Source organism: Chrysemys picta, chromosome 10, assembly GCF_011386835.1.
Source record: "Chrysemys picta bellii isolate R12L10 chromosome 10, ASM1138683v2, whole genome shotgun sequence".
Taxonomy (NCBI): Eukaryota; Metazoa; Chordata; order Testudines; family Emydidae; genus Chrysemys; species Chrysemys picta.
The window spans coordinates 51,486,230-51,628,454 of record NC_088800.1 but is presented as its reverse complement, the minus strand read 5'-3'; the positions used below and the strand labels follow the sequence as shown (position 1 = coordinate 51,628,454).

The window sequence follows — 142,225 nt, the reverse complement described above, 5'->3', positions numbered from 1 at the left end:
CGCACCAAGTCGCCCGGGTCCTGGACCACGAGGAGCATGTCGTCGGCATACGCCGACAGGACCAGCCGCAGCTCCGGCTCCCGCAGCACCAACCCTGTCAACCTCCTACGGAGGAGACAGAGGAAGGGCTCGATCGCCAGAGCATACAGCTGGCCCGAGAGGGGGCACCCTTGACGTACTCCTCGCCCGAAGCTGACCGGTTTGGTCAGGGTCCAGTTGAGCCTGACCAAACACTCTGCGGAGGCGTACAGCACCTGGAGAAAACCCACAAACTGGGGCCCGAAGCCAAACGCTCGCAGAGTGCCCAGGAGATACCCGTGGTCCACCCTGTCGAACGCCTTCTCCTGATCCAGGGACAGGAGGGCGAATGACAGACCATCCCTACACCCGAGTTCCAAGAGGTCCCGGACCAGATACAAGTTGTCGAAGATGGTGCGGCCCGGGACGGTGTAGGTCTGGTCTGGGTGGATCACGTCCGCCAGCACGGACCCTAGCCGCAGCGAGACGGCCTTCGCTACGATTTTATAGTCCGTGCTGAGGAGCGAGATGGGACGCCAATTCCGTAAATCGCGGCGGTCCCCCTTCTTCGGCAATAAGGTGAGCATGGCTCGCCTACACGAAAGAGGGAGGACCCCGCCCTGCAAGGACTCGGCCCAGACGGTGACAAGGTCCGGGCCGAGGACGTCCCAAAACACGCAGTAGAACTCCACGGTCAGCCCGTCCATGCCCAGAGATTTATTAGTGGGCATGCGGCGGAGGGCTTCCGAGAACTCGGCCAGAGTGAGAGGCAGCTCCAGCCGGTCTCGGTCACCCGCGCTGACCGTCGGGAGTTCATCCCAGAGCATTCTGCAAGCGTTAGGATCGGTTGGATCCGGGGAGAAAAGACCTGCGTAGAAGGCCCTGGCTCTCCCACACATTTCCGCCGGATCCGTGAGGGGGGTGCCGTCCTCTGCTAGAAGGCAGGCGACGTGCTTTTTAGCCCCCCTCTTTTTCTCCAGGGCGTAGAAGAAGCGGGAACCGAAGGAGGCGGATGTGGGATCGAACAAAGGCAACTCGGGCCCGATGGTCCTCGAGGGTCCGCAGCTCTTCCCGCTTCTCCCGGCACGCTCCGCAGAGGGATGGATCACCGGGGCTGGCGGCCAGACGCCTCTCCAGCTCTAAGACCTCCCGTTCCAACTGCCCTATCGCCGCATCCCTCCGTCGGCGGGCGCCCCGGGTGTAGTCACAGCAGAAGAGCCGGGCGCGCACCTTCCCCAGGTCCCACCACCGTCGCGCCGAGGGAAAGGCACGCCGCTGCCATCACCAGGCTAGCCAGAACTCCCGGAAGGATGCCACGAAGCCCACATCCTCCAACAAGCTATTATTAAAGTGCCAATAGGCCGGCCCCGGCCTCTCCGCGCAGAGAGAGGCTGTCACGGTGGCTAGATGGTGATCTGAAAAAGGGGCCAGCCGGACGCTGGAGGAGTGGGCCCGGGAAAGATGGCATATAGATGCGGTCCAACCGGGAGTGGTACGACCGATGGACCTCCACCCGGACAAAAGTGAATGTCGAAACATCATCCGGGTGGTGGTCGCGCCAGACGTCCACCAGGGAGTGATGTTCGATGATCTCCCGGAGGACGTCCGCGGCGGCCTGGTGCTGCTCGGTCCCTGAGCGGTCCCATTCCTCAAGGGTGGCGTTAAAGTCCCCGCCCAGGACCAGGCACTCGCGAGGATCCAAGGTGCCGAGGAAGGCGGACGCCTGCTGATAAAAACACAACCTCTCCGGGCCCAATGTCGGGGCATAAACGTTGACGAGATTAACTACAAGCCCCTCCATGCGGACCCGGAGGTGCAGCAGGCGGCCCGGCACAGCCTCGGTGACCCCCAGCACCTCGGGCCGTAGGTCGGGGGAGAACAGGGTCGCCACTCCAGCCGTACGAACTGTGAGATGGCTAAAATAGACCCTGTCCCCCCACTCCAGCCGCCAGCTAGCTTCAGTGGCCGGATCCGTATGGGTCTCCTGCAGGAAAATCACAGAGTACCCCCGCTCCCGAAGGAAGGAGAGCACCTGGCTCCTGCGGAGACCCATCCTACAGCCCCAGGTGTTTAATGTTGCGAAGATGATCGGTGCCATAAGGAGGGCTGGGGGGGATCCTCGCTAGCAGAGACACCCACGGCCTCCGTCGGGCCGCGCAACAATCCGTGACCTACCCCATAAGCGATTAAGGAGTCACGGAAGAGGTGGACCCGTTGGTAGGCCGCGGCGGCCTGCCTTCCGGTCCTCTTACCCTCCCCCCTGAGGGCCCTCGCGGCCCGGAGGATCTGATGGAAATCCCCCCATCGCTGGAGTGCAATCTGTACCTTGTTGCGGGAGCCACGGACGTCCTCAAGGAATTCCCGTAACTCCTCTCTCAGTGTATGGGGGGGTGGGGTTATCGATCTATGGCTATCCCCCAGCGGGGCCCCTGTCTCAGCCCCGGGGCCCACCGAGACGGGCAAGCAGGGGGCAGACCCTCGATGTGGCGTCCGATGGGCTGGCGCCACGTGGCCCATCTCAGACCCTGGCTCAATGGAGGGCGGTGGAGGGAAAACAGCAGCCCCTGGTGGGTCGGGACAGGGAAAAACAAAGGCCGCTCCTTGGGGATCATCCTCTGGGATATGGAAGGAGACAACCCCAGGGGCGGCAATAGCATCATGGGAAGTGGAGGGGACAGGGCCGGGGTCGGTGTCAGGGGTAGGGATGGAATCAGGAATAGGGACAGGGGAAGGGGTGATAGTGGGATCGGGGGTCCCAGCAGCCAGGCCACTGGGTGTGGGGGGTAACACCCCACAAATGGGCTCAGGGATTGGCGGGGAGGGAGATGGGTCCTCGGCGATGCCAGACTCATGCTCTAAGGCAGATGGTAAGGCCACGGCATCCGTAGATGGAGAATCAACGATGGGGCCCCCACCCGGAAAGGAGGTCGGCTGTCCCTCAGCCATGAGGGAGTCCCCTGGCGACTCGGGTCCCGGTTGCGTGGCACTGGCCATCGCCTCAAGAGGTTCGGCGGCCACTAGTGGGGTGCCATCTGCAGCTGGGATGGTGGAAGAGTCCAGGGGCTCCTCGGAGGCGGGAGTGGAAGCAGTGGGTAAGGGGACAGAATACGGGGAAAGGGGGGCTGAGGCAAGGTCGCTCAGATCGAGGCCCGCTGGCAGAGGGTCGTCCTCCCCCTGGGTAACCGGGGTCAGACCCAGGGCCTCGATCTCCTCATAAATGGAAGGGAGATCACCTTCCACCCCCCCCGGGCTCTCCCCTCCTGCACCCGAAGCGACGCTCGCCTTGGTGCGTGCAGGGGCTTCAGATTGTAATGGGGCGAGAGGGACTCCATCAGGGGTTTCCATAGGAAGGGACACCGGAGGAGGAGTAGTGATTTCCTCCGATGCTGCCACGTCTTCCCTAGCCGGCAATGGTGGACAAAACCCACCCGGGGGCAAAGCGGAAGGCTCAGCATCGGTGCCCCCCTTCCTGGTCTTCCGGGGGGCTACCGCATCAGATGGAAGGAGCGGAGCTCGAGCCTTCCGCTTGCCCCGCTTCCCCTGTACTAAGGACCAGCCCTCCATGGCATCATCCGGGGGCTGGCTAACAGGAGTTGGGTCAGGGAGCAAGAGCGAAGGCTTAGGGACTCAGGGAGGCAATGGTGGGGCAGCATGTAGGAGGGAGGATTCTCTCTGGGGCATGCCCTCTTCTATGCCCGGCGATATCCCTACCTCACCCTCCTCCATAGGCCCCGCCAGATCGCAGGTGGCAGAGGCGGGGCCCACTCGCTCGTCTAGGCGCACTGGGGGAGATACCCCTTGGGCCCGAGCGGGAGTGTTGGTGGGCCGGAAAGGAGGAGGGGCGGCTTTGGGCGCCGGGCAGCTAGGGGCGCCGGCGATGACGGGGCCGGCGCCCTGCCGGGGCTCGGGGATCCCGGATGTCCCTCCGTGCCGGGCCAAAGGGCAGTCCCTCTGGACGTGTCCCATCGCCCGGCAGAGGTAGCACCGGGCCTCCCCCGTTGAATAATGTACCCGGTAGCGGGCCCCCTGGTAGGGGACCAAGAAGGACCCCTCGAGCGCCTCACCATCACATGCCGCCGGCGGCAGTTGTAACTGTACCTGCCGGCGGAACGAGAGGACGTGACGGAGGGCGGGGTCTTTGCAGCCCAATGGGAGAGGGCTGACCACAGAGATCGGCCTCCCCAGGGTAGAGAGGGCGGGTAACAGGGCGGCATTTGGAAGGAAGGGAGGGACAGAAGTCAGGACCAGTCGGGCACCCAGGTCTTCTAGCAGCTCCAGGGGGACATACACGCCCCCCACCGCCAGGCCCTTCTCCACTGCCTCCTGGGCGGCGGCCTCCGATGCTAGGAAGAAGACAACCTTTCCGTACATCTTGGAGGCCGCCACAATGGCTGTGGGCCCCACCACCCTCGCCAACGCCCGCACATAGGTCTCCACGTGGGGCGAGGTGGGTACCAGGAGGCAACGGACACCATGCTTCCTGGTCAAGGTGGGGAAGGGGCCCCGGCCGCTATAGATGGTAGCAGAGGCGGTGGATGGGGGAAGATGACGTAGCGGCAGGCGGGGGGGCTGCCGCCACCTGGGCGTATGCCCTGGGAGCTGGGGGTGGGACACCCATAGAGCTGGTGGAGGGAACAGCAGGGAGGGACGCCGCGGCTTGTTGCGGGGCCGTGGCAGTGGGGGCACCCCCTGCCATGGAGGGTCTGGCTTTTTTAGCGGGGCCTTTACCCTTCTTCGTGCCCTGGGCCTTCCTGCTGGCTGGGGGGACTCCCCCAGAGTCAGAGGGGGCGAGGGATGTGGCAGCAGCGGAGGTCACCTCGTTACCCACCGCTGCCGGCGCTCCAGCAGGGGTGGTAGTAGGTGGCTCGGCAGCGGCGGTTGAGGTAGAGGCTAGGGGGGATGATGGTGGGGCGGGTGGAGGAGGGGCAGCAGAGTCTGCCCGAGGGGTCTCACTCTCCTCGTCCCCTGCCATAATGAGGATGGGGGGAGAGCAAACACTGGATGGGGGGTAGGGAAAGGGGAAGCAGGTCGACCACTCCTCCCCGCTAGGCTGTAGGCAGGGGAGGAGGGTGCCAAAAAAGGGGGGGGTGGATGGGGGAGGCTATCAATGGCTAGGGGTTAGTCACTGACTCGGAAGGTTTCCGGCTCCTCTTGTTGCACCAAGGAAGGGAGGAAACAACAGCATTGGGCAGGGGGTGCAGTGAGATAGAATTAAACTAAAACGGGGAGTGGCACAAGCGCATAGGAGGGGACATGGGTGCACGAGGGGAGGGGCTAATCAGGGCAAGGGGACCGCAGGGGGAAGGGAGTAACCAGGCAGGAAATGGGGCAAAGGAACCACGGGGCTAGCTTCGGAGGCTGGGGCGGGTCAAACAAAGGCTGCAGAGGGAAAGGGCGGGGCAGGCAAACAAACTGGAGCTAGCGAGGGGCTGGGGCAAGGGGGAGGGGCAAAAGGCAGCATGGGGCAAATGGGTAGGCAGCAGGGGCAAAGCTGGGGGCTTGTTGCAGGGGGGAGGGGGTCAGTCAAAAGGGGGGGGTACGTGCACCCACGTGCGCTTGCAACAAAAAGAAAGTCCTTGGAAGCTGGCTGCTGTATCAGGCCCAATGGTGGCAACAGGGCGTAGCAAGCCTAGGTGAGCAGCTGAAATCCCAGAGGCAGGAGCTTGAGGTAGATGGTAAGTAGCCAGTGGGGGTGGTGGAGGGGGCAACAACGATGGTGGTGGTGGGGGTCGGGGGGGGACACAGACAGACCAGGGGGCAGGCTCCACGCCACACCCCGTGTCCCACAAACACAGTCTAGACCCCCACCACAAGAGCACAGTTCAAAAGTTACTCAGTCCGTGAGAACCCCCTCCACGGTGGTCTGTTCTTACGCGCTCCCCTACTGGCAAATGGTCCTCTTCTCCTTCTCTTCCTCCTCAGGGCTCCAGCAGCTCCCAGCAGCAAACACAGCAGCTTTAGGCAGCAGTCTGGTGGCCAGCAGGAAGGATTCTTCTCTTCTTCTCAGGTGGTGGTCGATGGTGGTGGTGTCCTCAGCAGCAGAAGCAATGGCTGGCTCCCTCCCCTGGGGAGTGGGCCAGCAGCCCCCCCCCGCAAGGGGCTGTGACTGAGCAGCAACAACCAAGGGGGGGGGGGTCTAGCAGCCAGCCAGCCAGCCAGCAAGCAGGTAGCAGAGATGCAGGGGGTGGGAGGGTTAGTCCATCCAGGGGAGTAGCTGGAGCAGCAGCAACAGACAGCAGTTGTAGGGAAAACCCAGGGCCTAGAAGCAGGAGGAGCAGCTCTCTACCTCCCTCCCTCCAGGCCAGTGAGGTACAGGAGTCTGTTCGAAGGCAAAGACACTGGTCACTGGCTGAACAGTTGTCTGTTTTCTGAGTGACCAGAGCAGGGGCTGCACTAGAGTAATCAGGAACCTGCTAGAACCAGTTAAGGCAGACAGGCTAATTAGGACACCTGGAGCCAATTAAGAAGAAGCTGCTAGAATCAATTAAGGCAGGCTAATCAGGGCACCTGGGTTTTAAAAAGAGCTCACTTCAGTTTGTGGTGTGAGTGTGAGGAGCTGGGAGCAAGAGGTGCAATGAGCTGAGATTGAAAGTGTACTGCTGGAGGACTGAGGAGCACAAGTGTTATCAGATACCAGGAGGAAGGTCCTGTGGTGAGAATAAGGAAGATGTTTGGAGGAGGCCATGGGGAAGTAGCCCAGGGAGTTGTAGCTGTTATGCAGCTGATACAGGAGGCACTATAGACAGCTGCAGTCCACAGGGCCCTGGGCTGGAAGCTGGAGTAGAGGGCGGGCACGGGTTCCCCCCAAACCTCCCAATTGACCTGGACTATGGGTTCTTCCAGAGGGGGAGGTCTCTGGGCTGTTCCCCAACCCACATGGTGAATCTCTGAGGCAAGAAAATCTGCCAATAGGCGCAGGACCCACCAAGATAGAGGAGGAACTTTGTCACAATACAAAATGGGAAATGACTGCCTACGAAGGAGTACTGTGGAAAGGGAACTGGGGATCATAGTGGATCACAAGCTAAATATGAGTCATCAGTGTAACATTGTTGCAAAAAAAGCTAACATCATTCTGGGATGTATTAGCACGAGTGTTGTAAGCAAGATATGAGAAGTAATTCTTCTGCTCTACTCCGCGCTGATTAGGCCTAAACTGGAGTATTGTGCCCAGTTCTGGGCACCATATTTCAGGAAAGATGTGGACAAATTGGAGAAAGTCCAGAAAAAAGCAACAGAAATTTCTAAAGGTCTAGAAAACATGACCTATGAGGAAAGATTGAAAAAACTGGGTTTGGTTAGTCTGGAAAAGAGAAGACTGAGAGGGGACATAACAGTTTTCAAGTACATAAAAGGTTGTTACAAGGAAGAGGGAGAAAAATTGTTCTTATTAAAGCTCTGAGGATAGGACAAGAAGTATGGGCTTAAATTGCAGCAAGGGAGGTTTAGGCTGGACATTACAATTAAAATATTGCTTGAGCATGCAGGGGTGTAATCAGGAAGGCCAAAACACAACTGGAGTTGCAGCTAGCAAGGGATGTGAAGGGTAACAAGAAGGGTTTCTACATGTATGTTAGCAACAAGAAAAAGGTCAGGGAAAGTGTGGGACCCTTAGTGAATGGGGGAGGCAACCTAGTGACAGATGATGTGGAAAAAGCTGAAGTACTCAATGCTTTTTTTGCCTCGGTCTTCAGAGACAAGATCAGCTCCCACACTGTTGTCCTGGGCAACACAGTATAGGGAGGAGGTGAGCAGCCCTCAGTGGTGAAAGAACAGGTTAAGAACTATTTAGAAAAGCTGGATAAGCACAAGTCCATGGGTCCACATTTAATGCATCCGGGGGTGCTGAGGGAATTGGCTGATGTGATTGCAGAACCATTGGCCATTATCTTTGAAAACTTGTGGTGATCGGGGGAGGTCCCAGACCATCGGAAAAAGGCAAATATAGTGCCCATCTTTACAAAAGGGAAGAAGGAGAACCCGGGGAACTACAGTCCCTGGAAAAATCACGGAGCAGGTCCTCAAGGAAACAATTTTGAAGCACTTGGAGGGGAGGAAGGTGATCAGGAACAATCAACATGGATTCACCAAGGGCAAGTCATGCCTGACCAACCTGATTGCCTTCTCTGATGAGCTAACTGGCTCTGTGGATATGGGGAAAGCAGTGGATGTGATATATCTTGACTTTAGCAAAGCTTTTGATACGGTCTCCCACAGTATTCTTGCCAGCAAGTTAAAAAAATATGGATTATAAGGTGGATAGAAAGCTGGCTAGATTGTCGGGCTCAACGGGTAGTGATCAACGGCTCGATATCTAGTTGGCAGCTGGTATCAAGCGCAGTGCCCCAGGGGTCAGTCCTGGGGCCGGTTTTGTTCAACATCTTTATTAATGATCTGGATGATTGGATGGATTGCACCCTCAGCAAGTTCGCAGATGACACTAAGCTGGGGGGGAGAGGTAGATACGCTGGAGGATAGGGATAGGATCCAGAGTGACCTAGACAAATTGGAGGATTGGGCCAAAAGAAATCTGATGAGGTTCAACAAGGACAAGTGCAGAGTCCTGCATTTAGGACGGAAGAATCCCATGCACCGCTACAGGCTAGGGACCGACTAGCTAAGCAGCAGTTCTGCAGAAAAGGACCTGGGGATTACAGTGGACGAGAAGCTGGATATGAGTCAGCAGTGTGCCCTTGTTGCCAAGAAGGCTAACGGCATATTGGGCTGCATTAGTAGGAGCATTGCCAGCAGATTGAGGGAAGTGATTATTACCCTCTATTCAGCACTGGTGAGGCCACATTTGCAGTACTGTGTCCAGTTTTGGGCCCCCCACTACAGAAAGAATGTGGACAAATTGGAGAGAGTCCAGTGGAGGGCAACAAAAATGATCAGGGGGCTGGGGCATATGACTTATGAGGAGAGGCTGAGGGAACTGGGGTTATTTAGTCTGCAGAAGAGAAGAGTGAAGGGGGATTTGATAGCAGCCTTCAACTACCTGAAGTGGGGTTCCAATGGGGAAGGAGCTCGGCTGTTCTCAGTGGTGGCAGATGACAGAACAAGTTGCAATGGGGGAGGTCTAGGTTGGATATTAGGAAACACTATTTCACTAGAAGGGTGGTGAAGCACTAGAATGGGTTACCTACGGAGGTGGTGGAATCTCCATCCTTCGCAGTTTTTAAGGCCTGGCTTGACAAAGCCCTGGCTGGGATGATTTAGTTGGTGTTGGTACTGCTTTGAGCAGGGGGTTGGACTAGATGATCTCCTGAGATCTCTTCCAACCCTAATCTTCTATGATTAGGAAAAACTTCCTAACTGTCTGAGTGGTTAAGCATTGGAATAAATTGCCTAGGGAGGTTGTGGAATCTCCATCATTGGAGATTTTTCAGAGCAGGTTGGACAAACACCTGTCAGGGATGGTCTAGACAATACTTAGTTCTGCCATGAGTGCAGGGGACTGGACTCGAGGTCCCTTCCAGTCCTATGATTCTAAGTGAGGTGAAACTAGGGGGTACTCAAGACAAATCGGACTCCTGAAATGGGTACAGTAGTGTGGAAAGGTTGAGAGTCACTGAGCTAAGCTAATAATTTAAACTGCTGTTACGCCGGTGGGCACTTTTTCTGGCATGAGTGACTTTTTCCAGTTTAGCTCATGTTGCCTTGGAAGGGGTTTAAACTAAACTGAAAGCCACTCATATTCCAGAATCAGAGCATCCTCTTGGGAGTTGATACCAGGGTGGATAAAAATCAATGATTGAAATTTTTTTTTTCTTAAATCTGAGTTTTTTACTTTAAATTGGATTTTTTTGATAAAATGCTTTTTGAGGAAAAAACCTATCAAGATAGTTTTAATTAAGATACATTATAGCTCAAAGATATCTCATCATGGAATAGGAATTATAAATTCTAATTCTATAGTATGAGACAATATATTCATGTAATGTTTAAGAAAAGTTTGTAAATGAGTTCCAATAGTTCATGGATTAGGGACCCAATCTTATGGGGCTACAGGCAGTGGTGAGCTGGAGCCGGTTCCGACCGGTTTGCAGGAACTGGTTGTTAAATTTAGAAGCACTTTTAGAACCGGTTGTCCCGGAACAACCGGTTCTAAAAGGGCTTTATTTAACAAAGGCTTGGGCAGCTGTCCACCTTGCCCCCGGCCCCAGCTCACATCCCCCTCCTCCCTTGAAGATGTCAGCAGTGCCGCTGACTTGAAGGTATACATTGTCCCCAACTGTGAAATAGTTGTGGGTGAGGACAAAGTCAAAGTTCAGTCACAAGGTTTGTGCTACATTGATGACATCTTCATCATCTGGACCCATGGAAAAGAATCCCTTGAGGAATTCCATCCTGATTTCAACAATTTCCATCCCACCATCAACTTCAGCCTGGACCAGTCCACACAAGAGATCCACTTCCTGGACACTACAGTGCTAATAAGCGATGGTCACATAAACACCACACAATACCGGAAACCTACTGACTGCTATACTTACCTACATGCCTCCAGACTACACCACACGATCCATTGTCTACAGCCAAGCTCTAAGATACAACCACATTTGCTCCAATCCCTCAGACAGAGACAAACACCTACAAGCTCTCTATCAAGCATTCTTACAACTACAATACCCACCTGCTGAAGTGAAGAAACAGATTGACGGAGCCAGAAGAGTACCCAGAAGTCACCTACTACAGGACAAGCCCAACAAAGAAAGTAACAGAACGCCAGTAGCCGTCACCTTCAGCCCCCAACTAAAACCTGTCCAGCACATCATCAAGGATCTACAACCTATCCTGAAGGACGATCCCTCACTCTCACAGATCTTAGGAAACAGGCCAGTCCTCGCTTACAGACAGCCCCCCAACCTGAAGTAAATACTCACCAGCAAACACACACCATACAACCAAAACACTAATCCAGGAACCTATCCTTGCAACAAAGCCCGTTGCCAACTCTGTCCACATATCTATTCATGGGACACCATCATAGGACCTAATCACATCAGCCACACTATCAGAGGCTCATTCACCTGCACATCTACCAATGTGATATATGCCATCATGTGCCAGCACTGCCCCTCTGCCATGTACATTGGCCAAACCGGACAGTCTCTACATAAAAGAATAAATGGACACACATCAGACATCAAGAATTATAACATTAAAAAACCAGTCGAAGAACACTTCAACCTCTCTGGTCACTAGATTACAGACCTCAAAGTTTCAATACTCCAACAAAAAACTTCAAAAACAGACTCCAACGAGAAACTGCAGAACTGGAATTAATTTGCAAATGGTGTCCATTAAATTAGGCTTGAATAAAGCCTAAGAGTGGATGGGTCATTACACAAAGTAAAAACTATTTCCCCATGCTAATTTTTCCCTCTACTGTTACTCACACCTTCTTGTCAACTGTTGGAAATGGGACATCCTGATTATCACTACAAAAGTTTTTTTTTCCTCCTGCTGATAATAGCCCACCTTACTAACTATAAGAGTAATTAGTTATGGCAACACCCATTTTTTCATGTCCTCTGTGTAAATATATCTTCCTACTGTATTTTCCACTGCATACATCCGATGAAGTGGGTTTTATCTCATGAAAGCTTATGCTCAAATACATTTTAGTCTCTAAGGTGCCACAAGTACTCCTCGTTCTTTTTGCTGATACAGACTAACACAGCTACCACTCTGAAATAGACAGTTTTTCACGGTGAGCCTTCCAGCCCCAGTGAGGATGTGAGTGGTGAGGAGATGCCTGATCTTCCAGTTAGTCAGAATGCAGGTGACTTGGCAGCTACTGCAGCATCTATATCTCCATCTCAAATGGATTTAACCATGCACATTCCTGAATAAAATGTAGATCAGAGAAGAGTGTGGTGGAGGTGCAAGAAACTGCTGCTGCTGAGTTTAGTTCTTTAAATCTAGATGATCCAGGACTGTGGACTCACTTGAGCAGTAGCCTGAGGGACTTCCTTGTACTGCATGGGCCACAGCAAATGAAAAACTTCATGTTCCTCAAATACAATGAAAATAGAAGTTTCCATCCAACACATTACTGGCATGAAATCCCCAATGGTGACAAAGTGGAGAAGCCATGGCTTATGTACTCAAAAACCCAGAATGCTGCATACTGTTTTTGTTGCAAACTCTTCCAGTCTAATGTTCCAGCCACATTGAGTTCTACAGGAACAAAGGACTGGAAAAATCTGGCTAGAAATCTGGCATGCACTGAGAAGGCAGCAAATCACCAGAGAGCATTCCATAGGTGGAAAGAGCTTGAGATGAGACTAAGGTTAAAGGCCACCATAGATGATTAGCATCAAGAGAAGATTGCATCAGAGTCTCTTTACTGGCAAAATGTTCTGAGAAGGCTCATTGCCATTGTGAGAATGCTTGCTACCCAAAACCTAGGACTGCATGGCACTTCAGATCAACTGTGTATGCCAAACAATGGAAACTTCCTTAAAATTGGAAGTTGGCTGATGGCTGAGTTTGATGCTGTACTCCAGGAGCATCTAAGAAGAGTCACCACCCAAGAAATGTACACACACCACTATCTTGGAAAAACAATTCAAAATGAGATCATACAGTTACTGGCAACAAAAGTCAGAGAAGATTGTGGCAGATCTGAAGTCAGCAAGATATTACTCTCTTGCATAATGACAGGTTTCAGAGTAGCAGCCGTGTTAGTCTGTATCCGCAAAAAGAACAGGAGTACTTGTGGCACCTTAGAGACTAACAAATTTATTAGAGCATAAGCTTTCATGGGCTACAGCCCACTTCTTCAGATGCATATAGAATGGAACATATATTGAGGAGATATATATATACACACACACACAGCACGAACAACTCTGAGAGTTGGTAAGACAACTCCCACCTGTTCATGCTCTCTGTATGTGTGTATATTTATCTCCTCAATATATGTTCCATTCTAAATGCATCCGAAGAAGTGGGCTGTAGCCCATGAAAGCTTATGCTCTAATAAATTTGTTAGTCTCTAAGGGTATGTCTACACTACGAGAGTAGTTCGATTTTACTTAAATCGAATATGTGGAATTGATATTACGAAGTCGAACGTGTGTATCCACACTAAGGACAGTAATTCGACTGTGTGAGTCCACACTAATGGGGCAAGCGTCGACATTGGAAGCGATGCACTGTGGGCAGCTATCCCACGGTTCCCTGGGTCCAGCCCCCAATGCCTGCTGGGGGAAAAAATGTGTCGAGGGTGGTTTTGGGTAACTGTCGTCATCCAACCGTCACTCCCGCCCTCCCTCCCTGAAAGCGCCGGCGGGCAATCAGTTCGCGCACTCTTCTGGTGAGTGACAGCGTGGACGCCACAGCACTGCGAGCATGTTGCCCGCTGCGACCATCGCTGCAGTTATGGCCATTGTCAACACCTCGCACCTTATCATCCACCTTTTCCAGAGACAGATGTTGAGAAATCAGGCGAGGAGGCTACGGCAGCGTGGTGAGGACATGAAGTCTGAGAGTGGCACAGACCTCTCACAAAGCACGGGACCCCGCGCCATGGACATCATGGTGGCAATGGGTCATGTTGATGCTGTGGAATGGCGATTCTGGGCACGGGAAACAAGCACGGACTGGTGGAACCGCATAGTGCTGCAGGTCTGGGATGAATCACAGTGGCTGCGAAACTTTCGCATGCGGAAGGGAACTTTCATGGAACTTTGTGAGTTGCTGTCCCCTGCCCTGAAGCGCAAGGACACCCGGATGCGAGCAGCCCTGACTGTCCAGAAGCGAGTGGCCATAGCCCTCTGGAAGCTTGCAACGCCAGTCAGCTACCGGTCAGTCGCGAACCACTTTGGTGTTGGCAAATCTACCGTGGGGGTTGTTGTGATGCAAGTAGCCAACGCAATCGTTGAGGTACTGCTGTCAAAGGTAGTGACCCTGGGAAACGTGGAGGTCATCATAGATGGCTTCGCCGCGATGGGATTCCCAAACTGCGGTGGGGCTATAGATGGAACTCACATCCCTATCCTGGGACCGGACCACCAGGCCAGCCAGTACATTAACCGAAAGGGCTACTTTTCAATGGTGCTGCAAGCACTGGTGGACCATAGGGGACGTTTTACAAACATCAACGTCGGATGGCCGGGCAAGGTTCATGACGCTCGTGTTTTCAGGAACTCTGGTCTGTTTAGACGGCTGCAGGAAAGTATTTACTTCCTGGACCACAAAATAACTGTTGGGGATGTGAAGATGCCTACAGTGATCCTCGGGGACCCAGCCTACCCGCTAATGCCCTGGCTCATGAAGCCCTATACAGGCGCCCTGGACAGTGAAAAAACTCTTCAACTACCGTCTGAGCAAGTGCAGAATGGTGGAGTGTGCTTTTGGACGTCTCAAGGGGAGATGGAGAAGCTTACTGACTCGCTCTGATCTCAGCGAAACCAATATCCCCATTGTTGTTGCAGCTTGCTGTGTGCTCCACAATCTCTGTGAGAGCAAGGGGGAGACGTATATGGCGGGGTGGGAGGTTGAGGTGAATAGCCTGGCTGCTGATTACGCCCAGCCAGACAGCCGTGCGATTAGAAGAGCCCAGCGGGACGCGCTGTGCATCCGGGAGGCTTTGAAAGCTAGGGTCCTGAGTGAGCAGGGTAACCTGTGACTATTACATTTGTTTACAGATAAGCTGAACCTGCCCCCGTTTCTTTACCCAGTGAATGTTCACTATCCTCTCCAGTTTCATACCCCGTTCACCCCCTTCCCCCCTTCCAACAACACGTTTAAAAATAAAATCACTGGAAATTTGTTAATGAACACCGTTTTCTTTATTACTGTTTTCGCGGTAAAGTGTTGAAACTGGGACACAGACTGTGGTTGGGAGCGGGTGTAGTGTAGTGATGCAAAGGACGCTTCTAAACTCGAGGAATGACAGGCTCCTGCTTCTAGAGTGGTCCGCACTGGTGGACTGGTTGTTTCAACGGAGCCTGCCACCCCTCCTGTTCGGGACTCTGTGTGTGGGGGCTATGTGACTTTCTGGCAGGGGGAGGACGGTTACAGATCCCCTGCTGCGTGGCTCTATGATCCAGGATAAGGACCGCTGCATAAGATCTCTAACCGCCCTCCCCCGCCACAAAGTCACATAGCCCACTCCCCCCCCCCCCCCCGAAAATGAAAAACAGCTCCCAGACTGACCAAGGTGCCTAGTGACTGCAGTGTGTGTGTGTGACCTGCTGCTGAACCTGCCCCCATGTCTGTACCCTAGTAAAGGTGACTGTCCTGTCCAATTACCAACTCCCTTCCCCCCCCTTCAAACAGACTGTCCTCTAAAAAAACATGATGGAAACAATAATTAACAAACGTATTTTTTATTAGCAACTACACAGTTAGGGGATGAAACTGGGATGGGGGCTTGGGTGAGGCGGGAAGGAAAGGACTTATCAAATTTTGGGGAATGACAGCCTTCTGGTACTTGAGCAGTCTTCAGGGGTGGAGTGACAGTTTTCATGGACTCTGCCGCCCCTCCTTCTTGGTACTTTGGGTGAGGGGGCTATGGGACTTTGTGGCGGGGGAGGGTGGTTACAGATAGACTGCAGCGGGGCTCTGTCCTCCTGCTCCGGTCCTGCAGAACATCCACAAGGCGCCGGAGCGTGTCCATTTGCTCCCTCATTAGTCCAAGCAGCTTTTGAGTCGCCTGCTGGTCTTCCTGCCACCACCTCTCCTCCCGTTCGCTGTGTGCTCGCTGGTATTGCGACATGTTCTCCCTCCACTGGGTCTGCTGGGTTGCCTCGGCTCGGGACCAGCCCATAAGTTCTGAGAACATGTCGTCCCATGTCCTTTTCTTTCTACGCCTAACCTGTGCCAGCCTCTGGGAGTGTGATGCCGGGGTAGGTCGGGAGACAGTCACAGCTGTGGGATGGGGAAAAAGGGAGTGAATTCCTCAGAAAGATAAATTTTTTGGTGAACAAAGAACATAGTCTTTCTCTATGAACAAGACCATGCACAGCACCTATCACATGCGCACTCAGGACAAGGTCTAATTTTCGGCCTTCGCATTCAGTGCCTGGGGTCTTGCAGTGCAGATCAGACAAGCGTGGCCGGACAGCGGAATTTGGGTAGCAGGCTGACATGGTAAGCTGTAGACTTGTGGCAGCTTAAAACTGTAATAATAGCACTGCCCTACTTTCACGTTCAAAGCAATGCTCCTAGCGTTGGCCAGTTCCTGCTGCCAGCAATCCAACAAGCATGAACTCTGACCCTGTCCCACCCCCTCGCGGCTGTCCCCAGGAAAGATCCCTGTATACTGCCCCTCTCCCGCCTCCACCGCATGGCTGTAAACCGCCGGTTACAGTTCTGTAAAGGAACAGGCAAGCAGTCCCAATACTAACATTCCCCTAATTCAAAGCAGGTCACCATGAGCGACATCACTCTGATGCGGATTTCAGAGAGCGACAGAGAACGCATGCTTCGTGAAAGCCTGCAAAGACCAGGGCCTCTGCAAGGCAATGATCCCGGAGTGCTTTCTGCTAGCCTGGCGCGGGAACGTTTCCTACTACGGAGGACACAACAAGGCCGCTCTCCCAAGGAACCTCATGCAAAGGCTTTCCAATTACCTCCAGGAGAGCTTCATGGAGATGTCCCATGAGGATTTCAGCTCTATCCCCGGACATATAGACCGAATTTTACTGTAGCTGCACTGGCAAGGACTAATCAGTAGAGCGCCTAGGGCAAACCAATCATGATAAACCGAACATTGTTAGATTTTTTTTTTGGCAGTAGTTGCACTACCAAAGACTAAAACTTTAAGCGCCTAGGGCAAAGTAATCATGAAAAACCCACTGTTAATATTAATGTTCTGTTCAAAATAAATCTTTACATGTTTATAACACTTACTGACTGATCCTTCCCCTGATTTTGGGTCCGGATTAACGGTTGGGAGGGGATCTCGGTGAGGGTGATGAAGAGATCCTGGCTGTCTGGGAAATCAGCGTTGTAAGCGCTGTCGACTGCCTCATCCTCCTCACCTCCTTCCTCATCTTCCCCGTCCACTAACATCGCCGAGGAAGCAGGCGTCGACAATATCCCATCCTCTGAGTCCACGGTCAATGGTGGGGTAGTGGTGGCGGCCGCACCTAGGATGGAATACAGTGCCTCGTAGAAACAGCATGTCTGGGTCTGGGATCCGGAGTGTCCGTTTGCCTCTTTGGTCTTCTGGTACCCTTGTCTCAGCTCCTTGATTTTTCACGCGGCACTGCATTGCATCCCAGCTGTATCCTCTCTCTGTCATGGCTTTTGAGATCTTCTCGTAGATCTTTGCATTCCGTCTTTTCGATCGCAGCTCCGAAAGCACGGACTCATCGCCCCACACAGCAATCAGATCCAAGACTTCCTGATCAGTCCATGCTGGGGCCCTCTTTCTATTCTGAGATTGCATGGCCATCTCTGCTGGAGAGCTCTGCATCATTGCCAGTGCTGCTGAGCTCGCCACGATGTCCAAACAGGAAATGAGATTCAAACTGCCCAGACAGGAAAAGGAATTCAAATTTTCCCGGGGCTTTTCCTGTGTGGCTGGTCAGAGCATCCGAGCTCGGACTGCTGTCCAGAGCGTCAACACAGTGGTGCACTGTGGGATAGCTCCCGGAGCTATTAGCCTCGATTTCCATCCACACCTACCCTAATTCGACATGGCCATGTCGAATTTGACGCTACTCCCCTCGTTGGGGAGGAGTACAGAAGTCGAATTTAAGAGACTTCTATGTCTAACTAAATAGCTTTGTTGTGTGGACGGGTGCAGAGTTAATTCGATTTAACGCTGCTAAATTCGACATAACCTCCTAGTGTAGACCAGGCCCAAGGTGCCACAAGTACTCCTGTTCTTTTTGAAGATATTACTCTGTTATTCTGGACTGCACACCTGACGTCAGCCATACGGAACAAATGACTTTAATGGTGCATTTTGTAACAACAATAGAACCTAGTGAAAATGTCCCTACAATGGTGACTGTCAGAGCATTTTCTAGAATTTATTGACATTGATGATACTACAGGAGCTGGTATGACAAATGTGCTTCTTAAAAAGCTGGAAGATACAGGAATTGCGATAGCTGACAGGGCTACGATAATGGTGCCAACATGAAAGGAAAGAACAGAGGAGTGTAGACACGGATCCGAGAGTTAAACCCTGGAGCTTTTTTTGTCCCATGCAGTTCTCATTCATTGAACTTGGTGGTCAGTGATGCAGCATCAGCTACTAGTGAGGCTGCTGAATTTTTTAATGTAATTCAAAGCATCTATGTATTTTTCTCCACATCAACTCATCAATGGCAAATTTTGAAGCAACATCTGGGAACATCCTCTCTGACACTGAAACCACTGAGTGCCACACGATGGGAAAGTCGAGTGGAGGCGATAAAGCCTATCAAACACCAAATTGGGAAGATAGATGATGCCATAGTTGCCATTATGGAGGATAATGCTATGACAGGAACTGTTCGTGGGAGAACAGTGGCAGAGGGAAATGGAATCACCAGAAACACACATAACTTCAAATCTCTGTGTGGCTTAGTGTTGTGGCATGATATACTGTTTGAAATAAATGTTGTAAGCAAGAGACTCCAAGGGGTTGACCTTGATATATCTGTAGCAATGGAACAACTGGACAAAGCAAAGTTATATCTGCAGTCTTACCAGTCAGATGAAGGATTTCAAAACGTTCTGAAGAGTGCACAGAAGTTGGCAGAGGAACTTCACACTGAAGCTATTTTCCCACCCATTCAAGTATACAAGAGTCACCGAAGAAGAAGACATTTTGATTACAAGGCACGGGATAATTGCATAAGAGACCTCAAATAACATTTCAGAGTTGAATTCTTTAACGAGGTGCTAGATTCTGCAATACAGTCAGTTGAAAGTTTCATGCAGCTCAAGGAACACAGCAGTATATTGGGATGTTGTATGATATTCCAAAACTCCTCACTATACCCGAAGAAGACCTACACCAGCCATGCAGGGCACTAGAGACAGTGTTGAAACATGATGACATGCGCAATATTGATGTGAGTGATTGATTTAGGTGATGAACTGAAAGCCCTTTCAAGATACATTTCAGCAGGATCAACTCCAAAGGGTGTTCTGGAATATATGTGCACAAATAAGATGACCACACTCTTTCCAAATGCTTTTGTTGCTCTGCACATACTTCTAACACTTCCTGTAACAGTTGCCAGTGGAGAACTCAGTTTCTCCAAACTGAAGTTAATAAAAACACATCCACGCTCCACACGGACACAGGAGAGGCTGGTCGGCCTTGCAACCATCTTAATAGATCATGAGCTGGCCCAGACTGTGGACCTTCAGGAAACAGTTCAAATCTTTGCAACCAAGAAGGCATGGAAAGTACCACGTTGATTATTCAAACTGATAAAAATGCCAGTGTTTACTATGCAGACAAGAAAAGTTACATTTGCTGTTCAGGCATTTGAAAGTTGTGTTACTTAAAATTTTTGAACAAGGCATTTAAAGTTGGTTGTTTTCCTTTATTGGAGTAGGTAGCAGAGCAGTACCATGAGAGGAGTAGAACAGGAAGAAGGCAGAATTAAGACCTTTCAAAGTTTTGGCCCAAGTGAGGAGGCATGGGGGTGTCATTTGAGCTCCTCACCTCAGGTGCCAAAATGTTGTGGACCGGCCCTGAGAGAGAGATGGAACCCAAGTCTGCTCTGGGGTCAACTGGTGAATGCATTTGAAAGACAGACATGCAATCTTGCTAGGAAATTGTGCCACAGCTCAGCAGGAAATTGCTGGTGCCCCTCGTTCCCAGTTAAAAGCGGGGAATAGCTTCTGAGCACTGTGCTGTTTAATGGACAAGAAGCTCATGGAGACACATCTTATACTCACAAACCACTCTGAGCTGCATGGAGGACACCTAGGAGAGAGGGCACACATCAAAATATGCCAGGCATGCTAGGAATTTCATAGGCTCCAAAGCCCAGGTGCTGAGGATCAAGTGAAGGGAATATTATTTATGCAGCCTTTGGCCTGTCGATGGAAGAATAACATTTTCTGGGGAATGGTGAAAGGGTGAATATAGAAAGCTCCTTTAAAGGCCTAACCCTGAGTGGTACTGAGCACCTTCAGCTCCCATTAATATCAACAGGACCTGAAGATACTACGGCTCAGATCCTCAAAGTATTTAAGCACATAACTCCTATTAGTTTCAATGGGAGTAATTTGGAGGATCTAGGCCTTGGAGGATCTAGGCCTCAGTACCTTGCAGAATCAGACAGACCTGCAGGCTGTGTGCTCATTACACAAATGCAAGAAACCTGGGAAACAAGCAGGGAGAACTGGAAGTCCTGGCACAGTCAGGGAACTATGATGTGATTGGAATAACAGAGACTTGGTGGGATAACTCACATGACTGGAGTACTGTCATGGATGGCTATAAACTGTTCAGGAAGGCCAGGCAGGGCAGAAAAGGTGGGGGAGTTGCATTGTATGTAAGAGAGGAGTATGACTGCTCAGAGCTCCGGTATGAAACTGCAGAAAAACCTGAGTCTCTGGATAAAGTTGAGAAGTGTGAGCAACAAGGGTGATGTCGTGGTTGGAGTCTGCTATAGACCACCAGATCAGGGGGATGAGGTGGACGAGGCTTTCTTCTGGCAACTAGCAGAAGTTGCTAGATCGCAGGCCCTGGTTCTCATGGGAGACTTTAATCACCCTGATATCTGCTGGGAGAGCAATACAGCGGTGCACAGACAATCCAGGAAGTTTTTGGAAAGTGTAGGGGACAATTTCTGGTGCAAGTGCTGGAGGAACCAACTAGGGGCAGAGCTTTTCTTGACCTGCTGCTCACAAACAGGGAAGAATTAGTAGGGGAAGCAAAAGTGGATGGGAACCTGGGAGGCAGTGACCATGAGATGGTCGAGTTCAGGATCCTGACACAAGGAAGAAAGGAGAGTAGCAGAATACGGACCCTGGACTTCAGAAAAGCAGACTTTGACTTCCTCAGGGAACAGATGGGCAGGATCCCCTGGGAGAATAACATGAAGGGCAAAGGGGTCCAGGAGAGCTGGCTGAATTTTAAAGAATCCTTATTGCGGTTGCAGGAACAAACCATCCCGATGTGTAGAAAGAATAGTAAATATGGCAGGCAACCAGCTTGGCTAAACAGTGAAATCCTTGCTGACCTTAAACGCAAAAAAGAAGCTTACAAGAAGTGGAAGATTGGACAAATGACCAGGGAGGAGTATAAAAATATTGCTCAGGCATGCAGGAGTGAAATCAGGAAGGCCAAATCACACTTGGAGTTGCAGTTAGCAAGAGATGTTAAGAGTAACAAGAAGGGTTTCTTCAGGTATGTTAGCAACAAGAAGAAAATCAAGGAAAGTGTGGGCCCCTTACTGAATGAGGGAGGCAACCTAGTGACCGAGGATGTGGAAAAAGCTAATGTAATCAATGATTTTTTTGCCTCGGTCTTCATGAACAAGGTCAGCTCCCAGATTACTGCACTGGGCAGTACAGTATGGGGAGAAGGCGACCAGCCCTCTGTGGAGAAAGAAGTGGTTCGGGACTATTTAGAAAAACTGGACGTGCACAAGTCCATGGGGCCGGATGCGCTGCATCCGAGGGTGCTAAAGGAGTTGGTGGGTGAGATTGCAGAGCCATTAGCCATTATTTTTGAAAACTCATGGCGATCGGGGGAGGTCCCAGATGACTGGAAAAAGGCTAATGTAGTGCCCATCTTTAAAAAAGGGAAGAAGGAGGATCCGGGGAACTACGGGCCAGTCAGTCTCACCTCAGTCCCTGGAAAAATCATGGAGCAGGTCCTCAAGGAATCAATTATGAAACATTTAGAGGAGAGGAAAGTGATTAGGAACAGTCAGCATGGATTCACGAAGGGGAAGTCGTGCCTGACTAACTTAATTGCCTTCTATGATGAGATAACTGGCTCTGTGGATGAGGGGAAAGCAGTGGATGTGTTATTCCTTGACTTTAGCAAAGCTTTTGATACGGTCTCCCACAGTATTCTTGCTGCCAAGTTAAAGAAGTATGGGCTGGATGAGTGGACTATAAGGTGGATAGAAAGCTAGCTAGATCGTCGGGCTCAACGGGTAGTGATCAATGGCTCCATGCCTAGTTGGCAGCCAGTTTCAAGCGGAGTGCCCCAAGGGTCGGTCCTGGGGCCGGTTTTGTTTAATATCTTTATTAATGATCTGGAGGATGGTGTGGACTGCACTCTCAGCAAGTTTGCAGATGACACTAAACTAGGAGGCGTGGTAGATACACTAGAGGGTAGGGATCGGATACAGAGGGACCTAGACAAATTAGAGGATTGGGCCAAATAAAACCTGATGAGGTTCAACAAGGACAAGTGCAGAGTCCTGCACTTAGGACGGAAGAATCCCATGCACTGCTACAGACTAGGGACCAAATGGCTAGGTAGCAGTTCTGCAGAAAAGGACCTAGGGGTCACAGTGGATGAGAAGCTGGATATGAGTCAACAGTGTGCTCTTGTTGCCAAGAAGGCTAACGGCATTTTGGGCTGTATAAGTAGGGGCATTGCCAGCAGATCGAGGAACGTGATCGTTCCCCTTTATTCGACATTGGTGAGGCCTCATCTGGAATACTGTGTCCAGTTTTGGGCCCCACACTACAAGAAGGATGTGGAAAAATTGGAAAGAGTCCAACGGAGGGCAACAAAAATGATTAGGGGGCTGGAGCACATGATTTATGAGGAGAGGCTGAGGGAACTGGGGTTATTTAGTCTCCAGAAGAGAAGAATGAGGGGGGATTTGATAGCAGCCTTCAACTACCTGAAGGGGGGTTCCAAAGAGGATGGAGCTCGGCTGTTCTCAGTGGTGGCAGATGACAGAACAAGGAGCAATGGTCTCAAGTTGCAGTGGGGGAGGTCCAGGTTGGATATTAGGAAAAACTATTTCACTAGGAGGGTGGTGAAACACTGGAATGCGTTACCTAGGGAGGTGGTGGAGTCTCCTTCCTTGGAGGTTTTTAAGGCCTGGCTTGACAAAGCCCTGGCTGCGATGATTTAGTTAGGAATTGGTCCTGCTTTGAGCAGGGGGTTGGACTAGATGATCTCCTGAGGTCCCTTCCAACCCTGATATTCTATGATTAACATCAATAGAGCAAGTATTCTTCCATCTACAGTCCATAGGATTTAAAGTATTGACTAAGCTATAAAAGGTTTGCTTTTCTTACACTACGGATGTATTGTTACGCTGAAAGGTCCTAATAAGTGCCACCTTTTGGCCTTCACAACAGTCACAGAGTGGGAATTATTCATAATATTTTGTGGGAATAGTGTGTGTGCCTCAGTTTCCCTTATGTGGTTTATGGTTAATGAGGTAGGGGAAAGGTTGTTTCCTCTTTGCAGAGATCAAGGTGTGACTGACTCCTGGCTGTCTGGGGCCTGGCCCCAGGCCACAAAGAGTCCCAGAAGACAATAGCCTGGACATTGGGTACCTAGCAACTAACAACCTGGATGACTTACCCTTCCTTAGCAAACCAGCCAGGTTTGACCAACTGGAGAACTAAGGGCTATGGAGGGGCCTTGGAGTGGTTACCAGAGGGCTGCCAGAAGCTCTCTACTTCTGGACTGGGACTCAAGGGGGGTCAGAAGGAGCTCTGGGCTCTGAACTGACCCAGATGGACTTTGCTGTAACTTTTTCTGTTCTTTGTGCTAACTTAAGGATTTCTATACTGTGTTCCAGACATCTAATAAATCCTTCAGTTTTTATAATGCTGACTGAGAGTTTGGATTAAGTGTGGAGGTGCATTGCTCCCTTTGGGGGTGTAAGACGTCCCCCAGTGTCCAAGCCAAGTGGACTTGCCGAGGAGAGTTCACAGTGTGAAGCAGGGGTGCTGAAGGCTCCGAGGGTCAGTGCCAGGAAACAGTGAAGCCAAGGGGCTTATCCAGTGTGAGAGTGTGACCCTCCGGGGGCTGACACACTGAAGAAGTCCTCCCAGGGACTGTTCCAGAACTGTTTGAGAGCACTGGCGTGGTGGAGCCATGACAACAACATCCCGTGACAAGGAGTTCCATGTGACTGTGCATTGTGTGAAGAAATACTTCCTGTTTGTTTCTATACCTGCTGCCTTTTAATTTCATTGGATGACCCCTAGTTCTTGTGTTTTACATGAAGGAGTAAATAACACTTCCTTATACACTTTCTCCACATCAGTCATGATTTTATAGACCTCTATCATATCCCCCCCTAGTCATCTCTTTTCCAAGCTGAAAAGTTCCAGTCTTTTTAATCTCTCCTCACATAGAAGCTGTTTCATACCCTTAACCGTTTTGTTGCTCTTCTCTGTACCTTTTCCAATTAATGTATTTTTTTTTTGAGATGGGATGACTAGAACTGCACATAGTATTCAAGGTGTGGGAGTACTATGGGTTTATATAGTGGCACTATGATATTTTCTGTCTCATTATCTATCCCTTTCCTAATTGTTCCTAACATTCTGGTCTCTTTTTTTGACTGCCACTGCATATTGAGTGGATGTTTTCAGAAAACTATCCACAGTGACTCCAAGATCTTTCTTGAGTGGCAATAGCTAATTTAAACCCCATCATTTTGTATGTTGAGTTAGGATTATGTTTTCCAATGTACATTACTTTGCATTTATCAACATTGAATTTCATCTGGCATTTTGTTGCCCAGTCACCCACTTTTGAGATTCCCTTTGTAACTCTTCGCAGTCTGCTTTGGACTTAACTATCTTGAGTAATTTTATACCATCTGCAAATTTTGCCACCTCACTGTTTAACCCTTTTTCAAGACATTATGAATATGTTAAACATATTGACATAGGGCATACCACTATTTACCTCTCTCCAGTCTGAAAACTGGCCATTTATTCCTACCCTTTTGTCTTTTAACCAGCTACTGATCTGTGAGAGGACCTTCCCTCTTATCCCATGACAGCTTACTTTGCTTAAGAGCCCTTGGTGAGGGGTCTTGTCAAAGGCTGTCTGAATGTCCAAGTACACTATATCCACTGGATCACCCTGGTCCACATGCTTGTTGACCCCCTCAAAGAATTCTAGTAAATTGGTGAGGCATGATTTCTCTTTACAAAAGCCATGTTGACTCTTCCCCCAACAAATTGTGTTCATCTCTGTCTGATAATTCTGTTCTTTACTAAGGAGGAGGAGTGGGGAAGATGATCCTTATAGGAAGCTGCGTGAGCAGAGAGCTTATTAGAGCCGCAGACTTGGGGATCAGAGCAAAGGAACAGCCTGCTGTTGTCTGTTCCTACTGTGTTCAGGGAAACAGGACTTTGGGGACAGTTCTTATAAACAGGATTACACCAAAGAATAGACCTGACTTATATCATCCATTTCTCCTCCTAATGGGAACAGCCCTGCAAGGCCTCAAACATTGGCTAACTGAAGGGGCAACAATATTAGCTAACTTAACATGGTCTGAAGTTTTCCCTTCGGAACTACAATGCGCCAGATTCTGCTCAGTTATACATTGATGTAAATCAGAGTAACTCCATTGTTTTAGATTTACACTAGTGAAAATGAAAGCGGAGTCAGGCACCTCCCAAAGAATGACATTGAAGTCAATGGAGAGACTCCCACTGACTTCAGTGGAGTTTGGATCATTTACTGTGGGGCAGGGAAAGGGATTGGGTATGACTGAGTCCCCTCTTATTGGGATCTCCTTACACTGAGATTTCATAGTAAGGTACATAACTAGGAGCTTCACTGATATAGCTATCCAATGTGGAGATCCACCCATCAAACTCCCAAAGTCCAGTCCCTGACACCCAGCATGCACCAAGCTCCATGTAAAACCTAGGAAGGCTTAGAAGGGTCAGAGAGGGAACTTTTCTTTGGTTGTTCCAGAGTCCTGGTCAGGAGGAGGAATCTGGCATTACAAGTATAACACCTGATTTCATAAGCAAAGATACTTTAAAGAGGCTAGAGCATGTCAGTTAATAGGAAATAACCTTACTCATTAAAGTCAGGTAGCTCCTCCCCTCTGACCCATTTCCCTTCCTGATTAGCATCTGAAATGGAGAGACGATCAAATGGAGGAGTTAGGTTATACTCTCATCACAGGAGATTGGGGTGGTGGGATGGGAGTATTTCTAAGTAGGTTTTACATCCGGGCTCCTCGTACCGATTTCCCTGCTTTCATACTAACACGCCCCCTCTCTCCCCCCAATGCTGCAGTGCATCACTGGGAGTTGCTTTGTTAGGAGAGGATGGTACTGCGAGGTCAGGCAGACCCCTTTCATTATGACAATCATTTTAATAAGCTTCCATCCACTTTTTTCTTAAGAACACACATGCGAACACACACATACACCATACCAGCTATTCTACACTGCTCTTCCCTCCTCCTCCTAACCTCCTGCAACACCCACTGCTGCCTCTCCTTCTGAAAGAGGAATAGAGGAAACAAGAACTGTGACATTACCTGGGATTGAGGGATTAGCACAAAGCCACTTAGCTGTGTCACTTTCCAGGGAACAAGGGATTCAGAGATACACAAACTCAGTGAGGATCAGCACAGGGCATTGCTCTTTGAGTGTCACCACCCAGGAACTAGGTGATCAGAGATATACAGACCCAGCTGGGGATTTGCAAGGGACAGCCCCACTCCCCTTGGAGTGTCATCACCTAAGATCAGATTGAACAAAGCCAGCTGGGAATCTGCAAGGCACATTCTAAGGGCAAGTCTTCACTACTCACCGGATCGGCGGGTATAGATTGATCTATTGGGGATCGATTTATCGCGTCTCATCTAGACGCAGATAAATTGATCCCTGAATGCACTCTCCATCGACTCCGGAACTCCAGCTCGCAAGAGGCGGAAGCAGAGTTGACTGGGAAGCAGCAGCGGTCAACTTGCCGCGTCCTCACGGCCAGGTAAGTCGACCTAAGATATGCCAACTTCAGCTATGCTATTCGCGTAGTTGAAGTTGCGTATCTTAGGTCGACCCCCACCTCCCAGTGTAGACCAGGGCTAAGTTTTGTACTATCTTCTATCAACTAATGCAGGTGCACCGCTGTAGCACTTAGTGAAGATGCTCCTGTCGCCGTAGGTACTCCACTTCCCCGAGAGGCAGTAGCTATGTCAATGGGAGAAGCCCCAGGGGTTAAGTCAGTATAACTACATTGCACAGAGGTGTGGATTTATGTAGTTATACCGACATAAGTTGGTAGTGCCACCCAAGCCTTGGGCCTGGTCTATACTACAGAGTTAGGTCAATGCAAGGCAGCGCACATCAGCCTTTGTAAGTGTCTACACAAAAATTTCACTCCCGCTGCTGTAACTGCCTTGCTACACTGACTTAATAACTCCACCTCCACGAGAGTCAACGTTGCTGTAGTTAGGTTGATGCACTGTCAGTGTAGACACTGCGTTGCTTACATCGAGGCTGTTACTGGCTTTCAGAAGATGTCCCACAATACCACACACTGACAGTACAATCTGTACAAGTGTTCCTGGTGAGGATGTGCACTGCTGACTCAAGGAGCAAAGTGTAGACACACACAAGCTATGTAATTACTGCAGCAGCTGTATGCTAACATAAGTTAGGTCGACTTAATTTTGTAGTATAGATGTGCCCTTAGTTAGATAGGAGCATTATCTCCCAGGACACAAGATACAGAGTCAGCAGAGATCTGCAAAGGACATTTCTGTTTCCTTAGAACATGGGCGCAAGCAAAAAGTGGTAAGGAGTAACTATCTCTTTGGATTCACCTTAAGGAGGATGGGTCTCCAACTTCCATCTCTGCTCTGGAACCACCTCTGGAAACTATTTTAAAGACAGGGCTTCTATCTCACAACAACTTCTCTACTAATTACTAGACAAATGCTGGTATTACTTGCTTCTAGTTTAAAAGAGGGAAAATGGCATTTGTGTGTGCCTTAAAATGGGAAAGAAGTTCTCCTGTGGGAGATGTGTGATTGCAAGAGTGTCATACTCACAAGTGACTGCCAGCTGAATTGCTGAGTCCTAGGAGAAAGCAGCACACATGAGAATATGCCACCTGTGCTTTAAGTATCACAGACATGACTTCTGGCTCTGAGGTGCAAGTGAAGGAGGGAATATTTGTCATGCAGCTTTTGGCTTGTGGATGGAGGAATTAGGTTTTTTTAAGGTAGGGATGCAGGAGAGACTCTAGATTACTCATATCTCTGTACAGTCTGCTCTCACATGCACTGTCTCCTGCAAGGTTGCATATCTTCCGACCTTCCTGCTCTCAGCAGGATTGTCCTGCATGAGGAAACCTCTCGCCTACTCTTTTTATTTCCCATATGGCCGATCCTTCAGCACCTGTCCCCATGCACTTGCTGTTCTCTCTCCCTCAGTCTATAGCAGAGCACTAACCACAGGGATGGGCTAGGTAATGTGACAGATCAGTTCCACCTTCAGCTTCTATGATTCCATGACTACAGAATGAAATTTATTTGACTTTTGTAAGTTTCACTCTGCAGCTGTGTGCGGCATAGCCTGCAGCCCTTGACAAGAGGCAAAGGATGCAGACCCCAGAGGAGGGCTCTCCAGGGCACCCATTATGAACCTGCTCCAGGAGCAGATGATGGTTAGCAGAGCACTCGCTATGTGTGTGAAAGTGATACTATCTCTGACCACTATGAGGGCAGTGAACAGGGTAAGCAGCTTCTCTCCTTAGTGGGAGGGAGTGAGGTCTGCTCCTCTCTCATATTGGGAAGCTTCTGGGGCTGGGGCACTCCAAGGACCTGGGAAACCCCTAATACTGCCCCGCAGTGCCCACACTGCATGTGAGCCCAGCTACTGGGGTGGACGTTTCCAGCCCAGAATTAAACATGCTAACAAGTCAGCTACACAACAGTGCAACATTTAAAGGAATCACGAATATAAGGGGTGAACTAATATAGTTCAGTCACTCCTGGCTGCAGGCAAAGGGGCTTGCTTTGCACCGCTCTGAACTCTGACCTCTGCCTTAGTGGAGTGGAGCCTGCTGTCCAGTGAATGCTTGCTGCGAGTGTGGAAAAGGGATTGGGTGATCCCATTTGAGTTTATCCTAAGGAGAGAAGCGCCTTGCTGAGCAAGAAATTTACATTACCTCCTCGATGAAGGGGGCAGTTTCTCCAACTTCTCTTCTCCGTAGCATCTGAAATGGAGAGCAGATACAATGGTTAAGAGCAGGCATTACTATGCAGTGTCATCACAAGAGACAATTGCACTGGGGTTGGGAGGCGTTTTTGGAAGCGCTCCATTCCTCATTTCTTTTCAGCATTCCCTGCTTACATCCTAGTTCTCTACTCTTCTGAGCTTGTGGGGACAGCCTGGATTTTGCATCTCCAGTGACTGGGTGGGATTGAGCACTGGGCACTGATTTTAAATGCCTTTAACTATAATGATCATTGCAGTAAATATTAATTTGCTTTATTTGTATACCAGCTATTCTGCGCAGGTTCTCTCTCCTCCTGCTCTCCTCTTGAAGTTCCCATTGCAGCTTGTCAGCCTCACGCTGCCTCGGTGTCTAAGAAACAAACACAAATTCATCCAAATATAAGAAAATATAACTGTGAAATCAACCATGATCACATAGATCATCTTGCTTCCCCCAGGTGATCGGAGAGGTACAGTCCCAGCAGAACTTCCATAAGAACTCCCACTTGATCCCAGAGCAGCAGCGGTTAACATCTCTCTGGTGACTCTAATCCTGTTTCACTAGGGAATCTCACCTTGCATCAGGGGATCTCCTGGAAAATTTACTGAAAGTATTTGTGGGAAGGGACTAAAGGGGCCTGACCTGTGACTTCCAGATCCACTACCATTTCTAGAAGCTGGCACTTCTTATAACAAAGACCTGGGGAAATACCAGGAGTTGAGGGGCAGAAATCCCTGCAATTGCACTGCAATGGCCCCCCCTTGTGGAAAATCATCCCATCGGGGTGGAGAAGCAGGGTTTCCAGCAGTTCAGCCTCCAAAGCCCAGGGTCCATTAAGATCTCAGCAGTTCCTGGAGCATCTGCAGAATGCCAGGGTCCCCAGCAGCTCTCCCTGACCAGCCACCAGGGCTTCCCCATATGCGGCTCCCCCTGAGAACCTCTTTAAAGCAGGATTTCCCCAGCATTGGGCTATATAAGAAGTCATGGAGCCTCAGGTCATATTAACCTTCTGCTAGGTTTTCCATGAGGCTTGGGGGTGGGGAGGGTGTGATGTTACACCCCATATTCTTCATAGAAATATTATGATATGAATATGGCATAACTAATATGTGTTTTATGCAAGATGGGTCTTGTGAGATATCATTGCAAAGGTTATTATTTTCTGAATATGAATATCCTATTTGTAGGCATGTATCATTTCTGTATCTGAAGTTAGGAATATTGACAATGTATCAATTACAAAAGCGTTTGCACCTGGGAAATGCCCACCAGACAGAATGCAATCAGTTTGGATGGGCCATTAGGGAGAACAATAGGACTTTGAAGATGCTAATCTCGCACCTTCCTGAGAAGCTTCCTGGGATGCTATAAACAACCTTTGACTCATGGGTGCTTTGACACTGCAGGGTCATGTGATTAAGTCACCTGGTACTGGATTCCATGATAGAATACCAGTATTTTTCCACGCGGGGTGGGTGGGGGAGGGAACCACACTGGGAAACAAAGGGCTGGAAAAGGTGTCTGGCCTGTGAAAAAAATGCCTAAAACAACATTTAGGGTGAGAAATTACTACTTGTAACCACAGGTTTCAGAGTAGCAGCCATGTTAGTCTGTACCCGCAAAAAGAACAGGGGTACTTGTGGCACCTTAGAGACTAACACATTTATTAGAGCATAAGCTTTCGTGGCCCACTTCTTCGGATGCATATAGAATGGAAGAGATATATATACACACATACAGAGAGCATGAACAGGTGGGAGTTGTCTTACCAACTCTGAGAGGCGAATTAAGTAAGAGAAAAAAACTTTTGAAGTGATAATCAAGATAGCCCAGTACAGACAGTTTGATAAGAAGTGTGAGAATACTTACAAGGGGAGATTCAATGTTTGTAATGGCTCAGCCATTCCCAATCCTTATTCAAGCCTAAGTTGATTGTATCTAGTTTGCATATCAATTCCAGCTCAGCAGTCTCTCGTTGGAGTCTGTTTTTGAAGCTTTTCTGTTGTAAACTAGCCACCCGCAGGTCTGTCATTGAATGACCAGACAGGTTAAAGTGTTTTCTCATTGGTTTTTGAGTATTATGATTCCTGATGTCAGATTTGTGTCCATTAATTCTTTTGCATAGAGACTGTCCGGTTTGGCCAATGTACATGGCAGAGGGGCATTGCTGGCACATGATGGCATATATCACATTGGTAGATGTGCAGGTGAACGAGCCCCAGATGGTATGGCTGATGTGATTAGGTCCTATGATGATGTCACTTGAATAGATATGTGGACAGAGTTGGCATCGGGCTTTGTTGCAAGGATAGGTTCCTGGGTCAGTGATGTGTGGTTGCTGGTGAGTATGTGTTTCAGGTTGGGGGGTTGTCTGTAAGCGAGGACAGGTCTGTCTCCCAAGATCTGTGAGAGTGAGGGATCATCTTTCAGGATAGGTTGTAGATCTTTGATGATGCGCTGGAGAGGTTTTAGTTGGGGGCTGAAGGTGACAGCTAGTGGTGTTCTGTTATTTTCTTTGTTGGGCCTGTCTTGTAGGAGGTTACTTCTGGGTACTCGTCTGGCTCTGTAAATCTGTTTTTTCACTTCAGCAGGTGGGTATTGTAGTTTTAAGAATGCTTGATAGAGAACTTGTAGGTGCTTGTCTCTGTCTGAGGGATTGGAGCAAATGCGGTTGTATCTTAGAGCTTGGCTGTAGACAATGGATTGTCTGGTGTGTTCGGGATGGAAGCTGGAGGCATGTAGGTAAGTATAGCGGTCAGTAGGTTTCCAGTATAGGGTGGTATTTATGTGACCATCGCTTATTAGCACAGTAGTGTCCAGGAAATGGACCGCTTGTGTGGATTGATGTAGGCTGAGGTTGATGGTGGGATGGAAATTATTGAAATCATGGTGGAATTCCTCAAAGGCTTCTTTTCCATGGGCCCAGATGATGAAGATGTCATCAATGTAGCGCAAGTAGAGTAGGACTGTTAGGGGACGAGAGCTAAGGAAGCGTTGTTCTAAGTCAGCCATAAAAATGTTGGCATACTGTGGGGCCATGCGGGTACCCATAGCAGTGCCGCTGACTTGAAGGTATTTATTGTCCCCAAAAGTGAAATAGTTGTGGGTGAGGACAAAGTCACAAAGTTCAGCCACCAGGTTAGCTGTGACATTATTGGGGATACTGTTCCTGATAGCTTGTAGTCAATCTTTGTGTGGAATATTGGTGTTGTGGAAGCAGAGAAAAGAACTGACAATTAGGGAACTGCAATGCATGACAGTTCGTTAGCAAGAGTCAGGCTTCGTTAGCAAGAGTCAAGCTAACTGTAACCCTGATAACCCTGATAACGTGAGATTTATAGAAGCGAGGAATGTGTAAGGCGGGTGAGAAAGAACTGTGTAATAAGTCATTATGACCTGGTATGTATAGATAAGGTGTAGGAGACCTTGTGTAGATAAGGTATAGAAAATATTGTATGTTGGCAGGAGTCAAAACAATTTAGAAATGAGATATCAAGGAGACAAAATGCAGCTGTCCCTCATTATTTCTGTGAATGAAAGGTATAAATGCTTGCTGTAATTAGTTACCAGAGAGAGATCTGCTTAGCTCTCTCCTCTGCACAATTGTGAGAGTTAATAAAGCATCTGACTTGCTGTACCTAAACAAAAGAGTGAGAACTCAGTTTTTCTCTGACAATTTGGGGGCTCGTCCGGGATGGCAACGCCCACTGAGGCACCGGCAGCTGCTACGGATCGTTCCCCTTCGAACCCAATGGCGCCACAATAGAGGTAAGAGACCTTTTGAAATCTCTATTGGGGTGTCGGAGGAGAACTGTCCGTGGGGCCGTCTGCCCCTGTTGGGCTCACGCCATCCGAACTTATTGACTGTGCAGCAAGGTCAGATGCAGAGCGGCGTAGTAGGGGAATTGTTTGCCGCCCCCTGTATGCATATGCTAGGTGCATAGGTTTGCACCTGTGTTGAGGGGTTGTTACCGCCTCAGGAGGGGTTTTTACCACCTCAAGTGATGCATCGAGGTACTTGGGAATAGTACCTGGAGGTACTTGGGAGTAGTACCTGGTATAAGGCCTTGGTGTGTGTGTGTGTGTGTGTGTGTGTGTGTGTGAATTGAGTGTTACCGGAAGACGCCCAGAGTACTCTGAGAAGTCTTTTGGCTCGTGACCAGAACTACTCTAACGCAAGCCCGGTAACTAGAGGATCTTTTAGAGGATCCGACCCACGGTAGGTTGACTCGGCCTGGCATCGTCCGGCGAGGAGGCTACCTGGGTCTAGGAGTGTGTGAACCCATCTTCCCTCCCCTTTTCCTCTCTGTGTGAGCCACTGACAGTCTGATCATCTCACTGGATGCAACAGAGTAAGCGGCGCCATCTCTCTGAGATTAGCCGACGCTCTTTGCTGAAGGGAGGTGTAGGAGGTCATGGCTATCCTCGTTAGTCTCTCCTGTGTGAATACCCTGTAGGGAGAATCCTTAGTTTATAAGCCGCTAGCGCGGACAGGGCATCCTTCCCCCTTTGAGTGTGTGATTGGAAAATGGGTGGGGGACAGTCTAAGCAATCCCTTTCACCCCCTAAGGGTACCCCAGCTTATTTCATGTATGTACATTATGGTCCGAAAACCTGCAGGTATTTAGATAGTTGGAATCTTTACACGCGTGCAAATCCATCTAAACAATGCCCACTAGAAGGTACCTTCGATTTAGATAAACTTAAATACCTCAAAGAAACCCTGGCTTCACCAAAAGCCTCTGATACACAGTGGGAGCAATTTGTATGTTGGTGGGAGGAAGCAACAAAGAGACTCCACGAGTCTCGAGTGCGGAGTCTAAAGGACTCCCAGGAAAAATTAAAAGCCCAAGTACAACATTTACAGCTTAAATGTAAGGCATCCAGCTGTCTTCCCCCTAGAGTGATTCCTTCTGCTCCTCTGTATCCTCTTCCCCCTCGAGCAATTCCTTCTGCTCCCCTTTATCCTCAATTAGTTAGGTCTGAGAGTGAGGAGGAAACTGCTGAGGACATTTTAGATTTCTTCAGTAACATTCAGCAGCAGCAGCCCGAGCTGCCTCCTCCCCCTGCACAGTCTGGGTCTGCTAACGAATCTCACCCGGCAGTGCCAGCTTCACCACCGCATGTATCAGCTGCACACATTGTTCTCTCTTCCCCTGGGAAAGAAGCCTCCTCTTCACCACAAAGAGGTGATTCTGATCTTCCCAGTAGCTCTCCCGAGTCTGATTCTTCTGAGGAGGGTACCCGTTATCTTACTAGAAGTGTGGCACATGCACTCCAGGTTCCTTTAAGAGAACTGCCTGGGACTGGAGGACAGTTGGTTACAGTGCATGCCCCGTGGTCACCAGGAGATTTGAGAAACTTGGTGAAGGAATTTCCTAATGTCAGGGAGGAACCAGAAAAATTTAGAGACGAACTCCGGACAGTGGTTCAGTGTTATAATCCATCTTGGGCAGACATTAATCAACTCTTGCGAATGATTATGCCAGCCGAAGTTCGACAACGGCTTACCAGACAGGCAGCTTGGCCAGGTGCCGACCCTGGAATTGACCGTGATTTGAGAGAGGCTAGGGACCGTCTCTTAAATTCTATTACGGAAGTCTGCCCTAAGAAGACAGATTGGACAAAGATCACCTACTGTAAACAGAATAAAGGAGAGTCCCCTGCTGATTATCTAGATAGACTGACTAAGGTTTTTGAACAACATTCGGGAATTGCTCAGCCAGCTGAAAATGCCAGAGAAGCCGTAGGGGCTGCTTTCGTTCAGGGACTCTTACCAAAGATTCAGCAGCAGTTAAGAACTATCTGCATTGGCTGGCAAATTAAACCCCTTTCTGAATTGGTGACAGTCGCCAATCATTGTGCAGCTTGCATAGAGCAGAAGAAAGAGACTACTGAAACAAAACTGTTGACCCTGCAGTTAGAAACTTATCAAAACCAGGGCCGTGGGGGAATGAGAGGAGGATGAGGACGAGGTCGTGGGCGAGGAAGAGGGAAGGGTCCCTCGTATCCTGCCCAGCCCAGGTACACTGCATGCTACATTTGTGGCCAAGAGGGACACTGGAAAGATGCATGCCCAGCCCGATTATCTCAGAACCCTCCACCTCCTTTTCCAAATCCTGAAGCAACTACTTTTACCCCACCAACTACCTCTTACTAGGACAGCCTGAGGGAACGTAACTGCATCATGAATCCTTTAATTCCCATTAATCAAGAAGGTCCCTATGTAAACTGTGAAAAGAGTGAGAACTCAGTTTTTCTCCGACAGTGTAGAGGGCTTCTACATCCATAGTGGCCAGGATGGTGTTTTCTGGAAGATCACCGATGGATTGTAGTTTCCTCAGGAAGTCAGTGGTGTCTCGAAGATAGCTGGGAGTGTTGGTAGCGTGGGGCCTGAGGAGAGAGTCCACATAACCAGACAATCCTGAAGTTAGGGTGCCAGTGCCTGAGATGATGGGGTGTCCAGGATTTCCAGGTTTATGGATCTTGGGTAGCAAATAGAATACCCCTGGTCAGGGTTCTAGGCATGTGTCTGTACAGATTTGTTCCTGTGCTTTGTCAGGGAGTTTTTTTAGCAGATGGTGTAGTTTCTTTAGGTAGTCCTCAGTGGGATCAGAGGATAATGGCCTGTAGAATGTGGTGTTAGAGAGCTGTCTAGCAGCCTCTTGGTCATATTCCAATTTATTCATGATGACGACAGCACCTCCTTTGTCAGCCTTTTTGATTATGATCTCAGAGTTGTTCCTGAGGCTGTAGATGGAGTTGTGTTCAGCATGGCTGAGGTTATGGGGTAAGTGATGTTGCTTTTCCACAATTTCAGCCTTTGCACGTTGACGGAAGCAGTAACCAGTTTCTTTAGTGCATTAAGCTTAGTTTGTGTGTTTGTTTTATTTGTTCAGTAATCTGCTTTGATCTGTTTGCTAGCCCTTATAAACACTTAAAATCTATCTTTTGTAGTTAATGAACTTGTTTTTGTGTTCTCTAAAACCAGTTGGTGGAATTCATAACTGGGGGGCAAAAAGCTGTGCAGATCTTCCTCCACATTGAGGAAGGAGGCAAATTTCAATGAGCTTACACTGTACAGTTCTCTGTGCAGTGCAAAATGATACAATTTTGGGTTTACACTCCAGAGGAGGTATGCACTTGAGTGCTGGGCAATTCCCTAGCTGAGTCTTCCCAGGCAGAGCTGATCTCAGTGTCTGTGTCTCTCTGCAGCTGGGTGTGGCCCTACCTGGGTGTGTGCTGGAGGAGGCTTGAGGGCCTGGCTCAGCAGGGCAGTATAAGGGAGCCCGGACTGGTGGAACAGGTGGGCTCAGTGGTATCCCACTACATCAGGTGGCATCCCAGAGTGGGGGGCAACCCATCACAGAAGGAAATTATGGGCAGCCCCACAATGCAGCCCCGAACCTGTCCTCCATAACTGCATAGCCCCAGCCTCCCAGAGGGGCTGTGTGAAGCCTGGGGCAGGGAGAGTGGTGCTGATCACATGGGTAATAGTCCAGTATCAGACAGTCTGTTCGAGACCGTGGTGCAGATAAAGGCAAGATAAAATCTTGCTTATATTGGGTTACAGAGCTCTGCACCCACAGTAATTCCGATCATCTTACTCTGAGACCCCACACAACTCATTTCACACAGGCCACCAAAGCAGCTATGAGATGGTAACGATGTCCAGTCACTACCAGCCTGGGCTGGATTTGAATTGGCAACCCAGTGATAAAAGGCTCCCGAGCCCATTGCTAATTCCATGATGCTTCCAACCGCTGCACCAGTTAGTACCTTAAAAGGAAAGAAATACTCTTCAAGACCAAAGAGTTGTGTAAGGGCACAAATTCATTTATTGCAGTTAACATTCTAGCAGCATTAGGAGTTCTTTGGAGACCTGCACTTTCAGATCTTAGCCAGCATCTGAAACTGACAAGTGAGTGTTTGTACACTTGGAGGATTGCTGCCATTCTGCAAGGGCAGATGAGACTGAGGGAGTCGTAACTGTTTGCCAGAAGCTGGGAAAGGGCCACAGGGAATGGATCACTTGATGATTACCTGCTCTGTTCATTACCTCTGGGGCATCTGGCATTGGCCACTGTCAAAACAGAAGACAGGATACTGGGCTAGATGGATCTTTGGTCTGACCCCGTATGGCCGTTCTTATGTTCTCTTATGACACTGAAGAGATCCCTGGAGGGCACAGATGAGTCCAATATAACTGATCTTTCCATCTGCACTGCCTCTGATTGTGTCTAACGGGCTGGGCCCCAAAACATGATCCCTTCTAAATGACTAAGGCCCAGTGCTGCACCCATTGAGGTCAGTGACAAATTCCCCTTTATTTCAATGGGAGCTGGCCCCAGGCCTAAACAAATACTCAGCCAAGTAAGTTCCCCAAGACTTGTTCTGAGATGGTAAAGCAAACCACCTCTTAAAGAGGTCTCTCCCCAGAAAACGCCCATCACAGGCACACTCACTTGGCTAACCTCAGCAGCAGAGAGACAACCTCCCTCAGTTTTCACTTTACCTGCCCGTGCAAAGGAATATTCTCTCTCAGCGGCAAATTGAAACCTTTTAAATCATATACAGTGCCACAGTCCTCAGATCCCTCAGGATGAAACAGTTCCTCCCCAAAGTGAAACAAGGTTACAACACATCAGCTTGTCAATCCCATTCCAAGGTCGCGATTCCCAAGTCACCCACTCAAGAGTCATGCACCCCTCAGTCATCATTTCTTTAGCCCCTGTTCCAGGGCCCCCCTCTCCAGGCCCATCCACCTGAGAGATCCTGAGTCTTCTCCTGCTGCCCTAAGTCAACTCTCTCCACACCTTCTCACCCTACCTCTGCTCAGGGGAACCTCCCTCCAGAAACAACCCCTGGCTTCTGGGCCGAGCTTACACTGATCAGGAAGAACCAGCAGTTCTTCCCCTCATTCCCCAGGGGCCACTGCACAAGCCTATCTGCAATTCAGCAGGGTTCCCCAGCTCTAGCCAGTCCTCCCTGCAGCCTTCCTCAGCACACAGCAACGACAGCTCACAGTCACTACCTCCTTCAGCTCTTTCCCTCAGGTAACTCTCTGCTGCTCCCTCTGCCTCTCCCGTTCTCAGGGAGCTCTCCTCTGCCCCATTCTGCCTCTCACACCTTTAGGTCTCCCTCTTTATACAGCCCAACAGCCTTCTCTTAAGCGCTAGTGGGTGGAAAGATGACCAGTCACATGTGCACTGGACCCCACTCCCTCTTAAAGGGGCCAGTCACCCTGCGACAGAGCTGTAACAGGAAAGATTAGAAGGGAAAATGGTTTTACTCACCTGCCACACCTGTCTCCTGTGCATCCTGAACAAACACAGGGCCCTGATAAGCACCACAGGAAGAATTCACAAAAAATAGCCTCTTAGTTTTATTTTATCAATTTGAAAAATGTGATGTAAGCTGACAGTTGCTGGGTTGACACCCTGCAGAGGAAACCCTCTGTTTAGCCACAGAACAAGGACAGCTGCACTGTGCAAGTTTCCTCAATGCTGCCCCACCAACGGGCTTCAATCCTGACTGGAAAGATCCCCTCCAAGAGGGGTCACTTCAGAGTCCTGCACTTAGGATGGAAGAATCCCATGCACTGCTACAAGCTGGGGACCGACTGGCTAAGCAGCAGTTCTGCAGAAAAGGACCTGGGGATTACAGTGGATGAGAAGCTGGATACGAGTCAGCAGTGTGCCCTTGTTGCCAAGAAGGCTAACGGCATATTGGGCTGCATTAGTAGGAGCACTGCCAGCAGATTGAGGGAAGTGATTATTCCCCTTTATTCAGCACTTGTGAGGTCACATCTGGAGTATTGCGTCCAGTTTTGGGCCCCCCACTACAGAAAGGATATGGACAAATTGGAGACAATCCAGCGGAGAGCAACGAAAATGATCAGGGGGCTGGGGCACATGACTTACGAGGAAAGGCTGAGAGAACTGGGCTTGTTTAGTCTGCAGAAGAGAAGAGTGAGGGGGGATTTGATAGCAGCCTTCAACTACCTGAAGGTGGGTTCCAAAGAGGATGGAGCTGGGCTGTTCTCAGTGGTGGCAGATGACAGAACAAGGAGCAATGGTCTCAAGTTGCAGTGGGAGAGGTCTAGGTTGGATATTAGGAAACACTATTTCACTAGGAGGGTGGTGAAGCACTGGAATGGGTTACCTAGGTAGGCGGTGGAATCTCCATCCTTAAAGGTTTTAAAGGCCCGGCTTGACAAAGCCCTGGCTGGGATGATTTAGTTGGGGTTGGTCCTGCTTTGAGCAGGGGGGTGGACTAGATGACCTCCTGAGGTTTCTTCCAACCCTAATCTTCTATGATTCTATGATTCAGTCTCCATGGCCCAGTCAGGCCTTGGCCTCACTGTTGAGCTGGCCAACAAGGGGGCTGTTTATTGCTCACCATGACAATGGGAAGAGCTATGCAGAGAGGGACATTTTTGAGTCTCAGGGTTGTGGCAGGCAGGTTGAGGACTTTACCTGGGGGGGTTGAACACTCTCGCAGCGATCTCCTTTGCTTTTTTCCCCATTAAAAGAGGAGACGTGAAACTTGTGTAATAGTAGTAATGTGCATGATTAGTTTTTGGCACCAGTGTCCGAAGGGCAAAAAAAGAGAAATTGCTATGAAACAGGGCAAGTCATCCTAGTTAGTCCAATAGCAGGCACCTCACAGAAACCAAGCATCACCCTTCAACACACTGCAGGCAATTGGTGGCAAAATGGGATGCTATGGTTGTTACTATGCTGCAGTCATGGACACCAAGAACTTCACGGTGACAGCTGGGAGAGAATCCAGGTTTTTCTGCTCTGAAAGCACTGGCCTCTCCCACATGGGCTAAAGCAGTCTGGGGTTAGCAATGGGTGCCGCTGGCTTTGCTGCAAGTGAGACAAGGCCAAACCAGGATCAGGACCAGGTCAGCTGCACTTTTTGGAGTGCAGACAAGCTTTGTGATGCAGTCAGTATCTGGTGGACCTGGTTACAGGTGATGCATCCCATTGATCAATGTGTTTCCATCTCCTGTAAACACCTGTGAGTCTGGATTTCTGTCCAGGAGCTGGGGTGGGGTGAGGCTCTGACAGATACCGTTCTGTTTCACTGAGGGTCATGTCTGTGGTGCATTTCCTTCCTTTATACAGCTGTCTCAGCTCCTTTGCAAAGTGAGAAGCAGCACACATAGACCCTGTGGGCAGGAGCCCAGGACCAACAGCATCCAATGAAGGGCAGCAGGGCCTAGATGTCCCATCCACCCTTGCGACATAGCCAAGAGAAATAGAGGTGTTTCCCAAAGCCAAAATCAGGTCCGAATCCTAGGCCTGGCAAACCCAAAGTTGGAGAGCAATGAAGATGATGGCCCTGATCTAGCAAGGTTCTTAAGCACATGACTATTGCCGTCAATGTTCAAGTTAGGCACATGCTTAACACACACATATTCTGGAGTGAGGAAATGCCTCTATTTCTGGCGGACATGTCCCAGGAAGGGGGGGCGGGCACCAGGACCCTGCTTCTCTTAATTTGGGGATTGTTGAGCCTGGGCTCCTACCCACAGAATTCTTGGGTTTGACTTTCAAGGGGTAAATGATTTTCCATCTGGGTTTTCAAATAGCCCTCTGGGATCAGTGCCACATTTTTCTCCTTCCAGCTACCACTGCGGATGAGGCTTGTGCTTCTCTTCCCAGCATGTACACCTGACAGCTGTTCCTGCTGGTCCCCCTCACTTACCCACTTGTAATGGGGCTAGTAGTGAAAGTTCGGACAATAAGTTGAAGGTTAAAATCTCGCTCAGGTACCACAATCATGAATGGAGTATATGTGCTTAGGTAAACAGATGTTCATTATTATTTAGTCAGGACCTTCTGCACGTGTCCCCTTCAATGCCACATCCAACAGCTTCATTAACCTGAAACCTGGTGCTCATTTGACCTTGTCCTTGAATCTCTGGCTGAATGTTCTTTAGTCTTCTTACCCTTTGTGACCCCATTCCCTCTGTCACACATGCTGGGAACCCCACACCCTGGTGACTCCTCCCCTTTTTATGGTATTGTGTAAAGACCAAGTGATGCTTTGGCCAACAGCGACTGTGATCGTACCCTGAACAGGCCCATGACCTTGCTGATTCCCCCCCCTCCAGCCCACATGAGTCACCTGTGGTGGTTTTGCTGCACAGGCTTGTTGGGGTTACTATGCCTGCCTGAGCCAGAGTTCTTCCATGTTTAAACTCTGTCCTTCCATGTTTAACTCTGATCGACCTTAACAACCAAGGACAGGAATTGGAATGTGTAAATAGCTAGTTAGCAATTACGACCTTGCTCATTTCAGGTACCAAACAATAATGATGAGGTTTGCATGTTTCTAGCTGGGGAAGGGGTAATAAACTAAGGGTAAACAGGACCAAATAACTGTTTAGAGAGAAGTTACTAACAAGCTAGATTTATAGCCCTAGAATGATTTAGTTGCTTAAATGTATGAACATGCCTTCGGTAGAGAGGGGAGGGGGAGTAGAGGAGGGGTGGTAGAGAGGGGGAGAGAGGGAGGGCTTAGTTGTAAAATGTATAAAGAAGAGAGAAACTGTTTTTGCTGGTGTGCTCGATTTGAGACTTGCCTGTCTCCTTGCACCACTTTGAGATCTCAAATAAACTTTGATTGTTTCTCCACCCCGGTATGTTTATTGGCGCGAAGCACTCCGGGCAACGAACCTCACTGTTGCTGTCCTCGGGCCCCTGTGCCGGCAACAGTCTTGGCGTCCCTGGGTGGGCACGAGGCTGAAATTTAGCCTTGCCCGGATCCCTCCTGCGGCTGACGGATTACGACGACGACCGACGCCCAGAGCTCACCGGTGACTTCATCGGGGGCCTCGGCGGAGACGTGATTTGGTCGACCCCGGAGGGCACAACGGTGCAACGCACTTGATTAGTGGAGAAACAGCTGTGGGCGACGGTGCAGAACCGGACCCTTGGATAAGGTAGGAACAGTCCAGTGGGGACTTTACCTGTTTTGACCTGGGGACGCCCAGTGTCTCCCTAGAGTATGAGGCAGGGACAGAGTACTGCAGGCAGGGCAAGGTGTACGCCCTTAGAATGCATTCTGGTGAACTGGAAAGTGTTTGGATCGGATCCGTTGATTAAAAGTAAATTAAAAAGATTCTGTACAGTAGACTGGCCTCAATATCAGCTAGAGGACCAGGAAAGGTGGCCACCGGAGGGATCACTTAATTATAATACGATCCTTCAATTGCTTTTGTTTTGTCAGCGTACGGGTAAATGGAATGAACATATGTATGTACAGTTGTTTATGTTGTTAAGAGATAGATCAGATCTTTTGCAAAAGTGTAATTTGACTCCGACAGGTTCGGTAGTAACTATTGTTAGTCCTCAGAACCCTCCCCCGGTTGTGATGGCAGAGTCGGTGTCCCCTTCGGCTCCAATACCCCCACTAAAGATAGGGTGCCTCAGGTCCCAGAGATTGCCCCCTCAGTGGGATTCTATCCATTGATTACTGAGACTCGGATAGCCTGTACTGGAACAGAAAATCGCCCAGCCACTACAATGCAGGTTTATACCCAGGTGCCTTTTAACCCAGTGGACCTAGCAGCTTTTAAGGCACAGGCAGGGGAATTCTCTACGAATCCAAGCAAGTTTATCTCGGTCTTTGAAGGTGTCTGGCTAGCCATAAGCCTGACTGGGATGACTGTAATGTCCTTATGCGGACCCTGCTGTCTGAGGTGGAGCGTAATCAGTTGTGTCTAAGGCACGAGAGGAGGCACAGCTTAGACATGAGGCAAACGCAGCAAACGTTCCTGTTGCTGCAGTTCAGGTCCCTACAGCAGACCCCCGGTGGAATCCCAGCGTGCCGGCGGATCTGACCTGTCTCACTGTATACAAGGAGCTCCTATTACATGGTCTCCGACACTCAGCTGTCCGACATAACAATTGGGCTAAGCCGTATGAGCTAGTACAGGAACCAAAAGAGAGTCCGGTTGCTTTTCTGCAGCGTATTCGGGATACTATCAGGCAACTACTAATGCAAACCCCGATGATCAGGCTACTGAGGCAATTATGAAGGGTATCTTTACCAGCCGTGCCGCCCCTGATATTAAAAGGAAACTGCAGAAAAAGGAGGATTTGATGGGCATGACAATGGCACAGATTTTGGAAACTGCAAACAGGGCTTACAGCCTTAGGGAGGGAGAAAAGGAAAAGAGGCAAGTGAAAATGATGGTTGCAGCAGTACAGGCTGGTGGCAGGGGAAGATTTCAGGAAGGTGGAAGGGGCCGGGGAATGAGAGGACGTGGACGTGGGCACCTTGGCTCACAGGAAAGGCGTCTGGGTCGCAACCAGTGTGCTATATGCCGAAAGGAGGGACATTGGAAAAATGAGTGCCCCGAAAGGGAAGGTACCCCTATGATGGCAGCGGAGGATCAAGAATAGTGGTGTCAGGGGAGACGGACTATCCTGCCCCCGGAACCCCGAGTAAAAATGCGGGTGGGAGATTCAGACATAGACTTTTTAATAGACTCTGGAGCTGCACGAACTGCTGTAAACCAACCCCTTCAGCTGCCTGTGGCAGATTCTCTCACTGTAGTGGGAGCCACAGGGAAAGGAACTAAGTGCCCAGTATATGCCCCAGCGGAATGTGCTTTGGGAAACAAAACTCTATCTCACAAACTGGTTTACCTCCCTGATTGTCTAACGCCACTATTAGGACGGGATCTGCTTTGTCGCTTAGGTGCCACCCTGCATTTCACTCAAGATGAAATAAGCCTCACCTTACCTCCAGAGAATGCCTGGATAATGACACTTGCAATTGAGCCCTCAGCCATGCAAGCCCCAGAGTGGAGTCAGTGGGAGAAGCGGGTTTTTCCTCTGGTATGGGCATCAGGGATCCCAGGAAAGGCAGCCCATCATACTCCTATTACTGTTCAGCTCTTGCCAGGAAAAGGTCCAGTGCGAATCAAGCAGTATCCGATCAAAAGGGAAGCCAGAGAGGGATTGCAGGAAACTATAGACCAGTTCCTAAAGTGCAGGGTACTTCGAGAATGCCAGTCAGCTTGGAACACTCCTATCTTGCCTGTACAAAAGCCCAATGGCACATACCGGCTGGTCCAGGACCTGAGAGCAGTTAATGAGTGGGTTAAGACTCTACACCCCCTTGTTCCAAATCTGTATACACTGTTGGCCTCTATAGGGGGGCAGTACACCCATTTTTCAGTCCTGGATTTAAAGGATGCTTTCTTCACGATTCCGGTTGACCTCCAGTCTCAGGAGATTTTCTCCTTCGAGTGGGAGGACAGAAGGAGGGTTAGGAAGCAGTTTTGCTGGACAATGCTGGCTCAGGGATTTAAAAATTCCCCCACCCTTTTCAGCCAGGCCCTGGCTAGAGACTTGGAGGAGTGGGACAACAAGGACGAAGTCCTCCTCCTGCAATATGTGGATGACTTGTTAATTGCTGCAGTGGGTCTAACCTCTTGCCTTAAAGCCACTGTGAGCCTCCTGAACTTCGTTGGACTTCGAGGTTATTGAGTAGCATTGAGTAAGGCTCAGATTGCTCCCCCAGTGGATGGAATCTGACAACGGAACACACTTCACATCCCAAGTTGTTCAGAAGATATCGGATGCTCTACAGATCCCCTGGAAGCTTCACACGCCATGGCGACCGCAGGCCAGTGGGGTAGTGGAGCGTACAAATCAGACACTTAAGCCGCACCTCTCAAAGGTTTGCCAAGAGGCTTTCCTTAAGTGGCCTGATGCTTTGCCCCTTGTTCTGCTCTGCATTCGCGCTCTCCCTAAGGGCAGGTTAGGGCTCAGTCCCTTCGAGATTATGTTTGGAAGGGCATGGCCTATGAATGGTACACCGGTTCTGGCAGGGGAGTGGGAAATGGGGTGTGGCTTCTTATCTCAGTACATGTGCTCTCTGTCTGCTGTTCTCTCCACAGGTATACCAAAGATTTGCAGCCTCTCCCGCTGGATGCCCTGATCCACTCCTTGCAGCCAGGTGATTCCGTACTCGTCCGGACCTGGAAGGACGAGCCTCTCCAAGAGAAGTGGAAGGGACCCTACACCATCCTGCTGGTCTCCCATACAGCAGCAAAGGTTGAGGGACACAAAAACTGGATTCATCACTCTCGTCTGAAAGCAGTGCCTGCTCCTGAACGGTGGACCGTCCAGCCTGCAGAGAAGACTGCCAGCGATGATTTGAGACTTAAGCTGTTATTCAGACGACAATAGTGTCTGCTGGGAATGTCCTGTGATCTCTTTGGACAGTCACAGCGCACTCCCTGCGAGACCTCTGAGTGTTGGTTGTGTTTGTTTTCACAGGACCGGCCTAACCTGGTGGCCTGGTCCCTTTTGTTTTTAATCTGCTTACTTTTGGTAATTGTTATTTTATGGGTATTTGGGGAATTGTGATTGTTAGGCCCTAGGATCACCTGCCCAATATGAGTTCAGATCCAGGGTCTGCCACAGTGGTGCTCTTTGCCATAGGGACACTCCTCTTGTTAACTCCCGTTTCCCCCCAGGCACATGCGGGATGGAAAGGAATCCCTACTAACTTAGAGACAAACACATATGAGTCCCTGGAGGTTTGCTTTGCCCAAGAGTTTAACCTCTCCAACTGCTGGGTATGCTCCCAAATCCCACACCATGCTGCAGGGCTACCCTGGAGGGTGGTTCCCCAGAATTGGTCAGATATCTGTTGGGGATGGTTCAGTAGGGGGAAAAATGCCTCAGGTACCCCCTTGTCACAGAACTGTACCATTGAGTCCCAGTATGCATTAAGGGACGACCCCTGGAAGCCGCAGGCCAACTCAACATATATCCCTTCCCCTATTAGGTTACGGCCAGTAGCCCCTGGGTTGGTGTGCTATCGACAGTTTAAGTCCAGCAATCACACCTGGTTTGCTGGGAATAGCACCTGTCAGTATTATTTATCCCCTGACAGTGATGTTTCCATCCCTGTCTATGTTCACGGCAAATCCGACTCTACTGCCCGGTTCGGATCGTTTAATGACAGACAAGTAAATAGGTGGAGTAGCGGTTATAATGGCTTGGTAGGGAATGGCCACTCCTTTTATATTTGAGGTACCTCTGCCTATAAGTGGCTACCGCATCAGTGGTATGGAAGCTGCTATCTAGGATATCTTGCCCCTCCCCTTCGTGTCCTCCCTAAACTGCCCCCTGGCCACGCCAGGCAGCGTAGATCTTTGTATGCCACCCCAGAGCCCATTACAGAAGGAGACAGATTGGGTATGATCTTTCTCCCATCCTATGGGGTAGGACGACAGGCTCAATTTTATCGTAGGCTCTCTGTGTTTCTCACCAAGTATGCCAATGAGACCTTGGCCATAGAGAAAAGCCTTAACTCAGAGCTTTACCAGCTCCGGTTGCTGTCCCTGCAAAATAGACAGGCCTTAGATTATGTTTTAGCCTCCCAGGGCGGGGTGTGTGTCCTTATTGGGAGTGAATGTTGTACTTATGTCCCAGAAAGCTCACAGGACATTAATAAGCACGTCTTGTCAGCCGAACAGGCTTTTGAGCAGTGGAAGGCTCAGGAAAGAGAACCCACAGTTTTTGATTCCCTTTGGAGTTGGTTGCCTAACCTGGGAGGACTGGGAAATAGCCTTGTGCATCTCCTCCTTACAGGTGTGGTACTGTGCCTGGTCACCCTCCTCCTGATTGCTTGTTTTAAATTGCTCCTCTGTAAGCTTTGTGCCCCCGTTCCCCAGAAATCCCAGCATACTCTCTCATTGAGAACCCCAGCTCCATGGCACTCAATCGTATCTTGTCTATAGAATATGAGAAAACTCAGCCAAAAGCTTGTTGAGTATTCTCAAAGGAGGGAACTGTTGGGGTTACTATGCCTGCCTGAGCCAGAGTTCTTCCATGTTTAAACTCTGTCCTTCCATGTTTAACTCTGATCGACCTTAACAACCAAGGACAGGAATTGGAATGTGTAAATAGCTAGTTAGCAATTACGACCTTGCTCATTTCAGGTACCAAACAATAATGATGAGGTTTGCATGTTTCTAGCTGGGGAAGGGGTAATAAACTAAGGGTAAACAGGACCAAATAACTGTTTAGAGAGAAGTTACTAACAAGCTAGATTTATAGCCCTAGAATGATTTAGTTGCTTAAATGTATGAACATGCCTTCGGTAGAGAGGGGAGGGGGAGTAGAGGAGGGGTGGTAGAGAGGGGGAGAGGGGGGGGCTTAGTTGTAAAATGTATAAAGAAGAGAGAAACTGTTTTTGCTGGTGTGCTCGATTTGAGACTTGCCTGTCTCCTTGCACCACTTTGAGATCTCAAATAAACTTTGATTGTTTCTCCACCCCGGTATGTTTATTGGCGCGAAGCACTCCGGGCAACGAACCTCACTGTTGCTGTCCTCGGGCCCCTGTGCCGGCAACAGGCTCATGGTGCATGGAGCGCTCTGGCTAGGATCAGGTCATTCCAGGAATCACTTCTGGGGTCTGAGTGTGTGATACCCACAGAAGGGTTACTTTGGAAAAGCCAGTTCTGAGTCGTTGCTAGGCAACCATTTCCTGCCCTGATCAGTGACAGTTTTTATCAACTGGCATGGATGAAAGCTGAGATCTGATTGGCAGAGACTGAGCTACCGTGTGATTATTTTACAAGGAAAGCACATGGGCATTATAAAGCCGCTTCACCCACTAGATCCCTACGCCGCAGCCCAACTGGCTGCTAGTGTGTGGTTTTAAATATTCATGTTAAGAACATCCCAGTGATTCACCAAGCAGAGCAAAGCGTCTGTTTCAGACATTCCGGTAATGGAGGGAGGGGTATTACCGATCACAGAAACAAGCCCAGATCCCAGGCTGTGTTGCGGACTCTTTACATTGCCAGAAACCAGCCAGATTTTCTCCCAGGGAAATAGCCCTGGTGTAAGAGCCTTTGGGACTAAAAGGTGGGCCAATGCTACCTGCCAACATGCCACCTCTCTGAGCACATCCCGGCACTGGAGGTCATGTGGCAAGGAAGGAGTGAAATGTGGCCAGTTTGCTCTGCAGGCTGCTGTTTAAGGCTGTTGGATGGTCCCAAAAGGCCTATTGTAGCCGGAGAGTGAGTGATGAGAATCTAGCTGTGGTAGTGCTGAACGGCATGTGGGTAAAGATCAGGCAGGAAAGAGCCACTCCGCAGCGGTGTCTGTTATTGCATAAAACTCATCCAAGAGTCATTTTAGAAAACTGATAGTGCAGCCCAGCCATGTGGTTCTGAAAAGAGACCCCCAGCTCCTGGAGAAAATACCAGTCAAAGCCAGGACCAGGTAGGAAATCTAACACTGTTGATATCAAGAGGCAAAGAGGACAAATTGAGAAGCTCAGTTTAGGCTCATCAAGGATTAACTGGGCCACTGACTCAGTAGAGCAGGAGTAGTCAATTATTTTTTGTCAAGGTCCAAATTTCTTGTTCAAGGTATAGTCAAGATCCAGAGATGGTAAGTAAATAAAAAGACTTCAGGGTCCATTCAAAAGCATCTGGGAGTCCAGATTTGGCCAGCAGTCCACCTATTAACTACCCCTGCATGTTGAGGAACTCAAATATGCCACTGTTCAAATCAGGGTGGAGTTTGGTTAAAGGGATTGATTAAAACCATGTGGCCGATTCTTCACTGCCCTGCATCTTGTGGACTCATTTCTACCTGTCAAATTATTAATTGTAATTAATTAATGTTAATATATTTATTTGTATTATCATAGTACCTCTGAGTCCTAATAATGGACCAGGACCCCATTATGCTAAGGGCTGTACAAACACAAAACAAAAAGCTGGTCCCTGCTCCAATGAGTTTACAATCTAAGGCATAAGACAAGAGACAACAGCTGGATACAGACTGGCCCATTGTTCCTTGTGACTTGGGTCGGTCTATCTTAGTCACTATGATCAGATGTGAATAGCAACAGGGAGTCCTGTGGCACCTTTAAGACTAACAGATGTGTTGGAGCATAAGCTTTCGTGGGTGGGTGAATACCCACTTCGTCAGATGCATGTCAGACACATGATCAGATGTGGTCTCTGCACAACAGCAGCCTGTTGTCAAGTTTTGTGCAGGTGTCAGGGTAAAGGAGAGTTCTAAGGAGGGTTTTGATGGAGGATAATGAGTTAGTTTTGCAGACGTTTAGGGAAGCTTTTCCCAAGTGTGAGGCGCAGTCTGGGAAAAAGTACAAAGGTGTTTGTCTGCAAATTTAACAAGTAGCAGATGAGATTAACCAGAGATAAGGTGCAGAGGGAGAAGAAAAAGGGACCAACTGAGCCCTGTGGAACCCACATAGAAAGCTGGAGAGGGGATGAGACAGAGCCTCCAAAGGACATGCTGAAGGAACAAGGAGAGGACAAAGCCATGAAAGACACAGGAGGACAAAATTTCAAGAAGGAAAGCATGGACATCTGTGTTGAAGGCAGCTGGCATATCAAGGAGGATGAGGATGGAGTGCTGGTTCTGAGCTTCCACTAGGAAGAGGTGTCAGTGGAGCACTGGGGGCAGAGCCAGATTGGAGAGGATCTAGAACAGAACTGGAGGAAAAGGACTCCAGACAGTGGTTATAAACAGTGCATTCAATGAGCTTAGAGATGAAAGGGAGAAGGGGCAGTAGTTAGAGAGGCAAGTGGAGTTAGGGTTGCCAATTAAGGTTGACTGTATTCCTGGAGGTTTCATCACATGACATAATCTTTCATTAAAGATTAATCTTTAATTCCTGGAGACTCCAGGACAGTCCTGGAAGGTTGGCAACCCTAAGTGGAGTCAAGGATTTTGTTTGGTTATTTTTAAGATGGGCACGACTTAAGTAAGCATGCTTGTATTGTGAGAAGAGAGAGCCAGAAGAGAGTGAGAGGTTAAGGAGAAAAGTAGAAGGGATGAGAGTGGGTATGGGAGATCAGGAGATGAGATGGGATGAGGTCATTGAGACAAGAGGAGGGTCTAGTGCAGGAAAGCAGATGAGAAACTTCTGTCTATGACAAGGGAGAAGGAGGAGGGAGTTGAAGGAGGGGAAAGGGAAGGCAAGCTGATGAGTGGTAGGGGAAGGTCACGTAAATGTATCAAGTGTTCTGGGAAGAAATTAATGAGCTCCTGTGTAGAGAGCAGTGCAGGCAGGAGGAGGGGAGGGGAGGGATTGTGTGAGCCAAAGTGGAAGTAAGATGGTCCCACTGATGTAAGTGGACACTTCTAATTTGGTAGCACTTTACACAGGTGTAAGTGACAACACAAGATGCATGACAGCGGAGAGTCAGGGTGAAGCAAGCCAGTAACTTATGCAGAGAGAGATTGTCTGAATAAGCAACTCAAAGAACCATTACATGAACAGGTGTCTTCCCTTAGTTCACAATGAGTGACCCTCACCTACTGTGCATATACCTAAAATGGAGAATGGAGCATGAATTTGTGTATAAGGTGGCAATTAATCTTTGCTTAGACATAGATCAATGCTCCAAGTCTAAAACACAGGATTTATTTTCAATAAACAGGCAGGAAGGTCACCAAATTAGCACTGAGACAAAGTTAACCAGCAGGCAGTACTAGAGAGTAAATCTTTGTCACTAACAGATTATCCTATGGTGTTGCTTGTTCACCTGCAATTTTTCTATGTACCATGGATTAGATATTTTATGGACTAAAATGGGTTCTAAGTTATATGGAGGCCAGTGCTTCCATGAATACAGTGAGCATGAATCTGCTCTCAGTTTCAGAGGAGTTACACTGATGTAAATCAGAGAAGAATAAGGCCCCGTGTATTTGCAGAATACCAGTACTGACGAATAGTCTAGTTGTCTTAAACAGCACTTATCTCTTGATCTGTTGTCTCTTGTTATATGCTAAGATTGTAAGATACCTGGGGCAGAGCTTGTCTTCATTACATATGCACCCACCACCCTGAATAATGGTGGCCTGTCTCTTACTGGGGTCTCTAGACATTACTACAACACAAGCTATTATTATTTCTTGGAGTCTAAAAGGACACAAAAAGAAATTGAACAACGTGCAATGTAAGACCTGGACAATAATAAAACTCTCGGCTCAATGAGTTCCTAAAGGACTTTTACAAGCCAATCTAAGAGGACCCAGCATCAAAATTACTGAACGTATAAATAAAGCAAATGACTCTAAAATGCTCCCAGACAGCATGTATAATGCTATAATATTAACATTAAACCTTGCAGAGACAAACTGAACTGTGGTAATTCATAGATTAATAGAGTGTAAGGCTCAGGTTCATTTGCTGGTCCACTCTGACCTCAAAACCATTACTGCTTTCCAGGATACAGCCCCCCATTCTGTAGGTTGGGCTTGCAGTCCTTGTTCCTAGATGTATAACTTTGCATTTGGCTGTATTAAATGCATTTTGTTTGAATAGGCTCAGCTTATCAAGCAATATCGATTGTTCATCATGACTGCCTTGTCCTCATTGTTCTTTACCATTCCATTAAAATTTGTGTCATCTGCAAATTTTATCAGCAGTAATTTTATATTTACTTCCAGATCATTGATGAAATAGCATCAGGCCTAGGACCAATCCCTGCCGAACCCCACTAGAAACACCCTCATTTGATGATGCTTCCCCATTGACAACTACTTTGAGATCTATCAGTTACCCAGTTCTAAATCCATCTAACGTATGCTCTGTTAGTATTGTTTAGTGTTATTTTTCATCACAATGTCATGCAATACTAAGTCAAATTCCTCACCAAAGTCAATTACATCTATGCAGATACCTTTATCAACCAACCTTGTAACCTCAAGAAAGAATGAAATAAGGTTTGTTTGACAAGACTTACTTTCCATAAAACCACATTGACTGGCATTAATTATATTTCTAACCTTTAATTCTTTATCAATTGAATCCCAGATCAGCTTTTCCATTATTTTGCCTGGGATTGATGTCAAGCTAACTGGCCTGTAGTTACCTGCATCATCCCCTTGCCCTTTTAAAATACTGGCACAACTTTAGTACTCTTCCAGTCTACTGGAATAGTCCCAGTATTCCAAGAGCAGGCCAAAATATCTTCAGCCAACTCTTTTAGGACTCGTGGTTGCAAATTATCATGGCATGCTGATTTAAATATGTTTATCCCTATTAGATATTGTTAAACATCTTGTTTAGTTCCTAATAGACTGGAAAGTACTTCCTCATCCTGCTTCTTTCTAAAGACAAAACAGAAATATTTATTGGACATTTCTGCCTTTTCTGCATCATTAGGAATTTTACTATTTCCATCTATAGGCCTATACCTTTGCTAGGATTTCTATTGTTCCTAACATACTTAAACTCCTTCTCATTGTACTTAGCCCTGCCAGCCATGGCTTTTTCCCTGATGGCTTCAGGTTTTCTTCTCAATTTGCTCCTTCTAATTTATATTGATTGTTATCTTTTTTCCATTTGTATATATTGCTTTTTTATTTCAAATTGCTGCCTTCACTTCGCCCCCTAAACCAGGATGGGCCACAGTTGTCCTCTTTCTTGATTGTGAAATCATGACTTTTTGGCTATCTAATAAACTCTTCTTAAAGAGCCCCCAAAGTTCATTCACATTTTTCCATCTAAATTTTTTCCTTCCAGTTAATCTAATTCCTAATTTTCCTCAAATTTGGGAAACTATAACAAGTTTCTACTGTGCAGGTGCAAATTGAGATTTTTTTCAAAGGCTCATAATTTGGCCAAATTTAGGTGAATTTTCACAGGGATGGCAAAAGACACATCCTGACACCCACTGCCAAATTTCAATTCCTTGCTTCAAAGTATGGAGGCAATAGAGCTTTTCAATGTAACTGTTGTAAGAATTCTTTTTACATGGTAAAACAATAATTTTTTCCTTAATCTCACTCTCGGAAACAGCTGGATTGCTTTTGCTTGTGTGTTTTTTGCCATCTCCCTCCTGGACCTTGAGCCTCCTCTCAGAGGGGTGTAGCCCTGAGCCAGCCTTTCCCTGCATGCTCTGCTGGGTGGCCCTGTGGTGAGGAGGGTTGAGCAGATATTCAAATTTATCATGACTCTAGTGATTTTGGGGGTGGTTTTTTTACCTGTCTCATAAACACATGATGAAAAGCTGCCAGTTGGGACCTTTTCCCTTATTCAAAATGGCCACCATCTCCCAGGTCTGTCAATGCAGCTGAACTAGTGAGATGGCTGCCATTTCCCTACAGTCTATCTGCCCTCAGTAAAGTTGTCGGCCACCTCCCACTGTTTTTTCAATAAGGTTGAAGCCACGCTTACCAGCAAAACAGCTGCCATTTTATTGCTCAGGAGCGAGGGCAGGACACAGGGACTGCGAGGCGGAGCAGCAGAGATGCTGCGAAAGGAATGGGGAGAGTGAGGGGGAGCAGGGCACCAGGCAGAGAAGGTGGCAGATTTAGGGGCTGAAGGAGAGATGGGGCAGAAGGAAGGTTGAGAGGGATGCAGAGGATGGCGATGGGTGAGAGATGGAGGGCATTGAATGGCAGCTCCGCCAGCCTGAAGGCAGGGAAGGGGAGTCCCCTCTGAGCAGCCAGGGCAAAGCAGTAGGTGCTGCCAGGTCGCAAGTTGGTTATGAGTCAAGGGATTTTGGCGCCTGCAGGAGAAGCTGTTGTGCTGACATGAGAAGCTCTGTGATTCCTGGGATTTTTAGGGCTGGGCATCTGGGCTAAAGTGACCAGATGTACCGATTTTATAGGGACAGTCCCAATATTCAGGGCTTTGTCTTATATAGGAATCTATTACCCCCCACCCCATCTTGATTTTTCACACTTGCTATCTAGTCACCCTAACCCGGGCAGAGCTGTGTGTGAGAGCCTTGCCGCTAGGGAAGCAGACCTGCTATGCTCCTGGACCATGTCTTCGTACATGGCCCTACAGCACAGAGAGGGGGCATTGGGGAAGGGCTGCCACTGAGACCTAGGCAGAGAAGAAGCCCTGGGGCAGAGGAGGTGGGACCATTGTGTTCCAGGCAGAGAAGTCCCTGGGCAATGGGAAGTAGAGAATGTTGCGGCTAGGCAGGGGCAGCTTTAGCATGGGTTCAGCTACACCCACAGAAGTTACCCCACAGCAGTGGCTCCTGTCCTGCAGGGCCCAGCCTGGCTCCCTACTCCAGGCATCATGACCTGGCGCATTGGGTAACAGTGCCACTCAGGTTTGGTCCGGCCAGCCCTTCATTGTGACGGGTGGCTGGCTGAGATTAGAGTGGCATGGCAATCCCATGCACCAGGTCATGATGTCCAGAGTAGGGAGCTGGGCCCGGCCCTGCAGGACAGGAGCCATTGCTGTGGGGCAAGAATATTGATGATCAGTGTGTTATTAGTTATTAAATGATACCTCACAAGGCATGTTCTTCACAAACACTATCACACTAATGTGTAAGGTGTGAATACAGGGGTGCTTTTGGTCACACAAACACTCATTACTGCTGGTCTAGCTTTACTTGGTCCTGCCTTAGCACAGAGGCCTGGACTAGATAACCTCTCAAGGTCCATCCCAGCCCTGCTTGTCTATGAATCTATGACCCTGCATAGACTGAACCCCACTGACTTCAGTGGAGCTCCATGCAGATGCATTGGGTCTCCCATCTAGCGATCACAACAGAAACTGACCCCTAGTGACTTACTTCACCAGTGTATCTGCTTTACCTGTGCATTTTAATCTACATGAAGAAATCTATTAATTTTTCTACAGGTGTGAGATCTGCAAGTACCTGCACATATTGATTTTTTTCTGATGGCTACCCAATGCATCACATTTGGATAAATCTAGCAATTAAGAGCTTAAACCAAAGGTCAAATCAATGAGGTGCCAGTGTTAAACAGAAACTGGCCCAAACTACTTAATGTGATTATTTCCAAACAGAATATTCCTACCTGCCAAACATCTACCTGGAATCTAACTTTGAAGTAGTGTAGATATTTCTAGTTTTTGTCAGTAATTATTTACTCAACGTAGTGGGGAGGGATAGCTCAGTGGTTTGAGCATTGGCCTGCTAAACCCTGGGTTGTGAGTTCAATCCTTGAGGGGACCACTTAGGGATCTGGGGCAAAAATCGGTACTTGGTCCTGCTAGTAAAGGCAGGGGACTGGACTTGATGACCTTTCAGGGTCTGTTCCAGCTCTATGAGATATATCTCTCTTCCAACAATTCTGCAAACAGAACACCAGAGCTAGGTAAAGACACTGCCTGAACTGACGTAGGAGAGGAAGGATAGAGAAGTGACACTCCCTCCCTCCCCTCCTTGGGTTTCCTAAGCTGCAGTACTGCCAGCTCCAAACAGTGAGTCAAGTCTCCAAACTCACGAGACTTGCTTACAAATCAGGGCAGTTGGGGTCTTGTGACTTGCCCTTGGTATCTGACCTTGGGGTACACGAGGGTCACGTCCCCCCTTCCCCACGAACAGGAGGGCCAGCACCTTGCCATTAGCTTTGCAAGTCACTGCTGAGAGCCTCGCCTACTCCCGGACCCAGGCGCAGAGCTTCAGCTTGCAGGGCCAAAGGCGTGAGACCCCCACAGCCAGGCTGCCCGTGCAGGCCCCGCCCGATTTGGAGCTGAGCCCGGGACTCTGCTGGGGTCAGAGGTGCGGGGAGGAGGGGCGGGGCGGTGCAGCGGCGGCGGCCATGGGAAGACGCGGCCGAGGCGGCAGGAGGTTGCCGCTGCTGGCGGAGCGGGCGGGCGCCAGGCGCCGAGCGATCCCCGCGGCCCTCCCCAGCCCGGCTGCAGCGGCCCGGCGCGGTGTGTCCAGGCCGGGGCGGCCCAGGCGAGAAGCGAGTTGCCGGGCCCGGAAGCGGGCAGCGCACGGGTAGGGCCCCAGACCCGCTCCTAGGCCGCGGGGCCGGGGGGAACCCTGGGGAATGGGGGGCCAGGCAGGTGCTTGGGGCTGGGGTGGGATGGGTCGGTGTCTGATGGTGATGTGGGACAAGGGGCACCCTAGGGTGATGGGAGCTTTCCAGGGTTCTGGTAGGTCAGGGTGTTGGGGCTACAGAGCTAGGTAGGAGCCCAGGGTGGTGGGAGTGCTGGGCAGGGACACCAGAGAGCAGTTCAGTGATAGGGACTGGGCAGCAGGTGGCTCTGGGTGACAGGAGATGCAGAGCTAGACAGATGTCGGGTGGGGGCTATAGGGTAATCTGGTGTTGGACAGGGTCTCCAGGGCAGGAGTGCCTCCAGGTGATGGGGGCTTTGGGGCTGGGCAGGAACCCAGGGGGGCTGCCTAGGTAATGGGACTGCAGTGTTTATGACACTGCTTTGGGTTTATCTATAGGCCCAGCCCTGGCAGATGAAAGGCCCAGTGTAAGACTTGATTTTGCAGCCCTATTGTCACTTGAGGGTGTTGGCATGGACCTAACCTCTTCCCCATCCTCTGGTGCTACTCCCTGCTCTGCAACGGTGCTGCTGTAATCCTGGCAATTCATCATGGGACCCAGGGTCTCTCTGTGACTTCTCCACAAATACCATACTGGGAGCCCTGCCCGTTCCCAGTGCCCTCCTATTCCCCAGTGTTCACACACACTAAAGGATTTCCCTGCAGTAGGAAAAGAAAGATTCAGTTAGCAAATGAGCTGCTACCTTTGGGAGCTTTAGTGACCATTTATGCATTGCCCAGATGGATAGGAGAGGGGCAGAGTGCATGCTGAGTCCTAGCAAACTCAGCTGTATTGGGACTCCTGCCCCAGATGGTGCAGAAACTGTCTCACTTTCTGTTGAGGTTGATAATAGTGATGTTGATAAAGGCAGATGCTTTCCCAGTGCTAGTTTGGAGACTCCACTTGTAGCATTATCTAGTGGCTGGAATGAGGACTCCTGGGTTCATAGAATATCAGGGTTGGAAGGGACCTCAGGTGGTTTATCTAGTCCAACCCCCTGCTCAAAACAGGGCCAATCCCCAGACAGATTTTTGCCCCAGATCCCTAAATGGCCCCCTCAAGGATTGAGCTTACAACTCTAGGTTTAGCAGGCCAATGCTCAAACCACTGAGCTATCCCTCTCTATCAGCTCTCTGCCACCGATGCACTGTGTGGTCTTTAAATAATTTCTTCTCTGTGTGCCTCATTTTCCTGATCTTTGCAGCTTAGTTCATTACACGTTTGCTCTTACAATAATATGCATGCTGAGAGCCTCCGATGGTGGCTGAATGGACGTCTCCTCTTAGTAAACCCCTTTCTCCAGAGACGCAGTCACCAAAACACCAGAAAAACCTTTGAAAAGTTGACTTCTCACTTCAGCTCTGACACCTTTCCCTCTCTACCCTGCTTTGCCTTGGTTTGTTTTTCAGAATGATCAACTTTTGCCCACAATGTGGCCAGAAGGTAGAGACGGCATTTCATTTCTGCCCTGTCTGTGGGAATAAGCTGCCTAAAGAAGAAGATGATGAGGAGCCAATGCAACTCACTCCAGATGCCTCTTTGTCCTCACTGAAAGGTAGGTAAGATTGGGTTAAACAGCAGCCTCATTGTATAGAGATTCCAGATTAGCCAAAGCCCCCTGATTACAAGCAGTTGTGGAGCATTGGCATACCAAGTACACATCTGTCTGAATAGATCCTCTTATTGCCTGCTTTAGGGTGTGCAAAATTGTTGCCTTTGATGGCAGTGCAGTAGAGGGGAGTGAATGCAATCTGACCTGAGGAGCAGAGTCCCAGGACTCCTGGGTTCTGAACCAGCTCTGCCACAGGCTCACTATGTGACTTCCTCTGTGCCTCAGTTCCTCCATCTGTAAAATGGGGCTAACAGCACTGACCTGTTCTGTGGTGCAGGGTGGGTGTGAGGCATTTCACCGTAAAGGGCTTTGAGCCCCGTGAATGGAAGGTGCTGTAAGTGCGGAGTGTTATGATTGACAATCATTGGAATAATGTGGACGGCATTGTGCGGGTTTGTTTCTTTAATCGTTCAGCCCTGAGGCAGAATGAGCCACTTCCGGCAGAAAGAAAGACAGTGGAGTGGATATCTTCTGAGAAAATACCAGCTTCCACTTCGACTGAAGAGGAGGCTTGGAGCCCACAGGCTGCTTCCCCAAGTACCAAGGTGGCATCCAAGGGTGAGAGCTGGGGTGTTCCTCAGCACTGCTGTGCTCATGTAGGTGTGGGGCAGACAGGCACTCATGGCACTTAGGGTAGCGCTGGAGCACTACAGAGATGGCTTGTTCAGCCCTTGTGTCATTCTGCCATCCTGTCCCTTCCCTTCCCTACCTCCTGGCTGAGGTACAGGGTGGTATGGATGGGTTACAAGAGATGTTTGATTGTCCACTGCTGGAAGGAGAATACGTGAAACCCAGGGCCTCACTGAGGGAGCAGGGTGAAGTGTCTGGGAGTGAGAGATGGGGAGCTGTATCAGGCTGGGTTGGTATTATCACAGTGTCTCTGGTTGGAATCTGAACTGTGGTGTGCTGGAGAGCAGCCGGACTCACTCTGTCTGTAGTGCCCTGTTATCTGATCAGAGCCCTGCTTTTGTCTCTTCTCCAAAGCAAAATTCAGTCCCCGATCTCCCCGGCGGCCCAAGTCCACCTCCGTGGCACCTCTCTCAGAGGGCAAGATCCTGACCGACCAGAACAGCAAGCAGTGGAAACTGGGGAAGCTTCTGAACCAGAGCGAGTATGGGCTGATGTATGAAGGTGCTGTGCAATCTCATGCTGGGATGCTATTTGAGGGAGGAGGAGGATGATGGGGGGTGGGGAGTAGAGGAAGAGTATCCCTCCCTTCTTCTCTTCTTGTGGTATGCTGAAAGCTCAGCCTCCTGGGGAGGTTCCCTCGGGGGATGTGGAGAGAGGGGGAACTGCTTTTTGAAAGAGATCATGATTGAAGCCTCTTGCTGACACTTCCCAGTTTGCAGACAGAGCCAATCACAGGTGAATTTGCATCTTAGGTAAATAAGGGATTTAGCTGCCCTTCTCCATCCTGATTCTGCCTCCTCTGACTCTTTCTGCTCAGCAGACTCCCTGATTGCCATGTACAGTGCAGCAAGAATCCTTTGCTCTGTCTGCAGCAGGTCTTCCAAAGAGATGCCCTCTGCAAAGGATGCTGGAAATGCATCCAAAGTTCTACCCAGCATATGTCTGGGTAGTGGTAGTATTTAAAATCTGAGGGTTAGACTATTAATTCTTCTCTCCATTTTAAAGTATCCCTCTTCCACCACATGTCACACACAAGTGGAAACAACAGGTTCTGAGCCTTGGAGGAGGCCATAGCTGTTCCATACTCTGCTTATATGGAAAGGGACACCATTGAAGGGTTGAAAGCCATTGATCCATCTCCTGTCCATAGGAGAGGATAACATGCACCCTTGGCAGCTCTCTCATTGGCTTGGGATCTTACACAGTTTTCTATATTTGTGTTTTGTCAGAGGCCCGTGGCGCATCTCTCTCCTGGTACTGATGAATCATTTTATTTGCATACCACGTTTAAAGAGCAGAGTCCCTTGATACTACCCCCATGCCTAGGTGCTCCAGTGCTTGTTGCTTTAGCAGTGTCTGGAGAGAGTTGAGACAAAGGTCCTGTAACTCTGAAGCAAGATGGGAATTGTCATGCAGCCACTTGCAAAGAGGCCTCCACAGATGGTATTTTCACAGTTCCAAGGTGAGGGAGGCAGAGGATAACTGAGAATCAAGCCACTCTTGCACCAGTTTCTGAGCAGCTAGCATTGCAACTACTTTTGTCCCATGCACCTGTAACCTCATTTGTTCCATCCTTCCACAGCACAATCAGCATCTGGAGCCTGCCCTCAAAAGCAAAGATACTTTCTCAAACTTGTGAGTTCTGGTCTGTTCCGTGTATGGGGCCCTTTGGTCTGACCTATCAGCACTGCTGGTATCATGGCGAAAGGAGTGGTAGAATGCAGAAACTCAGATGACTGTAATGGTTCCCTCTAGTCTTATGCTCCATAAGATTTCACAGTGTTAGCTAGCATCATCGTCTTTGTTGTTGCAGGTGAAGTTAGTCAGAGAAATAAGGAAATAAACCGCATAGGTTAAAGACCCAGTACAACTCCCCTAGGTGTCTTGCTTAGACTTCAATGGAAGCTGGATCAGGAGGCCCTTAATACATAGTAGTGAACAAAGCTGTAAGGAAAACAGATCTAAGGATTTAAAAAAGCCACCCCAAAGGGGCTGCCCTTTAGATTACAAAGCTAAATTCTACCCTCCATTACACCTCTGCAGTCCTGTTGATTTCCTGGTTGTAAATGAGGGTAGACTTTGTCCCCTTTGTTTATAAATTTAATATGTCATAGGATCTTCTTTAAGTCTGTTTTGTAAAGGTTAACAACAACAAAACTCTAGAAAGTGTTATTTAAAACCCTGGCGTGTGTGTGTTTTGTGTTGTTTTTTGTCCCCAGAACTACTGAACACTCTGTAGTCTGGAAAGTGACTGTAGATCTAACATTGAGCTCTTCTGTAGCTGTCACCTCTCTTTGATGCCAGAATGAGTTTATAAAGTCAAATGCTGATTGATCTAAATTTGTTACCCTGTGTCAGGTCCCCTGGCATCTGCCAGTCCAGCCAGGCTCTCCAGAACTGGCATCATTCCCAATCATAAATAGTCTGCAATTGGAATTTCGTTGACTGTTCTTGACAATGCATGAGCCAGAGTGGTATCCAGGTCACTGTCCTGTGTCTGCCTTGGCTCTTCTGGTTAATGGGATTTAGAAATTGTCATTGGCAAAACCCAGGGATGATTTTAGGAAGAATGTATCCACTTTTATAGTCAGTGGAATAGTGTCACTGGAACTGTGCCAGGGAAGAACCAGTTAAAAGGTGCAGAGGAAAACATTACTGGGGAGCCTTCTCCAACAAAGGGTTAACAGAAATGTTTAACGCCACATAGAACTAACAGATTGCCAGGAAACCTTCATCTCTGTGTGTTGACAGTACTGTAGAGCAGTACCAACTCTCCCATTCAGCAGTCCCCTCCCACGCCAGCACCACCCATCCCATCTGCCCCGACACTGCATTGTTTCTATGGCCCAAATCCCTCCCTTTGCAGTGGCAAAGGATTATGGGATATGGAAGGACACTGTTTTTGTTCATGGACACCAGGTCTCAGCGGTGGGTGTTGAGGGTTTAGAAAGCAGGACAGGTTCTGTGCACGTTCTACCAGCCAAAATACTCTTGGTTGGGAGGTACTGAAAGAATTCTGCAGTTTGTTAATCTGCACCACCTACCAGCTGCCGATTTACAGCACTACTGGCCACATTGGGCGGGGCTAATGATATAAAACTGGGCCAGTGGATCTGAAATTGTCATCTCTCCCACTCTGTGATGTCTCTCCTAAGCTAGCATGTGGCATCCTGCAGCTTCTGGATAATACATTCAGGCCATTAGGGAACTGCAGTGACAAAAGAGCAATACCGAATGTATGTGGACAGACACATGCTGGTATGTAAGAAGGCGTTCTGGAAACCCCAGAGGGTTTGGGGCTCAGTACAGCACCCAGACATTTGGCTGCAGCTTCTCAGGGGCTGGAAGTGGCTTGAGAACGACCTTCGTTGCCAGATTTCTGGTACTTCTTGGCAGGCCGAACTACAGGGGGAGTGTCCTTTAGGGGTTCAGTGCAGCCCCTGTTGTTAGAATTCCCATGTTATCTGATATGGCCATGCCCCTACTGTGGACAAATAGTTTCACCTTCAAGGCTGTCACCTGGCTCCTTCCACCAGCCCTGAATGGCCTGAGGAAATTCATAGAACCAAACTTCAGTAAGCTCCTCAATTGGAAGGCTCCTACTGCAGAAAGAGCTGCAGGATCACACAGTTCTGACCAGTTTAGAGGGCTGTCTTCATTCTCTGGGGCACTTAGGTACCTGCAGAGAGCACTGAGCAGTAGCACTTGAACTGTCTGTCTTGAGGCCTTCTCATGCTTGGGTTAGCTGTGCTGTATTGATAGTGGGAGTTGGTGTGGTTCAGTAGATGAGGCACTGGACTGAGAGGCAGGAGACCATGTTCTGTTCTTAGCTCTGCCACTGACCTGCTGGGTGACTCCCCCTCTCCTTAGACCCCTCAGTGCAGCACTGAGATCCATAGATGAGAAGGGTTAGGGCAGGATTCTTACGCTCGCATGCTCCCTAGTAAATGGACGTGGTGGTGATACTGACGCAGCACGTCGCTGAATGTAAAACAGTGCAGCTTCATCTTTCTCTCCTCCCAACCCTCAGGACGCCAAAGATGGCAGAATCTACAATGAGCAGATCTTCCTGCAGCGAGCAGCAAAGAAAATCACAGGTAAGTGCCATTCCTGGATGGTTGGGTTCCCAACCTGCAGGTCCTCCCTGTGCATCTGCTAGGGGACACTCCAAAGTCTAGACTCAGGTGATTCAAATCATTGGCTGACCTGTGCCTCAAAGAGTGTTGAGTGCTAACCAGTGTGTTTAGAAATGACTCTCCCAGGAGCAGGAAACCTCAGGGTATCTGTTGGGCAGCACCTTCCCATTCCCAGCTCGGTGTTTTTCCCTGCTGCACTCAGAGGAGTTCCCCTGCTGAAGAGTTGTCTCTGTCTCACTGACAGCTGTTTAACTCTGCACCCTCTGGGATTGACAAGAGCCCATCCCATGGCTGTTCCATCAACCCTGGCTGTGCAGAGCTGCTCTCTGTCCAGCTAGCTAAGCTTGGGCACTCCAGTCAGCGCATGAAGTCTGGGGCCTGGGCAGCAGCAGTAGTAGGGATCCAGGTCAAACCTGCCCCTTTGTGATTACCACCACCCTTATATGTGGGACATAGGTCTCCATGCCATTCCCCTTCTCAGAGTACCTAGGGCTGTAGCATCCCACACTCTCCCCCTTCCCTGGCCTGGATCTGGCATCCCCACACCCCTCTCCCCCTTCCCTCATCCTACCCTTCCTGTAACTCTTGCTGCCTGCCACTGATTCGCACAGAGCTTTTAGTATCACGTCTGGTTGCCTGCTACGCTGGCTTTTATGAGGGCGGCTCAGGTGACAGGATGAGCCTTGAACTTTCGATTGCCCAGCGCAGAGGGTCTGTATCTGCAGGGGAAGGAAAGGCACTGGGTGGGTGTCCTCACTGTTTGCAGAGTTCCTTAGCCAGCAGCATGGCAAAGCTGTGCCCATCTGTCCTGTTGTCTCCCTCCTAGTGGATAAGTGGAAGAGGATGCACTCGGTGCCCTTGCTGGGGATCCCAAATTGCATTGGCTTTGGACTCCATGAGAGTAACTACAGGTAAGGCAGGATTGTGAGCTGCCAGATAGAGACAGCTGGGGAGTTCCCTCCTGCCCAGGAATCCACTATTCTCTTTATCTCCTTGCTCTCCAATGCCAGGCTCTTGCTGCAGCCTCTCGCTTCTCCCTCACAATACCACTCTTTTCTGTCTCCCCCCAGCTACTGACCCATTGTCTATGCATTGGCCCTCTCTCATCTGATTACTGTAACCCCGACTTCCTGGGCCTCCTTGTCTCTCCTCCCAGTTAATCTCTCCAAACTGTATCAGGTAAAGTCCTCTTCCCCTCCCGCTGCGCTGACCTGCATCAAGTGCTACCCTCCTGCTGTCTGCTTCCTGCCATTCTCTCTCCCAGCCTCTTCCTTCATCCCCTTCTTCTGCTCTTGCTTTTGCATCTTCTTTCATGCTGCTGCTAACCCTCTCCCGCTCCCTGTGCACATAGTGACTTCTCTCTCTTCCACCTCCTCTTCCCAGGAATTCTCCTTCCTTCTGTCCCTTCTCCCTCGCCTGGCATCTTGACTGTCTTTGCCTGTGGGCTCTGTGTGGAGAGGAACGTGGTAGTCTGTCAACAGTACTTCAGAGGGAATGCTGACCTGCCAGCGTCTCTCCCTTTCCCCTCCACAAACAGGTTCTGTTGTCAAATACAAGAGAGAAAGGGAAACCAATTCAGGTCAAGATTGGTAGCTGAGCTACCCAAATAAGCTTTGAGACCCTCCCATGACAGGTGCTGACCAAATGCAACGTGCTCTTCTCTCCTCTCTCACAGGTTTCTGGTGTTCCCTGAGTTAGGGCGAACTGTTCAGTCAATCCTGGACAATGCCACAAACCTACTGACGGAGAAACCGGTTTTCCAGATCGCCATCAGGGTGGTATGTGGCAGGCCAATGCTTTTGGGGGTTGTTCAGAGCTGGATTCTCTCTGGCCTTTGCAAGGATGCTAGTTCCAGTGCAGGTCAGGGTTGGGATCAATGCATCATGGGTGAGTCATGTGCAGCGGCTGCTTAGTGCATGGCCTCCAGGGGAATGTTAGGGAAACATCATCACTTTCTAAACACACGCACAAAAGAGCTAAGTGAAATTGGTCAAACTTACTAGAGTAACTTCCTGAGGGCCAGACTTTCTGAAGCACTGAGCACCCACAAATCCCACTGAAGTCAATGGGAAAGAGCAACTTTTGCTAAGCACTTTTGAAGATCAGGTACAGCAGACTGAGCAGGGCTCCAGTCTCTGATCTCTGAATAGTGTAACATGGTACTAGGGCATGGGGCTGGCTGGAGCTGTTGGTGATGAACTTGTGGGTCTGTTAATGTTCTACCCCAAGGAAATTAGGAGACAGAGTGAATGGGGCCCCCCTGAATTTCTCAAGTGCCTCCCAACATGGAAAAGCAGAGTGGAAGAGGCTGTGCAGTTAGCCTGCTCCTTAGTCTGCCAGCTGCCAAGAGCCTGGGGAAGATGCTGTAGCTGAAGGGCTGTGCGTGGGTCTGATGTCTCTTGTTCTGCCCCTAGCTAGACTCCCTGGAATACATCCATGGAAACGAGTATGTGCATGGGGACGTCACAGCAGAGAACATCTATGTGAACCCAAACGACCTCGCTGAGGTAGGAAATGAGAACAGCAGGAGCAGAGAGAGGTAGCAGGAGAAGTGGGGCTATGCCCTAGCCAGAGCATTCTCTTATGAAGGGGAGGGTTGATTCCTGGTTGCACCCTGTGTCAGTGCTGCCCCATAGCAGGTGCTGTGTGTGGGATTGCAAGGATCACTGTACCCCACGTGTTCACCCGCCAGGGAAAGGATTTTGGGCTCCCTTCAGTCTCTGCATCTTAAGGGGTGGTGTAGGGATAAGGGGTGGAATCTCTTGGAGGAGAGAGGATCACGTAAACTGGAGAGGGGACTTTGGGAGGTGAGGGGCTCCCTGGTTCTCCCAGAGCAGCAGCGCTCTCCTTCTTCCCCTTGCGCGGTCGCCCAGGAAGACATTCGCAGTCTCTCTCTCTCTCTCCCCTAGGTCACCCTGGCGGGTTACTGCTTTGCATTCCGATACTGCCCGGGAGGAAAGCATGTGGCTCAGCGTGAAGGCAGCAGGACTCCTCACGAGGGCACCATTGAGTTCATCAGCCTGGATGGGCACAGGGGAGCTGGTGAGACCACAGTCCCTGATGGGTTGGCAAGGCTGTGACAGCTGTCCTCCTTGGACATCCCTGCTTGCCCGGGGCTCCCTCTGCCTGTCGCCTTCCCCCTCACTATTCTTCCATTAGTTGTTGGTAACACCTTCCTCTCTGGTCAACCTGCTGCTCCCTCCTCCCATGCAGCTGCTCTGCTACTTCCACAGTCGCCGCATGACTCAGGCAGGAGCGTGACATGGTGGGAGAATGTTTCCATCCCATGCAAGGTCGTGGTAACCCAGCCATGTAGGGGAGTGGAAATCCAGGACAATGGGTGCTGGTTTAATGGGTATCTGTAAAGCTCGGCAGAGTGCATTCCTTGCTGATTCAGGCCGATGTACAGGGCAGGGGGGGTTCCCCAACCTGGGTCCAATTGTGGTCTCATGGCCATCTCCATGAGATGCTTGTGGAGATGAAGTGCTCAACCTGCTCAGAGAGGAGGACATTGGCGGTTCTGACCTGGACCGCACAGTGGTGAGAAGGAACTGGAGACAGGGTTGGCCGATTCGCCCCACCCTTTATCACCTCGGACAGAAGCATAAGCGAGTCAGGGCGCATGTGTGGACCAACAGACACCACTACAGATTCTGCGACTCCAGGCGCGTGCTGTGCATGCGTAACCTTCAGTGGAATACAATAGGGACCATCACTCAAAGAAGAGCTGAGGCACAAATTGGTGAAGAGGTGCTCCCAAAGTTGCAGTGAATTGGTGGCTGAGCTGGAAAGAGAACCCAGGAATCCTGACTCAAACTACTAGGCCACTCTACTAGGAAATGTTTCCTGCTGTTCAGCCTTATGCTTTCCAGAGCTCAGTTCTATACTGTCCCCTTGGGGGGAGGGACCCCCTTGAACCAGGCCTTTTTGGGTATTACTCCCAAACTCTGCTTTTCTCACTGTTTCTTGAGCTGCTGGGTTTCTCTCTCTCTCCCATCAGGACCATCTCGCCGGAGTGACCTGCAGTCTCTGGGCTACTGCATGGTGAAGTGGCTGTGTGGCTTCCTGCCCTGGACTGACGAGCTGGCTGATGTGCACAAGGTCATGGAGCAGAAAGAGAGGTGAGCCCTGGGGTTGGGGACCCTGCCTTCTGGGGGGCCCTGGGAGGAAAGCAGTGAGGGAAGGGAGTTCAGAACTAATGGGGGACTCAATAGCCCTGGTGCAGATCTTGGGGTGTCTGAAATCTGTGACTGTAAGTGCTGCCTCCCATGGAAGTAGCTGGCCAAACTCCTCTTGACCGCAGTGGAAGCAGGACCCACCCTGAAATCACTGTGTGGGCAAAATGGGCTGGAGAGTGAGAGCTGAGCTGGTCATCTTGCACCGCTTTCACCTGTCCCCATCGCTGGGGGCAGTTTGTTCAGGCGCTCAGTCCCTTCTTTCTTGTTTAATGGCATTGTGTGTGTGCTAAACGCTGTAGGTACAAAACAGACGTGGTCGGGCTTCTGCGACTGTGCTTCGGCCGAAAACCAACTCCAGGTATGGACTTGTACTGAGAGTGGCTGCGGGACCTAGTGGTCGCTGTGTGTAAGGGCTGATTGTTCACTGAAGCTAGAAACTGTCCTGTGTCCCCCATGCAGTCTCAGCTGATGGGCTGTGTCTGACCATAGTCATTCTAAACCCTTTGCTGCAGTGCCAGTCTGCTCATGAACTAGTAGCCTTGACCGCGAGAGTTGCCCTTGTAGGTCCTGTCCAGGGAGGCCATGGGACCTCCAGAAAGATCCCTGATATCTGTGTGGGGTGACATAGCCAGCTCTCAGGCTCCCCCATGGATCCAGTTTTTCTCCTTGCTCTGCATCGTGCTGGAATGAGGGTGACCTGTATGCCCCTGCGTCAGCGTCCATGCAGCATGAGGTGGTGATTCTGAGTCTTGCTACAGTGGGATGCTGGCCAGGGGTTAAAGCAAGTGAGCGGGAACAGGGAGACCTTGGTTCTAGTCCCGGTTCTGCTGCTGACTCATTGGGTGACCTTGGGCAAGGTGCTTCCCTCTCTGGGCCTGAGTTCCCCCATCAGTGCAGAGGAGGGGTCTGGTGGGAAAAGCCCCTGCGGAAGTGTTGTTTAGCATCTGGCTTAGCAACGCAGGGAGTGAGTGCTGGGGCTGCTGCTCTGGAGAACCACAGCCATTCCTGTGAGTGTCTGTACCACTTTGCAGATGCCCTGCACAACTACCTGCAGCAAGCAATGGCCTTGGCCTTTGAAGAGGAGCCAGACTACGAGGCACTGCGAAAGCTCTTGGGGAAGCCACTGGAGATGAGGAAAGCTTCGGCTTATGACTCGGTGGACCTCAAGGTGGTGCCTTAGGTAAGGCGTTTCCTACGGGGATAGCAGGTTGGGGGAAGCACAGTCACCCCCGTGCCCCAGGAATAGTGGAATATGGTACTTCAGCGGGCAGTGGTGACCATGGCCTTGTTATCTGATCTCCCCTCCGCACGTGAGTCTAACATGGTAAGCAAGGGAGGAGGCTTCTCTCTGCACTGGGTGTGAAGATCTAGAAGGAGGGCTAAAGGGACTCTGACTGCTCCAGTGGGGCTTGTGTTAACCCTTAGAGCACTGAGGGTGCTCATTTTCCATTCCTCAGCCCTCCTTCCCCACCTGAGCACCCTGCCCCTCCCTCCCCTTCTTTGTGATCAGTTTCCTCCCCATCTCTAGTTGTGTTGAGAATGGGTGCTGGGTCTTGTGGAGAACATGCATGTGGGTTCAAGGAAAGTTTTTGGCAGCAGGGAATAGGACTTCCTGTCAGGAAGAGTGATGTCCCACCCTGCTTCCTCACAGCTGGGGAGCCTCACATGCTGGCCTTGGGTCTCTCTCCCTAATACTGTTCCCATTTATCATCACCAGGGAACTCGGCAGTTCTGAAAGGGTTAAGATGTCCTGAGGGTCACTGCTCAGTACAAGGAGAGCTGGTTGGCTGGCTGTTCCCAAAGGCTGGAGCAAGATCAGAATTTGTGGCTCTGTTCTTTGATGCCAAATGTGCCTAACCTGGCCAGATTGGCTTTGCCTCTCTCTGTGTCCCTGCGGCTCGCAGACTGTTGAGGCAGGAGGAATGAAGATGTGCACATCTTCTCTTTAGGTAGAGAGCTGCCCAGCCTCACGCCATGCTCGTCCATTAAAGCAGGCTCCTAGAGCTCCACTTTCTCAGGGACACTGACTGAGCAGTGAACACTCACTCCGTCCCCTCCTTGGAGGCATAGGTGTAGCTCTAGTTTTGCTGAGTTCTGACAATTTGCCACCTTCAGAGGCTCCCATGGCTAGTCTAAGCCCATATCAGTAGGACCAGCCCTGCTTCTGCTCTTAGGTCTCTCTGTGGTGTCTATCACCTTGGGATCAAAGGTGGGTAGAGGATGTGGTCTTGCTAGATCAGGCAGCACACGGATGATCAAGTCCACCTAAATCTGTGCTGGCTAAAATGTCTCTCCCAGCTTGGAGGCTGTAAAATTTGTTGGTAGCCACCAAGGTATCGAACCAAATTCAGCCCTTGCACAATCTAACCAATTCACATAGAGACTTGGCCCTTGTCTCAGCTTAGAGTCAGACCCAAGTAAATTGGCTCCAGGTGGCACTGCCAACAGCATTAGCACTGAGTAACAGAGTAGAAGGGGCTGGTCATGCTCCATCCCAATTTATGTTCTTCTTTGTGGCTTTTCAGATCTCAAGAAACTGACTAAAACTGTGAGAAGTTTAACCTATTGGAAGGGCCCTGCTCTGGGGCAGGCAGCTCGTGCAGTCCTTCATTACACACATGTTCTAGATTTCCCTGAGGGTTTGATAGGGATTGTTTTTAGGGCTTTTACAGTGATTTTTAGAAAGCTGACTTTTGAGCCAGTGCTGTAGCATAATGAGCTCCAGCTAATGTGAAGACTAAACTCCTGCTTGGCAGATGGCTGCCCCAACCACCGTTTGGAACTACCTAGCAACTGGGAGCGTTGCCATAGGGACACAGACTGAGCCTAGTGAAGGGAAAAGAAATCAGGGGTTTTAAATGTTTGTATCCTGCCTAATAAACATGTTGTTTTGTAATACATGCTTTGTGGATGGATCCCAAAGCTCTGTTTTCTATGTTGATCCAGGGCGTGTAGGCTCTTTATTTAAATAATCCTACTTGGCATCTACAATACCTTTTCATCAGACCTCAAAGCACTTTACCCATGAGGGCATGCTTCCAGATGAGGAAGTGGAGGCACGCAGGTGAAGTAACTTGGCTAAGCTCACAGGCAGTGACTCAGCGGCAGAGCTGGAAAGAGAACTCCTGTCTCCTCATGCTCAAACTACTAGACTAGGTTGTCTTCTCTGAAAACTAATTGGAAGGAAATTGTAGTAGCCGGTTATGCTACAAAGCACCAAGTATGTGAGTCATGAAATTTCCCCCATTCAATAAACTGAGTAAAGATTCCTGCAGCAATGGCCTGGGAACCTGCAGTAGAGGGGCCCTGTTAATAAAACTCTCCTCATTCTTCAACCTTTGCTCAAGCCAACATTCCTCCAAGGCTGTATTGACACTGCCTTGTGGAAGATGGAGCCAGGCTCCAGCTGTGACCCAGTAGGGAAACTCGCTAGGACTGGCCTTTGCTACCTTATTTTTTTATAAGAGATTTAATTTGTTACGTTGTTACAGGGAAGCAAGTGATCAGGAGCCATACAAGAGGAAACATGGGCAAGTAAGAGCAGTGGCCTGAAAAGTTTCTGGATTTGCCTGACTAGCTGTGTGACCTTGAACAAGTCAGTTAGCCTTGCTGGGGTTTGTCTGCACCCCTTCGAGATGATAAGGAAGCTAGGTTTTTCATGTGGTTTGAGGTTTATCTTTAAGCTGTTACCCTTGCTCGGAAACAATGCAGGCTGGCTCCCTGTGAGGTCAGCTACATGCCATTTTCATGTGAGAGTCATTGACAATGTTCCTTTGAGCCATAAGCTGCACAATTATTTTGTATAGTTCTAGTCTGCATTTTCCCTGCTAGGAATTCCTTATGTGAACTCACTACCAACTGATGCAGCTATAAGCCCTACATGCATGGGCCAGAGTAATTGTCTCCAGTGAACACTACTTTCAAAAGCAGTCCCCTGCCCTGAAGACTTACGTAGAACTAATACATATAGTGTAGTGCTACTGCCTACATGAGATCCGGGGTCAAAAGCTTTTCCTCACTCCCTAGAGAGGAAGGAGCCAAAGGTATTTAACAGGGCCACAAGAAATCCACCTATGTAGAAGTGTGCGCAGGTCACATCTCCCACCATCCCTTAAGCTGTCAGTAAAAAAACAAAGTTGTGGCCCTTCTGCTTGCAAGTGTAACTCAGGGGTTCTCAGACTAGGGGTCAGGAACCTTTGGGGTCACAAGGTTATTACATGGGGGGGTCATGAGCCTCTACCCCAAACCACACTTTGCCTCCAGCATTTATAATGGTGTTAAAAAGAGTTTTTAATTTATAAGGAGGGTTGCACTCAGAGACTTGCTATGTGAAAGGGGTCACCAGTACAAAAGTTTGAGAACCACTGGTGTAACTGCTGCAAGGCTAGGTGCAGCTAGACACAACAAATGCCCCTAAAAGGCCATCTCAGTACCTGTCAGAGTCCCCACTTCTGGCTTCAGAATTGATTCACTACTTCCCATTGTGATCAGAATTGCTAACACAATGTGCATAGGCTTTGATGTTCTGCAGGGATAGAGCTGCATGCTAAAATCTACTGTTTTCCCCATTTGTCTAGGTGGTTGGAAGAGCCTTAATAGAATGCCTGGCTACTGACTTTTGGCCCAGATCCACAAAAGTATTTAAGCACTTAACTGCTATGGAGGAGGTGGGCTCCTGGGGGGGTGGGGGGTGTAAAGCTAGGTTTTTACATCCTAAGTCAGTGTAATCACCTGCTTTGTCAACCTGTTCCAGATCATAATTTCCAACTCTTTGTAACATTTTTTTTCTTTAGTAGGTTACTATGGAGGGAATGAGGAAGTATAAGAGTCAGGAATTGTAGATGTTCATGGGGCTTATAGATGACAAGCTGTTACACAAGGAGGGTGAGATTTACAGTTGCAGACTAGAAATTGAACCAGTTCTACTGCACCTTGACAGATGAGGGAAAGTGCCTTAGGAACCCTGCTTCTCTACATTCCAGCTTTATGATCCACCTGCTAAACAATCAGGCTAGTTGTAAGAGAGCAGCTCAAGATCTGGAAGAAGCCAGGCTTTGTAAATTATGTGCCTCCTGGAGATGCAGTCTTCTCAAATCCAGCTTGTGAAAGTGACAATAGCATCTTGCTTGATAAGTTGCTGCTTTTCAATCTGTAAATGCTCAAGCTGATAGCTGTAGAAAATAAGCCACTGTTTGCAGCTGCTAATATCTGTTCTGTAACAGTATTAGTTGTAGAGACCATGGATCAGCTATACCCAACAGCCTTATCTCGTAACTTGGAACAGGTGACAGACTTGAGGCTCCTGCCAGTGACATTGTAACACTCTGAGTAAGTCACTTCACCTTTCTATGCCTTAAGGCATGTCACTGTTGGGAGAAAGTTGTCTATCACAACCCCTTTACAATCAGCTCCTTTATCAGACACAAGTACTACCCCTCTGTTTTTTTTTTTTTTTTTAAATAACAGAGACAAGCATAAAAAAGATTGTTTTATACAAAAGTCACTACACTGTATGTGAACAGTCATTGTCTCTGCCCCAATAATTTCTAAACAAAGGAAAGTAAACAGGGAGCACAGTTCCAGTGTTATCAGATTTTGAGCATGACAAACAGCTGCCAGAAGTCTTGTACCAGGGTATGTTCTCACCATCTGTTCTAGAGGGTCAGCCCCTCTTGTAACAACTAAGTCAATGGGTAAAGTAACCTCTAGTCCCTCAGCTTCTTAGGGCTTTTGCTCTTCTTGTACAGCTTCCACCCACTACATAAAGCATAGAATCCTTTATCCAGTACTGTGGGAAAGACACCAGCTCTTCCTTGCTGACTGGGATGCCATGGAGAGGTGTCTAAGATAATAGCAAACAGGTCTTCATGGAGAAGGGTTGTTACACTGCTGCCTCTGTTCTAGTGTTCAAAGTAAATTCAAACATGAAAGTAGACTCGGCGTCTATTGGAGGCTATTTTGGAAGAATAGCAAGGAAGACAAACTGCAATACGGCCAGAACACAACAATGACACTGGGACTGAGTTCTTGCAGACTGCACCAGTGGTGCTGTAACTAAAAGGCACAAGGCAGTGAAGGCACAGGTGGGATGTTCTTCACTTGAGCAAACACATGGAGCTAGAGGGAGGGCCTGACTGACAACTGTGTAAGTGAGTGAGCTGACTGGAGCTACAGCAGTGTAGGACTAATGGAAGGAAAATAAGGCCCAGAGCCTGCCCCAGAGAAGGGATGTTTAAAAGCTCCAGTCTGTTAAAGTAAGTATCCCCATTTACCACTAGCACCCTTTGCTTGGCTCCAGAATATACCCTAGGGCAGTGTAGTTAATGTCCAGAGAGTAAGTGGGGGTACTAACTGGCAGTGAGCTAACACCTGGCCTTAGCTTCAGGCACAACTAATCTGATAAGGGAGTCGTCAGACAGCACTAAAAAACAAACAGAAGAGGCTGCAGTGTTGACAGTGCTCCACCTCATGGCTGGCTACAGGCAGGTTCCTTCGAGAGCATTTCCTGGATTATGACAGTGTATGGGGAAGAACAGGTCATAGCACCAGAGTTTTATTTTTCCCCTTTCTTCCTCTGCAGAGGAATCAGCTACCCATTGGGCAATGCATTGCAGGGAAAAATCAAGATGGCTTTGAGTAGCACACAGGGGTCTAGGTTTTCTTTACATGTGCTCGAGACCGGAGGGGGTTCTTAATTTGCATAGGATCAGACTATGGGGAACATTTTAAAAAGCAGCTACCAAGAAACAAGATGGCTCAGCACTAAGCCATAGAAGCATGAAATGGAGCTTGCAGAGCATGATTGGCATGGGCCCTCTTGGGGGGTGGCACCTGCTACTGACAATTACTTGTTACCGTCCCTGCAAGGACTACACCAAAATACTGTTTCCAGGAGCCCTCTGAAATGAAAGTAAACAGCACTGAAATCAGAGGCTCAAGAAGCCCAAGTTCATCCTCTCTTCTTCACTATGCTCAGCCACATTTTTCCGTTTGACTTGCCTTCTCTCACACTTGCCCTCAGTGGACTTGGGGCGGACAGATTGTAAATGTGATTTCAAGTAGTGAGGCAGGTATGGCCCTTTGTTCACGGCACTGCCCAGAGACAGTGCTGAGGTAGTTTTGATCGGTGCTCCAAAGCTGCCATCTACAGAGGAAGTAGGACTGGCACTGTGGACAGAGGAATAGCCTGAGGTGGCTTCTAGTATGGGTTCTTTTTGACAGTGACCAGCAAGCCACTGTTTTTCAGCATCTGGCTGCTCCGCCTTCCTCACTGGTACATCCTGTCCAGGCCATTCCGCAGCTAGGTTATCTTCATCACTGGAATCCTGACAGCAATGCTCTGCTGGATCCATATAGACTACAGTTACATCCAAGACTCCACTGGGAGCTGTCACTAGAGGAAGATATAGAAGAGTGATTTGGATCTACCTGAGCAGCAATGTAGTCAGAGTACAGAAATCAGAGCCAGGAACTCAAGATCTCTAATCCTGAGCGATTAAACTTCCTCTGTGGCTTTAGAGAAAGTCAACACACAAGCTCTGATTTCTCCCTTGTGTAAAGTGGGGACGCTTCCTCATTCCACAGGTATGATCTAATAGTTGTTTGTACAGGGGACATGGTATAAAAAGCTTTAAGTCACAGCACTAATAAAACAAACAGGAGAAGCTGCAGTGTTGACAGGGCTCCATCCACCACATGTCTGGCTACAGCCAGATTCCTTCAATAGCTTTTCCTGGATTACGACAGCAGCAAAACCCCTTAATATGCAGCCAGGAGGACTCTCCTTCACCCATCAAGTGATTCAAAGTGCCCAGTGCTATCTGGTAGCAGTACTACCTCACAGCAGCACAGACAATACTCAGTAATGCTATCTGCCATTTTCTGCATTCCAGAGTCTGCAGCCATTGAGCAAGAGCTCTACAAGTCTTGTAACCAAACATTTTGCAGCATTGCAAATGGATTTTTTTTTAATCTCAGAGCTGGAAGGGACCCTGAAAGGTCATTGAGTCCAGCCCCCTGCCTTCACTAGCAGGACCAAATACTGATTTTGCCCCAGATCCCTAAGTGGCCCCCTCAAGGATTGAACTCACAACCCTGGGTTTAGCAGGCCAATGCTCAAACCACTGAGTTATCCCTTCCCCCTCCCCCCTGGACAAGGAGATTTTGGCATCTATCATCAGGAAACATTTTGCTGTTACAGGCTGTGGTGTAAAGATAATTTCCATGGTACAAGAGAAAAAAAGGACCTTCCTTCAGTGACTGCTGTCCCTCTGAAAAAGTTTGCACTTTTCTGGCAAGAGTAACCTGATTTTGTTAAGCTGCAGATGGGAAAATTTGGTTTCTCCCTATTTTAATCAAAGAAGACAAATACACTACTTACCATCTCCCTCTCTCTCCCCTTCACTTTCCTGATCTCCTTCGTAACCCGAGCAGGAGTCCAAGCTCCAGTCCAGGAAGTTGTCCAGAAGGCTCTCCTCCTGCGTGGATAGTTCAGCTGTGGGTGTAGTCACAAAGCTGCCCCTGTCTTCTTGAATGCTGTCTTCCCTTCTCCTGTTGCAGGGAAACTCAGAGGTTACTAACTCAGCATATACATGGAGGAAATCATCCTGAATCAGAAAACAGGCTAGTCTCTGCCCATTTGCCTCACTCAACTCTTCCAGCAAATGCTAAAGATGAAACTGGTCAATTGGTTTGGTCAACGAGTCCCACCGTGGCAGGAAACCCAAACTTTCCCTTCCAGCCATCCAGAGGAAGAGGCTAAGCAGAGTTAAGGTGACTAGGGCAAGGACTGATTGAATCCATAGAGAATTGCAGCTCAGAGCAGGGAAGTTGGTTAAAATCCCACTCAGTGATTTGCACACAAATGATGTTTTGGGGAGGCAAAAGACCCCCTGTCAGATGCCCATGAGTGAACTCCATACTGAATTATCAGGTCCAGTGGCTGCAAACACAGGAGAGAGTACACAGAACAGAGCTTAGTTTTACTTGCCTTTTAGTTCTCTTTCCAGAGGGAGAGCTAAGGAACGTCTGAATTTCCTCAGCACTTGTGTGTAAGGGACTGGGCTCTGGGTCCTCCTGTTTCACTCCTAACAGCGAACAGATCTGGCTGTAACTCATCACCTAAACAACAAGACGATCTAGTCAGACAACTACAGCAGTGCCCTCGCAACAACCAAATGCCCGATACTTTCTCTAGGATCAATATGTCTTGAACTGCTCCTTGGCATTTACAGCCCAACTGTGCAACTTCTATCCCCACAAAGTGAGTGACGCTAACACCACTGCATTTCTTGCACTCTCTTCACCTTCCCCCCTTTGGGAATTTTAATTTGAACTTCTTGTTACTTTTCAGAGTACTGGATAGCCTACTACACTGGTCGCTCTGCTTAAGGTGCTTGCCACCAAAGAATGGAGAGCAGAACAGTAAGGCTACTCCCCACCTTTTCCTTGCCAATTTCTTCATAACGCTCATCTTCAAATCGTTGTTTCACAGCAGTCAACACCACCTGCCTATAATCCTTTGGGACATCATCATGGAAACTAGGAAGAAAAAAAATCACAGCACAGGTCTTACAAGAGCACATTGGAAAGGACAAAGTTCATAGAACTTGCTGACCTAAAAACATTCCTCCCTTCTTTTATGGCTTTGGAGGATGTTTCCCCTCAGTTCTGGTGTGACAAACCAACTGCGCTTCATCAGCAGGGAAGCTGACTAGCAGGACTGGTAGCTGGGCTTCTGAGACAGCTTAAAGGACCATTCCCCTTCCTCTCCTTGCTACTTGGTCAGGTTTGCAGCAGGGAGTGGGATCTGGGTCTTGAGACACCTTCAGAGATGAGCTTCCAGCCCTGCTGGGAATCTTCCTGAATTTGCTGACAAGCAAGTCCCAGCCTTGTGAATCAGGGGAGACTTGGCAAGCTGAGCCTGCTGGTAATGAGACGCATACCCCCTAGAGCCAAGAGGCACTATTCAGAGAACATTGGGGCTGGTACTGAATTGGAGCAACAGCAATAGTTCTCTCAACCTCTCCCGTGTTGTGGGAAGTGAGGCATATTCTCTCCAATGTCACCTCCTTAATTCTGAGACAATAACTAATTAGCAAAACTTCATTATTAAGATTTATGTTGCGGGTCTGTAACAGCTGGATGCCAAATGGTCCCCACCAACCTCTTAGAGCTACTCAGAAAGGTTCTAAAGGTTATACCATTTTTGGTGTAGGCTCAGCACACAGGGTATCAGGTCTTCAAGAGAGAATCCAGTGCATTCAGACAGCTGGCTGTTCCAAGGATGTGCTGGAGAAGGGAATAAATACATTAGCACCCAAAATTCTGTACTGCAGAAATAAAGCAGATCCTACATAAGATTATGCCAGCAGATAATCCATCCGAAATTCAGAATCAATTTTCAGGCTCCAACAACAGCTGCAGGTGCCAGAACTAGAGATTCCTAGCTATGTAATCCAGTCCGTAGTATTACTAGTAAAAATTCCTTGGGCATTTCTTAAACCCAAGTCTCCTGCTAATGCTTGAGCTTGACACAGCAGTTACTGGGGGAAAGCGCCAAACTCACCCCCATCCTTCTTTGAAGTGTCTGTTATCTTTAACATGACTGAGGCAAGTTGGCACAAGTAGATACCTTGGTGCTAAAGCAGAAAGATTGCTATCCAGAGGGACAGCATGGATGAACGTGCTACATTGCAGAACCTGCAGGTCCAGTTATGAAATAATGATTAGCAGCAGCCTGTTCCTTACCTTGCCTGTGCAGTATCTTAGCCAGTAGTAGTGCTGCAGCAGCCAGATTGGCAGGAGAATATACACAGAGACCTGTGTTCAATAGTGATAGTTCACAGATAAAGCTGTACAGGTGAAGTGTTCTTCTCTCCAGGGGGATTATAGTCAGTAGCACTTCTTTGTAATCCACAATAGTAGGAATCTAATGCATAAGGGAGAACACAGAGTTTGGTGCTTCATTGTCAGAGTTTTGCCAAACACAGAATGGAATTGTTCCCAAGTGACCATCCCTTTTCATGGAGGCTCACTACAAAAGATGGTTTCTTATTACCCCGGTGGTATCAAGATGTTTCCCAGACAATAAGGAGGGAATACATGAGATCTCTGGACTTGGTCTCAAGGGGGTTAAATTTAACTTCCTACAGTGCAATCGCATCAAGTACTTGCAGGTACAGAATTACATAAAATAATCCTCAAACATCTCACTCAAATTAAGAACCCAATCACCTGTCCAAAGGATGCTGGATCAGAGGAAACCAGAAACACCTAAAGCAACATGCCTAGTCTACAAAGAAGCGGAAGGATCCGCATCTCACCACTGAGTATGGCAACTCTCCATGACTTAGCAAAGGACAGCCCAAGAAGGTAAGCATCCTACCCCCTGGTTTTACAAACTTACCCTTATCTTGCCTTCCAGGGCAGAGATGATCTCCCCCATCATCCGGACTAGATCTTCATATTTGTATGTGTTGTCTGTTAGCCACACAGCTTCCCGTATTGTCAAGATCTCTTTGCTGATGAAGCTGTAATATTAAAGATGGTTAGCACTCAGGCCCAAGGCAGAGCCACATGCACTGAGTTTTGGTTGCATGCAGATATCCATGGATATCCTATGCTATGGAGACACCTGCACAGGCGAGGAGAAGGGGAAGTTAGTACAGCTTAGGAAGATACCAGGTTGAGTCATGTTGAGTGTCAGGTGTTCCACAAGACAATGCCCTGTCCATGCCACCTTTAACCTGGGCCTGCATCTTTATCATATCACTGACTCGAAGGCCTAGATCCTGCAGCAGTTTTCACAGGTGTAATTCCCACAGAAAAGCTGCAGAACCAGTAACCAGACCTTGTGCCTGGAATTCAGTCTCCTGTTTGGCAGCATCTCCGTTTAAACCCTGGAGCCTTTGAAATCGCAGAGGTAGTGGAATTAGTCCCACATAACACACTAGGCCATGAACACAATACTTCTGTGCCACAAAGACTTGTTATTAAAACTGCATGAACACAGATAGAGGTAAAAATCTGCTTTTCTGAGTCGGTTATGGCAGATGGGCTGATCAGAATGATAGTGCTGACCTGCTTCCTAGTATGATTTCTGATGCTAGTCATCTACTCTACAAAAAAGACAGCACTTCATGTATGGAGAGCTCCAGCCCCTCCAGCACATTTAAGTAAGTGTTCAGGTGGCAGCAGCTCCACTTTGTACCTCATTTGGAAATATTAAGAGCAAAATTCAAAGGGCAGTCACTGTGTAAAGGGACAAGGAAGGCCAGTTCTAGCTCTGTTACTAGTGCAGCTGAGAAAGCAGAACATAATAGCTAAATGCTGAGTTTGTATAACCACTGCCACTGATGCATGTCAGTCATCAAAACTCACCGTGTACAAATGACCATGCACGCGATTCCCAAAAGCTGGAGCCGGGCCCGGGATACAGGTCTCAGCTTCAAGTACCGATCCACGCACCCCACTGTCATATGAAGACAAAGGCTGGAGAAATCTTTCATGGTGGCCACTTCTACCAGCCAGTCAATCAGGATGTACCTAGATAGGAGATAAAAATCAAATGATCCCTTAAGTAAGAAATCATTCACACCTGTGCTAAGTGACAGCTATAACACCAGAGATTCTCCACACATATCAAGACTTTTATCCTTTCAAAAGTTACTAGCCAACAAAATATTGAACATCAAAACAAGACTTCAGTGAAATGTCCTGTTGCATCTAGGTAATAGGGCAGATACTGGAGTCAAACTGTGGGCTGATGGACCATGGTTGGTGTTTTTTAGGCAGACTGGCAAATTAATGTAGATTGCAAGTAAAACAGACATCTTAAAATATGAACTTATCAAAATAAGCGTCACTTTCATTCTGGATCTATCCAGGGACACTGTGCAATTAGGGACATTCACAAAGTACAAACTTTTTTGCATTGCACTTCACTGCTTGTGTCCCAGAACTAACTATGATAACTCTGTAAAGAGATTAATGATCTAATAGGTTGCATCTCACCCCAGACAGAACTATAACAAGCACAAGGAAACAGTAGCAGGCTTTCCTGCCATGTCATAGACACACTTCTTTGTCAAAGACCTGGCTGCTGAGCTTGTCTTTACCTCATTGTTTCGTTCATTCCCTTCTGCACAGTGAAGATGCTTTGCTTTCTGACAGAAAGGGAAGCCTGGAAGAGCTGAGACACCATCTCATTGGAGGCTTTTGCTTCTAATCCTAGCTGGTTTCCATTCCCACAAGCTTTGGCTAAAGATATCTACAGCAGGCAGACAGGAGGGGAAATGTAAATATTAAGTGAGTTATTTTCTATTTGGACAGAGAAACAAAATTTGAACTGAAATCCTGGGAGAACTCATGTCATTTTCACATTCAAAATACAGTGAAACCTAGCTTATGGGACTCACTCCAGAGACATTAAGAACAGTTATTTTTCAAAGCTGGCAGAACTGTAGTACACAATACACGTGCAGGATTTTGGGACAGGCTCTTCAGGCTAAAGATTGCTTACTAAAGATGAGCCCTTGCTCAGGTTTCTTTGTGCTAGTGCAGTATTTTCAGAAGAGGTTACTTTGCAGAGTACATTTAAGTGTTTTCTGAGAAGAGTTTTAGCCGCTGTTCCTAATGGCCAGCCACTGGATCCACATTTAAGCACACTCCCATGTCTTTCTATGCCAGTGTGGACAGGGGCATGCAAAAAATGTCTTGGTGTCACTAGTGGAAGTCTTACCTGGGCTTCCCAGCAACCCTTTGCTGCATAGTCCCTTAGTTTCCTGAAGCTCTGAAGGTATCTGCCGGGATCTGACATCTAGAGAAAAGGAATATGAACAGCATTAAGAAGGCATTGCCCCTTTTGTCCAGGGGAGATAACCATTTGGTTCAATGTTTGTGAAGGTTGGAGTACTCCTACTATCCAAAAGGCATCACTTCTCCTATCTTTTCTGCCATTTGTGGGAAAATCCTCACACAACAGTCAGTCTCTTTCTCTTAAGGATGATCCTGGATTGAAGGAATTGGACGGGGACTAAAGAGATCAGAGTTCAATTCTCAGTTGGGCCACAGACTTCCAGTGCGACTTTGGACAAGTCACTTAGCCTCTCTGTGTTTATCTTTCCAATTTGTAAAATGGGGATATTACTTCCTCTGTCACCATTTATCCATCTTGTCTATTTAGACTGTAAGCTGTCTTTTGCTGGATGTATATACAGCACTCAACACAACAGAACTATATTCTTGGTTGGGGACTCTTGGTGCCACTGTAATAAAGGTGAAAAGATCATTTTAAGAGCCAAATGTACTCACAGCAGCTCTTCTGTTACTTTCCCAGAGGAGGTAGGAGCTGTTTAGGCAACCCTGCTTCGAAGACTCTTGAAACATTTCAAGGGCTTCTTTCCTTTTTTCTTCATCCTGAAAATAAAAGGTCAAATGTTATATATGGTGCATACCCAGTCAGATGGGCACATAAGCCCCAGAGACGCTGAGTAGTACAGAACATCCTCAGATTGAAAGCTACAGTACAGAATCAATCCATTACCATCGGGAGCATCCTTCAAATGTTCAAGATGGTTTCCTAGACCTCTGGCACTGTCTTTTGGAGACCCTGGCTTAAGAGTTACTTTGCAGCTTTCTTCAGGTAGTCAAAAGCAATTTAGGCTTCCTGGTGGCCAGCCTGCCCCTTCCTTTGGTACCCAGTGTGACAGGTTTCAAAAGGATGTTACCTGGCTTCCCTTACTGCAAGCACAACAAGCAGGCCTGGTAGCTAAAACTACTTTCAACTCATTTTTAAAAAAACATGGGGGCAGATTCTCAGCTGATGTAAACTGGCACAGTTCCACTGAAGTCAGAGCTGCACAAGTTTACTCCAGCAGAAAATGTGGCCCAGGACTTGATCCACATTGAAGCTTAATTTGATTTCAAATTGACACTTTCCCTTTAAATAGAAAAGGCCTTCAGACTTTTTTCACACTGGGGGAAACCAAGAACAATTGGTTTGATCTCACATGAAGATAATAACTCATCTAGCATTTGAAAAGTCACAGGGGAAATTTGCATTGTAAAATTGTACCTTCAGAATTCCCAAAGCCATCAGTGGGAAATGAACACTACTCACCTCAAAGAGACTTAAAACCTTAGCCAAGCAGTGGAGAATAGAGCCTTTCTGAGCCTAAAAAAAAAAAGGAGTTTTAAAACTGCACATTATTAAAGAGAACCAAAAAATGAGAGAATTTTTCAAAATAGTCCAAGGCTAGAGCTTTGTTTGCCCTTGGCCTTTCATGGACTGACCATTTCCCCCCCCCAATATTTCATCACCTTTGAGATAGAAATTAACCTGGCAGAACAAACACAGTACAATCCTTTGACAGCTACCAAGTAGTGCCTCTCCTACATATAGTTTTGCTCTGTATCAACTTTAATTTTTAAACAATGGTTAAACAACTAAATCAATGGCATGAGAACAAGATACTCCTTGGAGAAACTGAAATGTAATTGTGCAAATTGCTGGGTGGATCATAGAATATCAGAGTTAGAATGGACCTCAGGAGGTCATCTAGTCCAACCCCCTGCTCAAAGTAGGGCCAATCCCCAGGTTTAGCAGGCCAATGCTCAAACCACTGAGCTATCCCTCCCCCTTGGATATGCTGCCCTGCCCTAAAGCCATTGACAGAAAGCGCATCACTTACTTTCTGCAACTGACACTCTGCTTTGAGGCTCTCATAGACCACAGCTTTACAACAGCTCCCGCTCACGGACCACGGGGGACGAATAAAGAGCCAGATAAAGGGGGCTGCACAGACATTCAGACGCTCCGTCAGGCTGAAGAAATGAGATGCCTTTAACCCATTCACTTCTGCACGACCCTCATCGGAGATGGATACTGAATAAGTGAAACGGATGCTTTAAAGAGGGAACAGAAGCTAATCCATAATATCTGCCTGGAATTTAATAAGGCCACAGCACAACAGTTAGCAGGATGGTTTCACAGAAATGGTAACAGGTTGCAGAAGAAGGTTGGAATAGTGCCTCTGCTTGATTCAGTGTGAAGCTTTTGACAGGCAAAATGACAACCAAATTTGACTAGAGGCTTCCAAACTAACTTTAAGAGCTGCTAACTGTGTGATTTAGACACATCCACATTTCAGCTAGGAGTGGAATCCATTAGCGAGACCTTGCCTCATACTCAGAAATGAGAGGGGAAAACAGTGTTTTTGTGTTTAATAATCTTATAACACGGGCAGAAAAAACCCAAACATCCATAAAATAGTAGGGATAAAGATTGGCATGTGGCCAATAAAAAGAATCCAAGCTTATTGATCAGGCTTCACTATAAAATCTCTTTGTTCTTTTAAATAGAACTACACCCTCCACCATCATTTCCCTCTGCAATTCCCATCTTCTCCACAGCACATGCTTTCATACTTACAGCCTTCGTTGTACAGGTATGCTATGCCCAGCTTCACAGCAGCTTCAAAGTTACCCCTTTCAGCAGCCCTAAATAAGAGTACAAAAAGGTAACTCAGATTTAATCTGTGGGCATCTGAATCATTTGAAGATTCCAGTGCAGCAGGAGAGCTGCTTCCATGTTCATTTCTACTAGATGGCCACAGCTCCAGAATGCAGCTGAAGAATTCAGAACTTGCACCTCTGAAGCACATAGGATGGTTACATAGGCACCAGACAGATTCAGCTCTTATGTTTTGCCTTTGCCAACACCCATACACATCTTTTTCAGATGGAGTGTCTTTATTCTTTCAAAGTACAGTCGTTTGCTTGCAACTTTAGGTTTTTAAATTCATTTTGAAATAGGGTGACCAGATGTCCCGATTTTATACGGACAGTCCTGATTTTTGGATCTTTTTCTTATATACACTCCTGTTACCCACAACCCCTGTCCCGATTTTTCACATTTGCTGTCTGATCACCCTATTTTGAAATATGGAAAGAGTCCAAATATTAGTCTTAAAAATCCTTTAAAAACAATTGTGCAGCCTTTCGGTCCACATTTCTGGCTTATACATTTATACTGATACACAAATATCAGAGAGAAGCAGTAGCAATACTTTTAGCTTATGCACTACATTCCATCAGAGGATTGTAAAGCACTTTGTAGACACAGCATCCATTTACACTCCAAATATAACTATGACCCCCTGCTCCACTTAACAAGACAGTTCCAATCTGAAGTGTAGACAGGAAACTAAGAGTGCTCCTAATCACATTAAGGGGGAGATTGTCAAAGGCAGTTTGTTGTCCAACTCTCATTGAAAGTTAATAGGAAATGGGTACCTAGCTTTCCTCTGCACCTTTGAAAATCTCCCCTAATGAATAGACCATGCCTGGATTCCTATACATTACCTTTCAAACATCTTCAGATTTTTTGGAGAAGGCCAAACTTCTTGAAAACTTGCACATGCCCAAACACTAGCATGATTATCTACAAGGTACTTAAGATGCGAGTGCACCTAGGGGGAAAAATACAGAAGTACATTACTACAACATATAGGGATCCACCGAAAAATCGTTCTTATGGTCTACTGTTATAGCCATATTAACATGGCACCGGTAGATTTTTGTACAACTATTTGTACAACTATTAATGTATTTACATTAATTAATTAGATAGACAAAAGTCAATTTTGGAAAATAAGATAAGCATCCTCAACTGAACCAAACTGTTCAGTCAGAATGATTTGTCAGGATAGCTCCCTCTGGAAAATTTAAACAAAACACTCAAATACTGCTGCTAATCCTCAATCCTGAGAGGTTTAGCAACAAAACTGCTACCACGATGGCAGAGATCTGAAGGAAAACTGAAAGAATACATACAGTAGTTAGATTTGCTCTGCCATGAGGATCCAGCCTTCCCCGTGTCCAGTCCTGCCATTGGGAGCCAGGGCATCACACTGACAGAGGTAAACCCCATCCCGTTACAGGGGTGAAGTGGGTTAGCAGACTCACAGCTCGGATGGAGAGGATATCCTCAGCAGGAAGGCCTTTCAGAACATGAAACAGAACGTCTTCAGGGAGACTCAGTAATGTCAGGACTCGAGGCCGTTTTCTTACCCTTCGTTTTGAAGGGAAAGAAAAACACCTGGAACATCTACAGTGGATTACTAGAAAAAACAAAAAGCCCAGACATCTTAGTTAGTGAAAGAGCACCATCAAGTCGAAATTTCAGGACAAAAGATGACAGCTGTAAAGAATACTAGTCCACATATTATCATGAAAGTGATTGGTGTTACTGAGCCTGCTCTACTGCAGGAAAAGTTATGTTGTTTCTTCAATGAAATGGAAAGTAAAAAGAATTCTAGACTTTGATACGATAGCAACTCAATTGCATAATCATGTATAAAACGGGATCACTAACCAACTAAAATAAAAATAATTAAATTGACAGGGCCAGAAGAGATCACTTGGGCCATTTAGCCCAACATCCTCCATTGTGCAAACTTCCTCCGTATGCGATTCCCATTCATGCAGTAGTTAATGTGCTGGAATAACATCAGTGATGTGGCCAGTCGCCTTAATTTTTTTTTCCTGTCAATATTTTCCTATTCCTTTCCATAGCCTCCTTTCACTGCTCCTTGAAATACCATCTTCAGAGATTCAAGTCCTTCCTTCATGCATTGGTTCCTTGTGATATTTTATTTAGACTAGTGTCTGTTCTATATATATTCTGTTCCCTTACTTGCTCCTCCTAAGGAGGGACAGGAAAGTTCACCCTGCACCTGCTAGCCAAAGGACTAAGTTAACTAGAGGCAGAGACAAAAGCTAATGATAGAGAGAGAGGGCTCACTAGAGAGATTCAGGGGCAATACTCTAGTGAGAAGTCCAGTAGTGCTCCCACTTGCTGGGAAGGGCGAGGTGTTCGGATTTCTACTGAGATGCTGGCCCTGGATTCTGCTCAAGAATGGCATCTTTTGTAGCAGTCTGAATAGTAGGTGTCAGAAATTTGAAACACCTTGACCTGCTAGAAGGGAAAAGGACTCTCACCTTAAGCCCTGAACTACATGACAGGGATCCCTCATCACCACACAGCTTTCTTTTGGGATTTTCCTCCCCAGCAAACAGCCCCAGTACCTGCCCGGGCTGCTGCTCAGAGCTTTGCCAAACAGCAGTGGAGTGAAAATGACATGAATCTTGTCAATTTCACTGCTGCCCACTCTGAAGAGCAGCAGGGACCAGAGACTTGCCAGTTTCATTCTGCTGCTGCTTGATAGGGCTCTGAGCAGCAGACAGAGCAAGTGATGGAGCAGTCTGTTTGCTCTGCTCTGTGTCACATTTGGAAAGTTATCTTTGCAGCCATAAAGGCTAGAAAAACACACAGATCCCCCAACTTTTCTGCAAATTGATGGATTAGGGCTGTTCTTCTCACCATGGAACATTTCCTGCTTGGCAACGTCAGGTGTATTTTTCAAATCCGGTTTGTAGGTCTTTTTATACAATGATAGTTTAACTGGGAAGTCTAATTAGCTGGGTTTTCTTCAAGATCAGTCATGAAAAATATGGGTCCCACTAGTGACCCCAGTGATATTCCACTTGCAGGAATTAATGATTTTCCTTGTCCACTGTTCTATCAGTTAATTTCCAATCCGTGGTATTAAAAAATGTTTTAAAATAAGTGTAAATTTACAGAATAATAAAAGTCAGAGAGGTAATATAACAAAATGTACCAAACCACAAACAAATCATACATGAAATTAAATAAAGAAAACAAGCCAAGCAGCTGCAGGGACTTGATCATTTTTAATTATAGGGCCGCGGGCACCAGCTAAGCTAAAGACAGTCCCCACAACTGGGTATTTCCCAGTGCAAATTTATAGGTATCTGTCTAGGCAAAAAAAAGCAATGGGCCACCTAGAATATCCTTTTATGCCAAAATGAATATGTATCCTATTAACTCTTTGGAGTTTCCAAGATCAACAATGAAATGAGCTACTAGTCTAACTCAATGCCCCATTCTCCCCAGATAGCCTTTGGCTTACCTATTAGTTACCTTTGACTAAAAGACTATATCCATGTAATTAAGGGCAATTTTGACATGCACAAATCACCAGATTATTATTCTCATAGGTGTTCCTTTCCCCCACCTCCGATTTCAGCAAGAGAACTACTGCAATGTAAGTGGCATTGCATCTCTAGACTGGCATGCCAATTAAGCCTGTATTCAGAACCAAAACTGACTGAACAGCCCAGGAAATTGAAGCAAGACTAGATGGCGGACAGTACAGCTCTAGTAGCCCAGAATTTATATTAGGATGGCTATACTTTAAAATAACCCCATATACTACAGACATATCTACATTGTGTACACAAGCTGCATTTCTAATATTTTAAATTCAGATACCGATTAAGTAACTGAAGCATTCCAAAGTACATTTGGCAAGCAAAGATAGTGTATTTTAGAAGCGGTTACGTACCCCATAGAACCAGAAGATATTAAACTTGGGCGAAGTATACAAATTCTGTCCCATTAATGCAGAAAGTGTAATTTAAAAAATCATTTATCGTTTTGCCAAAAACCCATTTATAGTTTTTGGCAAAAAAAATAATTCATTAGATGAATTAAATAGGCAGAGTGCCAAGCATTTTACTAGGCACAGACCATAAAAAAGCAAGTTTTGTCTGCTCTGAACATACGAGTCCTTATAGTACTTTTGTAAAAGTAGGGGAGCTTGCCCCCATGCCTTAGGCCATACATGCTCTCTTCCCTCCATAAATATGCCAGTTAGCTGCTATCCTCAACCCAGAGAAAGACATATTAAATTAGCAATGAATATTGCAGTTTGTAAAGCATTTTGGTATCCTGCATGATAAAAGGCACTCCAGAAACGTAAGCTATTATTACATTAAACAACTAGAATGATATTTGGACATGAAAGAGTGGGGGGTTGCTTAAATGTCATATTTCAAGTTTAGATTTTACTGTCATGGCAAAAATCAAACCTTGATAAAAGGAGACTTCTATTTAAAGCAGTAAACTGCAATCCTGTAGTCTGATTTCTAGTCCTGTGATCAGCCTGAAATATCAAAAATCTCTCATTTTTAATTATTTTTTTTAAATTATTTTTATTAAAATCTCTCCTTTCATTCATTCAAACACCCTGCCTTTCTGAAGCAAAAATCTCATCTGCTCCTTGAAAAGCCTGCAGCCTTTCCTCCATTTAATAATTATAACCTTCCTTTATAATTTATGTGAAAGGCTCTGGTCGATGAGAAACCCGAAGTGGCCAAGATAAGACTGGTAGCTCTTTTCTAATGTCCTGGGTGCCCATGCAGGAGCCCCGAGTGAGTCCCCTCCCCCTGCAGGCAGGTCCTGTCCCACTATAGGCTCGGTTGATTTTTAAATCCACCCGCCTAAACCAGTGGGGCTCCCTCTCTTTGGAATTTAAAAATAAAATCTAAAACACACCCTCTGAACACAGGGGGAGAAGTAAAAAGGAAAATTAGGAGGTGCCACTGCCAGATACCGTCTGAGGAAAATGGAAGGGGAGGTTGCAGGGGTTTAAGCCCATCTGATGGGGGGCGGGGGTGGGGAGGAAGTTGGTAGGATCCTGGCAGGGGTATTTCAGACATTTCACAGCCCTCATGTGTCAAGTCTGAAAATTTAGCATCTGAGGCTTAGAGGATCATCCAGCAGAGAGGGAGCATTACCCGTCTCAGGGAACCCCCACGATCCCCACCAGAAACTAGACAACCGAGCCGGCAAAGCCCCCGCCCTGGCCTTAACCCCACATGAGGAGCATTGAGTTCTGCCAAAACTGGGGCTGGAGCCCCCTAACCACTGGCTGGCAACCCAGCTCCTGCAGGACCCCCCACCCACAGCAGAAGGACCCCACTCCCCAGAAGGACCCCTCGCCCTACAGGGCCCCATCGTCCTACACTCACCACAGAGGGGCCCCACCCACCGCAGAGAGACCCCCCAACTCCCCATAGAGGCCCCAACCCGCCCAGGGGCGTGGAGGACGCTCACCGCCCACTTTCATTCCTGCCCCTCCGCGCTGCGGTGCGAGTCCCCAGGGAACCGAGCTGCCACCAACCACCACCGCGCCCGCAAGCCGGCCGGGTCCAAATGAGCCCAAGTCGCGGTCCCGGGGCCAGGGGCGGAGAAAGAGGGGTTAGGGCGGGGTTCCAGCTGGGCCCCGCCCCCATGCCTTTCTCCGGTATCAATGCGGGTCAGGGAAAGAGCGAGCGGGAGGCCCCACCCAGGAACCGCCCCTTCGGGATAGGCTACGCCCCGAGCGCGCCGGATATCCGTCTCTCCACTCCCCGCGCGGGCCCTGCCACCAGAGAAAGACCCCGCCCACTAGCCGCGCGCACTTTTTTTCAAACCCAGCTGGAGCTGTCATTGGTCAGTATGCTGACAGGGCGGGGATATCGTGGCCGCGGCCCCGCCCTCCGTCCTGTCATTGGGCGCTCAGGATGCGAATTCGAATCAGGGCAGTTTGTGGTTCGCGCTTGTAGCTCGCTGGGACTGGGGGGCAGGAGCTCTCAAGGACACCGTCCGACCGGAACTTCTAAATCGCCTTCCGTGGCATTACCCAGCGCCGGCGGGTGCAGTGCGAGAAACTCCTGCAGCAGTTACCCGTATGTAAGGGATTGCAAAAACTGCTCTCTGATGTAATTTGCTGCCAGTAGCAGGCCAGCCGTGCCCCTTCCCATGCAGCGTGTGAGTGCAGGCGGGGGAGCCCCTGCGGGTCGGGAGGACAGGCGCGTTGAGAAAGGCAGAGAATGGGGGGAACCGAGCCTGCTGGGAAGCACAGAGCCCCGTGGGCAGCGAGGAAGGCCGCAGAACCCCGGGAAGCTGGGGGAGGGGGGGCAGGAAGCGAGGCCGCCCACCCTGGAGGGGGAAGGGGCAGGTGCTTTGCTGGTTGGCCCTTGAAGACACTAGCGGGTCTCTTCCCCCAAGCAGAAGAGCGCGGGGTGGAGACAACGGTGTGATCCTTTTGCCAGGTGGAGCTGGCAGCAAAAAGGGCCGGGCTCAATATCCAGGGCTCTTTCTTAACAGTACAACACAGAACTGGCCTGAGCCCTCACCCAGTAATCTGGGGAAATTAAGCACTATCCCAGCCGCCTCTAAGAGGCAGTACTTCCTCCTGGCAAACACTGAGTCTCTGTAGAGCAGAGAAAACATTTAGTAAGAAGAGGAAAGGAGCCTGGCATTAATTTTGGAAAACGCCACAATCATGATTCGAACACATCTGACCATGAGCAACACTCCTGTCCCAGAGTCCTTTGGGCAGTGTCCTTTGTCTCCCTTTCTCACCTTGTAGTGTTTAAGTCCAACAAATGTCCCTTTAACATACCACTCCCCTCTCCCTCCACCACACCCCACTCACAGCTCTCCTTGGTCAGCAGAGACACAGAGTTGAGAGGTGCATTCACATGAGTTTATCTCCCACCCAGAAAGGGGGCAGGGGAAGAAACATTGAGCAGTGCCACCTCAACTGGCTTACAGTTGTCTCCATTCACTCTGTGTGGAGCTGTGCCATCATTCAGCATGCTGTGATTCATGCCACCATTCACTCCATTGTGCCATCATCTGCTCAAGTCACCAATGGCCTTGTGCCAAGTAACCAATGGTTACTTTTACTACCACCTCACCTGCCTCTCTACTGGGTCCTCGGTGAGTTGGTCTCTTGAGGTTCCACCCAGCTCTCTTAGTCTCATGCAGGCTGGTTAGTCTCTCTCCCCTCCTGCCCCCCCGAAACCCTGTCCCTCAGCAGGTCTAAGCACTTAGACCTGATTATCAGTGATTTCAGCTCCAGTGGTCACTTAAAAGACTGAATGGGGGCTGATCAGCTCTATCTTTAAACAGGGAAGAGGAACAGGTCAAGTCATGCCTATAACTCTTAGGCTGTGTCTACAGTGCTACTTTCAGCACTAAAGCTTTTATCATTCAGGGGTGTGAAAAAACACACCCCTGAGCAACAAAAGTTTTAGCACTGAAAAGCACCAGTATAGACAGTGCTTTATTTCCAGAAGCTATGCTCCAGGTGATAAAGCTACCACCCCTCAAAAAGGAATTAGTAAAATTAAAAAACCTTATGCTTTCATGAATTAATCTGATGGTGAAAAGTTCTAGATTGATAACCTTGACTGACAGGTCTCCCCAGGTGAGCAGGTTTCCCATGCTACCTTTCCAAAGTTTCTCACCCCTGACCCAGAAAGAACAGGTCTGGGATGATACAGGATCATTTGCCAAGACCAATTCTATCCTTGGCCTTTCTGCTGACACTTTCAACAAGAGGGTCAATTGTGGTGGTTCCTGGAATGGGGATGCCCATCTAGATTGAGACTTCTAAACTCACCAGGTTGCTGAAGAGCCATCAGTCAATAATAAATGCTTTGCTCTTTTATATCACCCTCACCTGAGGAATTTAGATAGCATTACACATGTCACTAGTATCTCCATTTTACAGATGGGGAAAGTGAGACAGCGAAGAAGGTGATTTGTCTTAGGTTTTACAGCAAGTCTGCCAGTGCTGGAACCAGAACACAGCTCCACTGACCTTGCCAGTCCATGCTTCAATCAGCAGACTAGGGGTTTCCAAACTTGTACAAAATGAGAACCATGTCTTAATGAAGAGTTTATCTTGTGGATACATTTCTCCCACATGTGATCATTTGGATCCACCTCCCCTTCCTTTCAGAGCTGCATAACATCACCAGGGCCGGCTCCAGGCACCAGCCAAGCAAGCATTCCGCCTAATCCTAGGGCGGCATGGACCCTTTTTTTTTTTTTGTTCTGCTCCAGCCGCCGTGTAGGGGGCGGCGGTGCGAAGGACAAGAGCGCACTGCAGCAAGCCCGGCAGGGCAGCCTGCATCCTTCCCTCCCAGCCGACTGGAGCGGTGTGGAGCCCTCCTGGCAGGCGGCACGGCGAGAGGGGCCGCGTGGCAGCACCCCGCTGAAGCCCTGGCTGCCCCCCTTCTCTCTCTCCCCCCGCTAGCCGGGGCACATCTGCAGGGAAGGGAGTCCCCCTGGCTCTGGCCATGCCACGCCACTTTGCTGTTCTGGCCGCCGCGGGTTTTTGTTTTTTGGTTTTTTTGCCAAAAAGCCAGAACCGGCCCTGAACATCACTATGGCAAATACAGCAATCACATGAAAAAGTAATATTGGGAAAGGAGTGAGTGTATTTTTAGCTTTTAATGAGAAGTATTGTGTCCTTTTTGGAAAAAAAAAAGGTCATCACACTGTCTATATTTGTGCTCCATTTCATCTCCCCCTCCAGCTGCTTTGTTTCACCTAAAAACCAGTTGAGCCAGCACCATGTGACCAGCCAGTTTTCTGCAAGCCACTAGCAAGAACAGGGCAGGGAAATGTGGGGCAAAGGACTTGTTGGTTGCAGGGAGTGTGTTGTGACAGAGAAATGTGTGTGTGTAGAAGGGGATAGCAAGACTGTGGGAGGAAGCAGAGAGGGAGAATATAGAGACCAGAAGTACATGGGGCAGGATGAGACATGATGCTGTTACTGGTACCATGTCTGATGCACAAAACAGAGACGGTCCTGAAAGCAGCTAAATCCAAAGGGTTGATTGCTTACAAAGCCAAAATACGCTGTTCTTTTGTGACCTGAGACCTATCACCTGGGGACATCTGAAAGAGTTTGTACCTCTTGAATGAGTGTATGAGGCCCAATCCAAAGCCCACTGAAGTCCATGGGAGTCTATTTTTCCAGGTCTGGAAAAAGCTACATTATTCACAGCAAAAATCTGCTGCTGGCTCTGGGCCTCCAGTCACTCTCTGCCTGCCATCTCCCACAGATGAGTCTCTCCTGCTCCGCTCCACCCTTCTCTGCTGGGCCCTTCCACAGAGGCGCCTCTGTTGCTCCTGGACCATCACATCCTTCCTGCACCGGCAGCTTCACCCCTACCAGACCCATCTTCTGATTCCGAGTAGTCTTGCGAACCGGACCCCACCTTTTCACCTGCATGGTCCTACAGCCTGGACCCTTGGCTCCCATCGTACCCTCCGGTGTATGCTCTACCGGCTGACCCGTGGTTCCACTACCTGCAGGTGCCGCTGATGCCTGGCGACCCCTATGCCTGGCCCTACTGGGCTGCCTGGAACCCCTACCATGAGCGCAGGATGCCATCTCGCTTGCAGCACTGCCTGTCCCCAACATACATAGCCCCTCCCCTCTGTCTTTGAGGAACCTCTGGCCATCCCCGCTCCGGTGGCACCAACAGCATGTTTGCCACCTCTGGTCCATATGGCTGCCTTCTCATCTCCAGGCAATGCCATCATTCTTCCCACCACCCTCCCTCGCCGACCGCTTGCAGTACCAGGACTTACTTCGACGCATGGCCACAGCCCTCAATCTACCTGTCGAAGACGTCCAAGACCCACAGGATTAATTCCTGGACATCCTACAACCCCTTGTTGACTCATGTACCACCCTTCGTATCCACAATGCCCTTCTACAACTGGCCCAGGCCATTTGGCACACTCCGGCCTCCAGTGCCCCTACACCAAAGTGGAATGCCGATTCTTCATGCCCCCTAAGGGCATGGACTTTCTTTTCGCACACCCATCCCCCAACTCACTGGTGGTCCAAGCCACGACCAAGCGTGCCTGCCAACAACACCTGCAGTCCACGTCCCCTGATTGGGTCGCCAAGAAGTTGGATCTCCTGGGCTTCAAGGTCTACTCCTCCTCTGGTCTCCAATTCTGCATTGCCAGCTACCAGGCCATCCTGGCCAAGCATGATTTCCTTTCATACTCCAAGCTCATGGACTTCCAGGCCTTCCTCCTCCCATAGAAACAATAGGACTTCCAATATCTCCTAGATGAGGAAAAGTTGGTGGTCAAGGTGACTGTCCAGGCCATAGTTGATGCTGCCGATATGGCGTCCCACTCGCTGGCATCCAGAGTTGTCCTTCGCCAGGATTTCTGGCTCCAGTCTAGCGGCTTCTTGCATGAGGTCCTGACTACCCCGAGGACCTCCCTTTTGACCACCACAAGTTGTTTAATGACAAAACAGATGACTCTTTGCATACCCTCAAAGACTCTCGTGCCACACTTCGGTCACTGGTCCTTTATACTCTGTCCCCTGCCTTTGCCAGCAACGGTCATCCTTCTGACCCTGCCCTTGGGCCACATACCAGCCTTACCACTAGCCTTACCCCCAGTGCCCACCAGATTCTTCTCTGCGTTGCTCCCAACGACCCCGTTACTCCGCCAGTGCTACTCCTGCTTCTACCCTTCCTCAGCGTTCCTCCAAGCAGCCTGAGAACCGCAAACCTTCTTCCCTCCACTCTCACCACCCCACCAGTGTTTTTCAGGGGTTGCCTTGCCCTCTTCACTTACAACTGGGGCAAGATTACCACCGATCGCTGGGTGCTGGACATTGTACATCGGGGTTACCTCATTGAATTCCCCTCCTTCTGACCTAATTGCCCATCCTGGGAGTACCCTGCCACGTTATCGCATTCTCACCTTCTGAGAGGAAGCAGATGCCCTCCTCCAGAAGGGCGCTATAGAACTCATTCCACAGCGCTACCAGGGCTGTGGCTTCTACTCCTCCTATTTCCTTGTGCTGAAGAAAGGGGGTGGCCTTCGCTCTATCTTGGACCTCCGGCTGCTGAACAAATTTATTTGCAAGTTCCATTTCCGTATGGTCACCCTCCTCCTCATTATCCCCTCTCTTCCCCGTGGAGCTTGGTTCGCGGCTCTCGAAATGAAGGATAAATATTTCCACATCCACCCTGCTCATTGCAAGTTCTGCTTCGCGGTCGACCACTTTCACTACCAGTTCTGGGTCCTCCCCTTCGGGATTGCTACTGCCCCCCCATGCCTTCACAAAGGTCTTTCCTGTCATGGCAGCTTACATGCACTGCCTGGGTAACTCAGTGTTTCCAAACTTGGACGATTGGCTCATGGTGTCATCCTGGTCCTGCCTCCTTACCATTACTCAGATCTTGCATGCCCTCCTCGGCACCCTAGGGATTTGTATCAACAAGAAAAAGACAGTCCTCACCCCTACCCACTCCCTACCTTTATAGGGGCTCACCCGGACTCTGTCGCAGCCCATGCCTTCCTTCCCTTGGAACGCTTTGCCACTCTTACTGCCCTCATCGTGCAGGTCTGCCGCCGCCCGTGCGCACATGTCTATCAGTGCCTTTCCCATCTGGGCCATATGGCGGCCTGCACCTCCGTTACCTCGTATGCCCGTCTCTATCTACGCTGCCTCTAGATGTGGCTCCACTCCATCTACAACCTGCAGTCCGACCACCTCAGCAAACGGTTCCTCATTCCCTCATCAGTTCTCACCTCTCTCACTTGGTGATGCAGCCTATCCACGGTCTTAGCCAGTGTCCCTTTCACACCTCCCACGCCCCACCTTCCCCTCATGACGGATGCCTTGCTAGTCGGATGGGGCACTCATCTGGCTGACTGCACGGCTCTGGTCACTCAGGGAGGTGAGGATGCATATCAATGTCCTGGAGCTGCGGGCCGCCCACCTGGTACTTCATGGGACCTTAAGCTCATCCTCTCCGCCCTCACCAATACGCCTTTTGAGCCACTCGCAACCTGCTCCCTTGCCCATCTTTCCATGAAGGTGATCTTTTTGGTGACCGTCACCTCTGTGAGACAAGTTAACAAACTGGCAGCCACGACGATCGACCCTCTTCACAGTCTTTCATAAGGACAAGGTCTCCCTCCGTCTCCATCCCAGATTCCTCACCAAGGTTGCCTCCCCGTTTCACCTCAACCAGTGCATGCATTTCCCTACCTTCTACCCTAAGCCGCATGCTTCCCCTCAGGAAGGTGCTTTTCAAACCCTAGATGTCCACCAGGTGTTGGCCTTTTACCTCCAGCGCACTTGTGACTTCCGGGCCTCCCCTCAGCTCTTTTTTGCCATTGCGGAGTGTTGCCGCAGCCACACCCTTTCATCGCAACGACTCTCCAAATAGATTTCTCTTTGCATCACGGGCTGCTACACATTCTCCCGTACACACACACACATCCCCCAGGAGTCATGGCTCACTCCGCACGGGCACATGCTGCTACATCCTCACCAGCTTCGCTTTCTGTTCCAAAGCCTCATCCTTGTCAGAGTCCTCACTGTGTTCTGCCACACGTCCGAGGAGATCGTCTCTGATAACCAAGCTGTGACAGAGTAGGGAGTATTAACCTGATAATGTTGCATGGGAGTTTTACTAGTTTACTGTCTGCATTGATACCAGATGGTGATGGGAAATAAGGGTGTGACTTCACTAAGGGATGATACTTGACGATTAGCACGTAAAGGATGTCTGCTGCCTTTCATAACCTGAGCCCAGGAGGGGGTTGGGGCCAGGTGACACCTTCTGCCTGGGAAACTGGACAAAGCCTGGAGGAGAAGCCGGGGTGTGTGGCTGGGGGAGACTGCTGGAGGGAGTTTCAGTTTGGAGCTGGCTGGGGAGACATGGGGAGGCCCAGAACCTGGGTCTTGGCTCCCCAACCCCCAAGATGGACCTGAGTGAGAGGTCCTGTTTTTAGTACCTACAAGCTCTGTTTTAAACTGTGTTCCTGTCATCTAATAAATCTGTTTTACTGGCTGGCTGAGAGTCACAGTGAATCGCAGGATGTGGGGGATACATGGCCCTGACTTCCCCGCACTCCATGACAACTACTCCCTACTCAGTCACATCTCTCCCCCCTTCAAGACTGAACTGAGTGGGGTCACTCTAACCAGTGACCTGGGGAAGTTCGGGGCCCCCTCACCGGGACAATGCATCAGCTACCACATTGGCACTCCCCTCACATGGACCACCTTCATATCATAATCCTCCAGGAGCAGGCTCCACCTCAGGAAGTTGGCATTGATGGTGATGGCATTAAGCTTCCGATAGTCCACACAGAACCAGATCGACGTGTCCATTTTGGGGACCAGCACCAGAAGTGAGGCCCAAGGGCTGGAAGATGGCTGAATCACCCCCAAAGGCAGCATGTCACTGACCTCTCTTTCCAGGTCTTGAGCAGTTTTCCCTGTGACTCGGAAGGGGGAGCATCTTATAGGAGGATGTGATCCTGTCTCCAACCGGTGGACAGTGAGATTAGTGAATCCAGGCTGGTTGGAAAGCAGCTGTTGGTACAAATGCAGAACCCCTCTGATCTCAGCTTGCTGGGCAGGTGTTAGCTGATCAGAGAGGGGAATTGGTTCCAGGGAGGAGCCAGCTCCTGTCTCAGGGAATAGATCTACTAAAGGGTCATCTCCCTGCTCCTCCCAATGTCTACACACAGCCAACACCACATTTCCCCCTGTCATAATATGGCTTCATCATATTAACATGGTACACCACATAGTTTACCTCATTTAGTTGCTTGACAACCTTGAAAGGGCCTTCCCAGGTGGCTTGTAGTTTGTTTTTTCTCACGATCCCAGTGGCATAGGCTATAAACAGGGTGCCTTGTCATGAAACTTTGGGTTCGTCCTGCCAAGACTTTCCCGGAGCAATGTGTTGTGACCAACAAAACCTGGTTCCTACCTACCCACAATCAACCTAGCTGGCCACTAAATTGATATGGACTCTGGACTGGTAACTATAACATTGACTGGTGGGACAGTGTGTGGTGTGATTGAATACTTATGCTAATTATTGTATCTTCAATAAACACGGTGTATTGCCTTTTCCCCTGAAAAAGATCCCATGTACACCTTTACCCCAATATAACGCTGTCCTCGGGAGCCAAAAAATCTTACTGCGTTATAGGTGAAACCACGTTATATTGAACTTGCTTTGATCCGCCGGAGCACGCAGCCCAGCAAAATTAATTATACGGCAGACAGAAACAATTACAGAACCAGACAGAGACCATGCAAATAAACATACAAAACAATACAGAAGTGAGGATTTCACAACTACATCTATACAGACAAGAGTTTTTCAGCTGTGTCTATTGATAAGAAAGTTCTTACCAGACAGAAAACTATCCAATTAAATTTCCTTTTACATGTTCTAGGCTCTTTCCTTTCTCTGGAGGTGATAGGAATATCAGGGCAGGATTGTATTCCTAACAGCCCAATAGCACCTTATTTCCATGTGACTAGTTTGGAATGTGAGGATGTGACTGTTCACTTCTCAGCTTATGGCTGCCTTCTTCAGTAATTTTGATCAAATTACCCAATAGTAGGGTTACCATACATCCGGTTTTTCCCGGACATGTCCGGCTTTTCGGCAATCAAACCCCCATCCGGGGGGAATTGCCAAAAAGCCGAACATGTCCGGGAAAATGCCGGCCGGGCACTTCCCCTCCCGCGGCTGCTCTGCTCCTCCCCTGACTCTTCGGCTCTGTTTAAGAGCCGAGCTGCCCGAGCGCTATGGGCTTCAGGCAGCCCCCTTGCCTCCGGACCCCAGCCGCTGGCCGGGCACTTCCCCTCCCGGGCTCCGGCGGCGCAGGGTCCGGAGGCATGGGGGCTGCCCGAAGCTGGTAGCACTCGGGCAGCTCGGCTCTTAAACAGAGCCGAAGCGTCAGGGGAGGAGCAGAGCCTCCGGCCGCGGCAAGCTCTGCTCCTCCCCTGACGCTTCGGTTCTGTTTAAGAGCCAAGCACTATGGGCTTCACGGTTTGCCGGGCAGCCTCCAGACCCTGCGCCCCTGGCTGGGTGCTTCCCCTCCCGGGCTCCAGCTGCGCTGGGGAAGCACCGGCTGGGGGCGCAGGGTCTGGGGGCTGCCCGGCAAACCGTGAAGCCGGTAGCGCTCGGGCAGCCCTTTTCACGTGGCTGGGAGTGGGAGGGAGGAGGGGGCGGAGTTAGGGCGGGGCTGGGGTGGGAAATGGGCGGGGCCAGGGCCCCGTGGGGGGTCCTCTTTTTTTTATTTGTTAAATATGGTAACCCTACCCAATAGTCAAATAATTTTGATCAGATTATTCTTCCGCCTGCTGCCTGCAGCAGTCTTCTACAGACCATTTCTGTGGGAAAAGGGCCCATTTTCCTCAGAATAGCTGTAAAGGCTTCTGGGGACAGAAGCGTAGTGATGGTAGTAGCCACTCTACCTGACCCCCTGGTATAATTGAATTACCAAGCTTCCATCCAATCTGACTGCACAGAGTTGCACATACAGTTACATTTATATAACTGGGTTTTATTATGAAACCAAAAACTTGCTTTTTGTAACACCAAACTGTTTGCTGTACCATTTTTACAACTCCCAAATGTTTACTTTCCTCCAAACCCTGTATTATTAATTTTTTGCAAAAGGTATTTGTAACTTTTCACTTACTTCTTTAAATCACTTACTCCTACATTTAGTTTTTTAAGGTAGTGCACTTTGTCTTTAACAACTCAGCCACCAAGTACAATTATTGCCACACAGCTGCCTTAACCTGTGCTGTCTTTACCTTGAGACTGTTTAAAAGGCAGTAAAACATTTGTCTCCATGGTTGCCCATGGATTTTTTACTCCAAAAATTCCAATGGACTACAGCAGACCTTCATCATACTTTGTCCCAAACAAAACAAAACAAAAAACCAAAAACATTTTACATAAGTATCCAAAGTACACTTTATTAAAACTTCAGAAAAACGAAAGTGTGGAAAGGCAGGGGAGAGGAGGGAGAAGAGGTGGAAAGAAACCAATTAAGCCTGTCAGGTCAGTTTAAAGTATAGGCTACCAGCAGCAAATTAAGTAAACTGAGAGAAGGAAGAAAAGAATATAGTTAGCTCTGAACCAAGTGTAGGCTTCCTAGGTTGAAACAGTTGGGAACCCTTACCCCCCAGGTTCTCATCCTGGCTCTGGGAGAAGAGTGGAAGTTGTTACCTGCTTCTGCAAACCCTGCTATTTTTCACTTTGAAACCGTTTTTTTTCCCTTCACTCCCCCAGGACCAAGTCCCAGCTCCTGTCTCTAAAGGTGGTCTGTTAACTCTGCTTCTGATTTTAAACCTTGTTGTGCCAAATTATCTTTAATCACCCCTAACTACTGTACAACCCTTCAGCAGCCCTTGCTGAAACAGCACCAAACTTGAAAGATTACTGGCAGCTTCCCATAATGCTGCCCTTACTTCAAACCTCTCACAAGTGGACTGAAGTGCCTCCTTTCCCTGGAAGGCAGTCAGTCCCAATGGGCAGGGACCTTCTTCCACTACCCATATACCAAAGGAGGGTGGGCTCCTCAGCCACCCCCCATCCCTCTGGGTCCCCTAACACTGCCTCCATTTCCTTTTTAATCTTATCCCAAGCTGACCCCTGCACTTGGTATGGGCCCTGGTTCTTCCTTATCCATTTATCCTAAAAATCCTTTACCATGGCTTGCCAGAACCCACAACTACCATCACGAGAGTTCACTATACCCCCTCCAAGCAGCGGCACGGACTGTTGGGGAGGGAGACTTACAGGCTGCCACTCACCTATCCGATGCATCCGAGTCACGGCACCAAGATGTTAGGGGGCTTATTCCTTCACCCTCTCACTTCCCTGGTCCTTCTCGCATGAACAGAGAGCAACAATACCCAAAGTCCAAAGGCACAAACAATTCGATGTTTATTGGGGTGAACTTCCAGCAAGCATGATTCCAGTTTCCTACCTCAGTGTCCCCCTTCCCAGCTCTGACACCACAGAGCCATCCCTGTTCCCGTTCCCTCCTTAGCAAAACATGATTCCAATTTCCCCACCCCCATTCCCCGTTCCCATTCCCCTTACTTCCTGATTGACTGCAGACTACACTGGTCTACAATTTTTGAGAAGTCGTCTGCTTCAGAGATAAAATGTGCTATTTATTATGTATTTTGATGTGCTGAATTCAAATATGACAATTAAAACAACTGATTGGCTACTATTTCTAAGATATTTAAGTTTTTAGAATTTATGTCTGTGTATATTGTGTAGATAGTAGAGTTTTAATCATAAATTGTAAACCTAGGTCTTTTCATGTGTTTATGGTTGCTTTACATGATAATATTTCACCTGTCCTGTTTCTGTAACACTTTAAAAATCAGCAAAAGGGTTATATAAATAAAATTTATTATGAAACAAAAGGCAAAAAACTATTATGTACATAGTTTAGTCCTATTCAATTCAGTGTCTACTCGGCGCTTCTTGATTTGTCTCTTGTATTCATTAAATGGAGCATCACTTGTCACTGTCCAGCAATAGTCTGCAAGCATTGATGGGCTCCATTTGCCCTGATAACGTTTCTCCATTGTTGCAATGTCCTGGTGAAATCGCTCACCATGCTCGTCGCTCACTGCTCCGCAGTTCGGTGGAAAAAAAATCTAGATGAGAGTGCAAAAAATGTATCTTTAGTGACATGTTGCAACCAAGGCTTTTGTATGCCTTGAGGAGGTTTTCCACCAACAACCTGTAGTTGTCTGCCTTGTTATTTCCAAGAAAATTTATTGCCACTAACTGGAAGGATTTCCATGCCGTCTTATCCTTGCCATGCAGTGCATGGTCAAATGCATCATCTCAAAGAAGTTCACGAATCTGAGGACCAACAAGACACCTTCCTTTATCTTAGCTTCATTTAACCTTGGAAATTTTCCACGGAGGTACTTGAAAGCTGCTTGTGTTTTGTCAATGACCTTGACAAAGTTCTTCATCAGACCCAGCTTGATGTGTAAGGGTGGTAACAAAATTTTCCTTGATTCAACAAGTGGTGGATGCTGAACACTTTTCCTCCCAGGCTCCAATGACTGTCGGAGTGGCCAATCTTTCTTGATGTAGTGGGAATCTCTTGCACGACTATCCCATTTGCAGAGAAAACAGCAGTACTTTGTGTATCCAGTCTGCAGACCAAGCAAGAGAGCAACAACCCCCAAATCGCCACAAAGCTGCCACTGATGTTGGTCATAGTTTATGCACCTCAAAAGTTTTTTCATGTTGTCATAGGTTTCCTTCATATGGACTGCATGACCAACTGGAATTGATGGCAAAACATTGCCATTATGCAGTAAAACAGCTTTAAGACTCGTCTTCGATGAATCAATGAACAGTCTCCACTCATCTGGATCGTGAACGATGTTGAGGGCTGCCATCACACCATCGATGTTGCTGCAGGCTACAAGATCACCTTCCATGAAGAAGAATGGGACAAGATCCTTTTGATGGTCACAGAACATGGAAACCCTAACATCACTTGCCAGGAGATTCCACTGCTGTAGTCTGGAGCCCAACAGCTCTGCCTTACTCTTGGGTAGTTCCAAATCCCTGACAAGGTCATTCAGTTCACCTTGTGTTATGAGGTGTGGTTCCGAGGAGGAGGAGGATGGGAGAAAATGTGGATCCTGTGACATTGATGGTTCAGGACCAGAAGTTTCATCCTCTTCCTCGTCTGACTCAAGTGAGAATGATTCTGGTGCATCAGAAACCTTCTCCGTGGGGTACTGGGCGTATAGCCGATGGAAGGTTTGGATAATGCACAGTCCACTTTTTCTTCTTTGACACACCTTTCCCAACTGGAGGCACCATGCAGAAGTAACAATTGCTGGTATGATCTGTTGGCTCTCTCCAAATCATTGGCACTGCAAAAGGCATAGATTTCCTTTTCCTGTTCAACCACTGGCGAAGATTTGTTGCACAAGTGTTGCAGCATATGTGGGGGGCCCACCTCTTGTCCTGATCTCCAATTTTGCAGCCAAAATAAAGGTGATAGGCTTTCTTAACCATAGTGGTTATACTGCGCTTTTGGGATGCAAAAGTCACTTCACCACAAACATAGCCGAAGTTATCTGCACTGTTCACACAAGTACGAGGCATCTCTGCTCACTTCGGCTAAACAGAAATGTGTCCCTTTGCAAAATCAAACACTGACAAATAAGAGAGCACGACTGTGACAATGCGGTTCTGGCGGAACCCAACTGAGAGTGCCAACTCAGGACAAATTGCTCAAATAGGGCAGTTACAGCCCAAGGCTGGGGTTCTTTCCACCTCTAAGGCAAACCAAACCAGCCAGACTAGGAGGACTTCGGTCTCACCCCACTGGCTAACCGCAAGTCTCACAAGCAATCTCCTTAGACACTCTAGTGTCCCAGTACTCCCACCAGTGCCACTCGTTATGGGGACAAATGGTTATGAAAACCAATACCCCAGTAAAAGAAAAAAGGTTCTCCTGATCCCAAAGGACCAAGCCCCAGACCCAGGTCAATATACAAATCAGGTATTACCCACAAATCACGCTGCTGCCAATCCTTTAGAATCTAAAATCTAAAGGTTTATTCATAAAAGGAAAAAGATAGAGATGAGAGTTAGGATTGGTTAAATGGAATCAATTACATACAGTAATGGCAAAGTTCTTGGTTCAGGCTTGCAGCAGCGATGGAATAAACTGCAGGTTCAAATCAAGTCTCTGGAATACATCCCCCGCTGGGATGGGTCCTCAGTCCTTTGTTCAAAGCTTCAGCTTGTAGCAAAGTTCCTCCAGAGGTATGAAGCAGGATTGAAGACAAGATGGAGATGAGGCATCAGCCTTATATAGTCTTTTCCAGGGGTAAGAACACCTCTTTGTTCTTACTGTGGAAAATTACAGCCAAAATGGAGTCTGGAGTCACATGGGCCAGTCCCTGCATACTTTGCTGAGTTACAAGGCTTATCTGCCTTCTCTCAGTGGGTCCATTGTATAGCTGATGGTCCTTAATGGGCCATCAAGCAGGCTAGGCAGAGATAATCTCAGCTTGTCTGGGATGTCACCCAGAAGCATAGCATAAGTTTTCCATACAGACAGTATAGAGCCAATATTCGCCATACAGACAGTATAGAGCCAATATTCATAACTTCAACTACAAAACTGATACACACATATAGACAGCATAATCATAACCAGTAAACCATAACCTTGTCCTAGACACCCCATTTGACCCCCTTTATACGAGATTTGGGTGCCACTACAGGACCTTGGTTGCAACAATGATCTATACGGTCCCAGTTTATGTCAATAACGTCACACCCCCAACGCAAAATTGATGCAGGAAGGGATGACACAAACATCACTGACTGCATCCCAAGAGCTCCCCATCCTGGGTTCTGTCTCACTACAGCTAGTATTGGGTTAGAAGCCATACCAGGGTATAACAGAAATGGTTTATCAAAATCATGTTCAACCACATGATTGAACCTCTTTACAACCTCAAGGTAAAACTTAGTTAGAACAATAGTGGATTGGATCTGCTCTGGCAGCATGGTTCCTGTATGTGTCATGTGATCTTGCCAAGAGCTAAAGAAAACAGCTACTTTATCCATACCAGCTCGGGCAAATGTTTGGAACCCCATTAACATCAAATAAATGCAGATATTAATGTTCTTCATAGTACAGGAATCTTGGCATTTAGCCATGACAGCAATATGGTAGTGTGCCTCAGTCTTCCTTTTCATACAGCACATTAGGTCTGGAATGTCTTTTCCCCTGTGAAAAGTTCCCATATTGTTTATAGGCATTACCTGTGAAACCCCAGTGTAACAAGGCCTTTTAACATAACGTGTGTTCTCATGTATTCCTTTTAACATGTTCAAGGGATTCTCCAAAAGATTAGACACATTGTACATTTTTACAGTTTGTGGCAATAGCAACACATTCATTGCAAAATTAAGCAATAACAACAAGTTCATTGCAAGTGTCCATCTACAATCATGGTTGTCATGCCACCCCTTTGGCTCAATACCATTGGAGTTTGGGCATTTTAGGGTTAACCTGTGGCTTCCCTTTGCAAAATCCAGTTTTTTCTGTCCTCCTTGTCCAGCAGAATCAAACCCTGATTTCTCTTGCTTAACAGAATTCACCCGCTGATGGGGTGGGCCCTCTGTGCTAACAGCTATTAGCAAGTCCTCCCTTTCCCAGCCACACACAAGTTTAGGAATCCTTTCCTTCTTGCTACAAGTTTCCACACCATCAGTAGGTAACACAACCAAATCACCTGCATGCTCTCCGTGTGCCCCGGCTAGGGTATTACCCTGATTAGACAGTGTTGCTACACCCTTTACCAACCACACACTAGCAATAGGCAAAATACAAGCACCAGAATTTTCTGGTCTCTGGGATTTTGCTAAGACACTAACTGGATGCAACCTAGTTACGGTGCCATTCTCCCCAGCAGATGCAAACTTAGGACCATTCCCTTCCTGGGCTTTAGTTGAATCCAGAACCAACTCTGAGACAGCTAAATTACTCTCAACCATCACAGGCCGAAAGGCACCTTCTGTCTGCTCCACAGACAAAAAAGAGTTGGAGACGCATTTTCCTTTACTAGACATACAGTTTGGGATTTCATTTCCCTTGTCCCAGCAAACCGGGCTGTTCACAGACAACTGCTTGGAGACTGGGGTAGCTTCCTCCATAGGCAAGTCAATACCCCTGACAGACACAGGCACATTTCCTTCACTGTCGCTATTCTTCGCACAGGAAACAGATAAGGTATAGGGACACTCATCTTCCACTCTCCTTGCCTTCCCAAACTGCTGACTAGATAAAGCCATCAGCTCACAAGACTGCCTAGGCTCATCCAAAATCTCCTTGTTCTCCTCTCCCTTCGCTTGATCTAATTCCAGATTTACTACTGAGACATTAGATAGACATTCAGAAACTTCATTCACAGCCAAACTGCTACTTTCCAAGGACAAACTTTTGGAGAAACCCTCCATCGGCACAACCTTAGGATCAATCCTCTCTTGTGCCTGGTTTGTATTAACTTGACTGACCATAGCTTTAATATCATTTCCAATCATAATATCCTTAAGGATTATGTCTTTTACTCCCACAACCATGGTGCCCTCCAAACCCTTCCATTTCAGGTGGATTTTAGCCAAAGGCACCCTGACAAAATACTTAGATAAGGCTACAACAGTTACATCTTCACCTGGCAAATAATCTTCCTTCCTGACAAGACTTGCTTTAACCAGAGTAATATCTGCTGCGGTGTCCCTCCATGCCATACACCTTACTCCATTCACTTCTGCACTGCTAATAAACTCTGCGTTATTTCCCCCATATTTAGCTTTAATGTGAGTTTTAAGGTCAAATCCTTCAGAGACCACAGAAACAGCATTTGCACACAGGGCACCAATGCTGGGCTCTGTGTGGCTTGCCTGTGAGTTTACAACAACAGGGTTAGCATTTGCCGTGGCATTTGGGGTTGCTGGTTTTGGGCTGCCCTTCAGTGTCGGGCAGTCTGGTCTCATGTGGCCCAGGATACCACAGTGATAACATGTAACCTGTTCCGTCCTGGGATGTGAGTTCCTACCCTCCAGGCCCCCTTGAACTCCTTTAGAAGAGTCAGGTTTATTTTTAAATCCTTCCCTCCTCTTGAACTGGGGAGAATGGTGATTACTTTTCCCCGGGGTTTTACACCCTTCTCGAGCCCTGTTTTGGGTATGGGCATCCGCAATCTCTGCTGCCCGTAGGACTGACTCAGGGTCTCTGTCACACACAGCTGCTCACATTGTCAGGCACAATGTCTAAGAACTGTTCCAAAGTTATTAAATCCAGCAGTTTTTCAAAACTCCCATGCGCCTTGGCTCCCACAACCCACTTTTTAACAAAACCCATCAGCTTATGAGCACATTCTACAAAAGTACAATCCTTAGACATTTTAAACTCTCTAAACTTAACTCTGTAAGATTCAGGAGTAACCTTGAACCGCCTTAACACAGAATCCTTAAACAGCTCATAATCTAAGGCTTCTTGTTCCCCCAAGTCATTGAATACCTCCCTGGCCTTTCCAGTCAGTCTGGTCAGCAGGACAGGCATTCGCTGACCCTCAGGGATCTGGTACAGATTGCAGAGGCGTTCAAAGGTAGACAAAAACTCCTCTATATCCTCAGTATCGTTGTAAATGGGACACATCCTTTCCCAGTTTTTCTCATGGCGGGGGGGAAGTGGAGCACCAGGTGGGGATGACTTTCTCCGCTCTTCCAGTACTTGGAGCTGAAGTCTGGCTGTCTCCTGTTCCATCCTGTGAGTCTCCTGCTCAGCAGCGAGCAGCTCTAGACGTCCCTTACGAGCTCTCTCATCAGCCTCCTTCTTTCTTTGATCAGCTTCTTTCTCTCTCTCAGCAGCCTCCTTCTCTAATTCTGCTATTTTTTGCTTCTCCAGCAATCGAAGATCTGCTAGCTTCTGTTCATGCTCAAATTGCAGTTTACTTGTCACCCTTTGCATCCTAATTTTTTCTGCATCTTCTGCAGCCTCAGGTAAGGGCTGTGCTCTTGCCCCCTGATCACTGGCTATTAACAGATTTCTCAGTTCTTCCTTTGTAGCTTTCTTTCTAAAGCTTATCCTCTTTTCTGAACACAAATTTTCCAGGGCTTTTCTGCCAAGTCCCTCATATGCTCTTTGCTCAGCCATTGCAGCAGCTCTTTAACCAACAAAATTCTCAATCCCAAAATTCAAATTTGGATAGCGTGGGGTTCTGACCCAAAGCTTAATTGACCCGGTTTTGTGGATCCAAGCACGACTACGCCACTGTGACAATGCGGTTCTGGCGGAACCCAACTGAGAGTGCCAACTCAGGACAAATTGCTCAAATAGGGCAGTTACAGCCCAAGGCTGGGGTTCTTTCCACCTCTAAGGCAAACCAAACCAGCCAGACTAGGAGGACTTCGGTCTCACCCCACTGGCTAACCGCAAGTCTCACAAGCAATCTCCTTAGACACTCCAGTGTCCCAGTACTCCCACCAGTGCCACTCGTTATGGGGACAAATGGTTATGAAAACCAATACCCCAGTAAAAGAAAAAAGGTTCTCCTGATCCCAAAGGACCAAGCCCCAGACCCAGGTCAATATACAAATCAGGTATTACCCACAAATCACGCTGCTGCCAATCCTTTAGAATCTAAAATCTAAAGGTTTATTCATAAAAGGAAAAAGATAGAGATGAGAGTTAGGATTGGTTAAATGGAATCAATTACATACAGTAATGGCAAAGTTCTTGGTTCAGGCTTGCAGCAGCGATGGAATAAACTGCAGGTTCAAATCAAGTCTCTGGAATACATCCCCCGCTGGGATGGGTCCTCAGTCCTTTGTTCAAAGCTTCAGCTTGTAGCAAAGTTCCTCCAGAGGTATGAAGCAGGATTGAAGACAAGATGGAGATGAGGCATCAGCCTTATATAGTCTTTTCCAGGGGTAAGAACACCTCTTTGTTCTTACTGTGGAAAATTACAGCCAAAATGGAGTCTGGAGTCACATGGGCCAGTCCCTGCATACTTTGCTGAGTTACAAGGCTTATCTGCCTTCTCTCAGTGGGTCCATTGTATAGCTGATGGTCCTTAATGGGCCATCAAGCAGGCTAGGCAGAGATAATCTCAGCTTGTCTGGGATGTCACCCAGAAGCATAGCATAAGTTTTCCATACAGACAGTATAGAGCCAATATTCGCCATACAGACAGTATAGAGCCAATATTCATAACTTCAACTACAAAACTGATACACACATATAGATAGCATAATCATAACCAGTAAACCATAACCTTGTCCTAGACACCCCATTTGACCCCCTTTATACGAGATTTGGGTGGCACTACAGGACCTTGGTTGCAACAATGATCTATACGGTCCCAGTTTATGTCAATAACGTCACAACGACACTGTATGATTTCTAGAGCTGATATAGGGCAATTTGTTCAGCAGCGTGATGTAAGCTTCATTATGATTGCATCATCCATGACTTCTAGGAATAACACGATGCAATTCATGTCATGTATGACACAATACCAGCTTCAGATTGCATCATTCATTGTTTTGCCTAAAAAGCAAGTACTGTCCAAACCCAGTCATAGATTTATTCATAGATCCAGTCAAAGGTGTATTTTAGTCATTTCTGTTTTAAATGGAGATCCCTTCCCTTTATAACTCACTTATCCTCTGCCATTCCCAAGTCAAGGGTCATATATACTGACCCAATAGCATATCTTGAAAACTAGAGCCAATCAACAATTTTAAGCACCATTTTCATTCTCAGTGACCCAGAATTAGTAAAGTTTGACTACATTTATTTCAGAAGCATTTTGGCTGTAGAGCAGTGCTATATAGTAAAACTTGAGTTCTGCTTAGCTATACCTTAACCAATCATTTTACTGAAATTTAACTAACCAATCCTAACATACTGTAACATGGTTATTTAACCAATTATATTCCTTTTCCACCTTAATTAGTTTACACCCAGCAAAATTAATTATACAGCAGACAGAGACCATGCAAATAAACATACAAAACAATACAGAAGTGAGGATTTCACAACTACATCTATACAGACATAAGGGTTTTCCAGCTGTGTCTATTGATAAGTAAGTTCTTACCAGACAGAAAACTATCCAACTAAATTTCCTTTTAAATGTTCTAGGCTCTTTCCTTTCTCTGAAGGTGATAGGAATATCAGGGCAGGATTGTATTCCTAACCGCCCAATAGCACCTTATTTCCATGTGACTAGTTTGGAATGTGAGGATGTGACTGCTCACTTCTCAGCTTATGGCTGCCTCTACTGCTTAGCCAAAGGCCTTACTTAGTCTAAGAACAGAGCCTCAGACTGTCCCTTACACAGACAGAGAGTGATTTTAATTCTTTCTTTTATACCTCTATAACTAGCTAAGTAATAAAAATACACCTAAATTCTTAAAGTATAGGCCTTTACAGACAGGCCTAAATATCTATATACTAACACTGTCCTGACCAGAGCACTGATTGTTAGTGTTCCATAGGACAAATGATTGCTAATGTGAGAAAAAGCAAGTTTACAGTTCGCTTTGTTCGGGGGTGGGGAGGCGAGAAAGGATCACTGGGCCATCCAGTGCTGTCAGAGTTTCCTATTAATGAGCGCCAATTCCAATGCTCCTTTTCTGGCAGATGTGCCTTAAGGACACCCCACCTAACTAAGCAAAGCAGCTTGGAACACACTTTTTATGAAAGGTATAGTCCTGGTCTATAAATGAAACTGAGGTTTATCTGATCTGTGAGTGCCTCCAGGGTTATCCATAAAGCCTCGCTGGGCTAAGAATCTTTGGCTCTTTAGGACAGCTGTTGCTTGTCTGGCAGACAAAAGACTGCTGTCTGTCTGCACTGTGTAATTATTTCTCCAATTAGGACTTGGTTGGTTCTATTCCAGACTTTTTCCACCCATGCAAGTGAACATTTTTTTTGTTAGGGATTGCTGCTCTTTAATTACCTCATAGAATATTAGGGTTGGAAGAGACCTCAGGAGGTCATCTAGTCCAATCCCCTGCTCAAAGCAGGACCAACACCAACTAAATCATCCCAGCCAAGGCTTTGTCAAGCTGGGCCTTAAAAACCTCTAAGGATGGAGATTCTACCACCTCCCTAGGTAACCCATTCCAGTGCTTCACAACCATCCTAGTAAAATAGTGTTTCCTAATATCCAACCTAGACCTCCCCCACTGCAACTTGAGACCATTGCTTCTTGGTCTGTCATCTGCCACCACTAAGAACAGTCTAGATCCATCATCTTTGGAACATCCCTTCAGGTAGCCTGCTCTATGATTGAACTGGGGACTGAAGTGAGGCTAACCAGTCTGTAGTTCCCCAGGTTCTCTTTCTTCCCTTTTTAAAATAAATAGTTATTTACATTGTGCTTATTTTAGCAGGAGTTTGAAGTGAATCAGCTATTCTATGCGGAAGATTTACTCCATTTCCTGTTTTCTTCAGCAGATGTTAACACAGGTGGTCTTTGTTCCAAGTGGCTTTATTATTAGTGAAAAGTACCCTATTGGTAGCCCAGAAACCAAAGTCCTGAATTTGCCCACAGGACAAGAGCAGCCAGGGCCAGTGTAACCACTAGGTGAACTAGGTGGCCACCTAGGGCGCCAAGATTTGGGGGCGCCAAGCAAGACTCCAGCAAGAATGGGTGTCTGGAAGTGGCTGGCTGCTCCCACCTGGCACTGTCAGACAGGGACGGACCCTAAGATGGAGGCGCTCCCGCTTGGCTGCGGCCTGCTGTAGCTTGGCCAGCAGGAGGATGCTTTAAGTGTCATTTCTCCAGGCTAAGCTCGGGACTCCCTGCATTAGTTTCCAGCTGCCTGTTGAACCCGACTGCTTTGCAGACGCTGCCTGGCATGAAGGTTCCTGAGAACACTTGCTGTGGTGCATTAGTCCCTGCAGAGCGTGGCAGTCTCAGACCAGAATCTATGGGCCAGGTAGGAGCAGTCAGCCTCTTCCAGACACCCACTCTTGCTGGAGTCTTGAGAGGCAGGGTCCTTAGCACAAGACTGGCCAGGCCTGTGTGTAACGTAAGAGGGGGAGGGGTGGACGGGAGTTCTTGCCCTGGGCCCACGTCGTCCGGGAAATCTGCTGTAATCTCTGAATTGCTCCAGCTCTCGGGAGGGTTTTTAAGTCCTGGGTTCCTTTGGGGGTGTCGTCATCCAGGGCCCTCTGTGCCTGGTGCTCTTTGTACCAGTCCCAATCGGCTTGCTGTGGCCTTCTCAGCTGCCCAAAACACACTGGCTCCAGAGAATTTGTTTTCCCTTCTGTTGGCCTTCACCGTCGCCGCCTCATTCGCTCTGTTTTCGCTGCTATCTTTGCAGCCCTGCTCCACTTAGTTCTCCTCTTCTCACGACTGGGCAGCTGTAGATTTCTCGTCTGTAGATTTCTCATTGAGCCCATGATCGTGGGCCAGGGCCAGCATCTTATCTTCACACAGAGCTAGCTAAAGTTCCGAGTTAACCTGTTCTCTGCTTTTTTCTTTCTTCCCCCCATCTCTTGGCCTCTCATACTCCTGCAAAGGAATCTTCCATTCCCCACTCACACACCTTTGACCCTCCCCAAAATGCTTTGAGATGCTTGCAACAGCGTTAGCCACATACAATGCTGATCTGCCTTCCCCGGGAGCTCCCTGAGGGAGGGGGCCATTGGGGTGTAACAACACCCTCCCTGTCCCTGTGTTCATGCTCCTCCCCCCCAGGGCCAGAAGCAGGTCCAAGGCTCCTGGGGGGCAGGGAGAATGGACGCAGACAGGTGTAAGGGGGCCAAGGCTGGGGCTGCAGCTGGGGGAGGGTCTGGGTTTGGGTCTGGAGCCACAGCCAAGGGCCGAGGCTGGGGATAGGTGTGGAGCTGGGAGCTGGGTCTGCGGCTGATGGTGGGGCCAGAGCAGAGCTGGTGGGGCGGGCCAGGACTGGGTGGCACTTGCCTGGCCTGCGGCACCCCCCCCAAACGTTCCTCCATGCCCCCCTAGGGGGACGCGCCCCACAGTTTGGGGGTTTCTGCCCTAGAACCTGTGTTGACTCCTCAGGCTGCCCCAGAGCTTAAACACACCCTCTCCCAGGATTCTACCAAAGGTATGAGCTGACTCGGTGCCAGCTGACCTCTCTTGGGGGCCCTGCTAGCACGGGGAGCCCATAACACACACGCACTCGGCACAGGACTCGAACGCAGCACTGCTCCTTACTTACCAGGACACAAAATACACCGTTCTCTACCAAACTCCCAAACCTGGCTTGCATGTCCCCCCTCAGTTCCCTTGGCTCTCCAGACAGTGCTCTGGGCTGGGCTCAGGATCGTCTGGGCTCCTCCAGCCTCCTTCTGCTGCAGGGCATAGCTTGGGTTCTAAAACATGGCTCTGCCTTTCCTCCAGTTCACCCCCTAGGGGTGGCCCATATCCTTCCCCTCTGCTGTCCAAACTCTCTTTGTGTACCTCTCTGACCTCCCCCAGGAGTCCTTTATAACCCCCAGCTTAGTCACCCCTCTCTCTTTGTCCTGCTTGGGGAATTTCCACTCCCCAAAACCCCAGCAGATCAACTTGGCCAGACTGGTTTCCCAATGCAGGCACCCTCCTTAGTGTAACTATTACATGGTCAGAGCACAGTCGTTAGAGTTAAACACTCCCCATTGCCCTTGGGCTGGTGTGGATCCTGTCCACAATGGTGAATACTAGGGCTGTCAAGTGATTAAAAAAATTGATCGCGATTAATCGCACAATTAATTGCACTGTTACAAAAATATTTAAATGGTATTTTATTATTGTTTATGTTTTCTACATTTTCAAATATATTGATTTCAATTACAACACAGAATACAAAGTGTACACAGTGCTCCCTTTATTTTTTTTATTACAAATATTTGCACTGTAGCAAACAAAAGAAATAGTATTTTTCAGTTCACCTAATACAAATACTATAGTGCAGTCTCTTTATCATGAAAGTTCAACTTACAAATGTAGAATTATGTAGAAAAAATAACCGCATTCAAAAATAAAACATTGTAAAACTTTAGAGCCTACAAGTACACTCAGTCCTACTTCTTGTTCAGCCAATCGCTCAGACAAACAAGTTTGTTATCATTTGCAGGAGATAATGCTGCCTGCTTCTTGTATACAACGTCACCTGAAAGTGAGAACAGGCGTTCTCATGGCACTGTTGTAGCTGGCATTGCAATATATTTACGTGCCAGATGCGCTAAAGATTCAGATGCCCCTTCATGCTTCAACCACCATTCCAGAGGACATGCGTCCATGCTGCTGACTGGTTCTGCTCAATAACGATCCAAACCAGAGCGGAGTCAGATGCCACCAGGAGAAAGTTGATTCTCTTTTTTGGTGGTCCAGATTCTGTAGTTTCTGCATCTGAGTGTTTCTCTTTTAAGACATCTGAAAGCATGCTCCACACCTCATCCCTCTCAGATTTTGGATGGCAGTTCAGATTCATAATCTTTTTGTCGAGTGCTGTAGCTATCCTTAGAAATCTCACATTGACACCTTCTTTGCGTTTTGTCAAATCTTCAGTGAAAGTGTTCTTAAAATGAACAACATGTGCTGGGTCATCATCTGAGACAACTATAACATGAAAAATATGGCAGAATGCAGGTAAAACGAGCAGGGGACATACAATTCTCCCCCAAGGAGTACAGTCACAAATTTAATTAACGCATTATTTTTTAAAGAACATCCTCAGCATGGAAGCATGTCCTCTGGAATGGTGGCCGAAGCATGAAGGGGCATACGAATGTTTAGCATATCTGGCACATAAATACCTTGCAATGCTAGCTACAAAAGTGCCAATGGAATGCCTGTTCTCACTTTCAGGTGACATTGTAAATAAGAAGCGGGCAGCATTATCTCCGGTTTGTCTTAGCGATTGGCTGAACAAGAAGCAGGGCTGAGTGGACTTGTAGGTTCTAAAGTTTAACATTGTTTTGTTTTTTAATACAGTTATGTAACAAAAAAATCTATATTTGTAAGTTGCACTTACATGATAAAGAGATTGTACTACAGTACTTGTATAAGGTGAATTGAAAAATACTGTTTCTTTTATCTTTTTTACAGTGCAAATATTTGTAATAAAAAATAGAAAGTGAGCACTGTCAACTTTGTATATTGTGTTGTAATTGAAATCAATATATTTGAAAGTGTAGAAAGACATCCAAAAATATTTAATACATTTCAATTGGGATTCTATTGTTTAACAGTGTGATTAAAACTGTGATTAATCACGATTAATTTTTTTAACCGCGATTAATTTTTTGAGTTAATCGCTTGAGTTAACTGCGATTAATCAAGAGCCCTAGTGAATACACAGCTGTAGGGGCTTTCCATTTCCTAATAACAACTTCATAGTATTAGCCAGAATTCATAAATTGTACAGACAGACCCTCCAAATTCCCACGGGGACACGTGCTCTTCACAAATAAAGGCCAACACTGCATGGCTCATCCTCAGACGCTCTGTACCAGCACAATTCTCTGGTGCAGGTAGCTCCCCACCTGACCTGCACACAGCAGCTCTCTGCCACGGGGAGCTGGGATGACTCGGGTCTTATCAGCTCTGCAGGGAGCTTTGTCCTGGTGCAGGAGGTCTGGGCTCCCCTCTTCAACCTGCCCCTGGCTTTCAGCTGTTTTACCTCTTCTCACTACCAGGTTTACAATGGTGCCGGGTCCCCACTCAGAAGGGGCCCTGGTGTCCAGACCATGGCCCCGTCCCCCTACTCCACCTGCACTCTGCCCGAGGCACCATCTCCACTCAGCCTGTTCCCCCAAGACCTCACCCATTGCTTGTTCCTCTCCGCCCTCTCCCTCCCACCCACTGCTCACTCCTCTCTGCCTCCTCCCCCCATGCGAGCGGCAGGAGGGGCCTCAGAGGGGAAGAGGCCAAGCAGGGGCGGGGCCTTGGGTTGGAGTGCAGGGGAGGTAGGGCCATGGTCCAGGTGCTGGGACTCACAAAAGGTTCATCCAGCCCTGCCTCTACTGAGTTCAGGAACAATCTCTCCCTAGGGAGCTGGGAGGCTGGCACAGCAGTCTCTGAGTTACTGGCCCTCCCAAGAGTCTGTGTTGGCCATGTGGATGCAGGCAACTCTGGATTCCTTGGCTAATCAGTAATGCTTGTGCCTCTTTCAGGAGGGGGTCTCTGCTCCAGACAGTACTGAAGAAAAAGTGTGTCTAAAAGCAGCCTTTGAAGGAGGCCTGGGCTATTGCGGCAGAATGTGGAGCCATCACTGCACGGTTTCAATCGCTATGACAGCTGTGTGGAAAAAGGTTTTCCTGGGAAGATTTTGAAAAATTACCTTTTCCACATTACAATGAAACCAATCAGGGAGTTGAACTTGGGTCTTTTACTTCCAAGATGAAAGCCTTGCCCACTAGGTTATTGGTTACTCTGAAGTGAGGCTTTCTCTCACTAAAATTCCCATATGGCGGTGGTTGCTAATGGTACAGGTTTCTGCATCTGAGTCTGGGTCTTAATGTAGCTCAGTGGCAAGGGTGAATGAAGTAGGAATAATCATAGCAGAAATATGCCAGAATAATGTAGTGGCCATCCAAAGGAAGAGTAACCAGCTGAGGACAGTTAGAATAGTCCTGAGCAGAGAACAGGTATTTAATGTTAGATGCGGCTACATGCAGCAGGTTGGTCATACAATTGAGGAGAAGGGGAATTCCAGAGAGTGCTGGACCACGTGCTAAGTGCCGTACTGCAGGCTGAGTGCTTGTGTGATGGAGTAGGGAGTATTAACCTGGTAACGTTGCATGGGAATTTTACTAGTTTACTGTCTGCATTGATACTAGATGGTGATGGGAAATAAGGGTGTGACTTCACTAAGGGATGACACTTGACGATTAGCACATAAAGCTGCCTTTCGTAACCTGAGCCCAGGAGGGGGTTGGGGCCAGGTGACACCTTCTGCCTGGGAAACTGTACAAAGGCTGGAGGAGGAGCCGGTGTGTGTGGCTGGGAGAGACTGCTGGAGGGAGTTTCAGTTTGGAGCTGGCTGGGGAGATGGGGGGAGGCCCAGAACCTGGGTCTGGGCTCCCCAAACCCCAAGATGGACCTGATTGAGGGGTCCTGTTTTCTGTACCTACAAGCTCTGTTTTAGACTGTGTTCCTGTCGTCTAATAAGCCTTCTGTTTTACTGGCTGGCTGAGAGTCACAGTGAATCGCAGGATGTGGGGGGTACAGGGCCCTGACTCCCCCGCACTCCATGACAACTACTCCCTACTCCATCACATCTCTCCCCCCTTCAAGACTGAACTGAGTGGGGTCACTCTAACCAGTGACCAGTGAAGTTTTGGCTCCCCTCTTCAGGACAATGCATCAGCTATCATGTTGGCACTCCTCTTCACATGGACCACCTCCATATCGTAATCCTGCAGGAGCAGGCTCCATCTCAGGAGCTTGGCATTGATGGTGATGGCATTAAGCTTCCGATAGTCCACACAGAACTGGATCGACCCGTCCTTTTTGGGGACCAGCATCACAGGTGAGGCCCAAGGGCTGGAAGATGGCTGGATCACCCCCAAAGGCAACATGTCACTGACCTCTCTTTCCAGGTCCTGAGCAGTTTTCCCTGTGACTCGGAAGGGGGAGCATCTTATAGGAGGATGTGATCCTGTCTCCACCGGTGGACAGTGAGATTAGTGAATCCAGGCTGGTTGGAAAGGAGCTGTCGGTACAAATGCAGAACCCCTCTGATCTCAGCTTGCTGGGCAGGTGTTAGCTGATCAGAGAGGGGAATTGGTTCCAGGGAGGAGCCAGCTCCTGTCTCAGGGAATAGATCTACTAAAGGGTCATCTCCCTGCTCCTCCCAATGTCCACACAGCCAATGCCACATTCCCCCTGTCATAATATGGCTTCATCATATTAACACGGTACACCCGGTGGCGGTGTGCCTGGTTCGACAGTTCCACCACATAGTCTACCTCATTTAGTTGCTTGACAACCTTCAAAGGGCCTTCTGTGACACTCTATACATTGGGGGAACACCCTACACCCTCATGTTCATCTTTATAAAATGATTGTGTGGTATCCAACACAAAGTTTGTCATGTTGGGTGTCTTCAGAAGGCTCATAATGCACTGAGCATAGTTGTTATAGTGATGTTATAGTAATTGTTACAGTAATGTTATAGCAAGGTTATAGGTTATAATTTCATGTATATAGTTATGAGGCTGAAAATCTATCCTCATGGCTTAAAACAAGCCCATGCAAAAACTCTCCAAGAACAGAGAGTCAGTTCACACCTCAGGGCATGGGTGGGACAAACCCAGCCCAGCCTCAAAGGAACAATAGACACTGGCTTAGGCAGCAACAAAAGAATCTGTTAGAGCCTCAAGGGAGACACCCCCTTCCTTTGGTCAGTTTGGGACTGCAATGAGGTAATGCTCACCTGACTCTGTAGGGGCGGGGGCAAAGCCAAGAGGAAAGAAAGGACATGATAAAAGGGAGAGACATTTTGCCATGCTCTCTCTCTTCCACCCACATCTACAGACACCACTACCACCAAGCGACTGAAACGCTAATCAAAGGGGAGAGCCTGACTGAAAAGTAACCAGCCAGCCTGTGGTGAGAAGCATCTAAGTTTTTAAGGACATTGAAAGTGTTAAGATTAGCTTAGAATGCGTTTGCTTTTATTTCATTTGACCAAATCTGACTTCTTACACTTTGACTTATAATCACTTAAGATCTATCTTTATAGCTAATAAATCTGTTTGTTTATTCTACCTGAAGCAGTGTGTTTGGTTTGAAGTGTGTCAGAGATTCCCCTTGGGATAACAAGCCTGGTACATATCAATTTCTTTGTTAAATTGACAAACTTACATAAGCTTGCTGCGTCCAGTGGGCATAACTGGACACTGCAAGATGGAGGTTCCTAGGGTTGTTTCTGGGACCAGTGATATTGGCTAGTGTCATTCGCTTGCAAGTAGCTGAGAGCAGCTTACATGCCCGAGGCTGTGCATGAACAGCCCAGGAGTGGGGGTTCTCACAGCAGAGCAGGGTAAGGCTGGTTCCCAGAGTCAAGGATTGGAGTGGCCTAGCAGATTACCGGTCCAGATAACACTAGAGGGAAAAGTCACACCTTCCCAGGTGGCTTGTAGTTTGTGTTTTCTCATGGGGATGAGAACCATCACCTGGTCTCCAGTGTCGTAGGTGCGGGCACGCGCCATGTGGTCATACCAGACCTGTTTCCTCTGGGCTCTGGCCAGATTCTCCTTGGCCAAGCCCAAGAGCTCAGCAAGTCTTTCTCAGAAGGTCAAGATGTACTCCACCACTGATTGTCCATTGGGAGTGGCCTTCCCCTCCCATTCGTCTCTTATCAGGTCCAGGGGCCCCCTGATCCTTCTTCCATATAACAGTTCAACAGTATGCGAACAGCAGGTGAGGTAAGTACTTGTCCCAATCCTGCGGGTGCTGGTTCATAAAGGTTTTCAGCATCATTTTTAGAGTTCCATTGAACCACTCCACCAGCCCATTTGACTGGGGGTGATATGCTGAGGCCCAGATGTGCTGGACCCCACATTTCTCCCACAAGCACCGGAGCAGGGCTGACATGAAGTTGGATCCTTGATCTGTCAAGATTTCCTTGGGGAACCCCACTTAGCTGAAAATGGTCAGCAGTGCATCTGCCACTGTGTCTGCTTCAATAGAAGACAAGGCCACTGCCTCAGGGTAATGGGTAGCGAAATCTACGACCACTAGAATGTATTTCTTCACCAACTGGGTTGTCTTTCTCAGAGGCCCCACTATGTCCACAGTCAGCTTCTGAAAAGGCTCCTCTATGATGGGCAAAGGTCTGAAAGCCGCTTTCCCCTTGTCCCGGGCCTTTCCCACCCTCTGACAGGGGCACAGGATCTGCAATACTGTTGTACGTATTAAAGGCTCCAGGCCAGTAAAAGTTCTGTAGCAGCCTCTGCCTGGTACTCCGGATTCCCTGGTGTCCTGAGAGAGGGATGTCATGGGCCAGGTACAGTAGCTTGCGGCGATACTTCTGGGGGACCACCAGCTGCCTCCGGATCCCCCACGACTCCACTTGCCCGGGGGAGACCATTCTCGGCACAGGAATCCCTTTTCCCACAGGAACCTCTCTTGGCAACCTTTCCCCAGGGTCTGTGCTGCACTGAGCTCAGCCAGGTCCCTTAGCTTCTGCAAGGAGGGAGCTTTCTGCAACTTGGCCTGGAACTCAGTGGCTGGGGAAGGGATGGGGACCAGACCCTCTAGCCAGCTGGGTCTGAAGCTGCCGTCCCTGGGCACTCCTTCCCCACCAGGGTAGGATCCTGCACCTCCAGTGAGGTACCCTCCCCAATGTCAGGGCATAATGCCCCTTGCCAGCTCTGGCTATGGGTCACAACTAGGGCATTCTGGGAGTTGCTTGGCCAATCGTCTAGGTTACCCCCCATCAACACCTCAGTGGGCAAATGATGGTGTACTCCCACGTCCTTGGGGCCCTCCTTGGCCCCCCATTTCAGATGTATCCTCGCCATGGGCACCTTGAATGGGGACGCACATACCCATCAGGGTCAGGTAGGTATCAGACACCACCCAATCTGGGGCCACCATCTCAGGCCGGGCCAGCGTCACCTCAGCGCCCATGTCCCAGTATCCATTGACTTTCGCCCATCCACCTCCAGGGGAACAAGGCACTCGTTCCGCAGGGACAGCCCCGCGCCCACCCTGTAAACTGAGAACCTTGAGTCTGGAGCATCCAGCCCCCCAAAGGAGCTGGTCTGGGAAACTCCTCCTTCCTGAGCAGTTGGTAAGCTGCCAGCCCCTCCTGCCTCGGAAGCCTGCCCCTTCTCTGTCTGGGTCCCTACCCAGTTAACCCTGTGAGGGTTCAATTTGCTCCGTCTGTTCTTGAGCTTAGGGCACTGGGTCCGTATGTGGCCTCTCTGCCCACAGTAATAACAATTCACGTTCCATTGGTCCCTGGTCCCGATGCAGGTTGTTCCCCTTGAGAGGGGGTTCTCCACATTCCCCCTTTTGGGGGGTCTGATGTTGCACTCCATATGATTTTATGAAAATATTCTAATGAGTGTGAATATAATGTAACTGGAATATGCTTCATGCAAAAGGTCTCTTGTAAGGTATCATTACAAAGCTTATAATCTGCTGAGTGTGTTCATCCTATTTGTATGAATGTATCATTCTTGTATCTGAAGCTAGAAATATGAAATATAACTCTGAGGTCCTATTGTAATTATGCAAAGTGTGGGCCATTAATTGTGGTTTAGAAACTTGATGGCTCCCATCAGCTAGGATAATTGACTGTAGATAGTTCTGTTAAGCCTTCCTGTGAGTCAGGCTGGGAAGAATGAAGGCTTGGGGTCTCACAGGACATGTCACCTGGTACTGGAATCCATCTTTAACCTGGTGCTTTTCCATTTATAAGGAGGGGTGGGGACCCAGAGAGACAAAAGATTCCTGCCTTGTGCCAAAGCCATATAAGGGGGTGGAACAGAACAAAGGAGGCGGCAGTCATGAGAAATTCCCCAGCTACCACCTGAGTTGGAACAAGGACTGTACCAGGGGAAAGGATTGGGCCCAGACTAGAAAGGAGTCTAGTCTGTGAAAGAAGCTTATTGGAACATCTGTAAGGGTGAGATTTTATCTGTATTCAGTTTCCTACTGTATTAGGCTTAGACTTGCATGTTTTTGTTTTATTTTGCTTGGTAACTTACTTTGTTCTGTCTGTTTGTAGTGGGGTAGTCACCTCGCTCTGGCCCTGAAGGGGTTAAACCAGCCCAAAGAAGGGGCTGAGGCTGCGAGAGGGCTGCTGCTAGGGTAAGTGGCAAGCTTGGGCTGAAAAGGGAAACAGCCACAGCTGGGGCCACGCCCCAATCAGGGCCCAGATGGCCCTTATAAGAGGGCAGTGGGCCAGGAACCCAGACAGAGTCTCTCTCTAGCTTGCTCAGAGAGGAGGGCCTGGCTGCTGGGAGCTGAGCAGGGTACCTGAGTGGAGCAGGGCTGGGCTGGGCTGGGGAAAGGCTAGAGGAGCTGGGGAGTTCCAGCCTGGAAACTCCCAGGCTGCAGGCCTTGATAAAGGCTGGAAAGGTACTGGGGTTCCAGAGGTGCAGCCCAGGGTAGGCAAAGGCAGCAGGTCCAAACCCCCCTTGCCTATGATGAGTGGCTTGTACACTGCAGTATGCCCCAGTGAGCAGGGCCTAGATGGTGACTGGCAGTAGCCCAAGACTGAGGCGAGGTGGGAATAGGGGGTTGGGGGTTCCCCTGGGAGGGGAGACTCAGAGAGCTGAAGGGGTACTGCCAGGGGGCAGCACCCAAGGGAAAGGGGCACCAGGGTCGGGGAGGGACATGGGGCCAAGGGCAGGCAAGACTCGGGCCTGCAGAGGGCGCTCCAAAGACTGGAGAGCTAATTCACTGGACGACAAGCAGGAGGCACCGCAGGGTGAATCGTCGCCCCGCTACACTGTTATTACTTGGAACCACTTAAATCCTACTTTTTATACTTAATAAAATCACTTTTTGCTTATCACTGAACCCAGAGTTAGTGACTAATAGCTGGGGGAGCAAACAGCTGTGCATCTGTCTTTATCAGTGTTATAGAGGGCAGACAATTTATGAGTTTACCCCGTATAAGTTTTATACAGAGTAAAACGGATTTATTTGGGGTTTGGATCCCATTGGGAACCGGGTATCTGGGTGCTAGAGACAGGAGCACTTAAGCTGTTTTCAGTTAAGTCTGCAGCTTTTGGGGGATGTGGTTCAGACCTGGGTCTGTGTTTGCAGCTGGCTAGTGTGTCTGGCTCAACAAGACAGGGTACTGAAGTCCCAATCTGGCAGGGAAAACGGGCTCAGAGGTGGTCTCAGCTCATCAGGTGGCAGTCCCAAGGGGGTCTCTGTGACCCAACGCATCACAGGAGGTCCTAGGGTGACTCTCTCTTTGCACCATGATGGGCTTATTCTGTTGGGACTCCTCCTTTCCACCCCCTGACTGGCTGTCCACAAACCCGTCAGCCAGCTGCCCTGCGCTCTGCAGGTCCTTTTGCTTTTTGTCCACCAACCATATCCTCAGGTTGGATGGGCAATATTCATACAGGTGCTCCATTACAATCAGTTTAACCATGTCCTCCTTAGTCTGGGCTACATCTGCCCACTTGTGGATATATCCCTCCATTTGGAGGATCAATTCCAGATATGTGTCCTCAGGGGTTTTATGCTAACTCTGGAACTTTTTCCGGTATACCTCGGGAGTCATCCCAAACTTGCGTAGCAGGACCTTTTTGAACAGTTCATAGTCCCCTGCCTCCACCCGTTCCATTTTGCTGTACATCCCCACGGCTTTGGGGTCCAGTAAAGGGGTGAGAAACCAGAGCCTGTGCAGCTCACAGGACTTCTCAAAGGCAATCAGGATTTCATATATGTCCTCCCCTTCTGTAAACTGGGACAGGATAAGCTTATCAAAGCTCCATGCGGTCCTGGGTCCCCACTCACTCACCGCAGCAGGGGGCTCTCTGCTCCTCAGCCTTGCCAACTTCAGTTCATGCTGCTGCTGTTTCTCCTGATCCTCTAGCTCTAGCTCTTTCCGTTTTATCTCCCTCTCCCATTCCAGCCGGCTCAGCTCCAGCGATGGGGAGCTCCGCTGTGAGGATTTCCTGCTGGCTGTAGGTACGAGGGGCCTCGGAGTGCTCTCGGCAGCAGTCTGACCACTCCCAGCTGGGACAGACACTAGATGCCTGCCTGGTCCCTCACTCACCCGCTTAAGGTCATACCGATGCTGGATTTGGGATTGGGAAGGAATCTTCCCCTTGGTCAGATTGGCAGGGACTGTGGGGGAGTTTCACCTTCTGTTGCAGCATGGGGCGAGGGTCGCCTGCTCAGATCACCCCTAACCAATTCCCTGTCATTGCAGGGGCCTCGGGTGCCGGTGATGCCTGGATCACTCCTGTTCTCTGCCTGTGATTCACAATAGTATAGTGTCTCAAGGGCTTTAGTTTAACTGAAGTCATAGGGTTCAAAATAGGGGCATTGGGGTGACATGTCTGGGCCTGTGACAAGCAGGAAGTCAGACTGGACAATCTAATGAGCCCATCTGCCCTTAAACGCTATGAAACTAGGAAAGCTGGCCTGTCCCGTCTCCTGCTGGCGTGGCTCTGGGAGCAGGGGGATGACAGCCTCTCACACAGATTCTGGGGACTACAGAAGCTGAGCCCTAGGAAGTCTAAGGGATGATGAGAAAACTTGAACCAAGGCCTGGACTCCCAGCCCTCCCAGCTTCTAATACATGTGGAGAAGCAAATCCCTTACCCAGAGAGGCCACATTCCCATAGTTCTCCATCATCGTGTCTCGGTAGAGCTCCCTCTACTTCTCACCCAGAAGAGCTCACTCTGCCACTGTGAAGTGCACAGTTACATCCGCAAACATCACTGGCATCTGGAACAACAAACATCCCCTTTTCAGTGCCTGCTGCTCCCAGGCCTGTCCTGCTGCTCATTCACGCATGGAGCAGCAGGGACTTACACTGCATGCGGGACTGGTCCGAGCCCCGCCACCGCCTACCCATACTGGGCCAGCATGAGGCCCCCCTCTGCGCACGGGTTGACCCAAGACCCCTGTCGCCTACCCATGCGGGGCTCGCCCAGCCCCAGCCACTCTCCTGAGCCCTCCCTCCTGTGCAGGGCTGGCATTGCTGCTCATCCTCCCCTCTCCCTCCAGGTTCCTCCATGGCCCACTAGCGGGTCACACCACACTCTTTTGGCAAAACTCGGCATTTGTCCAGTTTGCCCTTCCCAACCGATGCTCAGCTGGTGAGAGCAAACGGGACAAATGCCCAGTTTTGCCAAAAAAGTCGGGACAGCCGGGACAGGGCTTAAAAAAGGGACTGTCCCAGCCCAAACGGGACATATGGCCACCCTACACATGAGTGAATCTTCTCCCCCAGCCTGGATAGCTGCAGATGCTAAGACTGAGCTACCCAGCTGCTCCTGCCAGTTTCATCTCCCCTCCTCCTTCCCTTTGCTGCTGCTACTCTCCTAACAGTTTTCCTGGCTGCCTTTTCAATACAGCAGCCCCAAAATTGCTAGGTGGGCACAGACCTCTTTCGGTGCTGTGCTTTATGGTAGCAAGGAATCATCACCTTTACTTTTAGTGGACAGCCATTATCCCCATCATTCAGTCTTCATCTTCTTCACCCTCCTCCTTTTCTGGGTTTGGGCATCATCTCCCCCGCCACCCTGCGGGGCCTAGGGGGGCTGCCCATTTTTTAATCTAAGAACCATATTCTGACTCCCCCTTGGCACCTGCCCAGGCCAGTAAGAAGATGTAAAGTGCAGCCCTCTGCACAGGCTCTGTTTGGGGCAGAGGGTGCACAGTTGTCTGGGGTGGTGGTGGTGGGGCTCTGTTTGGGGTGGGGAGTGCGTTGTCATCTGGGGTGGTAGGAGGGCTCTGTTTGGGGCGCGGAGGGTGCCGTCGTCTGGGAAGGCAGGGGGCCTCTGGGGTGGGGTGTGTGCTGTAGTCTGGGAAGGTGGGGGGGCTCTGTTTTTAGGCGGGAGGAGCTCTATTTGGGGCGGGGGTGCCGTCGTCAGGGGAGGCGGGGGGGCTCTGTTGTCATCTGGGGAGGGGGGATTCTCTATTTGGGGTGGGAGGGCGCCTTCCTGTGGGGAGGGATGGGGGGCTCTGTTTGGGGCTGGGGGTGCACCTTCCTGTGGGGAGGGAGGGGGGGTTCTGTTTGGGGCTGGAGGTGAGCCATCCTGTGGGGAGGGGGGGCTCTGTTTGGGGCGGGGGGTGTACTGTCTTCTGGGGAGGGCAGGAGGGGGGTTCTATTTAGGGTGGGGGGTGCACCCTTGTCTTGGGGGGAGGGAGGGAGGCTCTGTTTGGGGCGGGGGGTGCACCTTCCTGTGGAGAGGGAGGGATGGGAGGCTCTGTTTGGGGCGGGGGGTGCACCTTCCTGTGGGGAGGGAGGTTGGGGGGGCTCTGTTTGGGGCGGGGAGTGCACCATCATCTGGGGAGCGGGGGAGGGGAGGTTCTCTGGGGCTGGGGGTGTGCCTTCCTGTGCGGGGGGCACTCTGTTTGAGGCAGGGGGTGTGCCTTCCTGTGGGGAGGGACGGGGGGGGGGCTCTACTTAGAGCGCGGAGTGCACCATCATCTGGGAAGGTAGGAAGGGGAGCTCTGTTTGGGGCAGGGGGGCGCTGCTGTTGTTGTCTGGGGAGGGAGGCGAGGGTTCTGTTTGAGGTGGGGGCGCTGTCATCATCTGGGGAGGGGGGCTCCATTTGGGGTGGGGAGCGCCTTCGTCTGGGAAGGGAGGCGGGAGGGCTCCATTTGGGGCAGAGGGTGTGCCGTCATGTAGGGAGGGAGGCGGGGTGTATGCTATTGTCTGGGGAGGGAGGCAGGGGGCTCGGTTTGGGGTGGGGGTGCCTTCGTCTGGGACGGGGGGCTCCATTTGGGGAAGGGGGGTGCTCCATCATGTAGGGAGGGAGGCGGGGGTGCGCCGTTGTTGTCTGGGGAGGAAGGCGGGGGGGTGCTGTTGTCGTCGTCGTAGGGGGGTTCTGTTTGGGGCAGAGGGTGCTGTCCTCTGGGGAGGGAGGCGAGGGGGTTGTTTGGGGCCTGGGGGGCACCATTGTCGGGGAGGGTTCTGTTTGTGGTGGGGGTGGGGCACCGTAGTCTGGGGAGGGAGGTGAGGGGGTTGTTTGGGGTGGGGGGTGCTGTCGTCTTCTGGTGGGGGGGTGGGGAGGTTCTGTTTGGGGTTCGGGGAGACATTCTCGTCATCTGGGGGGGTGCTGTTGTCGTCTGGGGAGAGGGGTTCTGTTTGGGGTGGGGGGGTGCCGTCGACATCTGGGGAGGGCGGTGATGGGGTTCTGTTTGAAGCGTGGGGAAGCTGCTGTTGGCTGGGGACGGAAGTGTGGGGGGGTTCTGTTTGAGGCAGGTGGGTGCGCTCTCATCAGGGGAGGGAGGCGGGGTGTTCTGTTCAGGGCGTAGGGGCGCTTTCATCATCGGGGGGTTCTGTTAGGGGCGGGGGGCCGCTGACATCGTCTGGGGAAGGGGTGGCGGGTTCTGTTTGGTGAGGGTGGGTGCTGTTGTTGTCTGGAATGCTTTTATGACACCAATGCATGCCTCAGTTTCCTCTGTAATTTTCCTGAGCAGGGGGCAGGGCCGGCTCTACCATTTTTGCCGCTCCAAGCAAAAAAAAAAAAAACCCGCTGGGACTGTGGACGGAATGCCGCCCCTTAGCATGTGCCACCCCTTAGCATGTGCCACCCCAGGCACGTGCTTCCTCCACTGGTGCCTGGAGCCGGCCCTGGCAGGGGGAGAAAGGTTATGTTTGCTTTGGGCTGGCGCAGGAGACATGAGTTGTGGGGGTCACCTTGCAGTCTGAGGTGCAATGAATGGGCCGCTAAGAAGCTGGCTGGAACCTGCTGAAAGTGACTCCATATCAGCATCCCAGAACATTCACACCCAGCAACCAGCCAGCGGAAGAAGGGAGGTTTCCCTCCCTGTCACCTCTCAAGACTCCAGCAAGAGCGGGTGTCTGGAAGAGGCTGGCTGCTCCCACCTGGCACTGTCAGACAGGAACAGACCCTAAGATGGAGGCACTCCCGCTTGGCAACGGCCTGCTGTGGCTTGGCCAGCAGGAGGATGCTTTAAGCTGTGCTAGGTTCCAGCTGCCCGTTGAACCCGACTGCTTTGCAGATGCTGCCTGGCATGAAGGTTCCTGAGAATACTTGCTGTGGTGCATTAGTCCCTGCAGAGCGTGGCAGTCTCTGACCAGGAGTCTACGGCCGTGCGGCTCGCCGGGCAGAGCTTCCGGGATGAAGTGGGGGGCTGGAGCCCGAAGGCTCAACCTCAGAGATGCTGAGACTATTGGCATGCCCTTAAGAAACAGTGAGGCCATGTGAGGGGTTGGCACACTGACAGACTCCTCCAAGGGACTGTTTGTCAGCTGGGGCACGGCCCAGACACCGGGGATCCGCGACAGTGACACTCTAGCCAATAGTCTGGCATTTTGGGAAATGTTTTAGGCATCAACGGGCAGAAGTTGAGTGATTTTGGTGAAAACTGGGAAACAAGAAAAGCCTTAAAAACTGCTGCTCCTGTTCTCCCTGCTGAGCTCTGCCTGACAGCTGTGGGGCAGAGGCTCAGCTGGCCAGGGGGGAGGGGAGTAGTGGGAAAAGAGAGCAAAGGAGGTTTCATTCTTCCCTCCCTCCCAGTGCGCTGTCTCCCCAAAGCTGCACCATGGGGGAGAGGAGGGAGGGTGCCAGCCCACTGCCCTTCCCTTCCCAGCAAGGGCAGGGTCAGAAAGCTACTGTGAAGGGGGGAAAAACGAAGAGCCACAAGAGCCACTGGTAAGCAGGGCAATGGGGAAGCCATGGCACAGATGGGAGCACAGAGGCCTGGTATGGGGGAGATGGGGGAGTTGCAGGGGATCCCTGAAATAGAGCAGATGGCAGAGGAGTCCTCAGGGAGGGGTGGAGAGACGCAAGGTGCATCTGGTGCAGGCAATGAGCTTGGCCGACAGAGGCAATGAAGTTCGTGATCCCCTAGATCAGCGTTTCTCAGGTGGGGGCAGGTGTTTCTTGTGGCCACACAGCCTCGTGGGCCGTGATGGGGGTGGTAGGCAAAGCAACGGCCCCTCCTCCAGGGCTGCCAGCAGGCGTTGGGCCTCGCCCCTTCTGGAGACACAAACGTTGGAGAAGTCTTCCTGGGCGTGGTGGAGTTGAGCTTCAGCCCTGGGGTGACAGGGCCCAGGCTCTGGCCATAGGGCTTCAGGCTCTGTCTCCAGGTTCCATCCCAGGACCCCATACTCCGGGCATGGGGCTTTCGGCTCTGTTCCCTGGCCATGCAGCAGCGGGCTCTGGCTCTATCTGCCCCCCCACCATCACCTCTGGCCCCAGGCTTCGGCCCAGTGGTGGCAGGGTACATACCCCAGCTGCAGGACTTTGGGCTCAGACCCTGGGCTCCAGCTGCAGGGCTTCAGGCTTAGGCCCTGGAATCCGGCTGTGGGGCTTTGGGCTCAGGCTTCGGCCTTGCAGCGGCAGCTGCCGTCCCCTGCTTCCAGCCCTCCTATTGCTCCTGGCCCCCGCTGTCTCCCTACCCAGCTCCCCATCCAGGACTTAATTTGTCTCCAGGCTGAGTAAGGCTGCTGCTGTGAAAAGTGATACATGCATGTTAATATCATTTTTCACAGCAGACATACTAGCCAGCAAGTCTAAAAAAAAAAAAAACCAACAAAAAGGACAAGAACGTGCAAAGCACCTTATTCGTGTTTCTATTTTGTGTAGGTCCAGGAAAGAATAGAGGTAACTGTGCATTATTTGTATTATTGAGTCTGCAAAAGTTAATTAAGTATTTTAGGAAAAACTGTCAGAGCGTCCACGAGCAAGAGTTGGTGGCCGCACTCTGAGGCCACCAAAAAATTTATTGTGAGAATCCCTGCCCTAGTTTATCTCTACAATGCGCAGAACCAGCCCCACCCCGGATCCTGGGGAGTGCTGGCACTGCTGGCTCCGGTATCATGCCCAGTGAGCTATTAGGCACAGGCGCTCAGAGTTTCATCCAAAGGGTGGCACTCCCAGGAGCACAGTTCCCCTAGCACCATGCTGGCTCCTGGGTAAGAGCAGCCCCTGCTGAGACACTCCGACAAAGAGAGAACCACCCCATCCCTGCATAGTGCTGAGACCGCTCTGGGCTCAGCCCCTACAGAACAATCTGGTAACACCAGCGCCGCCTCCCATGCTGGGGTTCTTTGGCCTCCAGCAACCCCCACTTCCAGCGTGCCTTCGCCAGCTCCTCCAAGGAGTCCTGGGCTGGGGAAGTTCAGCTCCAGGGCATGACACCCTCCATGCTCCAGGCCACGGAGTCTGTACGAGGAGACGCTGTTGAGGGCAGCGCGTGTGCCTAGGAACGTTCATGGCACGTGACGCAGAACGAGGCCGGGGTGCACCCAACATTTTCCTGGGGATGGGGCCCAGGTTGCATGTGCTACCTTCCCAATTTCCTCCTCAGCAGGCTCCTGCTTTATGCATGCGTTGTGTCTTGAGGGGTCCCCCCCTTCACATCGTCACGTGATACATGTATGTCCTCGCCAAGTCACCCCCTCTCCTCCTAGAGCGAGCCCAGCTGCAGCAGGGCTGGAGGAGGCAGCATGAGAAGATGGTGGCCCTGGGTTCTGGGAAGTGGGGAGCGGGTCTGGAGGCTCCCAGGGGCCAAAGCCCCAGGAGCAGTTGCTGCTCCCATTTTTGCTGTGCTGGGCCTCCTGCATCTGACCTCGGAGCACTCAGCATGCTGCTTCTTGCCATGAGCTCTCCACAGGGAGTCCCCCTCGATGGGACACCTGGGGAAGCCTGACCCCACAAAGGGGCCATGCACCTGACCCGCACAGTCAGCAGTAATCTCAGCCAGTGGATAACACAGACGGGTTATTAGTGGTCGGGGACACAGCATAGAGTGGAGCTCGTTAGCACAGAAATTAGGAACATTCAGCAAAGTCCATCCTGGGATGGGCGGGGAACCCTAAGCCCAGCTGCCCTCCTTCGTTCTCTTTCTCTTTCCCGGGCAAGCACGTCCTGGTTTTGTTCTCCAACACCTACAGCTGGCTCTCGCAGATGATGGGCCTCAGCCATAAGTTGCCAGGATATAGAGTGTCGTCCATTATCTGTGTCCAGGCAGCCAGCCGGCAGTCACACCTGCCTGCTAGAGGTCTCTGCAACGATCACACACACTTGTCCCATCACCTAGATACTTGAGTAACACACCAGGGAAACTGAGGCACACACTCTAGTCAGACAAAACATTAAGAAGCAGACATTAAGATCCCACTTCATGGAATCATAGAATATCAGGGTTGGAAAGGACCTCAGGAGGTCATTTAGTCCAACCCCCTGCTCAAAGCAGGACCAATCCCCAACTAAATCATCCCAGCCAGGGCTTCGTCAAGCTTGACCTTAAAAACCTCGAAGGAAGGAGATTCCACCACCTCCCTAGGTAACCCATTCCAGTGCTTCACCACCCTCCTAGTGAAAAAGTTTTTCCTACTATCCAACCTAAACCTTCCCCACTTTTTTGGAAGAGAAGGTTCGAGGTCTGCAGAAACAAGTATCGACCCTGCGTTGCATACGAGAAAATGAAGATTTCCTGGACAGACGTCAGGATATGCTTCAACACAGGGCCGGCTTTAGGCCGATTCAGCCGATTCGGCTGAATTGGGCTCCGCGCCAAGAGGGCCCCGCGCTGCAGCTCTCCACCCCACCCCCAGCTCACTTCCCCCTCCTCCCCTCCCCTGAACGCTCCGCCCCCTCCCCTGCTTCCCGCGAATCAGAGATTCACGGGAAGTCTGAAAAGAAGCAGGGGCGGGCAGGCAGTACAAGGTAAGCTGGGGTGGTGGGGTTGCGAGAAGGGCTCCAGGGAGGCGCCGCCCGTTCCCGCCGAGCACGCAGGCCCCAGCGGCTCTGGCCCGGCTCGGGTCTGGCCCGGCCCGGCCCCCGCGGCGCGGCTCGGGTTGGGTCCGGCCCAGTCGGCGCGGCGCGGCTCCGGCCCAGCCCGGTCCCCGCGGCGGGGCTCTGGCCCGGCCCGGTCCCCACGGCGCGGCGCGGCTCCGGCTCGGCCCGGCCCCCGCAGCGCGGCCCTGCTCCGGCTCGGCCCGGCCCCCGTGGCGCTGCTCGGGTCCAGCCCGGCCCCCGCGGCGCGGCCCTGCTCCGGCTCGGCCTGGCCCCGGCGCGGCCCCCGCGGCGCGGCTCCAGGTCGGACCCAAGCCCGTCAACCCCGGCCGGAGCGCGGCTCGATTCCTGGGGGCGGGGCTTGCAGCAAGCCCCGCCCCCAGGAATCGGGCCCCGCTCTTGCTAAAGCCGGCCCTGCTTCTACAGGCACAACGTTCTGAAGAATCGGAGGAGGTTGCGCAGAGGGGAATGAGGGACGGTGAAGAAAATTGGCAGCATGTGACCTCCAGAAGAAGAAAGAGGAGCGTCCATGTACCAGCAATGGAGATACAGGTGAACAACCGTTTTCATGTTATCTCCACAGGTACTAATGCGGAGAGTGGAGTAGATGATACATCTGAGGAAAGGGAGCAGAAGGAGACTCCACCGATTGGAAGTCATGAGATGCACTGTCCTAGGGATGGGGGTTCCACGACCACCGCACCCAAGAGAAGGAGGAGGGTGGTGGTGGTCGGGGACTCCTTCCTCCGGGGGACTGAGTCATCTATCTGCCGCCCCGACCGAGAAAACCGAGAGGTCTGCTGCTTGCCAGGAGCTAGGATTCACGATGTGACGGAGAGACTGCCGAGACTCATCAAGCCTCAGATCGCTACCCCTTCCTGCTTCTCCACGTGGGCACCAATGATACTGCCAAGAATGACCTTGAGCGGATCACTGCAGACTACGTGGCTCTGGGAAGAAGGATAAAGGAGTTTGAGGCGCAAGAGGTGTTCTCATCCATCCTCCCTGTGCAGGGAAAAGGCCTGGGTAGAGACCGTCGAATTGTGGAAGTCAACGAATGGCTACGCAGGTGGTGTCGGAGAGAAGGCTTTGGATTTTTCGACCATGGGATGGTGTTTCAAGAAGGAGGACTGCTAGGCAGAGACGGGCTCCACCTAACGAAGAGAGGGAAGAACATCTTCACAAGCAGGCTGGCTAACCTAGTGGGGAGGGCTTTAAACTAGGTTCACCGGGGGAAGGGGACCAAAGCCCTGAGGTAAGTGGGGAAATGGGATACCGGGAGGAAGCACCAGCAGGAGCGTGCAAGAGGGGAGGACTCCTGTCTCAGACTGAGAAAGCGGGACAATCAGCGAGTTATCTTAAGTGCCTATACACAAATGCAAGAAGCCTGGGAAACAAGCAGAGAGAACTGGAAGTCCTGGCACAGTCAAGGAACTATGATGTCATTGGAATAACAGAGACTTGGTGGGATAAATCACATGACTGGAGTACTGTCATGGATGGATTTAAACTGTTCAGGAAGGCCAGGCAGGGCAGAAAAGGTGGGGGAGTTGCATTGTATGTAAGAGAGGAGTATGACTGCTCAGAGCTCCGGTATGAAACTGCAGAAAAACCTGAGAGTCTCTGGATTAAGTTTAGAAGTGTGAGCAACAAGGGTGATGTTGTGGTGGGAATCTGCTATAGACCACCAGACCAGGGGGATGAGGTGGACGAGGCTTTCTTCTGGCAACTAGCAGAAGTTACTAGATTGCAGGCCCTGGTTTTCATGGCAGACTTTAATCACCCTGATATCTGCTGGGAGAGCAATACAGCGGTGCACAGACAATCCAGGAAGTTTTTGGAAAATGTAGGGGACAATTTCTGGTGCAAGTGCTGGAGGAACCAACTAGGGCAGAGCTCTTCTAGACCTGCTGCTCACAAACCGGGAAGAATTAGTAGGGGAAGCAAAAGTGGATGGGAACCTGGGAGGCAGTGACCACGAGATGGTCGAGTTCAGGATCCTGACACAAGGAAGAAAGGAGAGCAGCAGAATACGGACCCTGGACTTCAGAAAAGCAGACTTTGACTCCCTCAGGGAACTGATGGGCAGGATCCCCTGGGAGAATAACATGAGGGGGAAAGGAGTCCAGGAGAGCTGGCTGTATATTAAAGAATCCTTATTGAGGTTGCAGGAAAAAAACATCCCAATGTGTAGAAAGAACAGTAAATATGGCAGGCGACCAGCTTGGCTTAACAGTGAAATCCTTGCTGACCTTAAACGCAAAAAAGAAGCTTACAAGAAGTGGAAGATTGGACAAATGACCAAGGAGGAGTATAAAAATATTGCTCAGACGTGCAGGAGTGAAATCAGGAAGGCCAAATCACACTTGGAGTTGCAGCTAGCAAGAGATGTTAAGAGTAACAAGCAGGGTTTCTTCAGGTATGTTAGCAACAAGAAGAAAGTCAAGGAAAGTGTGGGCCCCTTACTGAATGAGGGAGGCAACCTAGTGACCGAGGATGTGGAAAAAGCTAATGTACTCAATGATATTTTTGCCTCTGTCTTCACAAACAAGGTCAGCTCCCAGACTGCTGGACTGGGCAGCACAGTATGGGGAGAAGGTGACCAGCCCTCTGTGGAGAAAGAAGTGGTTTGGGACTATTTAGAAAAACTGGACGAGCACAAGTCCATGGGGCCGGATGCGCTGCATCCGAGGGTGCTAAAGGAGTTGGCGGATGTGATTGCAGAGCCATTGGCCATTATCTTTGAAAACTCATGGCGATTGGGGGAGGTCCCGGATGACTGGAAAAAGGCTAATGTAGTGCCCATCTTTAAAAAAGGGAAGGAGGAGGATATGGGGAACTACAGGCCATTCTCCCCGTGCTCGCATGGCGCTTCATGGACCATTGAGTAGCCTCATGACAACATCCCAGTTGTGGACACAGGCACCAGCAACCGATTCCCCAAGCCAAAGTCCCCTTGGCAATCCAGGGAGCCTTAGCCTGGGTTGTCTGGAGCTCAGGGTTTGGCTCATGGTGACTGCAGGCACTGCACCTGCTGCACAGCCGCACGGTGACTCCTGGGACCCCTCTAGCCCATCAGCACTCGGCTCTCCCGCATTCTGCTGAGCGGCTGAGATCTGGGGGAACAGAAACCCTTTGTTAGAGACGGAAAATCTCCTCCCAGGAACACTGTCAGTGGCTGCCAGAGGCCTTCCCTGTGAAACCACAAATGTGCAGCCCCTCAGGTTCCCACTGCGGAGATCTCTGCTCTTTCACTGGTCACCTGTGGCTGCAGTCTGACGGGGGAATGTAGAGGGGTTTTTGCCAATGATCCCTTCTACAGTGCCCATAACAGGAGGAGGTTTGGCCTTGTGATGTGAGGCCTGGGTCTGAGAATCTGGGATCCTGGGATCTGTGACTCTGGAAGGGGGCGTGGTCTAGAGGGTGGAGCTGGATTGGTTGACAATGAGTGAGCGAAGCTTGTGCTGAAAGACCCTGGTTCAATCCCCTCCAATTCCTGTGGTGTCTACATGTGGCCATTACTTTACTTACCTATCAGTGTAGGTTGTTCAGACTATTCTTGGACACATTCTTACATCTGCTGCTGGCCATCCCTGAGATGTAGGTCCTTCATCCACACAAGGACATGGCATATCAAGGTCGATCCAGCAGCTCCCATCCAGTCTTCACCTCCTAATGGACGGCGAGTCTGAGCCTGACCAGAGAAAGACAGGGTGGTGTTCTTCAGGGGAATCTGCTGGAGCTCCTGTATCCCCTGTTCCACTTCACTCCCCGCAAGCTAAGGGTTTTCCAAAGATACCACTAATCTCGGATAAACAAAGCAGCCAAGATGAGGTCAGTGTGGGTGGATTTACTGAGCAGACTGGTTCTAAGGGAAGAACAGATTTCTTCCCTGCTCTAGGGAGATTACCACCGGAAAAGTCTCTGATGGTGGGGATGGGGGCAATGGAAGCCCCAGCCCCTTGGATGGCAGGAAATCAGGACTCAGGGAGTTAAGGGGTGTCTCTGTCCTGCTGCAGGGAGCAGACCTGGAGAGCAGAAAGGGCACTAGTGGCATTGTAGGAAAGACAGTGACTTCTACCTGTGAAGGTGGCTGAAGCTTCTTGCAGGCAATAGAGTCCAGGATCCTTACACCTCCTTTGGGGATCCTTTTCCTAGGAATAAAATCAGGACACCACACAGAGAATGACATCTGAATCCCAGGTCTGGGATCCAGGGAAAAGGTATGATCTCAGCCAGGCTATGTACCAGGAACCTGATTTTTGTCCCAAGAGCCACAGTTATCCAGAGGAGGTTTTCTTCCCCATTTGCTTTCAGGTTATTTACTCACAGTATTCATTTGTTTGCTTTGCCGTGTTTCCACTCTCTGCATCTGATCATTGGTTTAAGTAACATTCTTTCCGTTTTTGCTTCTGTTTCCTTTTATTACAGGGTAGCATCTGCTTAGCACCTTAAAAAAATCAATTAATAACAAAATCCTGATTCTACATTGAAGAGGAAAGTTTCTGAGAATTTGGCTGCAGAACTTTAGTGTCTGCATATTTCATTCACTATTCTTTATTCCGGAGCAGGTCTGATGCAATCGGCCCACCCAAGAATGCCCACATGAAGCACAGGGTGTCCTTAGAATACCTGTTAAAAGAGAGGAAGAGAGTAGATTAAAAGCGGGGAAAAAATCCAAAAAATCCAATGCATCAGCACTTCTCGGCATCATTGAAGCACCTGTCCTGGGCTCAAAACAGGTTAACAATGCCCATGGTTCTTTCCCACTAGAACCACATCCGAACAGAAAAAGCCCTTCAGCCATTTATTTCCTTACATTCTGAAGGGGTGAACTTCAGCCCTGTGCAGACAGCCAGGACAACGTCTGTGCATCACAGCAGGTTTCAGTGGCACGTCACTGCACCGGTGCTGTGAGTTTTCCTCCTGGATTGGAACAGCCAGTGGGAATCCTGTGAGGTACAGAGCAGAGAGAGGTTTGGGCCACAACGTTCACCTCAGAGGCTGAGCTTCTGCAGACTTTTGGGATGTTCCCATCTGAGGAGGATGATTTTGGCCAGCCCTAGTTCAGGGCTTTCAGTCACCTCAACCGGTGATTCTCTGGCACAATTGATCTAATGTAACTGAACTTTTCAGGCCTTGCCCCCACCTCCAACACCCCTTGTACCTCACCATTGCCCTCTAACAGCCCCTGTCCCTTCTCTTGATCCCTGCCAAGCCCAAATACAGAGCCTAGCTCACGCTCCTCCTCTCCTAGCCCTTCTCCTTACATGATCTTCCCCTACCTCTGATAAACTGATCACTGTGCCCTTCCCCAGCTCCTGGAGGAATCATGGCTCCTCAGGACAACCTGGGAATGGGTGGCTTCTACCTCCGGGTGGGGTGTGTGGTTTTCCATCTACGCATCACTGAGAGCCAGGCCTTCTTGATTTCACAGGATGAGGTTATGGCTACCCAAGCCAGGCCATCTGCAGGCTGCATTGCTGTAGGTGACATGGACAGATCCCAGAACCTGGAAGGCAGAGGGGGGAGGAAACCCCTGCTCATTTCTCTTTGAGAGCCCCCTTCAAAGATGGGCCAAGAGGGGAGGAGGGGACGAAGGGGGGCTCCCTTCGTTCTTCTTGACGGTGACCCAGGTCGATAACTGGGAAGTTCAGAGAGGTCGTTCATAGTGTGGCATGAAATTAGTGGGAAAGCTACATTTAGCAAAATAAAGGTGTCATTGGCTTTTGCAAATTTGAAACTGATCTGGCCTCTCAATCAATGCTACATGTTCACAAGGGGATGAAGCGTGCCATAGTGGTCAGGTGATCTATGAGAGTCAGTTCCATCCTGTGGCCATTTGAATCAGTGAAATTCCTGGCAATGGTTATCCATGGCCGGGGCAGGGTCTCCAGAGGCCTGAGATGCCAATAAGTTTGGTGCGTGGTGCCTTGGTGAAAGCGCAGAAGTCACGTCAGTCAAGCTAAGTCTGAATTTCAGCCCACATCTGGCACCACCAAATGAAGCAGGCCCTGGTGGTTATAGTAGATGCATCTACTTCCATGATGAATGCTGAGCCTCCAAATAGGTGCAGTGGGGAAGGCAATTCTGAGCTGTTTGCGGGCTTGTTGGAACTTGGGTGACCAAACGATTGTGGCCGTTATGTGGAGGAGAGCTCTCGTGGGGGTTACTGGCTCTGAGAACCCTGGGCGGAAGCAGCAGTAAAGCGGGTGAAGTCTAGGCAGCACTGCTCTTCTTGAGGACTTCAAACTTCGTCCCATCTATGAATGGCTTCCACTTTATTTGGATCAATCGTAACACTTTTTGGGGAGAGGATGTACCCCAAAACCTCTGAGGAGAGTTGGCTAGAGGTACGCTTTTCCAATTCCGTGTTGAGACCATGCTGCCAAAACCTCTCCAGGTTCGGGTGTGGTGTGCATGCTGCTCTGGGTTCTCCAGAAAGAGAAGTATGTTACCTGAATAGATGGCACTGTGTGGATCCACAATGTCCCCAAATACATCACTGATGACGTGTTGCAAGGTGAGGGGACCGTTAGTTCACTCAAATGACATATCAGACAGTTAAAATGTCCATAGTGTGCTTTGAAATCTGTTTTCCATTTGTCCCCTGCCCAAATGAGTATTAGATTGGAAATCCTCGCAGATGAAGTTTGATGAACAACTTTGCAGATTTCCTGTGAGCCAACAATTGTGGGATTCACAGCAGGAGGTAATGGTTCCAAACGATCACTTTTTTCAGGGGCTGATTGTCTAAAGAGAGGCGTAGTAGCGTCCCACATTTCTTCTTCCCAAAAAGGGCCTGGGCACCCGTGGGAAACGCATGTTTGCTCATAAACTCTTAGGACCAGTTTTTAGAACTGTACGCAGGGAGAGCCACTAATTCTGGTTCCAACAATGTGTAAATACTGGTGAAGGCAACTTTCAACCAAGGCTGTAGGAAAATAGGGCAGTCATAGTCCCGGTGCAGAGGTAACGAGTCCCCATTTCTTTCAAAGGTATCCATGTAATCTGGGCATTTATCAGGAATGCCAGGTGTCTGAGTCAAGAATGGTAGAGTAGGTCCAGGGGCGGAGGCTGGTTAAAGGAACTCCAACATTTTCAGTCATTTCCATTGCACAATTCCAGTAGGAGCAGCATCGCACCAGGCTCATGTAGTGAGGTCATTGTTCACACCTGGTGTGGTGTGTCCCTGTTGCATATGGGCCACTTACTTGCGGAGAGCCTGCTTTTCTGCAAAAAGTTGCACCACCTAATGTCACGTGCTGCGTCTGATAATTAGGCCCAGTGGTTGGAGCGTAGGTCGCAGGGAGGTGCAGGATTGTGCTTAGGCTAAGAGTGGTGCTAGAATCAAGGTCCAGGAACACACCAGGGTCAAAACCGAGATCAGAGTCCATCAACAAAGCAGAAGCAGAAGCAGAGACAGTGCCTAAGTCCATGCCAGAGGTCGTAGCAGGGTAGTCAGAGACCAAAGATCAGCCAAGTCAATGTCAAGCCAGAGTCCAGATACAGGCCGAGAGTCAAAGCCGGGTAATCAAAGTCCGAGTGCTTGGGGAAGATCAGGAGGCGAAGGCAATGCTGGAGCGGGTCGGTGGGGGGCCTGGAGCAGGGCTAGAGAAGGACAAGGAGAATACGGAACCAGGGTGGGTAGCCAACATCTGGAGCCAAGAAGGGTCATGCCGAAGTCATAACCAGAGACCGGAGCCAAGGGTCAAGCCAGAGTTAATAGCGAGAAACCGGAGGGCAGGGCAGGGCAGGGTGATGCATGCAGGTGGGAACCGGATGACTTACAGGTTCTCCTAGGCACTGGCCAGCTGGAGCTCTAGAGACCCCTCATTGGGGGACTCCCTTCCTAGGAATAAAAGAAGGAGAGCAAGATGACAAAGATGTCTCTGACCCTGGGGTCCAAGCCAAGGGGAGCTCCCACCCGGCATAGTGCCAGGACCCCATCACCCTCCTGGTTCCTTTCACACTCAGAGACCCCCTAGCAGGAGGGGAGAATACAGGACAGAAAGCGAAGGTGCTCCTGGGGGAAAGGGACCAGCCTGGGACCCAGTCCACTTTCCAGATCTACCCCCAGGAGTGTGTGACCAGGAGCACAGCCCTTCCTCTGTGTCTCAGACTCCACCTGCCAGATGGGGAGGAGCTTTCCTTGCCCCAAGGTGCTAGGGGGGAGTTTCATTCCTGGCTGGGAAGGGTTCAGATACCGGGTGGGTGGCTTGGGCCCCAGGTGGGGGATGGTCAGACATTCACTGCGATGGGGTGACACGGACCATGGGAAGCTCTGAGCAATGACGGCAGGGGAGGGACTCCACGTCGGACCACCCCTCCCAGACTGCAATGGTTCCTGAGGATAACCCCTGGCTCTGCGGATGCTCTCATATCTGGGCCAGTCCCACGGCCCTGACAGACTGAAACTTCCGAAACTGGCCTCTACACATGGGGGCAGGGACCGTAACTGGCCTGGCCCCAGCTCCAGGAGTCGGGGAGGGGCATGGCGGTGAGAGCGAGGTGCTCGGCCTGGGTTTCTCTCAGTGCTATGGGGTTTATGTCCACTCCCCCCAGCCCTTCTCCCCCAGGCCCAGTGAGACAGAGCAGTACCTGCGGCAGGGAGTTGGAGCTTCTGGTCATGCGAGGGGGGAGAGGGGACTTCAAAGGTGTCCCACCGCGCACAGCCCCTGCAGTGCTTTGGGCACCTGGCGTAAGCATCGGATGTAGAACAGGTGCGCCATGATTGTTGCTGTAACATCCTCCTGCTGAAAGGGATCAAGAATCAGTCAGAGACTCCGACACCCATGGCAACGAAGGACATTAACGGCAACGGGAACCGGCAGAATTTCCACCCCACCCCTTCCCCTCATCTGAGGGACGGATTCCCCCACCCAACCCCCTCCCCTCATCTGAGGGACGGATTCCCCCACCCAACCCCCGAGATGAAATCTTGTCTCTTCTCTAGTGACTTCCAACCCCACTCCCACTGTTGTGGAATGAACTCCTGCCCCCATTCCTCTCAGTCCTCCCGTGAGAGCTGTTCTACCTCCCAACCCAGCTGGGGGTTCAGCTCTGCTCCCCAGAAGCCCCTCAGCTGCCCTCTCCCCCATCCACCTGAGGGCTGGGAGGCTCTGGGCAGTAGTGCCGGGGGGTGAGAGAACGTGGACACCTTTCCCCAACGAATGCCCCTGTTGTTAAGCTGACGCCATGGACAGTGGCTCTGGGGAATGGGGCACTTGAGCACCCTCTGCTGACTGACTCCTCCAGTTCTCCCAGAGCAGGTGGTGGCTGGGATAACACAATACCAGAGCCCTAGGAACCGTCTTGAGGCCCTGAGGGGTGGGAAATGCTCACAGAGGTCACATGGGGAATTGGCAGCCCCTAGTATGAGCAATGGCAGCGTGTCATGTTGATGTGATGAATGTTAGGAAATAGCCTTGCTGGACAGCTGGGTCTGCCCTGCTTTGAGCTGCTCAGGGGACAAGCTGGCACCGACCAATGGCACCTGTCTGGGTTCATCCTCTCCTTGCTCCCAGGTCAGCGCATGGGGATGGGATGGGAATGACTTTCAATGGCCTGGAGGTGAAAGGCCCTGGGGCTCCCTCCCCAATTGATTCTTCTTTGGTTACCTCATCCCCTATCAGCTGACCGGCTTCCCCCAGGATGGAGTACGTTAGCACCAGCCCAGCCTGGCTGACACGGATCTGGGGGTCATGTATGGCCAGAAGCGCCACCTGGAGAAAAGATCTTCTCTGGCCTTCTGAAAAGATCTGTTCAAAGACCTAAAACCAACAGCATCACAGCCCTTGTCAGTTGCCCAGAAGCAGGCTCCAAATCCCTCTAGTATCTCACAAGGTGAATAAGAGTCCTGGGGCAGCCAACCTTTGGAGTCCCATGGACCAAGGAACCCCCATCAGTAAGAGGTTGCAGGCACTGAGGAATAGGTCTTTCTGGAGCAGGATTCACCGCAGGTGCCATGACATGCTGGGAATGTGTCTGCGCACTCTGGAACCAGTTCACACAGACAATAAAAGATCCCTACTGCTCCCAGCAGTGATATCTCCTGCAGCTCACCCGCTAGAGGAAAGGGCCTTTTAGATCTGCTTCCATTCCCGCTCTGCACCCCACCCCACTGACATTCCCACGAGCGGCATGGTGCAGTGACTCAGCTCAGGAAAGGGGCTCGGTATCCCTCACCCCAACACCGGGGCAGGTTCTGCTCCCTGACTCGCCATGGTGCTGGGCAAACCCCACACCCAGCCTGTGCTTCCACAGGGTGCAGGGAATCCAACTAGGATCTGGTCCGGCGATAGCTGATGTGAGCTTCCCAACTCACTGACCCAGGGGCTCCGCTCTCAGACAGGGAGAGTGAGCGGAGCCGGATCCCTGGAGATACAATCCTCTATTAACTCAACCCCCCAAGGGATCTCTTGTATGCCACATAGACATAGATCCATGGAACACACATAAGCCTGGACCGTTAGCAAGGCTCCAACTCAGAGTCCTCGGCCTCTTGCAGCCGAACACTGTCAGCTGGAAATAAGTATCATAGAATATCAGGGTTGAAAGGACCTCTGGAGGTCATCTAGTCCAACCCCCTGCTCAAAGCAGGGCCAACACCAACTAAATCATCCAACAGATGTTTGCCCCAGATCCCTAAATGGCCCCCTCAAGGATTGAACTCATAACCCTGGGTTTAGCAAGCCAATGCTCAAACCACTGAGCTATCCCTCCCTCTCCATAACACACTCGCTGCAGGGGGAGACAGCTCCACACCTGAGCTGCTGCAATGCACCGGTGGAGAGTCCTTACCTCCCCAACCCTGGCCATATTGCTGTAGGCCAGGCGCTCGGTGTCCTGGAGCCTGTCCCGGCACCACAGATCGCTCGCCTCTTGGATGTTCAACCCTGGGGAAGAAAGACACACCCATTGGGGAGGTTTGGCATCCGGTTTTAGTGCCTATTTCCTTCTGTGCCCTTTGCTGGGTGAACACTGGCCGGGGTCCTCGTGGCACCCAATGGACCAGGCGGTTAAGATCTGAAGGGGGATTTGTCTCATTCATCATAGCAATCATGGACCCTTATGGCCCTGGTGCTCTGGGAGTGGGCGCCTGTTAACAGTGGCAGGGCCGGCTCCAGGCACCAGCCCACCAAGCATGTGCTTGGGGCGGCACCTGGAGGGGGGCAGTGCGGCGGGGCGCTCCGGCTCGAGAGCGGGGCCGCGACTGGGCTCACTGCCCTCCCCCCGGCGCTCCGGTCAGTGAGAGCAGGGCCCCGGCCAGGCTCGCCGCCCTCCCCCCGGCGCTCCGGCCAGTTGGGGAGAGCAGAGAGCCGCGGCGGGATCTTCACCCTCTCCCCGGTGCTCTGGCCGCCGGGGGCTCTCCGCCCTCCCCCCGGCACTCTGGCCGCCGGGGAGAGCGGAGAGCCCCGGCCGGGCTCGCCGCCCTGCTCCCGGCGCTCTGGCCGCCGGGGAGAGCGGAGAGCCCAGCCGGGCTCGCCGCCTTCCCCCCCGGCGCTCTGGCCGCCGGGGGCTCTCTGCCCTCCCCCCAGCTTTCTGGCCACCGGGGAGAGCGGAGCACCCCGGCCGGGCTCTCCACCCTGCTCCCGGTGCTCTGGTCGCCGGGGATTGCGGGCCCACGGCCGAGCTCGGCGCCCTCCCCTGCTGCGCTGGGCAGGGGCGACGGGTGGCTTTTTTGCCTAGGGCGGCAAAAAAGCCAGAGCCGGCCCTGAACAGTGGTGTCTAATACTGAGAAACACCCCCCACCCCCACCCATTGAAGTCAGGATCTGGCCCTAGCTACCCAACAGGTGACATCCTACAAGGTTTGTGTCCTTCTCCTGTGGTCCCTGCCCCTGACCTCATAGTGGGCTCTTTCCCTCCACATGTCTGTCTCAATAGCTCCATTCCTGTCCCCTCACCAGCTGGCTGTCCTCTGGGTGGGCTGATTTCCCTGGGCTGGGAGACGGAGCCAGGCTCTGAGGTAAAGCAGCCAATTTCCCTGGCATGTTCGTCCCCTTCCTCTCTCCCTGAATTAGGGAGATGAGTGTGAGTCATCATCTAAGCTGGGGTCGGTCTCAGAGGAGGGGGCTTCTTTCTGTAGGGTCCCTTGGCCAGCAAGTGGGGGGCCCATAACAGGGGCCTTGTTTTCATTGGGGTCCCTCTGCCCTGCTGCAGTTGGTCTAACAGAAGAGACCTTAGTTCTATTGGCGTCCCAAGGCCAGCTGGAGCTAGT

General features: G+C 49.6%; 2 protein-coding genes and 1 long non-coding RNA gene across 11 annotated transcripts; 2 read left to right on the top strand and 1 right to left on the bottom strand.

Moving 5' to 3' along the window:
* Positions 1-41,642: 41,642 nt before the first annotated feature.
* On the top strand, positions 41,643-46,210 carry LOC135974015 (uncharacterized). 2 transcript variants are annotated; one of them, XR_010591127.1, is made up of 2 exons: positions 41,643-42,089; positions 45,060-46,210. It is a non-coding gene; the product is annotated as an uncharacterized LOC135974015 (long non-coding RNA). The 2 variants fall into 2 exon arrangements; XR_010591128.1 differs by having other exon boundaries at positions 41,643-44,839.
* A 9,063-nt stretch (positions 46,211-55,273) lies between these two features.
* VRK3 (VRK serine/threonine kinase 3) lies at positions 55,274-69,421 on the top strand. Of its 5 annotated transcripts, none has more exons than XM_065558683.1 (14): positions 55,274-55,366; positions 57,360-57,505; positions 57,977-58,120; positions 58,547-58,693; positions 59,775-59,827; positions 62,223-62,289; positions 63,155-63,239; positions 64,004-64,106; positions 64,743-64,835; positions 65,238-65,370; positions 66,329-66,449; positions 66,806-66,864; positions 67,538-67,686; positions 69,032-69,421. In XM_065558683.1, the coding sequence occupies exons 2-13, from the start codon at positions 57,361-57,363 to the stop codon at positions 67,684-67,686; spliced, it is 1,299 nt and encodes a 432-aa protein (XP_065414755.1). In that variant the 5' UTR covers positions 55,274-55,366; position 57,360; the 3' UTR covers positions 69,032-69,421. The 5 variants fall into 5 exon arrangements, 4 of the variants coding, with proteins under 4 accessions (XP_065414755.1, XP_065414756.1, XP_005286508.3 ...); XM_065558684.1 differs by lacking the exon at positions 55,274-55,366 and adding an exon at positions 55,517-55,667; XM_005286451.4 differs by lacking the exon at positions 55,274-55,366 and adding an exon at positions 55,676-55,889.
* Positions 69,422-71,981: 2,560 nt separating this feature from the next.
* Positions 71,982-88,683, bottom strand: CCNF (cyclin F). Of its 4 annotated transcripts, none has more exons than XM_024108115.3 (17): positions 88,489-88,683; positions 84,342-84,628; positions 83,871-83,977; positions 82,939-83,006; positions 82,199-82,392; positions 81,628-81,681; positions 80,820-80,924; positions 80,248-80,325; positions 79,625-79,776; positions 78,888-79,052; positions 77,914-78,037; positions 77,256-77,436; positions 76,709-76,796; positions 75,947-76,046; positions 75,496-75,626; positions 74,887-75,056; positions 71,982-73,899 (listed from the first exon to the last, which is right to left on the bottom strand). In XM_024108115.3, exons 3-17 carry the CDS (start codon positions 83,879-83,881, stop codon positions 73,433-73,435), a joined length of 2,088 nt encoding a protein of 695 aa, XP_023963883.1. In that variant the 5' UTR covers positions 83,882-83,977; positions 84,342-84,628; positions 88,489-88,683; the 3' UTR covers positions 71,982-73,432. The 4 variants fall into 4 exon arrangements, with proteins under 4 accessions (XP_023963883.1, XP_005286509.1, XP_042696774.1 ...); XM_005286452.5 differs by having other exon boundaries at positions 84,474-84,628; positions 88,489-88,647; XM_042840840.2 differs by having other exon boundaries at positions 84,474-84,508; positions 88,489-88,636.
* Between the last annotated feature and the right edge of the window lie 53,542 nt (positions 88,684-142,225).

Excerpts from the sequence above, each read along its gene's own strand:
- VRK3 (XM_005286451.4), top strand. The coding sequence starts at position 55,708 with ATGGGAAGACGCGGCCGAGGCGGCAGGAGGTTGCCGCTGCTGGCGGAG. Across the intron at positions 57,506-57,976 it reads CTCTTTGTCCTCACTGAAAG|CCCTGAGGCAGAATGAGCCA; the intron begins GTAGGTAAGATT and ends TTAATCGTTCAG. Across the intron at positions 58,694-59,774 it reads GTATGGGCTGATGTATGAAG|CACAATCAGCATCTGGAGCC; the intron begins GTGCTGTGCAAT and ends ATCCTTCCACAG.
- CCNF (XM_005286452.5), bottom strand. Across the intron at positions 80,925-81,627 it reads AGGTTTTAAGTCTCTTTGAG|GATGAAGAAAAAAGGAAAGA; the intron begins GTGAGTAGTGTT and ends TTTTATTTTCAG. Across the intron at positions 75,627-75,946 it reads AAGAAATTGGCAAGGAAAAG|GTGATGAGTTACAGCCAGAT; the intron begins GTGGGGAGTAGC and ends CTTGTTGTTTAG.